Genomic DNA, 144,179 nt, shown 5'->3' with positions numbered 1-144,179 from the left:
GATCTCAAGACGTCAGAATGCTGGTCGAAAACTGTAGCTCCACGAGCTGGCAAATCCGTTGTCGCATCTCAATCCCGACTCTATCCATGTCAACAGAACCATCTCCCCGTACAGTATAGAGCTTGCAGGCACTAGGATCGTGTGCCCCCCAAGATGTCTGAGGTGTGCCAAGAGGTGTGTCGAGAGGTGTGCCTGGGTAAGACGGGGGTCGTGAGCGAGGAGGGGTTGAAGCATCTGTGGACCCTCCTCCACAGCAACCACCACCTCCACCTGATGATCGTCGAGATCGGTGAGTGTGCCTGTGCTGCGGAGACGAGGACGTACCCGCCTCTGCCCCACCCCTAGGTGTCGAAGAGGCCGTGATGGGAGAAGAAGGCGTCGTACCCATAGGCGTCATGAACCCTGTAGGCGTCCCCCCCCTAGGCGTCGGACCCTCGGGTGTGAAGCCCGGAGGCGTAGTACCCGTGCCTCTGGCTACCCAGTACTGAGAAGCCTCTGCCATCTGAGCAGGCGTCATCCGTGTAACGAAGCCCATGAATGCATCTGCACTCATGGAAGCGGGATCTGGAATCTCGTCTGCCATACTAAAGTCCTGCACAAAGAAAGTAAAATAAAGCGTCAGAACACAGTTGTTTAAATTAACTTTAAGCTTAATTTTAAATCAAAGTCTTCACACAAACACTTACAGGCCTAGGCCTTGATGAGTGAGACATCATCGATAAGATCTTGCACCGTATCATCGTCTATCTCTAATTGCACACATAACTCTGCCCCAACTCGTTCTGGCACATTGTCTTCATCCATTGCATCTTCATCTACAAGTGTCAATTCTGGCTCGTCTGTGTCATCCCTTGTATATCTGTCAGCTTCCTCTGCCATACCTTCGTCCATCTCATCTAATGTCACAATAGTATGGACGTCGTCTGACTGACTTTCCTCCAGGAGATCTTGCCCTTCAAATACTTGTTTATTTCTTGGAGCAACCTGAACCACAAACCACCATTGTCGCTCTCGAGGGTCAGGTACAAATACCACTTGCTCGCAATGTTCGGGGAGAGCAAATGTGTCGCTTGAATCTATCCAAGTCTTTGTAGAATCTATTTGCACAAGTTTGTTTCCATCTCTGCGTACCGTTGCATTGCGACCAGAAGTAATCACCTTGAACCACTTCACATCCAACAAAAACATCTCAAACCGCCTGAAGCTTACTTTCAGGATATCTGACACCAGACCACAGTAATCCAGGTTGCTAGTGCTCTCATTCGTGTCTCTAGCACTGGCCCTGCTCTTTTGCATGAAACTAACCATTACCCCACTGTCAAATGTGTTTCTTCTGCTGTCAAATTTTTGTGTTCTGAAATGCTTTCCATGCGACCACAGTGCCATGTATGTATGATACTTCCAGTCACATCCAATAGCCAGCTCTTCCTCTTCTAGAGATATGGGTTCTCCGATCTGTCGAGCTGCTCTCACTGTCTTGTCCAACCATGCCATTGTAGGGAATTCAGGTAGAGGAGCGAGATAGTCTGGCAAGGGTAAGCCTCTAGTCGTTCGACTTCGCCTGAAATCCTGTCGCTCTAGATTGCGTCTCTCTTTCTCTTCTTCGTACCTTTCAAGCCATTTTTGCATCGGCGCTGAATTTAGTATACAGAACTTCATGATCTTTTCTCGCATGGCCAGGTTCATTTTCTTCGGCACCCCTTGCCCTTGCGGCTCCTCTCCCACCAGTATTGCATCCTCCTCATCGCTCCAGTGTCGAGGCATTTCTGGGTCAGAAACAGATAGAAACTCGGTCGTCAATACAAGAGACTCTTGCACCAGTCATCCTTCTGCCATGCTCCCCTCTGGACGCGCTTTTTGGCGAACAAAACCCTTAAGTGTTTTCATGAACCGCTCTAGAAAGAACATCCAGCGGCTGTGGACTGTACCTGCCACTGCAACCTCATCTACTACATGGACGAGCAAGTGCATTTGGATAGTTAGGCAGCTCGTGGGTAGATACTTCTCAATCATGCAAACTGTCTCAATGGAGTTAGCCCTTGCGACTGCAATAGATTCCTCCCGTATCTCCTTGGAAGAGATCCACCGCACTAGCTCTGAAATCTTGTATATACAAGTCCGCACTTCCTCTGTTAAACACCCCTTGATCACAATTGGAAGAATGAATTGCAAGAACTTATGCCAGTCGTGCGATTTCAACCCTGACAGTTGATCGTCACGGGTGAATGTTGAACATCGCATATATCCTGTTGGCGTCCTGAACTCTGAAATCACCCTTTTCACTTGTCGCTCTTCGTTTTTTAGCAATACCCATGGCGCTCTTGGAAGTTTTGTTTGACCATTTGCATTGGTGAAAGGCCACAGCTCTGGCATCTTTCCAACCGACTGCAAATCATCTCGTGAAGCTCGATTGTCTTTCATTCCCATGATTGTCTTCCAGAGGAGCTCTCCCACATTCTTGAATATATGCATTGGATCCAGCAAATGGTTAATTAGTAGATCACCCCAGTACGGCAACGTATGGAGAATGGACAAACGTTTCATTCCTGGAACAGGTTGCCCCTCATGTTGCTCCCATCGGCGATTCCACTCTTGTACATGCATAGGACGACATTCGACGTGACCAAGCTGGCCTTCGCGCAAGTGATGGCCATCTGGAAGATAACGGTGGTGGCCTTGATAAATTGTCTTTCGAAGAGAGCTAGAGTAGCGCACATCCAAAGACTGTCCGCAAATTGGACATGCATTGTATCCCGAAGTTGTTAGTCCTGCATATATCAAAGCATGAATCAGGCCAAGGCAAAGGGCTTGCGAATAGCGAGAATTTTGTAAATCAATAACCATTACCAAGGCTTATCCGTATCCTGGCCAATCATGCATAGTCCACATAAGAAGTCCATGGATCCTTGCATGTTGTTTTCCTACTGGTTCAACCGCATCTGCTTTGTCGATCCCATGCCATAACTTCTGGAGCTTGTCAACTACTGGAGCTAGATAAACATCCATGTTTTTTGCTTTGAACTTACCAGGTACAATCAAGCTTAAAATCAAATGACCCTTCTTGATAGCAAGCCACGGCGGGAGGTTGTAATTGATAAGGCACACAGGCCAAGTGCTCCATGATGAGCTTCTCAAGCCAAATGGATTGACTCCATCCATTGCCATGCCCAAACGCAAATTGCGTGGTTCACTCTTAAAATGTGGCCAGGTATCTTCAATGTGCCTCCAAGCCTTCGAATCAACGGGCACCCTAAATGTTGCGTCAGTGGATAATGCCACCACATCAACTTTGCAATGGAACCACAACGAAACATGCTTTTTATCCTAGGAATAATAGGGAAATGCCGCAACACTTTAGCTGGCACTGTCTCGCCAACTGCATCTTGTTTGTAGCGCATTGCTCCGCACTTAGGACACGACAGACAATCTGCGAATTCATTGCGAAAAAGAATGCAATCATTTGGACATGCATGAATCTTGTTGTAGTCCAAGCCAACTGAGGTCAGAAGTTGCTTTGCGTCTGGCCTGGAGGGAGGCATTTCATTGCCAGCCGGGAGAAGGTGCTCCCGCAATAACCTGTTTAAGCCACATTAAATTAAAATTAAAGCTCTCCGAGCACATCACCGTTGCAATCGGAAAATCTCTTTTGTAAATTACAAACCTAAACAAAGCAGTGACGCTTGCATCTGACCACCCGTACACTGACTGAAGATTCAAAAAAGCCAGACAAGTACGAAGCACAGATATTTTGGCGCCTTCATAGATTGGTTGACATGCCAACTTTCTCAACATGTCTTCAGGAGATAGGCGCACGGCTTCTGGTGCTTCTTTGTTCGCGTTCTCCTCGCTTGTCTGGAAGAAGGCATCCAGCATCTCCTCCATGCCGTCGTCTTCTGTCTGTAAGCCCTTTTCTGCTTCCATCCGTGGCTCTATATTGGTTGGACCTTCACGCATAATCTTTTTTCTCTCTCTCTCAGATGTAGGTGCTATGTCGCGGAAATCAATGCCCGTTCCGTAGGAGTCGTATCGCAGATTCTGTACGGTTTCTCTAGGAAACTCTCTGTACTTGTGCACATGCTCATTACATATCCTACGCTTGCGCAGGATTTGATACTTGCAGAGCATGCACGAGCATGCAATCTTTTCCTTCATGTTAGTTGATGACATTGCCATCTACAATGATTATGAATGTTGTTTTAATATATATATATATATATACTCCTCACAATGTAAACTACCTCGCATTCTCTAGTCTTGCCCAATCTCCGTACACCTCGGTCCAGAGGTGTACCGAGGTGTACGGAGATCAGGACCACCGGGTCAAAATATCGTCTTTATTGGTCAAATCCTATATGGGTAGACACATACGTGCACTCCTAGGTGTACATGGCAATGCATGTAGCAGGCAAAACCCCTTTGCCTCTTTTAGTTCCATAGTTTCTTCTCTGTCTACGTACCCTATCTCTCGTTCTTTCTCTCTCGATCTCGCTCTCGCTATATCTCTTTCTCTCTTAATCTCGCTCTCGCTATCTCTCTCTCTCTCTCTCTCTCTCTCTCTCTCTCTCTCTCTCTCTCTCTCTCTCTCTCTCTCTCTCTCTCTCTCTCTCTCTCTCTCTCTCTCTCTCTCGATCTCGATCTCGCTCTCGCTATCTCTCTTTCTCTATTTTCCTATCTCTCTCTATTTCTCTATTTTCCTATTTCTCTGCCATAACTCGTGGAGCTCCACTTCCCTCTCTCCCTCTCTCTCTCTCTCTCTCTCTCTCTCTCTCTCTTTCTCTATTTTCCTATCTCTCTCTATTTCTCTATTTTCCTATTTCTCTGCCATAACTCGTGGAGCTCCACTTCCCTATCTCTCTCTCTCTCTCTCTCTCTCTCTCTCTCTCTCTCTCTCTCTCTCTCTCTCTCTCTCTCTCTCTACTTCCCTATCTCTCTAATGATCGAACGAGCGACTGATCTAGGGAGATCTAGACACCCACGACTACGGAGGACTACACAACATCGACAGAGGCTGCATCAGAGGATCTAGCTAGGTCACTTTGGCTCGACATGCACAATGTCCGGTCAGAGTACTGACCATGGAGGAGATCTACCTATCCCAACTAGCTCATTTAGCCGTTTAGTCCACACCAAGAAGTTTAGGATTCCATAATATTTTATTTTGTCATCTTCTTACTCTGACTTTGTATCAGATCCATCACATTGTAACTTTCTTGTCTCATGTCTCATAGGTCACTTTGGCCTTTTGAAGACGTTAATATAACATTTCATTTCATTTCTCTCTTTAATTTATTTTTCTTTAGTTTTAATTTCCTAAGCATACATTAATTCTCTCTCTCTCTCTCTCTCTCTCTCTCTCTCTCTCTCTCTCTTTGATTACCTACACACACACACACATTTCTCTCTCTCTCTCTCTCTCTCTCTCTCTCTCTCTCTCTCTCTCTCTCTCTCTCTTTCCTACACACACACACACACACCGCTCTCTCTCTCTCTCTCTCTCTCTCTCTCTCTCTCTCTCTCTCTTTCTCTCTTTCCTACACACACACACACACACACACACCGTTCTCTCTCTCTCTCTCTCTCTCTCTCTCTCTCTCTCTCTCTCTCTCTCTCTTTCCTACACACAGACACACACGATGTAGAGGTAGAGAGAGAGAGAGAGAGAGAAAGAGCAAGAGAGAGGGGTTGGGGAGGGGGGAGATGGACATAATACCTGCGCAGCAAGTTTCGGCCAAGATTCGAGCGGGCGAAAATGGCCCCTGCACGTGGGTTTCGCTTTTTTTCCCCAATCTTTTTGGCGTCGATATACGCGTCGCTATACGCGTGGCAAATAAAGCCTTTCCACGCATATATCGATGCACATTGCGATGCGTATAGCGACGCCCGCGAATGTCATCGATATACGCGTGGAAAAGCATGGCCGTCGATATAGGCGCGTCGATATCTTCATTTAGTGTTGTAGTGATTAGGGAAGAAAGAGGAACCATTTACCTTACTAAATGGTTATCTTCTATATGGAAATAGACTATGCGTTACTAACTCACTACGTGAGAAATTAATGTATGAATCTCATGCTCCTCCTTATGGGGGGCATAGAGGGATTCAGTCTACCCTAAAGGGGATTGAAACATGTTTTTATTGGCCTACCATAAAAGAAAACATACAAGAGTATGTTTCTAAATGTGTGGTATGCCAAAAGACGAAGTTTAATAGAGGGAAGCAAACTGGATTGCTTCAACCTTTGCCAATCCCTAATTCACCATGGGAGAGCATATCCATGGATTTTATCTTTGAATTGCCTAAGTCTATCCATAGGAATATGGGAATATGGATGATAGTAGATAGGTTCAGTAAACAAGCTCGTTTTATATCTGTCAAAGAGACTATCAAATCCCATCAAATGGCAACCCTCTTTATTTCACAAATCTTCAAGTAGCATGGCTTGCCAATGTCCATAGTGTTGGATAGAGATCCTAGAATGACCAGTAATTTCTGGAAGGGTGTCTTTGAGAATTTAGGGATAAGGCCAAACTTCTCTTTGACCTATCACCCACAAACAGATGGCCAAAGTGAAATAGCTAACCTAACAATTCTTGATCTACTAAAAGCCTATGTAACGGAAGTAGATCAAAGGTCCCAATGAGAGAAGTACTTACCCTTAATGGAGTATGCCTACAATAACACTGTACATACTTCCACGGGAAAAGCACCTTTAGAGGTAATTCAGGGAAGATCAAAAAGTCCCCTGCTACTTAAGGTACACGGGAAGATCTTCGCTGCAGATGAGTATAGCCAAGACCTACAAGAATCTTTCCAAAAGATTAAGGATGCTATCTCTATCTCACAGCAAAGGCAAAAGGCTGCTGCTGACAAGCACAGAAGAGCCAAGTCTTAAAAGAAAATAATTGGGTCTTACTCAAATTTCCCAAGGCTCGATTAAGGCACACGATGGGCAAGAAGGGCCTATGGGACACCAAAAGTACTATGCTAAGTTAGCAAAAAGGTACTATGGTCCCTTCCATATTCTTAGGCCAATCAATGAGATGGCCTATCAACTCAAGTTGTCCGACCATTGGCTCATACACAATGCTTTCCATGTGAGCCTACTAAAGCCTTACAAAGGAGAGCCACCTCAATAACCAACTATTGAAGACCCACCAGAGATCGAGGACCAAGAACAGGTGATGCAGCCCGAGTCCATTCTCCAACATGAAGACAAGGTACTAAGAGGCGGTAAGACTATCCAATGATATCTTATTAAGTTTAAGAATTATCCTTTTGAAGATGCTAGATGGATGCAAGGCATACAATTAAAGGATAACCTAAACCTTGTCAATGCTTACAATGCTTCCCTAGAGTAAGCAAATGTACAAATGTTTAAAATGAATGAAGTTTTTGTCTTATAAGACTCTCTTTTTCTTTATTGTGCACAAATGTGAAGTAGTATTCATGCTTAGATCAAGTTTGCGGAGACGACGTCTCCCAAACACCAAGTAGATCTTGTCACTCTACTATGGAAGATTGATAGGACTAATGTGCAGACATGCTTGCGGCAACTTAGGCTCTCAAGCGCCAAATGGATTAGTCATCCATTCTGGAACAATGTCATAGGAGGGTAACATAGGGATCCTCTACCCGCTAGGAAAAGGACTAATGAATATGCTTTATCTTCTCTACCCCATAGTCGAGGACGACTATTATTTCAAGAGAGAGGTGATGTCATAATAACAAATATCTAATTCTCCTAAATGATATTCTCATGCTAAACTGATCATTTAATATGGGAAAGTGCCAGGGGAGAAAAAGCTAGAATATTGGTTATGCTGACAGACCGGCCACAGTAGGGATCCAAAGGAGAGAAAATAGGGATCCAAAGGGGGGGCCATCTGCAAAAGAGCAAGGTGCAACAATGGGCTTAAAAGACCCTAAGGTTCAGCCCATTAAGACTTCCAAAATGCTAAGGTTCCAAATTTCAAAGATTGTGTCCAAAAGTCATCACTAGGGAAATTGGATTCTTTGTGTGTGTACCAAAAAAGTCTTCATGCATCCCTACACAGGAGGGGGCGAGTCCTAGAAGTAGGAGACGAGAGAAAAACACACACACACACACACACATTCACAAGCTCCTTTACACAAAGGAAAATAGGGAACATGTCAGCTCCATAGCCCAGATGCCCACAAGGTGTATTCAAATCCTATTGGATGGCCATGGAGGTGGACCAATGAGAATTAGGCTAGAGTAAATCTAGTTTAATTAATTTAAAAACACTTAATAAAATAACCAATAAGAATTAATCTCTCTAGAAGACTATTGGACAGTCTCCCAAGGGGTCCAATGAGCATTTAGCAGCCCAATGGCTTACCTGATTCCTATTGGCCAGGAGACAAAGGGGTCCAATGAGAGTTTAGTTGCATTAATTAATTACCTAAAGCTCTCACAAAAGGGAAAAGTGTAGAACCCTGGGAAGTGCCATGTTCGAATACTCCACCCAACCTCCCTTTTATAGCCTCCTAGCCCTAGGATCCCTTCTCCATTGGGCAGCCGGCAGGTCCTTGACCTCCATGGTGGCCCTTAGCCTAACATTACTCCCCCCCTTGGAGAAGCGTTTTTGTCCTCGAAAACACAAGTGGTAGTATCTTCGTAAAAACACTGATGTTTTCCTTATTGGCATCCCATACGCGAACCAATTGTCCATATGATACTTGGTGCAGTGAGGAGGTTCAATGAAACCAAGAGCAACATCTTGATTTTCAACATTGTTGTCCTTTTGCAACCACTTGTATCTAAATGGTAACTCAATTTATAACTCACTTGAGTACTTTAAAGGAGTAACCACAACTAAGAGGTGTCTAAAGACATAACTAGTTTTCATACTTTCTGAAGATACTGAAAAAATACCAAAAAACCTTGGCACAAATTTCCATAAAGTTGTGAACCACATTTCCAACTCGCGTGAGTATCTAGAAAAGCTCATAGCTACTAAGGGACAGAATAAGGAGTGTCCTCATGTTAGACTTCTGAACGTATTGGAACACATAGAACTACATGTTCACCCCTAATGAAGGTTACCTGCCAACATACTTTGTAAGCACACCTATTAAGTCCTTGACTTATGAAAGTCAAGGAAACGGTATCCAACTCCACCACAACAAGTGTTCAAAGTTGAAAACCTTACTTAAGCAAATTCTAGAATAGGGAGAGAATCGCCCATTCAGAATGCGTTGTGCTATTGTATGCTCTTAGTAGAACCTTTAGCAAAAAATACTTGTAAGCTGTCCATCCAACACGGGATGAATAGCAGCAGTAAGAGTGAGGTGCTTTCTCCCAACCACTTACAGACAGTCTTCCACGACTGACGATAAACTATGACTCAATCATTGAGTATCCAGCCATATATTTGATATGGAGTGGAGACAACCAACTAGGTTGAAAGTGGGTTGAACTGGAGTAAGCTCATAGAGTTTAGACCATCCAACCATAGAACCCATCCCTTGCCAATACCTTGTATGGCAGGGTGTAAACTCATAATAAATCTGCAGTAGAGATTGCACTTGCAGTGTAAAAAGGCACAGAAAGAATAAAGTCCATGAATTTGCATGCTGCTCCAAATAAATCAGTGTTTAACACTAGGGACCATAACACCTAGTGTGAATGCATTTAACACAAACTTATCCAAACTGCAATTCCATGACGAGACTTTCCACGATACATATAAAGGAAAGCTTGGCAACAAAAGTTGGACTATAATAGAATGTGAAAACCCAGTCACACCTAGGCACCAAGCAGCATACATTCTCATGAACGTAGCATACTTGGCTATATGTAGAAACGACCCTCCATTAAGGTGGTTTCACAGCACTTGTAATCGAAACAAGTCTGTACTTAGTACCCGGCAATTTCTGGCCACAGAAATTGTTCCTTATACGGTGTGCTCCAAATGGTCTAATAAACGGATGCGACCACCACATAGGCACATCATTAGGAATTAGGCGCCAGTGTTAGTCCCAGAGACTCCTATTCTCCACATGTGGAATATGTCTCAAATAAGGATGTTTGGAAAAAGAACATCCTTCAAGTACGAGATGTACTTGTGTGTGGAGGTAAACTACAAACACTCTGCAACGCGAGTGAGAGGGACCCTCATTATCATTGCTCCACACTGGCTAAACCGAATGCCTTGAGTTCCTAGACCATGTTGTATCCCATGTGACAACATGTGCCAAGTCAAACCCTACACGTGGATTCATAACAACATAATGCAGAAAAATATATGAGACACAATGGCCCAAAATGCTGTGTTTTGACATGCCCTTGGCATGTCTTTGAAACATTCAAGCGTATTTATATGACTTCAAAAACCCAAGCAAAACATACTAAAAAAATGGAAGAACACCAAATCAATAGATGTGTACCTAGAGAGTTGAACTTAATGTTCACTTACCCGTATTCAAATGCAGAGGAGCACGTCGCCCACCTATGAAAAAACCAAGCTACATTGCACTGGAAACCGTGGGTGTTGCTTACGCAATCCAAACCCTTTGGTTAGAATCTACGTAGTCAAACTCCTTGGTAGGACGCTTTGTAGGAACTGCTCAACTAGCAGGGAATGGTAACCAACATAGTCAACCGTGTACAGAATGATTGGAGTCAACTTGAAAAGTTGAATTTGTCCACTACCGCGTGGTAGATTGCGGACTGGTTTCTTTGAAATTATAACGGGAATAGATCAAACTGTGATCTTCAATGCAGATGGGATGATTTAGTAAACACCCGCTGGGTCTAACTCCAAAATTGTACTTCCATAGATACTTGTAGTGCTATAGAAAGAGCAAGAGATCCACACAAGTGAAATGCCCAGCTCTTATGGACAGCCATGTTGTTTGAAATTTTTGCTGCATCTATACGTCATGTTATAGATCAGCCTATGCAAGTGTAAGTTCATTCAAAACTCATCTCAATTGTCGCACCAAAACATGTAGTGCTTATGAAATACCCATATGTAATGGCAAGACTCTTGCTTGGCCATTAACGTCGATGGGGAGTCCACTAGGTACATCTGTTCAAGTTGGAGAACAATCACCCAAGAAATGCCATCATTTGGGTCTTATCCTAGGTCTATTTACTATGGCTCTTAGCCAGTGTGGTTCATAGCCTTTATGCCAATAACAAATTAGTGTTCAATCGAGGAACTGATGAAGAATAATTGGAGTGGTGTCTTAGCCACTTACTAGCTAAGAGTTTGCGCACCTTGGCTCAGGCTGACTCACGAGCAAAACATGTATCAAAATATTCTTAAAAAGTTCCATTAGTCTTCAAGAGAAAGAAGAAAGAGAGAAAAGAAGATCATGCTAGACTGAGGAACGTTTCTTAAACGACTATGACGTGCATAGTTAATTGCCATGCTCTTGTGCATCTTATGCGTAATGTGCAGCTTATCCTATAAGCATGCAACAATTTTCTGCTATGACTCTCTCATCGAGAGAGGTAACAAAAAAACACAAACAAGTCACAGACTAACCCACCTACCCTGTATGTGACGATACCAGTGTGACTTAATGATAGCACTTTTCCTTTGAATCAAGTCCAAGTTTTAGGTTCTTTTTAGTGTTGTGGTGTGTTGATAGCAACCCAAAAAAACATGTTAAACAATCCAGAACTCATCTTGTCCTTACAAAGTGTCTGGCGTTGTCAGGAGTTTTTTGGAGCAAGTGATTGCGCATATGTACATACCCATGCATGGTGCATTGAATAAAGGATTACCCATTTTCCAGAGCCAGGTGGTTACGTGGGGCCCACATGTGTACAGGTAGGACAGCATGTACATAGTGCATCGATTTTCACTATTATCAGTACCAGTGTGTTTTTTCTACAATAATGAGAAGTTGGTAGCACGTAAAACTTCTCGAGGAAGCTATCCGCGGGCCGACGACATGAGGTAAGCAGGTGCGTCAGATGGCATCTAGTGGCGTCAGGAGGGCGAACGGGGTCAATATTTGCACGCGGATGAGGACGGACACAACGTGGGTGTTTTCTTATGATAATTATGCAGAACGTTCATCATGAGGACCATATTTTTGGGGCCACTTCACGTGGTGGTGGGATGCATTATTAGAAAAAGTTGAGTGCCAGGTGTGCGGATGATGCAAAAAGGTGACAGCTATGCACTGCGAGGTTAGGTTTTGGCCTGTTCGGGGTCCGTTTGAGGTCATCTAAAAGGCCAAGGGTGCCCAACTAATAAAGCTAAGTGTGGGAACTGGAAAAAAAAAAGAGAGAAGACCAAAAAAACGTGGAGAAGAGAGGAGGAACAGCCGCAGGTGTGTTTTTGGGGTTTTTGGAGCCTGTTTTGGCCGTAAACTGCTCATCCGAGGTCGGATTTGAGCACTTTGACATTGTAGAGTGGGGTTTTGGGCCATTCCGGACACGATGGCGCTGTCCATTTTTCCAAATTCCTCACTCTTTTTCTGCTGTTTTGGCTGTGTAAGTTTCTCCTATGAGCGAAGATTCTTCTCCAATTTGTGATTGTATATGGTATATTTTACCCATTTTGTGTGAGCTATTTGCCCCTTGGTGTTGGCCCAAGCTCAATTGTATCTAAATATAAAAAATTCTCCTCTTTTGAGCTGAGTTTTTTGGGTGTGTGTGTGTGTGTGTGTCTGTGTCTGTGTGGAGTGGGCAAGTGGATAGTCTCTCTCCTCTCACTCCAGAGGTGTGTTCCCTATCTCGGCCAGGTGTGTTGTATAAGCCGAGTGGTGCCCCATAGTGTGTGTGTGTGTGTGTGTGTGTGTGTGTGTGTGTGTGTGTATCTTTCCAAGAGTGTGTGTCGGGTCTTTGTAGAGGCTCTGTGTGTGTTTTCATCCCGCTCACATTCTTTTGGCGCCCCCACGGAGGATCTTCTTCGAGTACCTTCTGCTTCGAGCTTCGAGCTTCAAGCTTCGAGATTCGGGATTACAAGTTACAGGTTGCAGATTACAGGTTACAGGGACAGGTACAGGTACGGTGATTCACACAGGTACAGGTAGCTGGAGTACAGCGATATACTAGCATTGGTGTCACTTGTAGTTGTTGTGGGTATGCATCACTTGGCGCCTGTTTGAGCGCATTGTCTGTTGGATTGTACGTTACTTGTGGAAACTACCATTGTACGCCTTTGTGGAGCCATACATGGTTTTATTTGGCAGTCCCAGCCATTTCTGAGACTTGGTCTGGAAGATAGTCATTTCTGAAACTTGACTATACGCGATTTGCATTAGCCTTCGTGTGAGGGTCGATAGCGTGAGGTTTTATTGAGGTGGGGGATTCTCAAATGTGGAGATCCTTTTGGTGATACAGGTAGCTGGAGCACCCTTTTCATGACCTCACCATAGGCTGTGTACTAGTGAGTCCTATTTGATGCTCGCGTTCTATTGTTGACAGTTTATGCATACATATACAATCTATATTTCGGGTTCCTACTTCTCTACTTCTAGGGAAACTCTACCAAAAATTTTTCGAGTTGTGATGGCTGGTTTTTTGGTCTTTTGAGCCATTTATACTGTGATGCTGCTGAAATTTTGGCAAAATTAGAGGATAAGTTAGGTGTGCCTTCTTGGGAGCTGCATGGTTGGCTTTAATGGATGATCAAAATGGCCCTCAATTCACTCCATTTCATTTAAATCAAAGAATCCAGATAAATGTTCATGTGTCCAGGAAGATTTTTTTCCAGCAGTGCATAGTCTTTATGTTCGGGCCAAGAAGATTACGAGAGATCTTGGAATGTCCTTCGCCTGTTGTAATTCCGATGATCAACTATGAAAACTCATTTGATGTGCATGTGTTTGTCCTTATCTAAAGTTGAGCTCCATTGAAGTTTCTGGAAATTGAGTCAGTAAAAGTTTTGGGTTCTTGCACGTGTGCTCAAAGGGGTTCTCAAAGCATTGTAACTTGGGTAGCCATGGCTTTATCTTATCCAAAGTTTCATGGAAGAAGTGATGAAGATGTGGAAGATTTTTTGGAAAAGATGGAGGTTGCCTGCATTAGCAACCAGATTCATGACCCTGCGCAGATGTTACGTCTTCTCCAAATTTGTTTGAGGAGTGATGCACGAGTCTGGTCCAAAACATTTGAAGAGGAGTTGCGTGCAGCGGATCCACCTGTAAGATTGAGTTGGGACAATCTAAGGCATGGGTTGGAAGTGGAGTTTGTGAAGATAGAAGATCCTGACAAAGTGTGGCAAGAAGTACAAGGTTTGGTGCAAAAGGAAGGTGAGCCAGTAGATGCGTACATACGTAAGTTCTCATTGGCATGGGAGCGGATGTGCAAGGCCTTAGCACCACAGGTACCCCCGTCTGACATGATGAAGAAGGACAGGTTCTTGGCTGGTCTTTGGGAGAATATACGTTGGAGAGTGGAGCTAAAGAATCCTAGGACATATGAAGATGCATTGGAGGTAGCAAGGAACAAAGAGTAGAAGTTGAGGAAAATGAGCCAGTTAGGGGTGGAGTCTTTGCCCATGAGGTCTGAATTTCAGCCTATAGAGTCTTTACAAGGTCGCATGTCAGGGGTTCATCATGAACTAGTGGTTGTTGTTACTCCCCAAGTCATACCAACAGTGGTCACTACAACAGTGCAAGATGATGGGCTAAGGCAAGACATGAGGCAAGTGGTAGATTTAATGAAGAATCTCAGCCTAAACATGCTAGGTCAGGTGGAAATAATCGAGGTCGAGGGAGGTTTGCAAATCAGCCAGGAGGTGAAGAAAGGCCTAGGAATAATGTTGGACAAAGCAATGGTAGGTTTTGGAGGCAGACGTTCACATGTTACTGGGTCACATTAGCCCGCAATGTGATAAGCCACCAAGGATAGGGGGAGACATGTATCCATTGCCAAGACAGGTGTTAACTAGGTCCAATGATTATGGCATCGAAATTAAGGGAGATGAAGGAACCAGTGGACTGACCCAGGAGGAAAAGGGAAAGACAAAAGTGCTAAGTGTAGTCACCTTGGAGAAGGCATCAAAGCTAGAGGATACATTAGTGATGCCTATTGGGAAGAGGATGACAGAGGATAAGGAAGGAAGAAGTGCCCCTGGTCCTAGTAAGAAGAAAGGAAAGAACCATGAAGGCGAGGATGTCAAGGCCAAGAGGAAAAGGAGATCTCGTCGAAAGTTTCATGTTTCAGATTTTCCACTAGGGGATGGGCAATTAAGCTATGACTTGAAGGAGGATCTGACGAGCAGGAAGGCAGATGTTACTTTTGGGCAGCTTATAGAGATGGTGCCTAAGCTAAAGCGACAGTGGAAGAGGATGGTTAACCCAATGGAGAAAGAGCCAGAGAGAGGTTCAGTGAAGGTGTTGGCGATGGACGAGCTACCAGACATTTGTCCAATAGTAGATGTATGGCACAAAAGAAAAAATTTGGGACAAGGTTATGTGGATGGTGGAGCCCAAATATGCATCATAACACACTCATGCGTTGAGAAGATGGAACTTACAGTGTCTGGGGTGTCAGGTTTCTGGATCAGATTGGCAAACCATCAGAAAGTAAAATGTTTGGGTGTTGTAAAGAGCTTAGAAGTGGAAGCATATGATGCAAAGGCAGTGGTTGATTTTCATGTGATGCCAGCGGGGTTGGGAGCTGTTCAAGACCATGGGCAGACCATGGGAGCTGTTCAAGACCATGTCCTATTATACTGGGCAGACCATGGTTATGTGCAATGGGAGCTGTTCAAGATCGGAGACGTGGTACGATTAGCCTCTATGGAAAGACAGGTGCCAAGAATCTATATAATATGGACACAAGGAAACGATTGGAGGAGCTTTATGAAGATGAGGATAATTCTAGTGATGAAGACTATTCCACGGTGACAGATGAGGACAGTGATAGCACTACTAGCAGTGATGAGGATGTTGATGTTGCATTTGTTTTGATGGACAAAGAAATCCAGGAGTCTGGTTTAGTTGCATTTGCAAATGAGGTTGAAGATGAAAGTGAAGGGCCTTATGAAGTGATTGAAGGGCTGATGCAAACCAAGGTTGAGTTGTCAAAGAAGCAGGAATTGATGACACAAATGATCAGTGGAGACCTCTCAGCTATGGAGAAGGAGATATATTTGCTCATGATTGATGGTTTTCTTGATGTAAAGTTGATATATTGCATCTCTACGGGTTTTCCTTGGGAACCAGGTGGAAGCTTGATTAAGCTCTGGATGCAAGGAATGCCAAGTGTTTTTGTGTGGGATCCAGGTGGAATGAGCATCTACTAGTGTTGTTGCTACTGAGCATGAATGCTCTAGCAGGCTAGGGGATGGGAAAATTATGTCAGGAGTTTTTTGGAGCAAGTGATTGTGCATATGTACATACCCATGCATGGTGCATCGAATAAAGGATTGCCCATTTTCCAGAGCCAGGTGGTTACGTGGGGCCCACATGTGTACAGGTAGGACAGCATGTACATAGTGCATCGATTTTCACTATTATCAGTACCAGTGTGTTTTTTCTACAATAATGAGGAGTTGTTAGTGTGTAAAACTTCTCGAGGAAGCTATCCGCAGGCCGACGACATGAGGTAAGCAGGTGCGTCAGATGGAATCTAGTGGCGTCAGGAGGGCAAACGGGGTCAATATTTGCACGCGGATGAGGACGGACACAACGTGGGTGTTTTCTTATGATAATTATGCAGAAAGTTCATCATGAGGACCATCTTTTTGGGGCCACTTCACGTGGTGGCGGGATGCATTATTGGAAAAAGTTGAGTGCTAGGTGTGCGGATGATGCAAAAAGATGACAGCTATGCACTGCGAGGTTAGTTTTTGGCCTGTTCGGGGTCCGTTTGAAGTCATCTAAAAGGCCAAGGGTGCCCAACTAATAAAGCTAAGTGTGGGAACTAGAAAAAAAAAAAGAGAGAAGACCATAAAAACGTGGAGAAGAGAGGAGGAACAGCCGCAGGTGTGTTTTTGGGGTTTTTAGAGCCTGTTTTGGCCGTAAACTGCTCATCCGAGGTCGGATTTGAGCACTTTGACATTGTAGACTGAGGTTTTGGTCCGTTCCGGATGCGATGGCACTGTCCATTTTTCCAAAATCCTCACTCTTTTTCTGCTGTTTTGGCTGTGTAAGTTTCTCCTATGAGCGAAGCTTCTTCTCCAATTTGTGATTGTATCTGGTATATTTTACCCATTTTGTGTGAGCTATTTGCCCCTTGGTGTTGGCCCAAGCTCAATTGTATCTAAACATCAGAAATTCTCCTCTTTTGAGCTGAGTTTTTTGGGTGTGTGTGTGTGTGTGTGTGTGTGTGTGTGTGTGTGTGTCTGTGTGGAGTGGGCAAGTGGATAGTCTCTCTCCTCTCACTCCAGAGGTGTGTTCCCTGTCTCAGCTAGGTGTGTTGTGTAAGCCGAGTGGTGCCCCATAGTGTGTGTGTATATCTTCCCAAGAGTGTGTGTTGGGTCATTATAGAGGCTCTGTGTGTGTGTTTTCATCCCGCTCACAGCGTTATAGAGCAGAAGCATATTTCATGAGGCGGTAGAATTGAATCCACCTAGCTAGCATACCATGCATGCAGAATTTTAAGCCCTTGGCAAAAATGATGGCCTCAAACGTGAGAGCCAAAACCATAAGTGCCGTGCACAAATGTACTAGTGGGGATTCTGTGAGTGATATTTCCATTTTTCTAGTTCCCCAAACTTGTGTGCCACTACCCGTGATGCCAAGTCATTGGGCAATGCCTTAGCACAAGGGAGAAGCCTTGCTTCATGTAAAATTGTCAAAGCACTGTGCTTTGCACAAAAGCAGTAGTTTCCAATGTAAATGTATAAACATGGAGAAATAAACAATACTGAAATTGATCTAACCTGATCATCCTACTGTAACCAATTTTCTGGAGATGTCGATGGAAAAGCTCACTTGAATGTAGATCATAACCATCTTGGTTGCGCAAAAGAAAGTTGGCCTGAAATATCCTGCAGGTATATGGAGAAATTCCCCAAAGGCGTGTGCTCATAGCATACCCCAAAAGGGAAAAATCTTAATGCAAGATTCGTAAATTGAAGCCTTGCTGCACAGAGATATGTTTGTGATGAGAGCCAACGGATGTGGCGGCAGATATTATGACAAAAATAATCGACCGTGTCAAGCAATTTCAATTGAAATTAACCAGTACTATGTGGTAAGCATCCTCTGTCAGCGTGTAGAAACAGTGACAAGGAGTCGTCCATGCCGAGCAACTTTCTGCCTTCGACAAGTCCAATAATAGGCCATGCCTGTCGCCTTGAGTTACTAAAAAATTGGCCCTTGCCATCAATGTATCCAAAAAAAATTGAGTGCTTATGAGAACTGTCACCAGCTGTGCTTGTGCTGGGAGTGCTTAAAGTGCAGTCACCTTTGTTGATGGATAGAAATATATAGCATGGTTTGTAACATTTTGCCAAACAAACCAAAAAATAACTATGCACACCTTATTAATCACATGCCGTGACCTGTCGTAGTAAGTTGTATCCGTGTTGATTGCAGCCTTGCTTGGTGTTGTATATCTTAATAAGCCTTGCTCACACAAATTTTGATAACAACACTCTTAATTTACCTCAATCAACATGTCTCGAATCAATCAGTAACATCATCCTTGTCGTAATCTCTTTGTCGGAATTGCTCCATGCTGGAAGACATGGCCTTGCCATTGGCTTCCCAATTGCGAATGCTAGCATGACTTTTATCCGCCTTGGTCCCGACATCATTCTCTGAAATCCGAGTCCCGTTGTCTTTGATCGAGTGGTAAAGACGTGTACAATTTCACAGTAGACCGACTATAAAGACGTTTCTCATGGCGGCCCCTGATATGCTCGAAGACCACCGCGCCATAAACCAAAAGGAACCAGCGCTGCAAGGTGCTTGTGTTTGGGCCCACCATGGAAAAACCCTGCACCTTGGATGCCTTGCAGAGCCCGTGACGGTGGCCTTGGGCGCATGTCAAAGGAATTTCCCTTCTCCGTTGTTTTCCTATGGGAGACGAATCTTAATTGGAGTATTACCTAATTTAGGAAAAAAAAAATAAACAAACAAAAATTGAAGCTTCCATCACTTTTGTGCCGCGATTGTGCAGGGAGATATATACTCGCACGCCATGATGGAAGCTGTGAGGGCCATACCCAGACTCGACCCTACTCACCTCCGTCAGTTCTCCAGACCGTTCCAGGGAATGACGTAGATCTATCTGCAGGTATCCCTCCCACTTCGGACCGACACTCAGACAGGACTCCGGTATATCTCGAACGCCAACCCAATGTGAGGGCCATACCCAGACTCGACCCTACTCAGGTCCCTCAGTCCTCCAGACCGTCCCAGGGAATGATGTAGATCTATCTGCAGGTATCCCTCCCACTTGGGACCGACACTTAGACAGGACTCCAGCCTATCTCGATTGCCAATCCAAGGGGGTACATCCCTTCATTCAATGATTCTATCCGCTTCTCATGAGTCATAATTAATCTGTCCTCGACAGCTTTCCGCACCCAAAATCGTGGTCCTTAGTCTTGATTCTCTTTATCTTTAACTTGAGGATCTGCTCTTGCTTTCTTGTTCTCCCTTAGTTCATGGTGATAACCCCTTTTGCCTGACAAGCAGGCATGGCAGTGATCACTTTTCCCTAAGAAGAGGGATCTTGCAATCCTACCTGGTCTCGCTCCTCCCCGATTACCCATTTTTATCCCATGTAGTCCTAGCGTTTAACATAAAAGTTTTAAATCAACATCTGGCCATCTAACCCTCCGGATCCGCCCACCCACCGAACCATTTCATGAAAATCCCTTCCCGAGGTAGTACTTAACTACTACGAAATCAAGAAGACAACAGCCTATCAGACATCATCAAACAACAAGCAGCATGCAATCTGTTGCATACCCTCGTTCAGGGAAATTCATTTGGTTGTTCCCTCCAGATCTTTATTTAGAAACTTTTAATTCATTTTCTTTCCTTTATTTGCTATAATTAGCTTGTAACTAGTTTTATTACTAATCATGCAACACATTTAGTTTCAACCAATTCATCTTGCCTCCCCATTCAGGCCAAGATAATCGGTTACAGCTATCAAAATGGCAACACCTTCACAATATTCCCAGAATTAAGTGTTTGGGAAAGGCTCATCAAGTAATTTAATCATTCCTTCCTAAGCATTTTATTTCGAGAGGTATAGCACCATCTGGTGACAGATGCACAGGATAGCCCCTATATTCCTAGCCTTTCCAGTTCCTTTTTAAGCAACCAAGTCGAACAAATTTCCTTAATTAAATTCACATCATCCCCCCTCAGAATAACCTTCTCAGCCAGCTATTAGCATCAGGCCATACCCGGATTATGGCCGATTTCCAATAAGATATAGCGAGTACTTCACCCGGCCGGGCAAAAATAAAACAAACCCATTCATCCCTTATCCCTCGGGCATGAATGACCTAGGTATAACAACTTGCCGGTTACACTGCCCTAGCCGAAAAGGGCCAATCTCCGACAAGTTCCCCAAGAGAATCCTCTCAATGGGCCGGCCTTTCAATCAACTGACCCCAAGAAGATCCATCTTGGTTCCCGGTCATTTCCAGACAATCTTCAAAACTCCTAGTTAAATCTATGTTTTGCAATGGGCTATCCCTATCACCTCTCGAGATTCCTTTTAACTCCTAGTTGGTAATTTCCAGGTTCATTCATTTATCAACCTTAATTTCTACTTTCATTAATTATCTACCAGCCAAGTTTATTTAGAAAATACAAGCGAGTTTTTGCCCCAGGAATTTGATGGTTCATGTCTCTTCGGAAATGCCAACTTTTTAAGTTCAATCCCCGTCTTGTCGATTCCCAGGTTTTTGCAATCCTTTGCCATCCATGGGGCATCTCCATGGAAGCTTGTAGAGTTTTCGGTTCAAACAACACGGAGATCAATTCCGCGAAGTTATCCCCTACCTCCCCCATCCCGTATTTGCAACAAACAAACTTGAAACTGAAAACTTTAGAAATACTCTTCAATACCAAAAGTTGAACTACTTCTATCGAGCTTAGACAATTACTATTTTCTTATGGTACCTAGCTTTCCATTTTAGGAAGCTAGAAGGTCATCCTATAATTTATGAGTTTTCAAGCTTTCCATTAAAGCTTAAACCTAAAATACAAGGTAGTCACTAAAGCTTACACCTAAGTGCAAAGTTATCATCAATGCTTAGCTTAAGAGTGCAAATCTACCTTTGAAACTTAACTTAATGATGTATAGATACTCTTAGCACTTAACCTATTTGCGAGGTTTCCATTAAAGCTTAAACCTAAAAATGCAAGGTAGTCACTAAAGCTTACACCTAAGTGCAAAGTTACCATTAAATCTTAGCTTACGAGAGCAAATCTACGTTTGAAGCTTAACTTTATGATGCATAGATACTCTTATCACTTGACCCTAATTGCAAGGTTTTCATTAAAGCTTAAACCTAAAAATGCAAGGTAATCACTACAGCTTACATCTAAGTGCAAAGTTACCATTAAAGCTTAGCTTACGAGTGCAAATCTACCTTTGAAGCTTCACTTTATGATGCGTAGATACTCTTATCATTTAACCCTAATTGCAAGGTTTTCATTAAAGCTTAAACCTAAAATGATGCACATAAACCTTTCTACTATTAAAACACATTTAATTAAACCTACTAGAAATGAAGATTACCTCCTCTAAGCAAGAGGGATGTGGGGTTGAAGTCCTTCTTGAAGAGATGTGAGGCTCAAGGAGGAAGGAAAGGGATTTATGGTGAAGAGGAAGGAGAGAGGAGCTTCTTCACAAAACCCTCAAGGGTTTGGCCTTCAAGGGAGGAAGAGAGTTGAGGGTTTGGCCTTCAAGAGAGGGAGAGAGCAAGAGCAAGGTTTAATGGAAACCTTGAGTTACTTAAGCATAGTCTTGAGCATGGCAAGTATGCAAGTAGCTTAGCAATATGTGTCAAAATACAACGGAGAGGGGGTGCTTATATATGAAAAAAGTGGGTGTAATTCTCTTCTCAATTCCTATTGGACCTCAATTTCTCTTCTCAATTCCTATTGGACCCCAAATTCTCTTCTCAAATGCTATTGGACCCTATTTCTCTTCTCAAATGCTATTGGACCCCAATTTTCTTCTTAGTTCTTATCTCTTAACTTCACCTTTCAATTACGTTAGTCCCTTTTTCTCCTAGTTCTCGATCTAGATCAGCTCCCACGCGGCTTTTGATGAAGAAGTATAAAAATAACCTTAATCTTAAAGGAAAAATATAGGGATGACGTAATTTCTTATCTGAAATATCCTTGTCTTTTCATTCTAGAGTAAAGTTTCGTTGTCCGTATAACTTCTTTGTCGGTCTTACTTTTTCTAAATTATTTTCTAGGCCGAAAATTTTCTGAACGGCTCTAGGGTTTAGGGAGGAACCTTACAAAAGCCTCCCCATCCCCTGCGGCCTTGTCGAAAATTGCCCAGCTCAGCCTGGCGAACCTATTTGGAGCCAGCGCCATTCGATTTGATGCAGGTGCGTGCAAGCCTTCTACGTGTAGCAGGCTACTCCCACGGTCGTCGACAACTCAATTCTCCTGTGTGAGTAGGGAATTGCTCCCACAGCCAGCCTTGGCCCTTTCTTCGATTGCCCCCTTTGCATGGCCCTCACAGCACGTAGTGTGCCCCTTGATTCGTAAGCTAAGAGAGAGAGAAGAGAAAAGAAGATCATGCGTGCTTTTCCCTCTTCCATAGCTTACCGCTCCCTGAGCTTTGATACCAATGTAGAACCCTGGGAACTGCCATGTCCGAATCCTCCACCCAACCTCCCTTTTATAGCCTCGTGGCCCTAGGATCCCTTCTCCATTGGGAAACCGGCCCTTGACCTCCAGGGTGGCCCTTAGCCTCCGCCCACAACCTCAGGTTTATAGCCTCCTGGCCCTAGGATCCCTTCTCCACTGGGCAGCCGAGACCCTTGGCTAGGTCCTTGACCTCCAAGGTGGCCCTTTGCCAGTGGCCCTTAGCCAGACATAAAGGGGGACACATGTCAAAAGGCTATCACTTATGTTGCTTAAATTTCATTGGTTAAGCCTGGCATGGACCAATAGGGGGTGAGCATGAGCAAATAGCAAGGGGGTTCGACTAGCTGATTTTTAAAGGATTATTGCATACACACTCACACTAGTCCATGTGTGGAGTCAAAGTACTCTCTCTCTCCTTCTCAAGCTTTAATGGAAAGCTTATCACCTACTCCAAGCTTGTGAGAAGGGAGGCCTACACCAACAACTCTTGGCTTTGTGATGCAAATCCAACCAAGAGCCAAGCTTCAATGCATGCTCATCTCGTCTACCATGCTAATTACTAAGCTAAGCTATGATAATATGAGTGATTATGTGAGGAGATGTACATCTTTCTCGTAAGACTACTCCTTCCTCTCAATCTACTCTCATACCCCGCTCGCTCTCACCATCTTCGAAGGTGTGTGAGGTCTTGGGTCTAAGACCATGAGGGAATTAATGTTGTGTTTAATAAGTGTTTTGCTTAGTGCTTGAAGTTTTTATCTTTATTGCACTAGCTAGTATTGAAGGAACACAAAGAATTGTATTATAAAATGTCTCTCTTGATGGGAGAAACCATAATATAAACCCTTTTGGAGGGGGGACCGCGGCTCCATGTAAATTCGGTCCTCAACTGTTGTCAGTAGCTTAATTTCCCTCTCTTTTGAAGTATTGTTCATGGTATCTAACTAGGTGTTATACTTTTTGTTGCTCTCTCCACCCAAGCACTCTTGTTATTCTCATTAGGAATCTATTCTAATGAAATGCTTTCTATGTTCATTCTATTTTCCACTACACACAAGTTATTAGGCCATTAAATGTTACACAAATTTTTCAAGACTTTGAAGTACAGAAAGGAGGGTTTTATATAAGTTTAAAAATGGGATCACTTTTCTAGCTTTGAATAGCTAGTCTAATGAATTCTAACTTTGACATGGATAACAACTGATACAAACTTTGACACATGTTATACGTAGCCAAGTTCAACAAAATATGTCGTCTTGTCTAAGCAGATGCATGTTAGAATTATATTTAGACTTAAAAAGGTTTAGTATTGGTGCAATCCGACCTTGGAGATGAAGGAGTATTCCATTCTCAGTTGCGGGTTTAGTCCTGATGTATATGTTACCATATACATGTGGTAGTGATGTGTGTGAACACACTAGGACCGCCAGGGCATTTTTTCCCTCTTTAGGAGGTTTTTTCCCCCGTGCATTGTATATACACCCATCACTCTAGGGCTATCGATCTTTCCATTGCAAACTAAGTAACACACTCTCCATTGTGTGCCTTGATCTTCCTTCGTCTTCTCGAAGCTGTGTGTGTTGCTCTGCAACCCTAATTCCAACAATTGGTATCAGAGCAAGTCACGCCCTCCCGGGCTTAGTCGCCAGCTGCTCCAGCACACGCCTGCTCACTTTCTCCGATTTCAATGAGCTTTGGCGAGCGATCGCAGGTCGACAAAAATTTTGGGAAATCTCAAAGAGCTTGGTCTGCTCAGAATTTTGATTTGGGCTCATTTTGGCCTCCGTTTCCACTACAGGTAGTACTGCACAGGCTATTTCGTCATTTTCTGCAGAATTTCTGTCAATGCCGTTTTCTGCATAACAGGTGCCTTATAGTCTTCTACTGTTTGTGCTATATAGCATAGGTTGTTCCCGCTCCGTTTCTCCTATATTCGGGCAGTTTTCACATCAGGTGCAGCATTTACCATGGCTGACAACAACACAGATGTGTTCAAAATGTGTGCTGCTGAGGACAGGTTGGATGGGGAAAACTACCCTATGTGGGCTTATATGATGCAACATGTTCTTGTGTCAAAGGGTGTCTGGAACATTGTGCAGGGCATTGATGTACGTCCTGGTTCTGAGGATGTAGTGGATGTTGAGGATGTTGCAGGTCTTGCTGCAAGGATTGCAGGTGTTAGAGTTGTTTTGCCTACGGCAGAACAAGATCGTTGGGATGTTAAGGATGCGCAGGCTCATGCATTGATTGCGTTGTCTGTGAAGCGCACCATTGTTCCTCACATCTGTTCAGCAAAATCTGCAAAACAGGCTTGGGATATTTTAGCAGGTCTTTATGCAAGCCGCAATGAGGCTAAAATTGCTTTGCTGCGTAAAGAGCTGGAGTCGAAGATTATGCATGAGGAAGATGATATGGACACTTTCCTTGCTAGTGTCAAGGATATCAATGAGCAGCTTATTTCTGATGGGGAAGTCATTTCAGACAGTTCCCTTGTGCAGACTGTTCTTGATGCCTTACCAGATTCCTACCAAACTTTTGCTAGTACTTGGAGACTTATGACCCAAGGAAATCCTGAAGTTGTCAAGTTTGATGCATTATGCACATTGCTGTTGCAAGAGTCACTTTCCAGAAAAACAGGACTAGGCAGCGTGCAGTTGAACAGGCTTTTATTGCTTCTCAAAGAAAGGGTGGTAACAATAATGCATCCACTTCTTATGGTTCTACTGCGAGTGGCAAAAATTATGTTCCTAATGCTTCTGCTGGGAGTACTTCGTCTGGCAATTCTGGTGATAAGGGCAAAAAGAAGATGCGTTGCCATTATTGTAAAGCCAATGATCACTTGATCAAGTTGTGTCCTAAGTTGAAGGCCAAAGAGGCTAAGAAGAAAGAGGGTGGTTCCATTGCAAATGCTGGTTCCACTACAAATGCAGCCATTGTTGAGTCTTCTGTGAAAAGAGGCTGTAATGTTGATGTTGATGCAGAATGGGCTTTTAGCGCAGAGTGCACTTACAATTCTGATGTCCATGATGCATGCTTGTCAGTTGCTGCATATTCACATGTGTGGTATTTTGACAGTGGTGCTACAAAGCACATTACCTCACATCGTGAATTGTTTACCTCTCTCGAGTCTGTCCCTCATGGGAATTCAGTTACTTGTGCCAACAACGCCTCTTATCCAGTTCAGGGAGTTGGAAAGATTGTGCTCACTGCTGCTAATGGAAGTTCCTTCACACTTGTTGATGCACTTTATGTACCTGGGATCAAGAAGAATCTCTTATCTGTATCCACACTTGCTAGACTTGGACTTGTAGTCAAATTTGTGGATGACAGATGTACAGTTCATGATCTCAATTTTGGTGATGAAATTGTTGCATCTAGCCTTTTGTTCCGTGGGCTGTACAAGCTCACTTTTTATGACAAGTGTGGATAAAATTTTGCAAATGCTGTTGTAGATTCAAGGGCTATTTCGGATGAAAAACATTGGCATGCACGTTTTGGTCATCTGAATTTTGCCAGTTTGCTGCGTTTGCAGAAATCTGATATGGTTGCTTCTTTGCCGCCTCTTGAAACACCTGTCAAACATGTTTGTGAAGGCTGTATTTTGGGTAAGATGCGGCGTTCTAAGTTTCCAAAGGATGGTTCAGTTCGGGCCACATGCAGGTGGCAGCTTGTGCATAGTGATGTTTGTGGGCCCATGCAAACTCCGTCCTTGGGCAATTACCTGTACTTCGTGACTTTCATTGATGATTACTCCAGGCATGCATGGGTATTTCCGCTTAAAGCAAAGTTCGAAGTTTTTATGTGCTTCAAACAATTTCTGGCTATGGCTGAAAATTTCTCGAAATGTACTATGGGCATCGTCCGTTCCGATCGAGGGGGGGAGTATATGTCTCATGAATTTAATGCATTTCTGGCTAGTCGTGGGATAAAACACCAATGTACAGTGCCTTGTACACCTCAGCAAAATGGTGTTGCTGAGAGGAAAAATAGGTCACTGACGGAAATGGCACAATGTATGGTCAAAAGTCAAGCTTTACCGCATTCTTTTTGGCTTGAGGCCATTATGTGTGCCACTTATGTACTTAACAGGTGTCCTACGAAAGCTTTGCAGTCTATTACTCCATATGAAGCATGGCATGATAGAAAGCCTTCTATTGAGCACATGCATGTTTGTGGCTGTTTGGCATATGCTTTGGTGCCACAAGTCCAGCGCAGAAAATTGGATGATAAGGCTGTCAAATGTTACAAGTTGTATCATCCGCAAACAAAACGTATTCTGGTTTCACGGGATGTAGTGTTTGTGGAAGATTCTGTTCAGCCCTTGGTGTCATGTACCAGAGACAGTAATGTAAGCTCACAGGACATTTATGACACTTTGGTACCTCTTTTCAGTGGTGGAAATATGAATGTAAGTTCCAATGAGGCAAATATACAGCCTATGGGGGTTTCTGAAAATGTTTTAGATCAGCCTATTACTGATGCAGATGTACATGATGTACTTGATGAGGAAACGGCTGAAAATAAGCAGGCTAGAGGTATGCCAAAATGGCTGGTGACACTTTGCGTGACAGTAAATTGATGCACCTTTGTCTAGTCGTACTCGTTCAGGCTCTCGCCATGCATCTTATGCATCAGATTGTTATGCTTTGGCTGTGTCTAGCTTACATGATGTTGAGGAGCCTCTGACTTTTGATGAAGCACAAAATTCAGAAAATTGGCTGCCAAGCAATCAGAATATGATGCACTTATAGAAAATGACACATGGACTTTATGTGATTTGCCTCTGGCAAAAAGGCCATGGTACGAAGTTGGTTTACAAGTTGAAACGCAAGCCGGATGGTGAGATCGATCGCCATAAGGCTCGACTTGTTGCAAAGGGTTATGCACAGCAAAAAGGCATAGATTATGAAGAGACTTTTGCTCCCACTTGTCGTATGACTACTGTGCGTTTTTATGTGCATTGGCAGCTCATTTTGGTTGGGATGTACATCAATCAGACATTGTTACTGCTTTCTTGAATTGTGACATATTTGAGGAGTTTATGTAACGCAGCCTCGCGGTTTTTTCATGAAAGGACAAGAGGACAAAGGGTGCAAATGTAACAAGAGTTGTATGGGTTGAAGCCTCCTCGTGCTTAGTATGAGAAGCTGACACTCATTTGGTCAAACAAGCTTTCGTAACATTCCAACAAAAAGCACATTGTATGTAAAGCGTGAGGGTAATGTACTTCTCATTGTGGTTCTTTATGTTGATGACTTGCTAATCACTGGAAAGAGAGACATATTGCTGAATTTAAGGCTGATTTGAATGCTACTTTCAAGATGAAAGATTTGGGACTGTTGCATCATTATTTGGGTATATAGTTTAAGTAGTGTGATGGTGGTATTGCTTGTGTCAGAAAAGTTACATAGAGACATTGCTATGTAAGTTTGGACTTGAGGATTGCAAACCTATTGCCACTCCCATGGGAAAAAGGTTTGAAGTTGAGTCTACATGATGCTGGTGATCCTGCTGATGTCACTCTTTACCAAACTGCTTGGGCTGCCTTGTTTATGTATGCAACACGAGGCCAGATATTCAGTTTGTATTCTACAGGTCAGCAGATTTATGCATATCAGGGGTCTAAAGCATTGGCCGGCTATCAAGAGGATTTTCCTACCTTAGTGGCATTTACATCTTGGCTTGTTTATCCAAGGGGGGATCATTGCCGCCAAACTTACATGCTTTTTCGGACTCAGATTGGGCTGGTTGTTTTGACACGCGAGTGTCCACAAGTGGTTTTTGTTTCATGCTTGGCAGTTCATGTATATCATGGTTGAGCAAGAAGCAACCTACTGTGGCCACTTTGAGTTGTGAGGCTGAGTACAAGGCAGTCTTCACAGCTACGGTTGAGTGTGTATGGCTCAGACGCCTTATGGCTGATTTGGGTGTTAGACAGGACACTGCCAACACTATCTACACTGACAGTCAGAGCGCATTGGCAGTTGCGAGGAACCCAGTTTTTCATGCTCGCACAAAGCACATTGAGGTGCATTACCAGTATGTCAGGGAGAGGCTCTCAGCAGGAGAGATCAACTTGGCTTATGTGCCAACACAGGACAACCTTGCAGATCTTTTCACAAAGGCATTGTCTCGTGAGAAGCTTGAAGCTTTCCGCAAAGCTTTGGCTTACTCCCCTTTGTGGACTGATCCAGTCCTCAGGGCATGGCACTTCCCTTTACTCATGTGCCAGCTCTCGTTCACCGCATCACTCTAGGGGGGATTTGTTACCATATACATGTGGTAGTGATGTGTGTGAACACACTAGGACCGCCGGGGCATTTTTTCCCTCTTTAGGAGGTTTTTTCCCCCGTGCATTGTATATACGCCCATCACTCTAGGGCTATCGATCTTTCCATTGCACACTAAGTAACACACTCTCCATTGTGTGCCTTGAGCTTCCTTCGTCTTCTCCAAGCTGTGTGTGTTTGTCTGCAACCCTAATTCCAACAGTATATGATAACTGGAATGTCATTTCATTTTGATTATATTGTACAAAAATGAGTTGAATTCATATTTATTTTTTTACAAACCACCTTCCTAATATCTAAAGCGAGTCATCTTTTGAACAAAATGTTCTTTGTGTATAAGTAATATCTTAGTACAACAACAATACACAAGAGACTAAGATGCTCCACCAAAATCACGCAGCAAATGAAATCGTAACTTTGGGAATGGAAAAACACACAGACACACACACACACACACACACACATAGCAGTCTCCGTGAGAATATCATAGAATTATCACCTTGTTCCAAGAGCATCAGAGACTGTGTATAATCATGAGAGATTCTCATTCACGGCGATTCATCATACTACATGATGGGCATGAATATAATTAGCTATAGCCGAAAGGGGAGAAACATATGTGTGAGAAAACAAACTTTGTCGTAAATCCGATAGACCATCGAGCAACATTGCTAATCGTTTTTTTCATTAAATTTTTTTATTTAATTTTTGAAGGGATCTTTTTTATGGACGCATAGTCAGTAGCCTATTATGCCACATCAGACAAGTTTAATATATATCTCAAGCTCCGTATTTGTCTAGCTCTCAAACTATTGTGACAATTATCGCAACTCTTAATACTCTCTCTCTCTCTCTCTCTCTCTCTCTCTCTCTCTCTCTCTCTCTCTCTCTCTCTCTCTCTCTCTCTCTCTCTCTCTCTCTCTCTCTCTCTCTCTATCTATCTATCTATCTATCGGCCCCCTCGTCTCTTCAACTCCCCACCCCTCGCAAGCAGGGGAAATTCTCATGGCATTTCCTTTCCCAAGTCCTCTTATATTGTAGAATGGAAAGATGGAGCTCATAGTCTCCTTCATGTGCCCCATGGGGAGCCTAAAAAGGACTCTCCATTATAGAGTAGAATGGATAGTAGCTTTAAATTTCCAAGAAACTGTGGAGCCATGGAAGACTTCAAAGTATGGATGCATGAATCGGTGACCCAAAAAATGTTTCTAAACCGGCTATAATTGTTACCATATGCATGTGGTAGTGATGTGTGTGAACACACTTAGGACCGCTGGGGCATTTTTTCCCTCACTAGGAGGTTTTTTGCCCCATGCATTGTATGTACACCCATCACTCTAGGGCTAGCTTATCTTTCCATTGCACACTAAGTAATACTACTCTCTATTGTGTGCCTTAAGCTTCATTCATCTTCTCCAAGTTGTGTGTGCTTCCTTGCAGCCCTATTTCCAACAATTGGTATTAGAGCAGGTTGCATCCTCCCGCGCTTCGTCGCCAACATCGCCAGCACACAATTTCTCACTTTCTTCGATTCCAGTGGGCTTTGGTGAGCGTCACTAGAGGTCAACAAATACTCGGATTAGTCTGCTAATTTTCCATTCGGGCTCTGATCGACCTCCGTTTCCACTACAGACAATACTGCACATGCAATTTTTTCTTTTGTGTAGAATTTTTGTTAGTGTCGTTTTTTTCATAAGAGGTCCCTTACAATCTTCTATGTATTGTGCTATATAGCACGTGTTGGTCTTGCTTCATTTCTCCTCTTTTCGGACAGTTTTCACATCAGGTGCAGGCATTCACCATGGCTGACAATAACGCATTTGTGTTCAAGATGTTTGTTGTTGAGGATAAATTGGATGGGGAATATTACCCATTGTGGGATTACATGATGCAAGAATGGTGAAGGGCATTGATGCACATCCTAGTTCTAAGGATGCTGGCGATGTTGAGGATGTTGCAGGTTTTGGTGGGAGGGTTTCTGTGCTTCTAGAGTTGTTTTGCCTATGGCTGAGCAAGCTTATTGGGATGTAAAAGATGTGCAAGCTCATGCATTGATTGCATTATTTGTGAAGCGCACTATTATTCCTCACATTCATTCAAGTAAATATGCAAAACAAACTTGGAATATTCTCAATGGTCTTTATGCAAGTCACGATGAGGATAAAATTGCATTGCTGCGTAAAGAGCTAGAGCCGAAGATTATGCATGAGTAAGATGAAATGAACACTTTCCTTGCTGGTATCAAGGATATTAATGAGAAACTTTTTTCTGTAGGCAAAGTAATTTCTGACAGCTCCCTTGTGCATACTGTTCTTGATGCTTTGCCAAATTTTTATCAGACTTTTGCTAGTACTTGCAGACTTGTGACCCAAGGAAATCCAAAAGTTGTCAAGTTTGATGCATTATGCACATTGTTGTTGTAAGAGTCACTTTCAAGAAAAACCAGCAGTTGAACATGCTTTTGTTGCTCCTTAGAGGAATAGTGGTAACAACAATGTAGCCACTTCTCATGGTTCTTCGGCGAGTGGCAAATCACCTATTTCCAATGCTTCTGTTGGAAACACCTAGTCTGGGAATTCTGGTGAAAAGGGCAAAAGGAAGATGCGTTGCCATTATTGTAGAGCTAATGATCACTTGATCAAGTAGTCTCCGAAATGGAAGGCAAAAGAGGCTAAGAAGAAAGAGGTTGGTTCCACTACAAATGCAACTATTGAAGAGTCTTCTGTGAAAAGAGATTGTGATACTGATGTAGATGTAGAATGGGCTTTTAATGCAAAGTGTACTTATGCTCCTTCTCCTCTATAATGCATGTATGTTAGTTACCGCATATGATCATGTGTGGTACTTTGATAGTGTTTAAGGCACAGACATTCAGAATAGACAAACACGGATGGAACTGGAACTGGAACAGAACACAGAAACTGACAACAGACTAATTCCACCATAACTTCCGCTTTCACATTCCCAAGAAGACACTGATCGATAGTTACATAGTTGGAGAATACTAATAGGCAACGCCCTTTCCCAAGAACACCCCTTGGGATCCCAAAAGTACAAAAGTTGATATTCCAAATTTCACTAAGGTAAAACATCCAAAAATTCCTAGGCTTAACACCTGGCACAACCCGGTGGCTAGAGCCATAGGCTGACCTAGACCCACAATCCCTTGATCAAATAATATGCTCCCCAGCATCCCCTTCTGCATCTATCTCCAAAGCCTTTTCTGTTGCAATATCTGAATCCGCTTGCTTTTCCACCTCTGCTTCCACCTGCTTTTCCACTTTCGATTCCACTCCTCCTGCTACATTCCGATCTGGTCCCAAAACATCACTGCTCAGCTCCGTTGTCCACTTACTCAGACCCCCTGCATTTTATACTTCAATCTCCTTGCTTTTGTTCTTCAACTCCTCCATCTTTGCAACTAGTTTCTCATTCTCCATCTTCAATGTCTCATTCTCCCTCCTAATGCTCTCCTTTCCAGCTAGCTGAAACCAATTCTTGAAGCGGTCCGTCGACACTTCCATATGCTCCCTCCAAAGCCTAGTTGCTTTATTCCACATCTCTTGTGCATATTCCAGCACTTCCTGCTTCAAGATATCCGCATCCGAATCAGCTACCAAGATACCTGTCATTCCCTGGTTCTGCAATGCCGCCTTCTCCATATCCAGCAATGGAGTTAGTCTATTAATCAAAAAAACATTCTCAGTGGTCAAATCAGCCATCTTGTCCCCCAATTATTTAAATTTCTCATCCATTGCAGTCTTTAGTCCATCTGCCCACCTAGTAAAATCCTCAGCTACACTCAAAACTTCAACATTTCTTGCCATAGCCTCAGTTGTAATCCTCTTAACCTCCTCCTGCAATATTTCCTTATCCAACCTCTCTTGAAATAACTGCATCCTCACTTTCTACATTTCCCATTCTAGAATAGCACTACACTTATATTCCATCACCCTAAGCGCCGCATCTTGATTCTGCAGAAACTCATTCAAATGAGTCAAACTATTAGTTGCCTCTTCCACAGAGAAAATCCCCCTGGCCTCATAATTGTCACTGCTACCTGCCTTAACTTTCAAACTTTCTGGAACACTCTTCTCCGCAGCTCCACCCATTCCTTTCATAAACAGTGTGACCTTCTTACCTTTGGACTCTGACTTCTTAGATTCTGATTCCATGGTGAAACTGTTCAACTTTGATTCAGACTCCTCCAAACCCTTCCAAGAAACTTTAAAAGGTGATCTTCCTTTTTCAACTATTGGAGACCCTAGCAACAACTTCCTCTGCTTCATTCCACATAATGTTCCCTCTTCTTTTGCCACATCTGCAACCTGTGTCTTCAAACATGTTGCTACTGACGAAACCTTCAGAACATGCTCAAAAATTGCGGCCAAATAAGGTGCCACTCGGCCCACTGCTGGTGTCCAACGCCCATCTCTCTTTCCAGTAAGCTGCATCCGATCATACAAAATTGATTCCCAATCAACCTTGATGCCTCTCTCAGCCTAAAACAATGGTGCAAAAGCCTCCTTAGACATGTAATCAGTCTTCTGCAGAATGCACACCTTTTTCAAATACCAAAACAAATTTGAGGCTCTAATTCCACCCGCATTCTTCACCATATAATGTGCCTTCGTCCCAACCGGATTTCCAAATTCCCCCTTCATCTGGGAGTCAGTCACCTTCCTCCCCTTAGCCGGCACAGGTAAACATGGAACTTTGAAGACTTTGGACACCAACTTTGGTGTCAAGCGCACATCCCCTATAATCATTCCATCACTCTCCTTAATCATGTTCCACTGCTACTCAGCGAACTCATTCTCTGCCCATGTGTCCCAAGGTAGACATGCAAACTTATAAAGGCCTATGCGCTTGAGCCATACCTAGGTTTTTGCCTCATTTGGGTCAAACGCTGCCACCGCCGTCTCCACACTGCCCTGATCACTCAGAGACTCAGCCTCATCACTCTCCACCTTGATGTTCTCTTCCTGTTGCCACGCCTTGAACAGCTCCTCCATCGCCATCTTCATCGACCTGGTGTTCGGCATCGATTCTGATGCATCATCCTGCATACCCGCCATCAGCTTTCCCTTAATATTTTTAGAAAACATTTCGCCCTTCTTCTCCGACTTAACAGTCAATGAACTGCGACGTTCACACACTTGGATGTGATCTCCAACTCTTCTCACCACCTTACTCTTATAATGATGAATTTTCTCCTCGATTCAGGCATGCCATGCAGGATTCGCCCAAAAAATATTCGTCCTTAAGTGAGTCACATCAACACTAAGCGATTTTTTAGCCTTAAAATGGGTATCCCCACTTATGAGTACCTCTGTACCCTTTTACCCAATTTCATTCCTCTGACTTACCTCTTTCTGGACTTCAAATCCCACTGTCCGAATTCCAACTTCCAGTCCGCAATCCAAATTCCAAATTCCAGATCCCTTTACAGGTTTTGAATTGCCACAACAAATTGCCAATTCTGCCTCTGAATATTCCACTGCAACCCACAAAACACCAACTGTTAACAATTTACTGCCAATATCCTCAGCCTTATTGACCATCCACTTGGGAACCTCAGGCACCTTTCCATAAAATTTCTTCAATCTGAATCTATTCACAGGTTTCAAATCTTGGTTCCGAAGACATCTTTCAACAAAAATGTTCCTTGGCCCTAATCTGATTCAATCTGATAAGGTCCCAAATATCTCAGCTTCAACTTACCCGGATGTGGTCCCAATTTAGAATTATATAACATCACCCAATATCCCTTCTAAAAATTTTTGAATTTCACCTGCCTAGACATCCATGCTTGTCTCCTCTTCTGCCCAGCTTCCACCAAATAGGCACTCTGAATTCTATCCTCTTCCAATTTAAGCAGCTCCTTCTATCTATGGGAAATTGATTCCTCCGGACTTAACTTATGCCGAACTGACAACCTCAAGCTTGGAATTACATATTCCATTGGCACCACAACTTCAATTTCAAACACCAATTTGAAAGGTGTCATTCCAGTTGCCACCTTAAAAGCCGTCCGAAAAGCCCATAGTGCTGAATCCAGCTTGTTATCCCAATCTGATTTGTTTTCCAACACAATCTTCTTCAAAATTCTCACCAGCACTTTATTAGAGCTTTCTGCCTGCCCATTTGCTTGCGGATGATATGGAGTATATTTCTTCTGCAAAATCATATGTCTGGATGTCAACTCCTGAATCATAGAATTCAAAAAGTGTGTTCCCTAATCCGACACCAACTCAATACGACATCCAAATCTTATCATAATGTTTTTATATAGAAATCGTGCCACACTTGCTGCTTTATTATCTCTCAAAGCCACCGCTTTCACTCATTTGATAGCACAATCTGTTGCAACAAGAATATATCTGGAACCCGTCCTCTTTGCCCATGGTTTCATTGGGCCTACAAAATCCATTCCCCACTTCTAAAATGGTTCTAATGGCAAGACTGGATGATCCTGCATCCTATCCCCTTGTGTAGGCTGCCCCATCTTCTAACATTGAACACATTCCTTGGCAAAACTATGTGCATCTTTCAATAACAAAGGCCACCAAAGTCCAGCTTGTAAAATTTTCCGACCTGTAATTTCCCCTGAGAAATGTTCTCCAGTTGATCCCCAACGTGCCTCCTGCAACACTGCTTTCTTCTCTTCATCCGGAACACATCGTCGTATAATCTGATCTGCTCCTCTTCTATATAATGCTCCAGCTATAATCAGCAATGGTCTGCTCCTCAATGCAAACTTCTTCCTTTGATCTGGAGACATTGTCGAAGGTAAAACTCCATCTGTCAGAAATTGAACCATCTGATCATACCAATTATCAAAAAACTGTCCTTTCACACGGAACAAATCCGCATCAGGAAATTTATTCAATACTCCTGGTACTTCCTCCTTTTGTTCCAATCTGCTGAGGTAATCCGCCATTGCATGCTGAGTTCCTGGGGTATGGACAACTATATAATCAAATTCTTGCAACATGAGCATCCACCTTGCTAATCTGCCTTCCAATTTTGGCTTCTTTACCAAAAACAATAAAGCCTGATGATCCACATGAAAAACCACTTTATTCCCTAGCAGATAATGTCAGAATTTTTCCAAAGAAAAAATCATTCCCAGAGCTTCCCTTTCCGTAACTGTGTAATTCTTCTCCGATGCTCTCAACATACTACTAGCATAATAAACCGGTCTAAACCATCCCTTAATATTCTCCTGCATTAAAACAGCTCCTACTACCATGTCGGAAGCATCAACATACACATGAAACGGCAATTCCCAATTTGGTGGTTGAAGTATAAGTGAAACCACCAACATCTTTTTGATAATCTGAAAAGCCTTTTTTTGCGCTTCTCCCCAAACAAATTGCACTTCCTTCTTGGTCAAATGACTAAGTGGTGCGCTCACATCCGCCAACTACCGTAAATACCTACCATGCCATTTGATATGTCCAACAAACCGCATCACTACCTTCAAATTGTCTGGAGCTACAGCTTTCTGAATTGCACTAATCTTGTCCCCATCAATCGACATTCCTTCTTGAGAGATGATATGTCCCAACAATTTTCCCTTCTGTACTGCTATTGCACACTTCAGGGGATTAAGTGACATCCGAAACATCCTACATCTTTCAAAACACTTCCTCAAATATTCCAGATGTCTGACTTTTTTCCCAAAAATTGAAAAATCAGCCATATAAATCCTCATAAAATCTATCAAATGTGGCTCAAAGGTTTTAAAAGATGCCTTCGAAAACGATTGTGGTCCATTCTTCAAACTAAAGCTCATCACTGGATATGCAAAAGCTCCCCATTCTGTGATAAAAGCAGGTTTTTCAATATCCTCCTCAGCCATTGGTATTTGATTTTACCCTGAAAATCCATCAAGAAAAGTGTCCATCTCATGTCCCGCTACATCATCCAGAACTACATCAATAAAAGGTAATGGAAATGGATCTGAAACTGTTGCTGCATTCAATTTTTTGTAATCCACACAAACCCTCAACTTCCCAGACTTCTTAGGTACCACGAAGATTGGTGACAACCATTCCGCCTGATCCACTGGCACAATGAATCCTGCATTCAACAATTTGTCCAATTCCTCTTTCACCTGCTTGGCATAATTTGGATTCATCCTATATCTTTGCTGAATCACTGGAACAGCATCCATTCTCAAATTTATATAATGCTTGTACACTTGAGGATCCATGCCTTTCAAATCAGAATAATCCCATGCAAAGACATCAATATACTCCAACAGTAATTCCTTCTTGAAGCCATCCTCTAAATGAACACTAACTCTTACCATCTTTGGATGATCCTCCGTCCCCAAATTCAGATCTTGTAAATCATCCTTCTTAACTCGAGAAACTTTCTTTATCATCTTATCATACAGAGCCTCCGCTCTCTGAGTTGCCTCCTTTGGCTCCAATTCTGAATCCTCCATCACAGCTTCTTCTTGGATTTTCCTCTCTTCTGAATTTTCCTGTTCCACACCATCTGTATTCCTCTGCAACTGATCAATTCCCAAACTATTCTCTTTCACTACATATTTGTCAATGATCCGCTCCACATCTACCTCAAATACCGGAACAATTGTTGGATTTGTTGCTAGGAAAGATGCCTCTTCATCATCCTCCAATCTTTCAGACATGTTAATTGCTTGTGCCAACATTCGCTTCTTCGATTCTGACAATTCCTTCTTCGGCCCCATTGGTAATGTAACTTCTCTCCTTCCTTTCTTAACCGTCACTTCATTTTTTTCCCAATCCTGTTTTAGCTTAGCCGTGCGAAACCATGGCCTCCCCAACAACATAGAATAAGTATTTTTTGAATCCTTCATCCTGATGACTACAAAGTTTATCATAAACTACAATCCATGAATGATAATACCTTACATCTTGCATCCTTAAAAATTCTGATTCCGAAAGTATGTTGACCCTTGAACCACCATCCAATAGAACATCAAAAATTTTGCGGTTATTAAATTCCAACGACAATGTTGGTACTGAAAATCCACATCCTCCAGGGTAATCTGGCAACTTTGAACTGTTTGCTGCACCTCATTCATACTCGGAACAGTCTTTGACCTTCGCATCAATAATTTATCCCTGAAAATTGGAACTAATGACAACAACTGATCCAAGGTAAATGTATAGAGGAATTAGTTAACTCTTCAAACAAGGCATCCGTCCTTTCTCTTTCCTTCTCCTCCTTTTTTAGCCCTTTCTACTTCGGTTTCAACTTGATCTGTTGTTGATCCTTTTCCATCAAATCTTCATCTACCTCATCCTGAATCTCCTTCTGCTCCTCCCAGTCCAGTGGAGGTTTCAACCTTGCTTTTGACCTTGTTGTCACTAATACATCTACTTTCTCTTGCAAACATTTGGAACAATCACATTCCGGCTGACAATCCATAGCCACTTCATTCACCCCTTGATCCTGAAACGATTCTACTTCTATCAAACTACTTCCCGGCTCTTTGTTTGCTTCAGCTGACTGTGCTGGTGGTGCTGGCAGCTGCGGCACTTGCCCCCTTGCTGATTCCTCCCTTGATAATTCCAAACCGGCTGATTCCATCCTTGTGGTTGTGGCTGCCAATTCTGCCAACGCTGCTACTGATCCCAATTTCCCTCCCATGGGGGTCTTAAATTATGCCATCCTCCATTTCTCAATCCTCCTCCATGATTGAAATTTCCTCTAAATGATGGTCCCCCTTGATTAAATTGTGGTCTCCACCCAGAATACAGTTGTTGCCTTTGCCAACCTTGATTATTGAACATCCTCTCCCTTCCTACTGTCTCTGGAAACACCCCATGAGTTTGAGGTCTTTGTTGTTGTATCTTCTGCTGAATCCTTTCTGGTACAACACTCCTGAAATTAGGAATAAACCAACATTCCTTTGTGCAATGCCCATCCTTAACACAAATTTCACAATGAGGGGATTTTGATTCCACAACTTTCTGCACTCCCCAACTTCTTCAATTTCTTTTCCACCAATTTTTCCACTCTATTGTCTTTCTGTTTAGACTTTTTCTTCAACTTCTTCTTGTTTTTTTTCTTCTTATCCTCATCTCCTTCTGAATCCGAATCATCACTGGAATCCTCTTCACTATCAGAATTCGTTTCCGTATCTGAATCAGTATCAGTTTCCGAATCCAAATCGCTATCTGAATCTGAATCATCTGACCTCTTCTTTTTCTTTGACCTGCTTTTCTTCTTTTCTTTAGATGACCTCTTGGCTGCTTTCCCATGAGAGACCCCAAACCTTTTCTCTGCTCTTTGAGCTATTTTACTAATGCTTGTAATTCACCCACAACATCAACTCCAGCAACTGCATTCTTAAATTCCTTCCTTAATTCATTCAAAAAATACCCAGCAAGCATTTCATCAGTTGGCCTTTCTTGAGCAGTCAACCTTCTCACATATTGGTCAAACTTTTGTGCATAATCCTCAACAAACATTTTCCTTTGTTTCACTTCCCTAAGCTTGGTCAACACATCATGTGGAGTCTTTTCCTTTCTGAACCTATTCAAAAATGCTGCTTTCAAGCCATCATAATCAGCAAAATGACCTGCTGAAAAATTACTGAACCATTGCATAGCCTTCCCATCCAATGTAGCCTCAAATTGGCGCATCTTAGCCTGGGCATCGTACACCCCGGCAAATCCTCTGGCCTACCATCTTGTCTCATATTGAGATATGTGGCAATCGGGGTCTTCCTTTGACTTTCCCGAAAAGGTCCGAAATTTGACGCGCATATCCTGCCTAGCCACCGCCATATTTGTAAGTCCACAAGGTTGTATAAGATTTACTGCACTGGTACTTTCCAACGGATCAAAAATCAATCTCCTTCTCGCCACTAATGCATGCTGAACACCTGCAAAACCGCCAACAGCCGCCGCGGAAATATATCATGTTCTTCATTCGCTACTTCATCTTCCCACCTATCACTCAAATAATCCTTTGCACCATCCAAATCCTCCACAGTATCATCTGAATCTTCCCCTATAGCAACTCGGTGCATCCCAGTATAATCCAAACTTCCATACAGTTCCGAACGTTGACCATCTCGCTCATAAAACTGTCGAAACCACCTAGCAACTGACCTTGTCCAATACGAAACGAGGCATTTGTAACAATCCAACAAAAATCACCTTGTATGTAAAGCGTGAGGGTGATGTACTTCTCATTGTTGTTCCATATCTGGATGATTTTCTGATCACTGGTCCGAATGAAGCATATATTTTTTATTTTAAGGTTGATTTGAATGTACTTCGAAGATTGATTTGAATGTACTTCGAAGATGAAAGATTTGGGGTTGTTGCATCATTACTTGGACATACAACTTAAGCAATGTGATGGTGGTATTGCCTTGTGTCAAACAAGTTACATAGAGATATTGCTATGCATGTTTGGACCTTAGGACTGCAAGCCTATTGCCACTCCCATGGAAACAGGTTTGACATTAGAAAAAATATGGACTCTCCTTGGGCCTTTTTGATTAGTGAAGGCTTAAGGGAGAACCAATGAGAGGGCTCTTGGGATATCACCTAGAGGGGGAGGAATGGTAGGGGTGCGGGTGCAGCATAATTGTCTCCCTTTTCAATGTTTGGTTCTTAGAGAGTGGGGGGGGGGGGGGGGGGGGGGGGGGGGGTAAAAGGGGGAAAGAGGTGTCATAAAAGAGGGAGGGACCCGCCCAAAAGAAAAAATGCGCAGGCTTAAAAATCCTTAAAAATGAATTTTTTAGAAAAGTGTCAAAATTGACTCATTTGCCTCCAAAACTGTCGCAAAACATATACTAACTTCAAAAAATCAAATTCTCCCCTCAAAATTCACTTTTCTCTCCCTCTATCACTACTTTTCTGTCCCACACTCTCCCTCTTCTCCCTCCTCCTATTCTCTCTCTACAATCAAGGCAGCCATAGCCAAAAGCTTTCCACCACTCTCTTCCTCTCTCCATAGCTCCCCCTTCTCTCATACCTCCATCAACCCTCTATAGTCCCACACCCCATAGCCCACAGCTCACCACTATCCTCTCCACCTCTCACTCCTCCCCTCTTTATCTATCTCTACTGTCAAAGCCACCATAGCCAGCTCACCTCACCCTCCCCTCAGCTCCTCATTCTCTCTCCACAATACCCACACACAAGAGCTCACAGCCTTGCACACTTCTCTCCCTCACCGTCCTCCCACCCATTCCCAATCCCTTCCTAAGCCCAACTTCCCAAGCATGTCCACTGCTAACACGCATAGACGGTCCAAACCAGAGATACAGGAGATTGTGTTGCACAACACAAAGCATTCAGAGGGGGGATGGATCCCACAGGTATTCAAGAAGGGTTCATGGATCTACATGCAACCGTCCAGTGTTGGACCTCATCGTGTACGATGTCAAGACGTATTGGAAGGGAAGACTATTGGCATTCAATAAACCAAGTCCGGAATGGTGGCCATCATGCAACACGTGTACAGTGCAGCTGAGATCCACTTGCAGAGAGCTTCAACTCAATTTGCACCTCATTGTAAGTCCTCATGTTTTAGCTATCCCATGCATATATCATGTTTAACGTGCATGCGATCATTTTGTTTGACTAAGGGTATTTATAAAGATGTTTTTCCATCTAGCTTAGTTGAGGAGCAGTCGCTTGAGTGCCTCTCAGGCACGTTCATGGTTGTGCATGCTCACATTGGGGAGCTTATGTTTCATAATGTCTCGTAAAAAAAAACTTACCGAGGAGCGAATATTCATGTACTCCCACAAGTATGTGGTACCTAAGTCAAGCCAAGGCTATGGTAGGTTAGAAGCCGTGGAGACGCCCTCATTGCAGAGTGCATAATGGCCAACTCCAGACCATTGGGCCTTGCTTTCTTTCAAGCGCAACGTCCTGAAAGATTTCCAAGGGTCCCTAAAGTTTGGTAAGGCAACCAGATCGGTGGGTCTCAGTTGGCATTGTCCCATCCATTTGTTTGTGCATGCATTCCACTCTCTACCGATTGTGGAAACACCGACAATGTTTGTTTGCAAAGAAGTTGACGTAGATGCAATGGACACCATTCTAGGTGTCAACTGGGACTATGTTGGCGGTTTGCATGATGGTGACCGTTACAAGTGCAATGTGTCCCCCACACAACTTTGCCTTCGATATTTGAAGGCAAGGTGCACCTTGTATGCACGGTTTAGCTACGAAAGGTGGATTCACAAACGTGGCAAATGGATACCCTTGCAGCTGATGGCTGAAGAGGTTCAATCCTTAGAAATTTGTGTCTACATGCCCAATAATGAGGTAGAGGTGGTTGCAGTGAACCCGCATTGAACTCTTGCCAATCTTCGGGAACATTTTGTCATAATGTGATTCGAGGATGTTGGCAATGCAAGTTTCAAACTGGAACAACGCAAGGTCTACTTTGTGCTTGATTAGCTGCCTTTTCTTAATTTTTCTGGGTATTTGTATCTTGATTGCCCATTTTTTGGTTGTGTAGATTGGAAGGCGGATGGAGGCCACTATGCTTGTTTACAAAGATTGGGCTACAGACGAAGTCATCTTGTCTAATGTGAATTGGCTTGTAACTTTACTCTTTTATATATTGGATATTTTATTAAAGATTTTGAAAATTTTTAGGGGGTATTGTACTTGATTTTGTACTTGAGTTTTAAGGTGTTGTATAATTTTATTTTTAAAACACATATTTTTTATTTTTTTCGAGATGGAATATGTCTATAAATGAGGGACCACCTCCTCATTTTACCATTTTCATCCCAGCATTGCAGAGAGACCTAGCATACCCAGTTACGCAAAGAGAAAGCATGGCTGCAACTAGTGATTTAGATGCATTCCTTAGTGAGGCTGGGCATGCAAATCGCCCTGAGCTTCATGCATTTTTCACAACCCAACCCGATTTGGAAACCACCTAGACTCTCCACTCTCAATCTCTTGAGCACATCACTTCATACATTTCCACATGCATGGGGAGATTCATTGTTGAGTTACCAAACCGGCAAGGGCAATGGGTCCCTGAGGGCCTTCTGCACCACATCTACAAAGGGGACAAGCCATTTCATCAGCGGCTTTCACGCTTTGCCACCATAGCACAACCCGCCGGACAATATGTGCAGCTTGAAGATGATGATGTGCGAGCAATGCGTAACGGGAAGATCGGAAACACTTTTTTCTATGTCCATGCCATAATGATCTTCCTCCTTCACGAGTGCCCAGCAGGCCCTGACGTAGTGCTACCACACTTGCAGATCGGCGGGGTCCTGGCTGATGTGAAGGACCCCAAGCCCACGCCCATTGACACATCCACAGAGGAGAGGACTCTTGGGAAGCCCCAAAATTATTGATATGCCTACTTTGTTATATGTTTGGCTTCCAAAGTTATTGATATGCCCACTAAAGGGCTTGGGAGGCCCCAAAATGGGCTGCCACAAGGACGCGCATTTGGGTATTCCATCAGCATATGGAAGGGGCAAATGCGCGTCCTTGTGGCAGCCCATTTTGGAGCATCTATAGCCCTTATAAAGGCTTATCAATACCCAGATAATTTACAGTTGCAAAACCAAAACACAAGAGACAACCATGCTTCAAAAAATCTATGCTACATGGACTTAGTGGGGCATGCACTTCCTGATGCATCCATGCTATGTGAAGCATTGAAGCAAGGGAAATATCCCTAATGCTTGGTAAAAGTTTCTGGAAATCCTTGGAAAGGGCTTGGAATGCCCTAAGAATGGCTGCCACAAGGGCACGCATTTTGTCCATTCATCTACCTTTGGAAGCACCAAATGTGCGCCCTTGTGGCAGCCACTTTGGGGGCATTCCAAGCCCTTTCTAAGGCTTTCCAAAAACTTTTACCATGCATTAGGGATATTTCCCTTGCTTCAATGCTTCACATAGCATGGATGCATCAGGAACTGGATGCTTGACTTAGCCAAGGTGCTTAACTTAGGCAAGTTTTCCCAATGCCAAGCTTTAAGCTACATACATACAAAAGAAGGTAGACAAAACATGGACCACTGCTACATCGCATGGTATACAATTAAAGCAATACAATGCACAAAGAGTGGGGTAATCAAAAGATGCTTATATTCAAATTCTTCCCAATCTTGGAAGTTTCGTAAATACAAAAAAAGTTTGATGACTAATTACAAGCTATTGCTCATGGCACAAACGGCGAGCAAGCTGCATATCCTTGGCCATAATCGTTACACGCTTTGCATGGATGGCACATAGGTTCGTATCCTCGAATATGCTAGTTAGATATTGCTCTACTGCCTCTTGGACTGCCTCTATGACCATGGTGCCCATCCGAAACTCAGTGTTGTACATTTGCAAAACCTCCCTGCAAAGCCTTGCAAAAGGGGCCCTCCGAATCAAGAGCTCGGTGCTCTTCTGATAGTAGCGAATCTCCGAAAAAGCACAGCTGCGCTTTTGCACCTTCTGAGGTCGACGGGGAGGTGCATTTGTTGCACGAGTTGGGGCAGCTTGCTTCCTCTTCTTGTAGACAATGCTCTTTCTCTTTTTTGGCCGCACAGGCACCTCCAACACCTCATAATCCGATCCCACCCACTCTTCATCTGATTCGTGCTCTTCACTATTGAGCGGATGTGATGGTGTGGGTCCACTCCCTTTAGGGAGTGTCTTACCCCCAGTAGACATGTGAGCGGCATAAGTTTGTATTTTGACGCCAACCCATGGAGGATCTTCATCCGTTTGCGTCTCTTCGGAGCCTTCTGACGGTTGCTTTTGGTTGTTTGTTTCTTTGCCTTGGTTGCTCTCATCTGCCGTACTGTCCTCAAAATCGTTGGAGTCCGATGAATAGACAACAAGGCGATGCTTCCTTCTCTCTTTTGCTGCTGTAGAGGACTGACCATGTTGATTTGAAGCTCCAGCTTCTTCTGTGTGGACCTCACCTTGAGCTTGTGAAGTTCCAGCATATGTTGCGGTAGCTTGGATTCGTTGGCCATTCGGGCCCTCTGGATATGCAATCCTTGCCGTTTGTTTTGTTCTTGCCATGGTAGCACCTAGTATGAAAAATGACAAAATGAGCGCCTTCAACATTTAAATAGGGGTTTTTGGGATTTGGGCCCTTTCACACTATGCGGCCAATTAAGTGAAAAAATTAAATAAACCAATTGAATTTAACAAGTAAACCTGGATCATGCGGAAGGCTGACGCGACACCCAAACGTTGTCTTTTCGATACTTAGTAGCATGCCAAGCCTCATGGTACAGGGCCACTCGCGAACGTTTCCACTTCTCGGATGCTGTAGTACGAGAGGCCTTGCGTAACTACTTTGCTAACATCGACTCTCTTGCCTTCTCAATAGTGGAAGTTCTCCTAAAGGTGTGCCTAAAAAACCAATTAAACATCTCTTGGAGGTAGTTGGAGTGTTAACCACTACCACCATGCCGAGTATTCTTTAAGTAAACTCCTTTTGCTCGATATTGGGACTTCTCCATGCCTTGTGTACTCCATATATCAAGTGAACCATAGCGGTCCATGAAGTATTCACCATGAGCATAGAGAATGTGCTAAAACAACCAAAAAGGAGATAAGCCAATAGAAAAGTTGCATTTTCAAACATTGCATATCTATTAAGCCCGTTAAAACAAACCATCTAGTGTGTAATCTTGCTTTCAGACCGTCTGTCCTTAGCGGCCTTTGTGAACTCATAAAGCACTTTCTTGAACTCCTCTCGCTGCTCAACGGTGGTGCTTGAAAGATTCATCAATTGCACAACCTTTTGAAAGGATGACCATACTAGCTTGCATTGGTTAGCAACCTCCACATTGGGATCTTTGTCCGTCGTGCATGAGCACAAATCTTTCCACAACTCCCACCGCTTCTCACTTCCTAGATCGAACTTGCCTTGGGTACCTGCATTGGAGACTTTGACATCTTCTTGAAAAATCGATGTGCCTTGGCTCCATTCATGGAAACCTTCTGTGCCACCTCATATGTCTTCTCCCTACAAGTCTCTGCTACAATGTTCACCCTTGATCGGTGACATCCAATCTCATTAAGGAGCATCTCCACCCCCTGCAAGGAGTCTTTTGACCGTTGAAGGGGATTCATTGTGAAAGCATAATCAATGTGATGCTTTAGCATCCTATCAAATATTCGCATAAACGCATGCAATGTACAAAAGTGAACATTGTTGAGGGAGAAGGGAATTATGGGGTTCCACCCAGGATCTTTGCTATCCCTATTGGGCACCTCTAGCATATCACATGAAAGAACCGAAGTTTGCCTCTCCCTATTTATATGATCATCAATATCTTCGTCCTGACCTTCCACTTGAGTTGCTCGACTTGTCTTGTGCCCTTTCACACAAAATGGGCAGGGAAGTAAAGAATTTGCACCTTGTTTGCATCCAAGCATGCACTTTATGGTCTTTGGATCACCACCTAAATGCCATTCAACATCAAACTCCCCACGCCCTGGAACCATGAGCTTCTCACCGTTTATTTGAGCTTTAATGACCTATGTGACCCATGGGATTCTACTAAAAATCCATGCAAGGACTTCATGTGTCTCTTTCGGAACTTCGATTGCACCAAGCCACCTTATATCCTTCTCTGATTGCACACTAAAAGAGGGCTTTGTCGCTTCACTCAAACTGCAAGATTGCTTGGCATAAGCTAGGGCTTCATTCATAAGCGTGATGCTCATTCTCTCCAACTTTCTCCCTTTTACAATTACACACTCATCCAACTTCAACACAAACACAACCTTGCCTTCAAGAACTGCCACAATATAAAGCTTCAGAATGCATGTTATGACACATCATAGAGCATGTAGGCAACCCTAAACTAACCTGCATCACTCAAATTGTAGAAAACATCCATGGACTATTGTAATCGTATCAAGTCCACAAAGATATTGTTGAATTTGCTGTAAACAAAGCCTTCGGTCTGCAACACACTGTTAGAAACAGCACCACTTCCCTTCCCGCAGCCCTTCCTTCCTTGCGATTTGCTACGGAGCGGCTGAAGGGGCATCGTGTCCTCAATATACAAGTAGTCCCCTAATCGGTGAACAACATCTTCATTTGACACCCTCTTGGCAATCGCCACTCTGTGAGGAAGTGGTAATAGGTTTTCGGTGACTCCTCGACTTCTTAATGCATCTTTTAACACTTGATGTATTGCTCGATAGCCCTTCGTACTAATCCCAACAGCATCACAAATATCCTGAACATCTAGGTCAGTGACAATATTAGAAAAATCACTAAGAACTCTCTTAATGATTGCGTCTTTCAAGTGTTTTGCCTCTGGAGCATCAAGCATCCCAATAAATTCCTCTTTGTTGAAACAAGAACGAAGTAAAGATGCCCTAGCTGACGCATTCTCGCCGCCACACGTTTCTTGGACGAAGTTCCTACTACCCAAAACAACAATGATGAGTGGTACTAAACTTAAACACCATGAGGGGCAGAACATCTTACCTTATAGCTGTCACCCTTCGTTTTCTTGCCCCACCACGTGGTGCAAGATTCTAAATTTCGGACAACTCCCGTTTTCTCACCCTACCTCCCATGGTAGTACTCCATGTGTGAGAGAGTATCCTCAATCTTTTTAATTTCATTTTCCTTGGTTGCGATGGTGCTCTTTGTCTCCCAAGCACCAAATGGACTAGTCATCCATTCTGGAGTAATGTCATAGGGTAAAAAGAGATCCTCTATCCGCTAAGAAACATAGACTAATGATTAAGGCTTTATCTTCTCTTTCTTATAGGCGAGGTCGACTATGGTTTCAAGAGTGAGGTAATGTCATAAAATATAATATCTAACTTCTATCCCAAATGATTTTCTCATACTGAATAATGTGGAAAAATGAATGGGAACAAGAGTTAGAATATAACTATGTGCTTTTGGACCTATCTCAGCACGAGACCAAAGGGAGAGAAGGCTACATCCCATAAAGAGTCCAAAAGAGAGGTGGTCTACCAAAGAGCAATGAGAAGGTAATGGAGCTTATAAGACCTTAGGATTATTTTCATTGAATACCTCTAAAGGTTAGTGTTAAAAGCCCTTAGACCTTAGACCTTTAGATACTTTAGACCTTAGGTCAGCTAGGCATGTGCTTGAGGTGCTTGTCATGCTTGAGATGACTAAGGTGCTTGAAGTGCTTGTCATGCTTGATGACCAAGGTGCTTGGGGTGCTTGTCGTACTTGATGACCAAGGTGCTTGTGGTGTGCAAGTCAAAAAGGATCCCTACAAAGGAGGGGTGAGCCCTAAAGGTAGGGTCCGAGAGAGAATACACACAGATACTCAAGGCAAGCCCAGGACTCAAAAGGCAATAAGGACACATATCAAGACCCTACACATGCTGTCCTCATGGTGTGTCTGAATCCTATTGGATGGCCTTTAGGGAGATCCAATGAGAATTTAGATGCATGTAATTAATTAATTAAGCTCTCCCTCTCAAAGGGGGAAAGAATGACACTTGTCCAAATGCTACCCCTATTGCTTGAAATAACCATAGCTTGTGATTGGCCAAGCTTGGCAAAGGCCAATAGGAATCAAGCTAGAGTAAAGAGAGAGAGGGGTCGACCTAGGCAAGGAAGAGACTCTCATTTTTTTCATTCTCGCACATTCTCTCATTGCAATGAGCAAGAACTCCGTCTCCTTCTCCAAGCTTGAGAAGTAGAGAACCTACACGAACACCACTTGGCTATGAAATGCAAATCCAACCAAGAGTCAAGCTTCAATGGCATGCTCATCTTCTCTACCATATATATTACTATGCTAAGATAAGCTACAAGAGTAATCTATGGTGAGGAAAGTACTTCTTTCGCGTATGCTACTTCTTTCTCTTCCATTCCCTCACTCCCTACTAACTCTCTCCACCTTTGAAGGTGTTTGAGGTCTTGAGATTAAGGCCAGGGACAAGTTAATGCTTTTACAAGTTAGTTATGAGCATAATATTAGTGCATGAATCTTACCATCTTCATGGCATCAACAAGGTCTCAAGGAATACAAAGTATGTATTGTACCAAGTCTCTCGTCATGGCAGAATCTATAATCCAAAAGCCTTTTGGAGAGGAGACCGGCTCCAAGTAAATCTGGTCCTCAATTGTTGTCAATTCTAATTCTCTCTCTATTGCAAGTATTGTTCTTGTTTGAGGAGGTTGCATCCCCTGACAGCATCGCTAACACCTCCCTACTCAATTTCCCTGATTTGGGTGAGCTTTGGTGAGCGTCAGCAAGTTGATAAATACTTTGGGAGTATTACAGCAAGAGTAGCTAGCACAAAAACGTCTCAAACCAGCCACTAGAACTTGGTGCAAAGAAATGGTGTAGAAGTACACTGACAACAATAGTAGCGCAATTGAATTTAGAGTGGAGCTAATGTTGGCACTTGGGGTGAGCATGGCAAATGCACTTCTAGGACTACAGGGCGGCCAGGAAGGCTCTGAGGGTGGAGTTGCCCCGTCTTAGTTATATATAGTTCATCCTACATATCAACCAAAGCACCACCAAGCAAGACCTCAAACTCTGGCTACCAATCTCATTGTGGTGCAAGCATAGGTGAGTGCATCTAAGAGAGACTCACTTCGTAGAGAGTCCTTACCATGGTTGTGTTAAGCACATCATACCGTGAAGGAAGCTCATCGACACCTTTTCATGCTTTAGTGAGGGTACTACATTTTGTAGCAATACTGACCAATGTGTTACACAAGTAGCAGTTCTTCTGAAGTAACCCACATTTGCAGAACGCATTGTCCATCCTACTAGCTCACATACTAGGAGTTCTTATGAAGTAATCCTTTGACCTAAAGGGTCACTTTGCATGGTCAACTTAATGCCTCTTTTCGTGAAGCATAGTGCAAAGAAGTAGCTTGTGTTGAGAAGAAGGATTTGTATCAAGTCAATAGGATGGAAGCTGCGTTTTACAACTGTTTTGTTGCTCTTGGGCAAGGATGTGAGGGTGTTCGGGCTCGTAAAAAACTAATTTTTTGTGTGCAATTATGCTATAAGTCTCTCAAAATCCAATTGTCTGTAGCCTGAACACCCTCAATCCATTGCCTAGAACAAAAAAGCTACAAACAACAGATACAAATCTCGTCTTATATCAATGAAATGGAATTTGCAGTGGAAACTAAAAGTTGGAGGGTGATCTCATAAGCTTAAACTTTGCCCTATTGTAACCTTCACCTTAATAGATAGACAAGGGGAAAGCTTCAATGGGGCAAAGCCGAGCCAAAACCAAACCTAGCCTGGCCTACCTTCCCTCTAAAAGAGGCTTCCTTGCCCTACTCAGGTCTCCACCTGCTAATTGGTAAACTACGGACAAAAATCCTATGAACCACCAAAAGTATTATACTCAGCTAGCAAAAAGATACTATGGTCCTTTTCAAATCCTAAAACCAATCAACGAGATGGCCTATCAACTAAAGTTGCCTAATCATTGGCTCATATACAATGCTTTTTATGTGAGCCTACTTAAGCCTTACAAAGGAGAGCCACCAACAGAACCAATAATTGAGGACCCACCCGAAATCGAGGATCAAGAGAGGTGCTTCAACCCGAATACATCTTTCGACATGAACACAACATACTAAGACATGGTAAGATTATCCGACGGCATCTTATTAAATTCAAAAATTATCCTTTTGAAGATGTTAGATAGATGTAAGGAACACAGCTTAAGGATAGTATGAATCTTGTCAATGCTTACAATGCTACAATAGAGTAAGCAAATATAAATGTTTTTTTTTTCAAATGAACAATGTTTTTGTCTTAGAAGAATAGTTCTCTTTTTATTGTGCACAAATTTAAGTAGTATGCATGCTTAGAATCGTGTTTGTGATTACAACGTCTCCCAAACACCAAGTAGAATTTGATACTCTACTTTGGGAGTATGATATGGACTAAAGAGCAGACATGCGTGCGACAGCAACTAAGTCTCCCAAACACCAAATGGACTAGTCATCTATTCTGGAATGATGTCGTAGGGTAAAAAGAGATCCTCTATCCGCTAAGAAACATAGACTAATGATTAAGGCTTTATCTTCTCTTTCTTATAGTCGAGGTCGACTATGGTTTCAAGAGTGAGGTAATGTCATAAAATATAATATCTAACGACTATCCCAAATGATTTTTTCATATTGAATTGATCATTTAATGTGAAAAAATGAATGAAAACAAGAGTTAGAATATAAATATGTGCTTTTGGACCTATCTGAGCACGAGACCAAAGGGAGAGAAGGCTACATCCCATGAAGAGTCCAAAAGAGAGGTGGTCTACCAAAGAGCAATGAGCAAGTAATGGAGCTTAAAAGACCTTAGGATTATCTTCATTGAAGACCTCCAAAGGTTATTGTTAAAAGTCCTTAGACCTAAGACCTTTAGCTACTTTAGACCTTAGGTTAGCTAGGCATGTGCTTGAGGTGCTTGTCATGCTTGAGATGACTAAGGTGCTTGGGGTGCTTGCCGTACTTGATGACCAAGGTGCTTGTGGTGTGCAAGTCAAAAAAGATCCCTACAAAGGAGGGGCGAGCCCTAAAGGTAGGGACCGAGAGAGAATACACACACAGATACTCAAGGCAAGCCCAGGACTCAAAAGGCAATAAGGACACATATCAAGACCCTACCCATACTGCCTTCATGGTGTGTCTGAATCCTATTGGATAGCCTTTAGGGAGATCCAATGAGAATTTAGATGCATGTAATTAATTAATTAAGCTCTCCCTTTTAAATGGGGAAAGAATGACACTTGTGCAAATGCTACCCCTATTGCTTGAAATGACCATAGCTTGTGATTGGCCAAGCTTGGCAAGGGCCAATAGGGATCAAGCCAGAGTAAAGAGAGATAAGAGGGGTCGACCTAGGTAAGGAAGAGACTCTCATTTTTGTCATTCTCATACACACTCACACATTCTCTCATTGCAATGAGCAAGAACTCTGTCTCCTTCTCCAAGCTTGAGAAGTAGAGAACCTACAGCAACACCACTTGGCTATAAAATGCAAATCCAGCCAAGAGTCAAGCTTCAATGGCATGCTCATCTTCTCTACCATCTATATTACTATGCTAAGCTAAGCTACAAGAGTAATCTATGGTGAGGAAAGTACCTTCTTTCGCATATGCTACTTCTTCCTCTTCACTCCCTGCTAACTCTCTCCACCTTTGAAGGTGTTTGAGGACTGAGATTAAGGTGATGGACAAGTTAATGCTTTTACAAGTTAGTTACGGGCATAATATTAGTGCATGGATCTTACCATCTTCATGGCGTCCACAAGGTTTCAAGAAACACAAAGTATGTATTGTACCAAGTCTCTCGTCTCATGGGAGAATTTATAATACAAAAGCCTTTTGGAGAGGAGACCGGCTCCAAGTAAATCTGGTCCTCAATTGTTGTCAATTCTAATTCTCTCTCTGTTGCAAGTATTGTTCTTGTTTGAGCAGGTTGCATCCCCCGACAGCATCGCTAGCACCTCCCTACTCAATTTCCCCGATTTGGGTGAGCTACTTTGGGAGCATTACAGCAAGAGTAGCTAGCACGAAAAAGTCTCAAACCAGCCATTACAACTTGGTGCAAAGAAATGGTGTAGAAGCACGCTCACAACAACAGTAGCACCATTGAATTTAGAATGGAGCTAATGTTGGCACTTGGGATGAGCATGGCAAATGCACTTCTAGAACTAGAGGGCGTCCAGGAAGGCTCTGAGGGTGGAGCTTGCCCCATCTTAGTTGTATACATTATAGCATACATATCAACTAAAGCACCACCAAGTAAGACCTCAAACCCTAGCTACAAAATTCATTGTGTCAAAGCACACTGAGAACAGCAGATAGTGCCATTGAATTCAAAGTGGAGCAAGTGTTAAACTTGGGGTGAGAATGGCGAATGTGATTCTAGGACTACAGGGCCGCTGGCAAGACATTGAGGGTGGAGCTTGCCCTATCTTAGTTATATACAGTATATCCTACATATCAACCAAAGCACCACCAAGCAAGAACTCGGACTCTGCTTACCAATCTCATTGTGGTGAGTGCATGTAAGAGAGACTCACTTCGTAGAGAGTCCTTACCATGGCTGTGTTGAGCGCATCGTACCGTGAAGGAAGCTCATCGACACCTTTTCATGCTTTAGTGAGGGTACTACATTTTGTAGCAATACTGACTATTGTGTTCCACAAGTAGCAGTTCTTCTGAAGTAACCCACATTTGCAGAACGCATTGTCCATCCTACTAGCTCACATACTAGGAGTTCTTCTGAAGTAATCCTTTGGCCTAAAGGGTCACCTTGCATGGTCGACTTAATGCCTCTTGTCGCGAAGCATAGTGCAAAGAAGTAGCTTGTGTTGAGAAGAAGGATTTGCACCAAGTCAGTAGGATGGAAAATGCGTTTTGCAACTGTGTTTTTTTGTTCTTGGGCAAGGATTTGAGGGTGTTCGGGCTCGTAAAAAAACTAATTTATTGTGCGCGATTATGCTATAAGTCTCTCAAAATCCAATTGTCTGTAGCCTAGAACAAAAAAGCTGCAGACAACAGATACAAATCTCGTCTTATATCAATGAAATGGAATTTGCAGTGGAAACTAAAAGTTGGAGGGTGATCTCAGAAGCTTAAACTTTGCCCTATTGTAACCTTCACCTTAATAGATAGACAAGGTGAAAGCTTCAATAGGGCAAAGCCAAGCCAAAACCAAACCTAGCCTGGCCTACCTTCCCTCTAAAAGAGGCTTCTTTGCCCTACTCAGGTCTCCACCTGCTAATTGGTAAAGATCTCACTCCGTCTGCTTCATTGACAACAAAAATTGAAAACTCAGAGACAAACTCAAAATGCTTAAATGGTCTACGGATACACTCCACACTTGCAAGTTCTCTGATGTTTCCAACGACTACAGAAACAATCTCAAAAGTGAGCTTTATCCCGACACAACATAATCCTATGGAAGCTGAGATAGAGCACACATCCGTGCACAGCTGCCACTGTGAAAACGTCATCCCACTCAACTTCAAATTTCATTCAGAACATTTGCTTGGATATAGAGCCACTTTTTACTTAGAGCTTTAGTCCACTCATTCCTCGGCTGCACAAGTCTGTATAGACAGGCCGGGACTACGGGATCATCGGTACATCGGGATCATCGGCTTGCTTCTATTCTTGTTCATGGTATACAAAATAAGCACATTCTGCCAAGTCATGAATTTGTTAGGGTGTTTCTTCCTCGATCTGTTACACTTCATGTGGCTCTTGAGAAGGCGGCCAGCCTCGAGAGCAGACATAAGATACAGCTAAGTAAGAGCACTAGCTCTCAATGAATCCATGTTTGCACCCTTCCCTCCCAGCATATTCAAGCATGTTGCGTGCAAAGCTAGTGGTGTACCAACCTGCAAAACACTTTCATTTAGCCACAAGATGCACCTCCAAATTACCAGGTCTGCAACACTACTCAAACTGAAGTCTTTTCTTTAAAAAAAACATAAGTCTACACATTGTAAATTATGCGTAAGCAAAGAACCTAGTTTCACCCTACTCTTGCACATCTTTAGATCAGTGCAACACTGGCTAGATAGGAGGACATATTGAGAGCTTTGAAACCTGCGCACCTATCAATGTTGGCACAGTGAGATAACACCAAGACACGAGAATACGTGGAGTTGTTGCGGGCAAGGAGGAGGGAAAGGAGAAACATGGCAAGAGCTAATACCCTGCAGGAGACTGGGACTGTGGGAGGTACTTGTCTGTAGAGTGCTATTGTGTGGCGACACAACTAAAACTGGTGCACGAGTTAAATGCCGAAGGTGGCATGGGATTCGGGAAGAAATGGCAACCCTGGCCCCACAAAGCCAACAAAAGGCCCTCTTACATTAACTCTCAGGACCCTGTCAGGGCACGTACCATAACACACGTAGATGACCGAAAAAATGCAGCACTGGAGAAGACAGCCCTAGCACATGCCCTACAACATAAGCATGAACACGCAGAGTTCACCCTTCAAACTATGCCCGCGCAGTTATGGTGCCTGCCTTCAGTGCCTCCCATCTCGCAGCATGGAGTAATGGCGCCTGCCTTCAACTCCTCCCGCCTCAGACGCTGTGCAGAGCACACACTCAGCAACCTGGCCAAAAAATGACTTTAACCAATTGCAAAACAGATATCTCATCTAGACTTGTATTGGTTGATGTGAACGGAAGGCAAAGAATCTTCTTGGTAAGGTCAAAGGCCCACCTCCATCAGAGAGATCATCAACTCACAATCTATCAACACGAATGTTTTCAAAATCTCGATCGCATACTTTTGCTGAAAAACAATGATGCCTTTTGAGAGTTATCCCTCAAGAATATTCTAGAAGCCCCACGTCTGTCATTTCAGGCTTAGAGACTAACGTCTGTCATGTCTGTTTCAAGTCTGATCAATGCTAACTTTCCTGATCAACTATAAGCATCAAGTCATCTACATACACAATGTCAATGAAAAACTTTACACTAATCTTATCTTCAGTACATACGAATTTTCTTTAGAGGTACTCTTCTTCAAGCCAAGCTTTCTCAAAAAGATTGCCTCTTATGAGATATCATGGTCTTGACTATTTCTGGGGAAACAAAGCATTATTCGCCGGCACATCTCACATTTTCACTGGAACAACCCAAACCTTAACAATTGAGCAACTTAAACCTCCTCCATATGTCACAAACACCTTTTCACGTTGGGCAAGTATCCAAGTACCCTCCAAACAAATTTTCTTGGGGACGCAACTCTGTGATTCACTTCATGAAATGGCTGCTTCAAAACGAAGATAACCTTGGATGCATAGCATACATATGGCCACCAATGCCAAGCCCTTGAGGTTGTAGAGACTCATCATGAGAGATGCAACACCAAAATCAGCCGGCTTCTCAACGGAGATGTGATGTTTTGTTGTGAGAGAGAGCTATGCTATTTTGTGATTTTTTACTCATAATTTGCCTTTCCAGGGACATAAAAGAAATCGATATATATCCATATGCAGCTGCCACCTTGAGTGCGGATAGCTCCTAATTAATATACCTTCATAATGCCAGAATACTCTGAACTTATGAGTTATAAGAGGGACTAAAAACACTCACGAAATTACAAAAGCAAGGGACACAAAAAACAAAAAACAACGCCCCAAAAGAACAAAACTTCATTTGCTACTAAACGAAACAAACCATTACTTAAAAATGCTTTTAGGAAAGGCATAAATTAAAGCAGATTACTTCGCTAAAACTTGAAAAAAGTATTCAACTTTAGACTAGTAAGGATAAGACATCTCAAAGACTTAATCCTAGAAATCAAACTCACACAACAAATTTCGAAGAAACAAATTCTTGAATCCTAATGTAAACTAAATACTAGAAATGAATACTAGTACGAACCTACCTAGAAGAGGCTAAATATAAACAAAGAAGTACAAAGTTCAAAACATGACAATATGCGATCCCAACTTTGCTACTTGTCCACAGCTCCTAATTGATGCTCATCCTCTGTTTTTTTTACCCATCACCGCAGGGGAAGGTAGCAGGGAGAACAAAGAGGATGGACTTTGTTCAAAAAATAATTTGATGTATCTCCAAATGTTGAGAGTTCGAGGCTCATGAGCTGCGCTCGGGCTGTAGTTAGATATTTTACTCTTGAGGAGGTGGCTCTAGTGCGGTGCAGACTCCACGAGAGGGGAGCCACTCCACTCCTTTGTCACAAATTGCCTAGAATGAATAAAGTCACTAATTTCTCCTTGAGATTTTAAGGATACTAAGGAGCTGACAGTATTTTGCGGAATGACTTTATAAAAATATGTGCACTGAATTGGAAATTTCCTTGATTGAACTGAAGACATGTGCTCTTTCATGTGTGTGTTGTTAGAAACATGTAGAGAAAGATGAACGTCTGCAACATTTTGTCTCATGAATGATTTGAACTTGGTGCATCTAAACAACTGTTAGAGATCAGCGAGATATGGATGTGATGGGTAAGTGAATAAGAACAGAAAGAGATTCTAGAGCATCAAGATTTCTATCTCGATGAGATGACTGGTCATTGGATACTGTTGTGAGCGCAACAAGAGTTCCGGAAGGATGAGATGGCTGCACAGTGATCTAGGTGCATCACGAGTTCTAGAGCGATGAGATGGATACATTGAATGATTAAAACATGGTGTTCAATGTGAGCTACGTGTGTGATTTTGTGAACTATATGTGATGTGGATGTACCGTCTTGTGGGGATGGTCATAGGCATGATTTGCTTGATTGAAATGTGAAAAGAAAGTATATGAATCTAATGGTGGTAACAAGATTTAGTAGATCAAGACATCCGTGAAAAGATCAGCACGGTCTCGATGTGATTGCTAAATGGTTACAATAATCATGATTTGTATCGGAGACCCTCGACAGAAATGTGATTAAGAAATGATTGGTGGAGTCTGGTGCATGGGTACATAGACTCCTCCAAACTGATGGATACTGCGGATGTAGATCCAATGCGATGTAAACACCAACCACACGAGTTACTAGGTACCCTTACTATTGTCGCAGAATACCAGCCTTGATGTTGACTCTGCCTTGCGAGCAAGTACTACCACTCAAATAGTCCTGTCGTGAAAACATTGCGGGTGAAACTGAAAGGTAAGGGTGCTCGGAGGTAATTCCAAGGGTTTCTTGTCGATGGAAGTGGATGCACGCTACATGCAAATGCGAATGCAGAAGAGGGTTAAGTATCCTGTCTCCAACTCCTTCCATATCCGCATAAGAAGCAAGTAGATCCTAGTACTCAAGATCTCGGTTTTCATGTATCCGATGTCGATCTTCCTTCAAAGACATGGCAATGAAGGTGGGAGCTAATAAGTCCATGATCGGGACTCGAAGATTCTTTCGGGGGGAGGGGGGAACGAGAGAGGTTCTTTGGGTTCTTGATTCTTGATGATTCTTGGTTTGGCTTGGGTTCTTGAGGTTCTTAGTTCTTTTGGGGTTCTTCTTTAGATTCTTCCCTTGAGTTTGCAAAGCCGAAGCACGCGCAGAGCTCTGATACCAATGTAATGTGCAGCGGAAGTGTTTAAGGATTTAGCTCGGGTCTAGTACTTCACACAAACACAAGGGATACTTTACTTCACTTGTAAGAATTGGACTTAACAGAAAGAAAGAGAGAGATGATGATGATGTTGTATTTACATCCTTGGGGGGCCAAAATGACCCATGGGACCACAAAAAAAATAAAATCTACAAGAGGCTCCCTCATGTGTGTAGAAGGGGTAGTGGGCTAGTAGCTTTCTTGTGTGTTAGTGTTATGTGATGATCCAATACTTTGGCAAAGTAGATGCCTAAAGCTACTGGGGAGGGGTGTGTTCGAGAGAGAAGCTCCTCAAAGGTAACCTCTCCTTGCAATAGCAATGGGAAATCAGCACGGATGTGTGCGTATGCTGGGCACTCGATGGTGACATGGGCCTCGCTTTCCACTTTGTTTAAATTGCATTGTGTGCATGTCCTTCTATTTTCCTTAATATTCAGCCACCCTCCCGTTTCAATCTTGAGCATGTGTGATCGCGTCCGCATCAAAGTAATGGCCCGTCTTGCCCGGTGGGACATAGGTGTCCTGATATGCATCTGGGTGTCCCCAGTCTTGTAGGTCTCCCAATATCGTGTATTGATGTGTTTGCCGTAGTATTCAAATTTGGACCTGTGTACTGTGTACAGCTGTACTCCATCTAGTGTGTAGGGCTTCAAGTATGCTTCTCTCAAAATTCAGCCCATGCTCATGTTCAGTGCCTTCCTCTATGTGCATGTCCACATGGTCTCCCACATTCCATCTAGAGAACCATTTCTGTATGTCTTCTACGAGACTGGATGTGATTCTTTTGCGTTTACATCCGGCTTGCCATGCCATGTGGGGTAGACGGCTCTCCGGCATCATCTTAACTTTCATGAGGTATCTGTGTACCCTCTGTAAGGCTTGCATTTCCAAGGGTCTCTTTCCTGTCTCCAAAAGCATCACTGAGTATGGGGTGGTAGTTTTGATCCCCATGTGTCTACATAGGAATTTTTTCTATATCTTTTCAATGTCATTCCAAGTGCTAGCGGGGATACTCCCCCCCCATACCTCTACACCGTAAAGTATTGTTTGGACCACGCATACATCAAATGCTAGAGACTTGATTTCCCATCGCCTTGTGACACTTTGCTTGCACATGTTCTCAAATTCATAGTATTTCGCTTGTCCTGCATCAATTCTGTTTTGCGTGCAACTTCCCCATGCATGGTTTGAAGGTACATAGATGCCCAAGTACTTGAACCTCTCAACCGCTTGGAGTGCTTGCCCGTCATACGTGACGATGGGCTGATTCTCATTTCTACATGTGTGGACTGACATAACCTTTGTTTTGGCTACATTGACTGACAAGCCCGTTGCATTGCAAAATCCATGTACTGCATCCAAAAGTTTCTGTAGAAGGAGTGCCTTGTAGGCAAAGAGAACCACATCGTCAGCATATATGAGCAGCAGAAGCGTGAAAGTACCAATGCTAGGGTGATCTCCCCCCTCTCCCATAGCCTTGTTAATGAAATCATCAAGCTCATCTATGCATAGTCCAAAAAGCATAGGTGACAAAGGGCATCCTTGTTTAACTCCCATAGTGCTCCTGAACTCTTGTGAGAAACCTGTGTTTGTCTTGAGTTTACATCTGACCTCTTGGTAGAGACGTCCCACTGCTGCTCTGAGATGCATAGGAACTCCCAGAGTTTCCATACGTGACCATAGCCCTTGACGGGGTACTGTGTCAAACGCTTTTGTGAAGTCCACAAAACAACAATACAGGGTTTTGCCTTTTAGCCCGGTTTCATCCATCAAGACCCGGAGTGTGATAAGGTGGTCTATCGTGCTGTGGCGGGCTCTAAATCCTACTTGTCCAATGGCACATTTCCCGTTATTTTCAGCCCATGTGCTAAGATCTTTCTCAATAATGCTTCCAAATAGTTTTGCCATACATGAGCTCACCATGATGGTGCGATAATTAGTGAGCAAATTGCGGTCACCTCCTTTAAAGAGCGCTTTCACCCAGTTTTCTTGCCAATCCTGGGGTAAGTATTGGTTGATTGCTTGATTCATCATATGGTGTATCCATTTCTTAGCCTCAATACCTGACCATTTCAGCATTTCAGAGGTAAGATGTAATGTGTCAGCTGCTTTCCCATTCGCCAGGCTTTTGAGGCCTTAAATGACTGCCTGGAAGGTGATGGGCTTTGGATGTTCGGCATGAGCCCCTATGTATATCGCCTCTTGAGTCCCCGACGGGGCATACAAAGTTTGTACATAAGCATACATTTCATTTAGGCTGAAATCTCCTATCACATCCCATTTCTTCCCCTTCATGTTACGCCAAGCCTTCTTTGGCTCTTTCTTGAACCTGCTGAGGTCTTGTTGTTCTTTTGAGAGTTCATACATGCGTCTCTTTTTCCTCTTGAGTGTATTGTATTCTCTAGAAGCCCATTCCCATTCAGTTGAGTGTTGTGCTAAGCCTCTCATCTTGCGTTTGGCCTCCTTGCATTCTGCATCAAACCAAGGATTATGAGGTAAACCCTTCCTAGTCTGTTTACCATTTTGATACTTGCCCATAGTAATTTTTGCCGCTTCCTCCATTGCATGTCGGAAGATCTTCCACGTCTCTTCAATGTCACAAGGCATGTTCCGGTTAAACAGTAAGCTATCTAAGATACTAGCATAGTCCTCTTTCTTCGTGAGTTGCATTTTGCATGACCAATTTGCTGTATTCATTGTGTTGACAATAGGCATATTGGGCATGTGTAGGCATATAAGAATTGGGGTATGGTCGGAGGTTGGTAGCCTGCTACCCACTTCAAAACTATGGACCAATTCCAATGCATCGTATCTCACCAAGGCATAATCATTTGTACTCCTCCCATGATTTGCCGTGTAGCAAGTGTATGATCCAGAGTGTACGAACTTATCCGCACCATTCATGGCTACAAGCTGCATTGAGTTCATCATACTTATCATGGCTGACCCCTGTGCATTCATGATGTTATCACTTGAACATCTATCCCACATAGAACCAAGTATAAGTTCCCCATTCTTATCCGCAGGATGCATTGAATGGTCTGTCAATTGTACCTGTGTGTTTCCAATCCGGGCATTCAAATCCCCAAGAAGGACAAGTGCTCCCTCTTGTGCATATATTGCAATGTCTGTACATAGGTAAGCAAAGGGGTCATTTTTGGATAGCTGGTTTGTGTCATAAAAAGGTGACTCTCGATGCGGGATATAGCATCCTGCAACAAAGATCAATCCTTTTGATGAGCAAACCTTAACCCATATATAGCGCTTGTGGTCATCGATCTTGCATACCTCAACCACCTTTTGAAGCTCTTCCTTATACATTACAGCTACACCTCCTTGTCCTCGCATTTTGGTACCATTCCACCATACGGAGTGCTTGATGTATCCACTAATGTCCGGCAGCCTGCATGTGTTTTGTTCCCATGTTTCCAATAGGAAGAGTATGTCAGCTTGTGGTAGAATATCCACCAGCCCTTCTCCCTTATGCCATGGGAAACCTCTACAATTCCAGCTTGTTACCTGTATGGTCGTGATCCCATGGGTCGCGTGCCCCTATGCATTTTTAGGCGGTGATGCTGGTTTTTTCTCCTTGAGACGTTCCTCATATGCTTTCCTTCTTGCTGCCTGTTGTGTCGGTGTTCTATCTTCACTTACATAGTACTGAGTGCCTTTCAAGTAGAAGCGTGCAGTTTCCAAAATTATGGCCCTTTTGCGAGCATCCAACATTGTGCATACAACTGCCCTATGAGCATCAGTCTTCTTCTGACCCACTCTATGTGCCCCATATACCCCTGCATCTTGCATATCAAGCTTTTCTGCTAACAGGGTGGTAACGTCTACGTTCAATGACATGACTGTTTCCCCCTCAGGTTCTGGCATGCCTCGTATCACAATGTTTTGGGATCTTTTCTCCCTTTCCTTGTATTCGGTAGAATCCTCATGCGTATACATACTCTCATACGTATACATCTCTCCTGTCTTGTGTCCCATTGTCCTCTCTTGTTTCACTATTTGTGCCCAAGATGGAGGAGACCCCTCCGGTGCATCGGTTACATTATTGGTGACCTGTGTTATGTGACTGCCTTGTTCCAGCACTTGAGTTTGCAGTGTTTTCAGGGTGTCTTCTTGTTGTTGAAGCTTCAGAGCTTGCAGTGCAATGGTATGATCCAACTCTTGGTTGCGTAGTGTCAGGTTCTTGAGGTCTTCATTTTGGCGTGAAATAACCTCATTCTGTTGTCGTACCTGTTCTTGGATAGACAGTAGAAGTCCCCAAATGTCCTGTGTAGTATATGTGATCGTCGTGTCCCTTGAATCCTTGGGGGGCGTGTCCTTCGGCATTGATTTAAAAGGCGATAAGCTCACTGTTCGACCGCTTCTGGATACCCTTTGATTAATGTGAGAGAGAGAGAGAGGGTATGTCGGATCCCAAACCCTCAAGGGCCCCCTTGCTCTGTTGCCAGAGCAAGTACTTTCTTTATTCTTGCACAATGCTGATGCTAATGGGTATTGATGCTACTAATGATGGGTAATGATATTGATGCTACTGATGTTGGGTACTACTGGGTACTGAGGTACTGAGAGGTTCTATGTCGAAGAGAATGATGTCGACGACGAGGTGTTGATGGGTCTATGTCAACGACGAGGTAGTAATGGGTCTATGTCGATGAAGACGTGGTATTGATGGAGTCTGACGACGACGACAACGACGACGAGGTTCTGTGGATCCTTGTGCCGAGCCAAGGCACAAGGTGTATTGGGTGCTGGGGTACTGTGTCAACGACGACGACACTATGGCTGAATGCCGGTACTGCTAGCGATGTTGATCGCTAAGAACTATAACCATGACGAGGATAGGGGCTGAAATCTGCAAGCGTTCCAAGCTGAAAACACTGGCTGTTCTGACTGAAAAACGCTGATCATGGAGGCTGAAAATGCTAGTCTTCGTCCCCTAAGAGTTGGTCTAACGGTAAGGCTTTGCCCTCTCAACCTATGGGTTGTGGGTTCAAATCCCCCGTTGGGTCACACTCTAGAGGGACACCTTGTGCTCACCTGGTGTTCACGTTGCTAGGGCTCTTGCCCTTGGACACTCGAGTGCATCCTCCTCCTGGGGTGGGTCACCCGAGGAGGAGGTTCCTAGCTGGTTGCTACGAGTTCTCTCCGTCGTTCCCAGCATGTGGTGCATCAATTAGGTGGCCATGGTGATGCCTACGCGTGGCTCTTGCCCGATGGTACGCGGCCCTTGCCTGACCATGTAACATGGCTAATATTTGGAAGGGATAAGCACCTCCCCTTGTGGGCCCTATGGTGTGTCGAAAAAAAAAAAAAATGCTAGTCTTCTGCTGCGAGGAATGGGGTGGATCTACGACGCTAAAGGCTGAAAGCTGATAGTCCAAAGACGCAGATGACGGGGGGTACTAGGCTGAAAAAGCTGGGTGGCAAAAACGTTAAACAGCCACTGTGATTGAGAGGCTCCTCTGCTCTGCTCCTCTACTCTTCTCTCCCAGCGCTAGGGTTTCTTTTAAAAGAATTATAGGATGGGTCGGGCAAGTTTTCCAACAAGCTCACGATTTTTAAAAGAATTCCAAAAGTCACTTATAAACAAATGACCTAGAAGAGGTGGTTCACGCAGTATAATGCATCTATGGTGAAATGACTATAGTGTGTAATAGAGGGTATGCAACTATGACCGGCCTGGGCATGCACGTCCTGCCAGAAGCTCACGAAGGTGCCAAGCCCATTCCTAAGCTAATGACTCATGCTAGACTATTCCTCTCATAAAGCTATCCTCAAATGCGCATACATCTAGCTTCATTGATCCATTACAATTCCATGCTGCCATTTTAAGGTTGGTCCCATAGGTCTCGTGCCGTCATGCGGTGCGTTTTTCCAACACCAATATTTTCCCTCCCCTGTAGAAAGCAATTTTCCCTTTCTCCCTCGCCGCCTTGATCTTTGGCATCAGCTCTTACATGTTAGAGTGAGGTCATCACCCAAAAATATCCCAGTTTGCTTGAGTGTTGGTCTCTTCTTCAGGAATTCCTTCCTAGCTTCCAGCGTAGGGAAATATATAATGAGTGCTCTTTCCATGGGCCTTCCTTTCTCATCACTTCCCTTCTTGCCAACTCTCCAAACACCTGTGTATCAGAAATACCCATGCGCTTCAAGAGCTCTTGCACCTCTTCTCCTACTTTTCCAGTGTCTTTGAGACCTGTACCACGCACATGAAGGGCCCTAGTATTTCCACAGTTACCCAAAACGCGGAACGGCAACAGGACGGGCCTCCCTGCGGAACGAGGGAATGGGGAGGGGTCCAGATTGGGAACAGTGCCGAACGCGAGGCATTAAAAACACCCATGAGCTCTGCTTGAGAGCTTGAGTAAAGGAAAGGGGTGGGGGGGGGTGCATTTTATAAGCTTTGCTCCCCTCCCATGTTTAAACTTTAAAAAACTGACCGATACTACTCGTTGGAGCCGTTTCGGCCCGTTCCCCAGCTTCTAACCGTGCCGTTTCAGTACCAGTTTCCCATTTAGAACGCCCAAACGTTCCGGGCCGTTCCACGTCACCAAGCTCTGCCCGAACGTTGTTCCGACGTTCCAGGCTTGTGTGAACGCGTTCCCCGATAACACTGAGTATTTCTCTTTTGCTCCTCCTAAATTGTCATATCGAAGATAGTTGATGTCGATGTGGCTTTGGCCATCTTATCTTTTCCTTTCTTTGCATTTTCGATCCAGTTTTCAGCTTTATCAACCTTCTCTTGTGTTTTGAATAGGTAATCCGTGTTACAACTTGGGCACCCCAAGTTGTAAATCTGACACGACATTGAAGTTCTCGTACTTTCACCCGATCTGGAATTGTTGGGTGGGTTTGTCTGATTCTTGAGAGATTCGTCGTTTGAATCCATGTGTGTCGTACTAATAGGATTGGATTTCCCGATGGAAGGAAAATCGACTGAGCTCTGATACCAGTATTATAGACTTAGGCATCCCAAGTCGGAAATCTGGCACGACACACGAGAGAATCACTTGAAATACTTTACAACTTTACACACTTTTAAAATAGAGTCAACACAGCCCGGTATAGTTCCGTACTTACAGGTATTGGCCCCAAAATTTGGCGCCCCATTCGATATTTGTTTTTATATTAATGCTTGAGCAAAGTTACAGAGTCTGAAGGTCCTCTCTACTCCATTGAGTTCAGGAGGCCCTCAAGTTCTTATTTGTAGACCCATGGCCTTCAAAATCAAAAGCAAGTACATAAAAAGCTGCAAATTCAAAAGCTCCTTTGCCCAGAAGCAGCCAGCGTGCATCCTGGAAATCAGTACAGCCTGCCACGGCCCACATGGCATGCCAACGCAAAAAGCAGATTCCGTATTGCTCCAGGTCACCATGTTAGCGCAATTTGCGGGATTCCATATTGTTGTCCAAACAATTCTACCACGTCATCAATTTGTAACACTCTGCCCATGAAGAGGTTGTTTGTGCCTTCTACTCTTCCTCTTCCTGTAGAGTTTTCACTTGCTCCTTAATGCTTTCAAGCTCCTTTATTATTGAGAGCTGATTTTCTCCCTCCTTTGCGGGGGTATTTTTGCAACCTGCGAGGTCTCCCTTAGGTGCTTTGATCAATGCATCCTTTTCATTCATGCATTTTTCCATTTCGGCCTTCAATGATGTGTACATTTCATCACGCTTACTAAGCATCTCTTTGTCCAACTCTTTCCTCATATTGGCATACATAGCTCTTTTGTAAGTCTCTGCATTTGCATACATCTCTTTTTCAATGTCACCCCTCAAAAGGCTCAACTCCGCCTTGATCATCACCAGTACCTTCTCATACATTACGTCATCTTTGACTCTAGACAGCTTCTCTGCTCTCATTGAACCTGGCGATAGTGCGCTCTCTCAAAACCAACACCTAAATGTCCCGTTTGATTTAGGCGGGGTTTCATAAATATCCTCGTCCCAGAGGTCAGCTGATTGGTCCATGCTCAGAACATGCTCACTGCTAGCGAGTTGCTCTCTTTTCCCCCGCATCAACGCCATCAGCCTTTGCACAGGGTCTCCCTTAGCCTCTACGAATCCTGCTTCAGTCTCTGGGTCTGCAAGTCTTCTGCTCGATCGTTCTCTTCGCAGTAGGTCACGCGCTACAAGAGGCACAATAGATCACGCTGTTGTAGGTCACATGTTGCACAACGTTGCACTAGGACACGCGCTACAGGTCACCACTGTTGGTTATTCTTACGTCGACAACTTGGTTGGAGGACTTACATTGGTTGGGCTAGATGGGAGTATGGTCTGGCAACATCTCCACATAGCTGGTCTAAGGCCTCTTTTCTAGATGCGGATTTCAGTGGCAATGCATGTGGGATCCAATGTGAGGTTGCTACACCTATGTTAGGGATTGATGCTGCTCTTCTTCTCGATTGGCATGCCATAGCCTTGCCTTTTCATGAGGGATGGTGGGCATTCTTTGCCCACTCCCCCCAACTAGCTGATTGTCACTTGCCATGGAACTCTTGTTTTCTTGATTGCTCAAACTCGTCATCATGGATGTCATTTGCAGTTAGCCTTTCCGTGTGTGTTATTGCTTGCCGAGCATTCGAACTGTCACTGCAGCTATTTGAGTAGTGGGTTCCTTGGCAAGCAATCTTTTATTGATCTTCTTTTCCCTATTAAGGAGGCAACTTTTTGGAGACTATGGATTTGGGATCGAGTCAACTGATAGCAGGTCCTGATGAGTGGCAGTGATCCTCTAAGGAGACTAATGGAAGTTTTTTTTTGAGCTACCTTGAGTTGTTTTGCAGATACGATTACTTTCTTCCAAGAAGGGAGGATGTCCCAAATTGCTGACGAGTCAAGCCACTGAAGAACAGAGCCAACCTGCAGATCCCGGCTCGGAAGCCTAAACCCTAAGAAGCAAAAGCAGCAAAAGAAGAAGAAGCGGAAGAAGTTCCCACCAACTTATGGGACCCCGTCCGATGGGGTCCAAGTGACCTAAAGACGTTTAAATAAATCATGACCAAACACGCACTGGAACTCTAGCGTGGAGAATTGATGACATGGCAACTGCTGTCACTAGGAGGTGTGTTGCCTTCTTTAAATATGCACTCATATTTTTATTTATTCTATTTTTCCTTGTTTTCCCCGAAACCCTTGAAAAGGTGCAAGTGGACATTGATGGCCAGTGTGAAACCATCGGGGTCGAACGAGTTTCCCACATCGGGAATCTAGGCCGGTCAGTCTAGGATTGATCGGGCCAGCTAGCATTGAATTGGGATGAGTATAGAAGCTTGTGTGTGCCAAATGGAATTTGGGACACTCAACAAGTCACTTACGACTTTATAAATTAAACGAAAGGGGCAAACTGGACACATGGCAGTAGGAGGGCAATCTGCAAGTCAACACAGTTCCAGAAGCTCTCATCCCAAGAGGAGGCGCCCAAATTGATAGTGGAGGCTACAGGTGATCACAACTTTAATGAAAAGCTTGCCTTCTCCATTGTCTCATGTAGCGTGATGATTTGCTCTCGTGCATCTCTCCCCCCCCCTTTGCACATATAGTAAAGCCTCACTAGTTGGGCTACTCAGATGATCATGTACAGTTCTAAGGGTTTTATGTGCATTTGCTAAGGCAAGAGCCTTCTAACAAGTACCAGATTACACAGGTACGCATAGTTCCACCGCAAAAGATTGCAAATTTGGAGAGTTTTTTCGCATGAGAACTCGTCCAAATTACAAGGGAACTGTCTCATTGCATACGGGAACCCTTGGGGGACGCGTAGACGTGTTCACTCTACTAAAAACGATCCAAAACAGAAAATTACAGCGTGCTGTGTTTTACTGCAGTTTTAGCGTTTCGCACCTAAACTACAAGAGAACACCAGGGGAGCGCCTCGAGAAGGCCTTGGGATGCTTAGATGGGGCTTTGAGCACTTGGCAATGCCAAAACAGGGAATTACAGCACGCTGAAATTCTGTTATAGCTCACCAAAAAGCTTCTAAAATGCGAGGGAATCCGTCGTAGACATGTACTTTTGACCTATAGAGGTTTTGACGCCGTTATGCTGCGAAATCAGGTCCGAAACCTGTGATTTCAGCCCTAGACAGGTTTGGACAGCTTGGTGAAGGTTTGATCTAAGTGTTCGGATCGTCCTTTTTCAATCGAATAAAGAAAATACTGAAAGAAGCACCAATCTTTGGGGCCTACAGGGTGTCGGGACTCGGTCTTTGTGTGCGCAGTGACGTTCTAGTCGCTGCACGCATCTGTGTTCTCTTTTCTTCTCAGCGCTCTGTGTAAAGTTAACAATTAATTGAGTTAGTATCGCCCTCTACTGTGTACAAGCCCGGTTCCATCGACAAGATAGTCACTTTTTCTTCAAAAAGTGAAGTGTGGATTGTTATGGGTGAAAGCAACACAGAGCTTGTCGTTATGGAAGAGAAGAGAGACCAAGTATCTGAAGTGGGATCCCTCACATGGCACATAGAAAGTTCCTTCAACTCTTCAAGAAGAGGACAGGTTGTTTAGAGCTCAACAACGTAGCTGCATGGAAATGTTTCAGCAGTTGGCCAAGAATCCAAGGATGCAGGAGTTCTTACAAGCTCCTACATAAGAATTTCAAGCTCGGACACAGGGCATGATTGAGCCGTTCCAGGAAAAGGAGATTTCCAAAGCACAGAGGTCTCATGATGCTCAAGGGAAAGCCCATGTGATTGAGCAACCAACGATGTCCATTGATCCCAAGCAATTTGCTTTACATGGACACGAACCGTTTGTGAATGGTCAAGGGGGTAATGAACACGCTATGCATTAGACCCTCCCGTTGCCTACTTCATATCCTGGTGATTTTGGAGGTGGTTCAGTGTTTCAAGCTATGGCTGGACCTTCCACAGGTTATATGCCAGGGAATGTGTTTGAGACAATCCAAACAAGCTTGGTTAACCCTATATATGGGAACATGGGTGTCCAACCAGGTTTCCAAGGTGTTTATGGTCAATTTAGAGTGCTTGGAAACACTATTTTCTAGGGGCTGATTTTGTTGTCCAAACAGATTATCAAACCTTGCGATACTTTCCCACACAAACGATGTTGTCTGAGAAACACATGCGATGGGCAAACATCTTGTCAATGTTCCATTTCTAGATTATGCATGTGGAAGGGAAAAGGATTGTGGCGGCTGATGCGTTGTCACGGAAGCCCCAAATTTTGGCAGTGTCAATTCCGTACCATTATGAACTAGAAGAAATGAAGACACGATAGGTTGAAGATTCAGATTTTGCAAGGATCTATGATCAGCTTGTTGATGGGCAACAACATGAGCACTAAAGGCTTAAGAATGACTTTCTCATGATGCATGGAAAGTTACGCATTACTAAACAGTTACAGCCAAAGGTTTTGATGGAAAGTGTCACAAGGACGTGGCAACTGTTAACTATGTCACGAGGGTGTGGCAACTGCTAACTTTAGTTGTTGCTTTCTTTCCAATGATTTTTGTTTTATTTTTGAGACCCTCTTTTTGAAGTTGCAAATGGTCGGACATTGTATGGCCAATGTGAACGGTAGTTTCACCCGCAGACGGGAAGTTCGTGGGCACTGGAATTCGTATGGTAAGAGGATGTCTAGGCTCAGGTCAAGATCATGTAGGTCCCCCCGTCGCACTTAGCAAGTTGGTGGATACTAGGAAGTGAACTCAATAAAGGCACAAAGCCAGTAGGATCACCAAAAGAAAATACCCGACAGTTGGGCCACATTGCACTTTTGGATGAGGTCCCAATGGGGATAGATGGTCAGAAGACCAGTGGGAGCCCAACGGAAGCATCTCCTAAAATTTAGGGAGCTGCTATTTTGGGCCATGAAATCTGTTCTCGTCATTACCTCCGGAGTGACAAGGGGAACATTTTAGAACTCCGCCGCGAAGTCAACTGGGCAACCAGTCGGGAGATTTTTAGGCGGCAACCCCGAAACGAGAAATTGCTTATAAACGCGCCAAGTGGCACAATATGGTGCACTTTCCTCTTGCAAAAAAATCGGGCGCTGATTTTTGTAGCCGAGAGGCCTCATTTGTGAAAACTATCATAGGTTAAGAGCTATGGAGTGCTTGCTTTCCTCTCTATGTATAGTGTGGTGCTAGTAGTGATGACCTGCACACTACACACTGCTCTCTCTCTCCCCTACATGCAGTTATGTGATGCCCACAAGAGGACTCTTCATTTGATTGATGTACAGTTGTGTGGTTTCATGCTTTAGTGCCGAGGCAAGAGCCTCCTTGAGCAGGAACAGGAGTAGCTAATTGCTATTCCAAAGCACGCACCGGTGAGGGTCATAACCTCACCAAACAGATGCGTTTTCAGCGCTGTGTACGCGCTGTTTTTGGACTGTTTTGCAGCCGCAATGAAGCCAAAATCATTGGGAGCCGTGCCCCACTGACAGAGGACAGTTCGGGGACTATTTAGGGCTGAAAACAGGGCAAAAACCAGTACATATAGCAAGCTGAATTCACTTTTTTGGGCAGAAAACAGAGGGTTTATGCCAGTGGAAGTGAGTTCTAGCAGGGGAATAGGTTTCGCGCAAGTTTTGGGGCTGTTATGTTGCCGAAATTTGGCCAAAGTAGGTGGTATCTAGATGGATACAGGTAAAGAATTCCCACGACTCTAGCATGTAATTTACCCTCTCAAAGTATAAAGAAATACCGAAAGGGACGCCAATTTTGGGGCCAACAGGTTGTCGGCGTTTGCTCAGAGCATTCTAGCTTCCGAGCCGTGTGTGCTTAAGTGTTAATTCTCGTCGCAGGTTACCTTTGCACGTTCTCTCTGTGTGTGTCTAAAGTAAAGAATTTCGGGTGAAAGCCAAAGCCTACCGCCCCACGGGCCGGTTTCAGAAAGTCATGCTCCACCATATGTTGGGCATCGTGGAATTGATGCGACAGTGAAAGGAGTTGAGGCATTCTTATATTGGCCAGCTTTACGTCAAGATGTTGACACATTTGTAAGATCATGCTTAGTATGCCAAAAAGTCAAATTTGACAGGCAAAAGGTAACAAGGACTATTTGCAACCATTGCCAATCCCTAATAGGCCATGGATGATGGGAAAGCATAGCGATGGACTTTATCTTTGATCTCCCAAGAACGCATTGTGATGAGTATGGAAGCCTCTGTGCGCCAAATGGAATTTGGGCCACTCAGTAAGTCACAATTTTATAAGTTGGTGGGAACTAGGAAATTAAACCAATGGGGCAAACTGGACACATGGCAGTAGGAGAGCAACCTATAGGTCGACACAGTTCCAGAAGCTCTAATCCCAAGAGGAGGCGCCCAAATTGACACTGGAGGCTACGGGTGATCACAGTTTTAATGAAAAGCTTGCCTTCTCCCTTATCTCATTTAGCGCGATGATTTGCTCTCGTGCATCTTTCTCTCCCCTTTGCACATATGGTAATGCCCGACTAGTTGGGGTACTCAGATGATCATGTACAAGATTTTATGCGTGTTTGCCGAGGCAAGAGCCTTCTGAACAAGTACCAGATTACAAAAATACGCACAATTCTATCGCGAAAGATTGCGAATTTGGAGAGTTTTCTCGTGTGAGAACTCTATATATATACCTAGATGAATCCAAGATAAGCCCAGATTCACCCTTGAACGAAACTGCAAGGTATAGACCCATGGTAGTCACCCACAAGACAATATAACCGTCAGCTCCATCATGCATACTATTGACTAAATACCACGACATCCCCACTAACATCGCCAGTGCCCAATAGTGGGTGTAGAACTAGGTAGTAACATATGCTCCCCAACACAACACACCACACGCACACACACATGAGCATACATCAACACAAAGTTCAGCATACTCAGTTTCTGTCATGACTCCGGAGATCAAGGGCAGACTCAACCATAATGAAGCCTAGCACTCATTAAATCGAAAAAATTAGCACAAAAATGAGGTAGTTGATAGGGCATGCGCACCACAAAAGATAGGAAGAATTAGCACAATATCAACTAGTCGTAACTCGGACGAAAACTTCACAATGTGAAGTCTGCATGTCCGCTATACGACTAAAAAATATACCTAGATGAATCCAGGATAAGCCCAGATTCACCCTTGAAGGAAAGTGCAAGGTATAGACCCATAGTAGTCACCCACAAGAAAATATAACCATCAGCTCCATCATGCATAGTATTGACTAAATACCACGACATCCCCACTAACGTCGTCAGCGCCCACTATGTGTAGAACTAGGTAGTAACATATGCTCCCCAACACAACACACACCACAAGCACACACCCATAAGCATACATCAACACAAAGTTCAGCGTGCTGAGTTTCAGTCATGACTCCGGAGATCAAGGGCAGACTCAGCCATAATGAAGCCTAGCACTAAAAGAAGCATTAAATCAGAAAAATTAGCACAAAAATAAGATAGTTGATAGGGCATGCGCACCACAAAAGATAGAAAGAATTAGCACAATATCAACTAGTCGTAACTCGGACGAAAACTTCACAATGTGAAGTCTGCATGTCCGCTATACGACTAAAAAACTGTCCAATTGCGTGCGGGAGCCCTTGGGACACGCGTAGACATGTTTGCTCCGCTAAAAACAATCCAAAACACAGTATTACAACCTGCTATGATTTTCTGCAAGTTTAGGGTTTCGCAACTAAACTGCATAGTTGTCCAGATTAGAGGAAACTGTCCAATTGCGTGCGGGAGCCCTTGGGACACGCGTAGACCTGTTCGCTCCGCTAAAAACATTCCAAAACAAAGAATTACAGCCTGCTATGGTTTTCCACAGGTTTAGGGTTTCGCATCTAAACTACAAGAGAACACCAGGGGAGCCTCAGGAAGGCCTTGGGATGCTTAGACAGGGCTTTGGGCACCTGACAGTGACAAAACAGGAAATCACAGCACGCTCATGAGGATTCTTGGACAGAGCATGTAGCCCTACGGACTGCACGCTCGGCTTGGGCCTAAATGGGACAGTCACTTCAGATACGCTTGTCAAGAGGTCGCTCGGATGCGAATTACTCCCCATCCAAGCCGATAGCGAGGTTGGCCCCAGTTTCAGCGTCAGGGGGGTCGGTTGCGTCATGAGCTTCACCGATGCCTTGTGGGTGGTGAGATTGATATTCTTATGCTAGAGGAGCATCATCACTGTGAGAACCACACTAGACGATGTGGTCAGATTTTGTGTAGTCGCTATGAGATATTTTGGTCAGCTGCATTTGGACCTGGACGTATCCAAGGAGGGGTATGTATGACTATTGCAGACTCATGGCAACAAGCCATTGTGGGCAGAGGTATTATTGTGTCAGGTAGGGCTCAGTGGATTATTATGCAGGTTCAGGGCTGCCTCATGGGTTTCTTGAATATAAATGCCCCCAAAGTGGCAAGTGCACGAGCAAAGTTTTGGTCTCATATTGTAGAGTATTTGCCACAGGTAGAGTTGGGGGAGACTTCAACATTGTTGGAGGACCCCCCTGACAAGATTGGAGGTGGCCATGTTACTGTGCACGGGGCTGAGTTCACAGCTTGGGAGCGTCTATGTATGAAACTTTGAGGGTTTCTGATGTTTAGTCCCCAGACAGCTTGTCTTTTTCTCGCTCTAACCACAGAGTAGGAGTGAATCTATCTTGGATAGATCGCTTCTACGCCAATGACCACATCTCTGACATGGGGGGATCTATTTGCATCCTGGCAAGGACTACCTTTTTTGACCATGCGCCAATGATTCTCACTATGAGAGATAGAGAGAGGACGAGGGCGGGGGGGGGGGGGGGGGGGGGGGGGGGGGGGGGGGGGGGGGGGGGGGGGGGGGGATGCTACGCATCCCTAAGAGGATCTTGCTCGATCCAGAGCTTAGAGAGCGAGTGGAGGCACTTTGGACAGAGAGCTTGGACACGCAGGACACCCTGCTGGTAGAGTGGCTTTTGGACTCACTGAGCTTAGTCGCTTCTTCCTCTAGGAGTCTGCAACTCGCTTGTTTGTAGCCAGAGAGGAGGAGAAGTGTCTCCGACGAGGCATTGTTTGCTTACAGAGGATGCAGAAGCAGCATCTAGACAGTCCTTGGTTGGAGGAGCAATTGTAGCAGGCTAGACAGAAGTTGACTAGCATTGAGGAGCAGCGTTATGAGTCTGCCTTCCATCAGCAGGCATCTCACTAGACCCAGGTTGGGAGAGTTACTGGGGAGTTTTTTGAGACGATGGGGCCACACCATGCGCACACCAGTGTTATTCAGTTGAGGAGATCCTACGGGTCAGTTGCTTCAAAGCCTGAGGATATGTGTGCAATTGCTACTGACGTTTACAGTGATCTGTTGTCAGTTGAGCCTCAGTCAGAGCGTCAGGATGCATGCAGAGAGCAGGTTTGGGCACAGATGCCTTGCCTTGTTATTGAGGAGATGCGACAGAGACTTGAGCTCCCCCTCCAGCTAGAGGAGCTCCACGAGGCCCTCATAGCACTCCCCAACCGTAGTTGTCCACGGGAGGATGGTTTGACTCCCAACTTTTTCTTGGAGTACTGGGAATTGCTTGGTTCGGATCTTTGTAGCGCATTCGAGTCTGTTTGGCACACTGGTGAGATGCCTTATAGGCTACAGCATGAGTGAGGGCATGATATACCTACTTCCCAAGGAGGGATGCTCCTTGGATGAGATTTGACAGTGGCAACCCATCACCATTCTCACCTCATCCTATAAAATTCTTACAAAGGCTCTAAGCTTGAGGATTCGGCCGCTCCTAGAGAGCATTATACATGGGACCCATACATGTTTTGTCAACGAGCGTAGTATCCTAAACAACATCTTCACTTTTTGGGAGGCGTCTGCCCTCGTGCGTCTCCGAGGAGAGGATTTGGTGCTACTTTTTCTCAATTTTGAGAAGGCCTACGACAAAGTTGATTGGGACTTCTTGGAGGGCACCCTATGCAGGATGGGTTTCTCAGATTCTTGGATCGGAGGCATATCAGTTCTCTACAGGCGTGCTCATATTCAGGTGCTCTTGGCAGGGGCAAGAGGGGAACGCTTCTTTATCACGCATTCGGTTAGACAGGGTTGCCCTCTAGTCCCCTTCCTCTTTCTATTCTATGTTGAGGCGATGAGCAAAGTTTTGACTTCTCGGCAGGTTGGCTTGTGTGGTCCTGAGCTTCCTATTTGGGCAGATGAGCTTCTTGACGATGAGTTTGCCGACAACTCAACCTTGTACTTCGGAGGGTCGGGAGGCCAATCTGCACAGTTGTGAGCAGGCTCTTGAGGTGTTTTGTTGTGCATCAGAAGCACTAATCAATTGGAGGAAGACAGTAGCTTTCTAGGTTCACAATGCTCCTCCACCTGATTGGTCGCCAGATGAGGGTTTTAGATGGATTCCCCCAAGGACTGCAGTTCATTACTTGGGTTGTCAGGTTGGCCTGGACTTGTCCCATGAGCAACAGACTTCTCCCTCCTCTTATCCATTAGGAGGAAGTTGCTGCCTTGGAGTTCGGCACGGCTCTCTTTGGTAGGCAAAGTTTTTGTGGCTAACCAGGCATAGTTACCCGGAACGCGGAACGGGAACGGCGACGGGATCCCCGCGGAACGGGGGAACGGCTAGGGGTCCGGAACAGGAACGGCGCGGAACGGGAGGTATAAAAAACACCCAAATAGTGCATTTTTTAGCTCCTTGTGTTTAAATACAAGGAGTATTAGAGTGCTTTGACTTTAATACTCACAAAAAACTCGTTTTGAAGACCATTCAACCTTGCTATGACTAGATGATGAGAGAGAGAGAGAGAGAGAGACTCGAGAGAGTGAGAGGGAGAGGGAGAGATTTGAGAGAGTGGGAGGGAGAGGAAGAGAGCTTGAAGGCCTAAAGCCTTGAGCCTTGAGAAAGAGAGTCTTGAGAGGGAGAGATCTTGAGAGTGTGAGAGGGAGAGAGCTTGAGCCTTGAGGATTAGCTTGTGGAGAGAAAGGGGGAGGGGGTGCATTTTATGAGTCCTTGAGGCCTTGCACACTTCAAAAAGAAGCCCAAACATTTACTTCAATTTTTGGCAAATTTGTTTGTAACTTTGTAGCCATTGGCCGTTCCAGGGGAATTCCGGAACGTTCCGGGGCTTTCCGGAACGTTCCGGAACGGCCGTTCCGGTTTGCACTGGCCACCCGAAACGTCAGACGTTCCGGGACGTTTCGGAACGTTCGAGAAGGGATCTGCCCCCCGGAACGGCGGAACGGGGGCTAGGGGGCGTTCCCCGGTAACTATGTAACCAGGTGTTATTGGCTACTATGTGGTACATCACGTCTTGTTAGATCTTCTCGAGCTTCTGTATCAACCAGCTAGAGAGGTTGATCGGGAACTTTCTTTGGTCATGGCGCGACACCCAGTTAGCCCGAGCCAAAGTAGCCTGGCAAGTCATCACCTTAACTTGTTCTCAGGGGAGGCACAGCAAGGCAAAGCCAGTTTGTTGTCAAAGGATTGCTTCCAGGCGAGGAGCCCTAGAAGGAGTTGTTGCTGCACCGGCTTCAAGCTCGAGCCCCTCATGCAAGAGGCCCTTGGAGCCCTTCCATCAGGTGGATCTTTACAGAGATGCGCAAAGTTGGTCTGAGCAAGAAGTTGGAGGATCGGTTTGCTCCGAGCCTACTTCGATCTTGGGAGCAGCTAAGGAGTAGCCTGGAGTAGCACCAGCCCACTTGCACGAAGGAGCGCTTGACACAACCCCTTGTTTGGAACCCCATGGTTAGCACTCGGAGAGGCCACCTGGTTGGTTGTAGGCCTCATGTTTCTTGGGGTCCCATGGTAGAGGGCCCAACCCGCACTCTCAGCGATTAGCTTCAGTTTTCAGATTTGCCACAAGAGACACAGAGCATCCAGCCACGAGGCATGAGAGGGGTGCAAAGCATGAGCTAGGACATCACAGAGGCTTTACCAGCTGAGTGGCTCACCGCTCTAGAGACGGCATGTCACGTACAACCTTCACTTGCACCACGTGGACACGCTTCTGCCATAGTCTAGCATGAGTCTTAGCTTAGGACTGAGCCTAGCACCTTTGTGAGCCTCTAGCAGGACGTGCATGCCCATGTTGGTCACACTTGCATACCCTCTCTTGCATAAGAACATTCATTTCATCATGCAGGCATTTTACCGCGTGAACCACCTCTTATAAGTCATTTTATTGAAAGTGACTTTTGGAATTCTTTTTGTAAGTTTGTTGGAAAAGTAGTAGGGAAAATTGCTAAAGATCTATAAAAGAAACCCATTCGGCACGAAGGAGAAGCAGAAGAAGTAGGGACACAAGGAGGCAGGCAGCACCTCAACAGGAGCCTTAGCGTTTTCTCAAGAAGAAGAAGACCCAGATCAGCCTAGCGTTTCAGATTTCAGACAGCCCAGCGTTTTCAATTTTCAGCCTTGACGCCGTCGTCGTCGACACCATCGTCGTCATCGCCATCGTCATCGTCATCGTCGTCGAAGTCCCTATCTTGACAACGACACCATTGCCATCGTCATCGCAGATCCCTATCTTGACAACGACACCTTCGTCATCGTCATCGCAGTCCCGGACTTGACGACGACGACAACATCGTCTTCGTCACAGTCACCGTCGTCGTCGTCGTCAACATCATCGTCGTCGACATCATCGTCTTCGACATAGACCCCGTCGTTGACATCACCGTCTTCGACACAGATTCGTCGTCGACTTCACCGCCATCGACACATAACCGTCGTCGACTTCACCGTCTTCGACACAGTATCATCATCGACTTCATCGTCATCGACAAAGACCCTTAGTACCTCGTCATCGACTTCATCGTCTTCGACACAGACCTTGTCGTCGACCTCCTCGTCTTCGACCTAGAACCCGCAGTACACGTCGTCGACATCATCGTCTTACACATAGAACCTCAGTACCCCGATACCCAGCATCAATAGTGTCAGTATCCATTAGCTTGAGCATCTCAGCATTTAGTCATTGTATCAGCATTGTGCAAGACTAAAGAAAGTACTTGCTTTGGCAACAGAGCAAGGGGGCCCTTGAGGGTTGGGACCCGACATCTCTGTGTCGTCTCTTTTTTCTCTCTCGTCTCTCTTTCTTTCAGTTCAATTCAGTTCTTTCAAGAGAAGTAAAGTGTCCCTTGTGTTTGTGTGTGGAGTACTAGATCCGAGCAAATCCTTATTCTCTTCCTTGCACCTGACATTGGTATCAAAGCTCTATGCATGCTTTGGCTTCGCGAACTCAAGGGAGGAACCTAAAGAAGAACCCCAGAAGAATCAAGAACCATCAAGAACTTTAGTTGAACCAAAGAACCTCTCCCAGTTTTTTTTCTTGAAGAACTTTGAGTCCCAACCATGGACTTCCCAGATCCCATCTCCATTGCCATGTCTTTGAAGGAAGATCGACATCGAATACACGAAAACCCAAATCTTGAGTACCAAGATCTCCTAGCCTTTATGCGGATATGGAAGGAGTTGGAGACAGGCTCCCTAACCTCTTCTGCATTCGCATTCGCATGTAGCGTGCATCCATTTCCCTCGTCATTGAACCTTTGAAAAGGACTCCGGAACCAAACCTCAGTCCATCAGCATCGGTAATGTTTTCACCACAATAAATATTCAAGGACAACTCTTACTACAGCAGGCAGAGTCTGCACTATCTGGTATAGAGCCCAGGCTGATATTCGGCAATCGTAGTAAGGCTGGACAGTGACCCTTACACGGTGTTTGCATCGCCAACAGTACCCACAGCACCGGCAGTACCATTAGTCCCTGGTTTCGGAGGAATCTGCATTGGTTTGTGCATCCACAGAATCAGCAGTACAGAAACTTGAGAGAAGTTCCGCAATTGTGCCTCACTTTTAACGGGGGGGATGTCACGCGCGCACTTTACTTGCGCCACGCAGACACGCTTCTGCCATAGTCTAGCATGAGTCTTGGCTTAGGACTGAAATGACGACGCGCTGAAAACGCAGATGCTGAAATCTGTGTTTTCCAGGCTGAAACTGCAAACTTCGGTGGATCTGACCGTGCAGCAGGGATCTGCTGTGCAGGAAGGTGAGATCTGCGACGTTTGGAACTTCTACTGCGGGGTCTATGTGTTGAGTACTAGATCCGAGCAAATCCTTATTCTCTTCCGCTGCACCTAACACGGCAGCTCCCATATGGATGGGACCCTTCACGCGACTAGAGGTCATCATCGCAGTTCGAGCTTGCTGGAAGTCCACACCCCCCATGTTCTTTGAGATTCGGGGCGAGGGTCGCCTACACAGAGTCTCAGTAGAGGGTCCACAGGTTCCAGAGTGTTGTTTTCAGAGGATACGAGTAGTGGGCTTCTGTGGGAGGACTTGTGTCACAGATCCTGACCTAGCAAATCTTGAGACAAGCCACTTGTGGCTTTGGGCTTGGAAGAGCTACCCTCTGGCACAAGAGCAGTGAGACCCTGGAGAGTGGTTTTGGAGAGACCCTTTCTCTTCAGCCAATCACCCTGGGATCCCGTTCTTTTAGTACACTGTTCGACTGGGGCGACAGATACTCGCAGTACGGAGAGGCTCATCCTACTGCAGCACTTCATTGGCAAGAGGAGGGTCTCATAGCTGAGTTCTTGTTAGACTTTGGGAGCGCTTGTGGGACTCCAAAAACTCGAGGCAAGTAACTGTGTTCCAGTGGCTAGTTTCACACAGAGCTACAGCACTTGGGAGCTGGCTAGTACACAGTGGCTTTCCAGCAGCCTGTGCAGCTTGTGACCATCCCTTGGAGAGTCAACGTCACTCTCTGTGGGACTGTCCCACGGCATAGCAAGTTTAGCTTCAAGTTCTTCGATCGATGCTAGCTCTTTCCACAGGGCGATAGGTCCACCCTCATGAGCCCTGCTCTCCATTTTGAGTTAGCCTCCACCAGCAGAATGGTAGTGATCCAGGGGGGTCAACCTACACTTCAGCCTGCCACAGAGCTTACCCCCCAGGAGTGGTGCAATGAGAGAGAGGTGTGTTGGGAGCTCGTCTGTGGCCTGACACTCTAGTTCATTTGGCGGGCATGTTGCTTCCGCATCTTCGAGGCTCGCCATGTCCCACCGGTGGAGATTGTTTGTGACTTTTGGTTGGAGTTGATTCATACTTTCAGGGGTCAATTCGAGAGACTTCAAGGCAACTCTAACCGCATGCGGGAGCACAGAGAGGCTTTCTTGAGACTGTGGCGCCCAGGGCCTTTCTTCAACATGGTCCAAAGTGCACCCAAAAGGCCTATGTGGCTCTTTCCTCCTCCCATTTTGTGATTTACATATTTTGTTTACTCACTGGAAGAGTCTCCCCATGCTTTTGATGTAGCCGTCTCTAGTAGAGGTGATTTGTAGCCCAATGGACAGGTTTTATTAACTAATGGAAGGATCTTTTTCTCAAAAAAAAAAATCAAGGGCGATTACAATTCTTTCAAGAGGGGAGAATGTCACAAAGTGATTATGTGGCATGCCCAACTGGAAGAAAACTCGCCGCGTGGACAAAGAACTAAACCTTAAGGGACTTATAAGCATCGGCCATGGGGCCTAAAACCCTAAAAACCCAAAGCTTGAACTCTGAGGAGATTTTCCATAAAACGCACTCCATGCTGACATGGCTAATAGTACGGATGCTGACGTGGCAGATGTTGAACAGATTTTCCGCATGTTTAGTTGCTGATACCATGTGGTAGGCTGTATGGATTTCCACAAATCACGCTGGCAAGCTTTTGGCAGTTTCCAACACTAGATTTTGGGAGCAGTGCTTTTGAGAGAACTTCTTTTGGGGCTCTGCTTATAGGCAGGCCATTGTACTGTTTATAAAGAACCCAAGGGCCTCACTCTACAGAGCATCTGGACGCAGAGTCTAAGAGCAAAGAACCCTCGAGAGTTGTATTGTTGCGACTCATAATAATAATAAAGAAATACCGAAAGGGGGGCAAGTCTTTGGGGCCAGTGTGTCTGGGCACGAAACTCCGTCGTGCCGTCTCTCTCTCTCTCTCTCTCTCTCTCTCTCTCTCTCAGGTGGGGGGGTGGGTGTGTGCTAATAAAAAGAGGAGAATGGTATAACCTTTCTATCACCCAAGTGTGGTAGATTGGTTATGCCATTTCCCTCTTGAATATGAGGTCTTGAGTTCAACTCTCCTCGTCGGATAGATCTTTAAGGTCTCTTGGGGTAGTTTCCTACGACGTTAAAATACTTCTTCTTCTTCTCTCTCTCTCTCTCTCTCTCTCTCTCTCTCTCTCTCTCTCTCTCTCTCTCTCTCTCTCTCTCTACGTTCAGCGATTTTGCAGATTATGTTTGTGTGTTGCTATTGATTTCTCGCTAGGAGTGTCCAAGCCTGTAACAACCCAACCCCTGCACTCTCATGGAAGATATGGCACATTGTATCATTTTTTTCCAGCCCTGTTAATAAGAGTAGGATATCACCTTCTGGGTCACTTATTGAGTACTTCACCAGCCTGAAAAGGAAATAAGTGTGTATCAATACAATGTGAGCTAGCTATCCACAAGCACTTCTCACAAAAGCATTCCTTTTGTTACTTTATTATTGTCTCAAGCCACGCGCAATCCTCAAACCTAATCGCATAGCCAACCTCTTCACCAAGGCCACAACCAAATTTTTTAGCAACCTTCTTGACTATAGACATTGAGGAAACTCTTCAAGGTTGTGTGCAGTCAATCTTTCTTTTTGTCGTGTACCCTTGCTTCTACTACATATTGTGTAGCCTATGTTGTTTTCCTTGAACTAGTTTCTCTAATCACAACTAAAACCTGGTTCTCATTGACTACTCTTACCAGCTCATTTTTCAGCTTGTAACTGGGAAGAGTTTGTCTTTGTTCATGTATTGATAGCTTTGATTGCTGGCCAAATGTGAGTGCCTTACCAAACGCAGCCTTCTGCCACTCCGGCATGCACAGAGAGTCCTAGATCACGAACTTTCTAAGAGAGATGTTGCTCTCCTGTTTCTGGCATGGGATCTTCCCAAGGACAATTCCGATGCTTTGACATGGAATTAAGCAATAGTCCTTTGCTGTTGCTCTCACAACTCTCCCCTCTCTTTGGCTAAAGTAGATTGTGTCATTGTAGCTCACTGAACAAGATATCTAGTAGCTTCTCATATAAGGTATACTATATTAGTACATGCAGAAGGGGAGGGTCTCAAGCAAGTGCTGAAGCAAAGAATGTTATACAATGTGCTATTCATGTGTCAATATGTGCATTTACAACCTTCTACCTTTTTCCCCTGCCATATGCGTTCGTGCGCACGCACACGCACACACACACACATGTTCTACAAATACAATCAGATTGATCATTGATCTCTGCCTATGCTGGCTGCTGTTTTCGTATTTAGTGCATGTTTCAATGATTGTGTAGGGGTCACTATGCATGCACCTTGATTTGAGCATCCATCGCACGTTTTTATAGACTTAACGATGCAGCTTGAAATACATCTTGCATGCTTGATTTTCAAAGTAGAAGCTTAATTTCTTGACGTTTCCTACGTTTATTAGGTAACCAATGCTAAAAGCAAGCAACTAGTTGCAAGTCATGCATTTCTAAGTTTGATTTCCCGGTTAATCTTGGTAGACATATGTGGAAACACAGACATGAAACACATGAGGTACCCTCTACGCCAAAGTTTGCCAATTGAAGCAGTGTCTTGGGTAGTTGAACAACGCTCATTTAGCTTTACAAGTGGTGACATAGCTTAAACAAACCACCAAGATAATCGTAGAAACTCTTGTGGTAAGGGGTGGTTGGAGTATGTGTGTGTGTGTGTGTAGATCTTTGTGTACCTATAAGGCCTGTGGCCTTACGCAAGTCGTTGCCATCCTCTCCAGGAGTCTCTTGAAGCGCGTTGATTGCAAGCCCAACATGACTGTGGCAACAAAGCTATGGCCTGATTTAACCAGATGTGAAGGGAAGAAAGAGCGTTCTATAGACGCAATCAATAAAGCTCAAACCTTGAAGTCTTGTGGCCTTATGCAGTTCATCGACATGAGTAAGAGACTTCAAAATGAGATTGCTAGGAAGTGGCCCTTATAGATTGTTGTTGTGCTTGATAGTGCTTTGGTCGATATGTATGTAAAATGTGGTGCAGGCACACAAAATCTTGATGGCTGATTAATTAGTAAAATGAAACATTTTGTTTCGAAAACCCATCCTCTCCTAGACATCGTCTCTTGGAGCTAGTTGATCACAGATATGCCAAAACCCAATTGTACCGGAGATAGTGTGTTGTGCCTTCTATAGTGGATGCTCCTCAGTGCAATGTGCGTGAGATCTCACTCCATAGAATGCAAACACAGAAAACAATGAACAATAGAGCAACAACAGCACGATTCAGCAGTGAACCTGAACATGAACAGCATGAACATCGACTATCTCAAAGAAACCAGTACACACTCTGGCAAGGCAGCACACTCAACTCCAGCCCACATCTCATGGGTACAGTGGGGGTGTCGAGGCTCAACTATGCAAGGATGGTGCAAACATGCTATGTATAGCTCAAGATGGTAGACTCTAGACGACTGACCACACAAAGTACATGCTCCCTAAAGCCCAAAGCAGCTACGGGTATATATACAACCATAAAGAGCCACCAACGGCTCACAAATATCTAAGACTATCTCAAAATTGTGGTCGTGGTGGTCTGGCCCCGCGTCCGCTAGACCACCACCAATATGCCTGCCATGTGTCACTGTCCAGGCAAAAGTCCGTCCACTGTGGACTCAGCCCAACTGCAACTAACTGTCTGTCCAGTGCCTGCGACACAACAAATGATAGAAGTGACTTGGCAAGATGGTAGAGAGCGCAATGCCAGCCTGAATGAAGAAGACACACTCATGGCCCTGCAGGTAAAAGTACTCGTGGGAGGGACTACAACCCATGGATTATGGTGAAGGGTAGTAGCATTTAAAAATGGAGCCATTTACCAACGGCAGGGGAACACCTTCCAAAGTTATTGCCCCCTGTAGTAGAATTTCCTATAACTATGAATGGTCCTTGCCAAGCTGGGACCAACTTCTTTGCTTTTTTTTTATATCGAGCTTGATAAAGTAGCACCAATGAGTCACATAATTTTTGGCTTTCGGAGATGGCAATCATGCCACGCCTTGCGACAAAGCTGCTTTGCTTCAAGAGCCCAAGAAGCCAAACGGAGGCTCTCTTCCAATAGGAAGAGACGAGAGACAGAGGCAGACTTCAAACCCCCATTGGCACGCAAACTGCCTACTCGAAGAGATCCTGAGTTGAATTCGAACGAGGAGCATCCAACCAAAAGGCTAACTCAAATGGGGTGTGATTGGTTGTGGCTTTGAAAGAAGTTCGGTAACCCCAAAGGCTGCCGTGGATAGCTTGAGCCCAAGACGCTGGATGGAGATGACATGCTTTCCGTAGAAGGGCTATCACAACCTTGTTGGTACTCTCGGCTTGCCCATTTGCTCTAGGGTAATAGGCACAAGACCTACGATGAAAAATCTTGTAGTTGGTCACCAAGGTTGAAATCATCTCATTAACAAAGTTACTGCCAGTGATCTCCAGGGGACATCCAAACCTGCACAAAATATTTTCATACAAAAACTTGGCTACAGTATTGCCAGTGCAATCAGTTGTCGCCAGTACCTCTGCCCACTTGGTTGCATAATCTGTAGCCACCAGCAGATACTTCCGGTTACCTGGTTGGGTCGGGGGAGCAATTGGACCTACAAAATCCATACCCATCTTTCAAAGGCCAACCATGCCATAGAGACCTGCAGAGGACGATTGCTTGCTTGTTTTAGGTCCACAGCGCTAACACACATCACAAACTTTCACATAAGCAATTGCATCCCAAAAAACATAGAGCCACCATAGACCACTCTGTAGAATCTTATGGGCAGTGATATGACTACGGTAATGACCACCAATGGGAACACTGTGGACATCCTCCAGAATATGCTCAGCTTCATGAGGAGAGACACCGCCTCAAAACACCATCTGGTCCTCACTTGTAGAGCTGGCCTCCAATTAGAGCAAATGGCCTAGACTTTAACAACGGTCTTCTCCTCTTCAGTGAAGAGGCATTCTCTGGGTATAGGCCAGTAGATAGCAAATGCAAGACATCGTCGTACCATTCAAGAGTGGTATCCACCTTAAAGAAACTGCTATCTGGCAAGTCATCCGCAACTCCTGTTGATCCTTTACCTCTGTGAATGCAAGAGAGGTGGTCGGCAAGGACATGATGTTTGCCAGGTCAGAGTACCACTTCAAAATCAAACTCTTTAAATAAGAGTAGCCACCGCCCTACTCGACCTGCAACTTGCGGCTTATTAAGCAGAAAGCACAGGGCATGGTGATCAATAATAATTGTGAAGTGGACCTCTAATAAATAGTGACGAAACTTTTGTAGAGCATACAGAATAGCCAAACCTTCCCTTTCTGTGGTGCTATACTTGCGCTCTGCTTGGGTGAGCAAGCGACTTGCATAGTGAATAGGACGATCCAGGTTGTACTCCTTACTAGGCTGAGTCCGCACAGCACCCACAACCAATTGACTGGCATCCGTGTGTACATGAAAAGGGAGAGACCAATCAGGGGCAACTAAAGTAGGTGCTTCAGTGAGGTGTCTTTTGAAGTATGCAAATGCTTCAGCCTCTGGTTTTAGCCATTGGAAGAGTACAGTAGCACTGGTGAGTCGGGTCAATGATTGAGCGACCTGTGCATACATGCATATAAACTTGCGATGATAGCCTGTGTGGCCTACAAAGCTCTGAACACCTTTTGGGTTGATGGGAGGAGGTAACTTAAAGATGGCTACCATCTTCTCAGGGTCAAGCGCTAAACCTTTAGCAGACAAGTGTACCTTCAGCGACGAAAAAATGACATTTGTTCGGATTGAGCTTCAGATGTGCCTCTCGGCACCTAAGGAAGACGATAGAGAGCTAAGCGATGTGCTTCTCTAGATTCTCCACTGGGGTTGAGCATTGAGCACCCGTGAAGGTTGAAAAATCTTCCATGAAGATGCAAAGATGATCCATAAGCAAAGGACAAAAGATGAGATATACTGTGCAATTGAAGGAAAGCGGAGCATTTTTCAATCAAAAGACATTCTAGTGTAGATGAAAATACCCTAGGGAGTCACAAAAGCCGTTTTCATCTGATCGCCTGGATAGATGCCCAACTGATTGTATCCACTGAACCTATCCGTGAAACTGTACAATACATATCCTGCTACATCTTTGAGCACACGCACAGTGAAGGATGTGGAAAAACCGTCTGGGATAGTTACCTTGTTCAGAGCGCAGTATTCGATGCACACACGGATTTTATTGGATTGCTTCTTAGGCGCTCACCATGGGTGATAACCACTCAGAGTGCTCCACAGGTACAATGATCCCTGCTTCTTGCATTTTTTCTAGCTCGGACTTGACAGCTTCTGCATACTTTGGGTTGAGCTTGTAAGCTCGGCCTCTTACCGGCTTAGCCCCTTCAATCAGAGGGATAGTATGGACACCCAATTCTGGGGAGATCCCTTCCAAATCTTTGTAGGACCAAGCAAAAACATCTTTAAAAGAGTGCACGAAAGAGACTACCTGAGCGAGTAGCGCAATGCTCCCATAGCCAAGCGGCTAAGAGGATGTGAAGAGGGTTGTCAAGGTCACCCAGGTTGACTTCTTTGACCGGGTCAAGAGGTGTTGTTGGGGAGGGTGCCTCAGACGATGAAGAGTGAGCTACCTCTTGGAGCTTCGAGACATCATGGGTTGGTGTCTGATCGATTGGAAACTCCGCATACTCTTCTTGTAACCATCCTGGTGGAAGCTCCTCAAAGGGTAAGTCTTCAAATACAACAGAGTGCTTTTGAGTGGGTGGGGCGTCAAACCTAGGGGAGTTTAAGGAAAGAGGTGGGACGTTGGCAAACTCCTGCAAAGGAGATTTCTTTCCCCTTCTATAATGTGTTATAGGTTCACCAAGGCAAACGACTTCCATCAGAAGGGCAATTGAAGCATGATCATCAAGGACTGGCACACTTTCTTCTGGATGACTTGGGTCACTGGTTTCAACCTGAGGATCCGAGAAAGAGGGTGTATCCACAGGCAAGGCTTGAATAGAGACGACATAGCATGGCATCGATGTGGTAGCTTCCAACCAGCTGTAAGTCTTTGTCAGACCCGTTAGGTGGGATAGGCTGCTCTAGGTCGGTGTTGGACTGTACTGACAAAGAGCTTTGATGAACTACTGGATCCATGCCTCCTTTGAGTCGAACTGATTGCATGGGGGAGCCAGGAGTATGTATCCACATGGCGTCATGTCCCCAATCATGAAGTGCCTTAGTGTGCCGCTGCCATGGTCTACCAATAAGCAAAGGAAATCCTCTCTCCACCTGGGGAAGACTCACCACCACAAAATTCAAGCTAAAGGTGAAGTCTTGTACCTTCAGAGGCACCTTGTCTACTATGCCCACTGGATAGACTATCCTCTAGTCGGCCAATGTAACAGTCAATGCAGCAGGGCAGATAGGCTGCAGACCTAAAGCCAACATAGTGAACTTGGCATCAAATTTGATCCCAGATCCACCATCGACTATGACCCTTGAGAATTGGTGCCCAAGAATAGATACAGTGAGACGAGGACTTTTGTAATCTGTGAGGAGAGCTGTTGGATAGGAAATCATGTAAGACTTTGAGGGCTATACCGGGAGGTGTCCGCCACTAGGCCCTTCTCCCGGGTACAAAGACTGAATGACTGAGAGAGTGTCACTTCTGAGGTTTGCATCGAGACGGAGCATTCAAGATGGCTTCTGCTGTGGGCTTGGCTTCTTCTATCTGGGCTTTGTCTGGAACTTTGACCTGTCGCAAGTCAGCCACTTCTTCCAAGAAGGCTCCATCAATGTCAGATAGCATGGAGGTTGGCCTGCTCTTAGCACCAATGAAGGGCTCGCCAATTGAATCAGGTAGGCCAGGTTGTGGAAGTGAAGATGGACGAAATGGACCTATTGGCAAGTTGAGACCAAGAGCTGCTCTTTGCGTCCGAGTGAGGACGCCAGCAAGCTTCCCCACTTGTTGTGGCCCAACCGCATGAGTAGCAGGTGATGGCTGAGGGATTTTGTTCATTGCGATCATATTGATCTTCGGGAATGTGAATTCTTGTTGGTTCTGAGTTGAGCCGGAAGATGAGGATACCCTTTGCTTCGGACAATCCTTACTGTAGTGGTCCTTAGACTCCGAGCAATGACGGCAAAGAGGAGACCCTTCAAGTAAAGGACGTTTGCTTTGGTAATGCCCATATTCTCCACATTTGTAGCATAAGATAGGCCGATTTGATGGACGAAATGGGGGACGAGGTGGTCTCTATTCCTGTTGCATGGAGGTGAAGGCTGAAGTGTAGAAGCTCTGAGGGGCTGAGGAAGCATGAGGATGATAAAAATTTTGAGAGACTTTGTTGTATTTTCCGCAATCCCTTGATATAGTAGCAATCCTTGTCTTCATGTCCAGACTTTTCGCATTAGTGGCAATAAGCGCGAGGGGGGCAGTCATGTGGAGGGTGTTCTGGAGAGCCGCATGAACTACACCATACCATAGCCTTAGGCTCCTGCTGAGACCTAAGCTCTTCTAGCTCTCTCTTGATTTGATCCAAAGCCTCGTGATGTGGGAGCTTCTCCTGTAAGAGAGATTGATTTCTCCTCCTGAAGAGCATGTTGTAGCTTTAGGGCTTCAAGTTCCCACGTAAAGAAGTCAAGGGGTCAGATGGAAATTCCAAGAGTACGGAGGCAGTCTCAACCTGAGAAGAGTCGGTAAACAGCTTTCTTGCCCCCTCTATCCTAGTAGCAACAGCAACAAACTCCTCAAGGTTGGCGTCAGGTCGGAGATTCTCTTTGAGTTTTTTCTGAGAAGTCTTTGGAAGAGCCTTTTCTACCCATTTCTTGACCATAAACTCACCTAGTTGTTGAGGAATCTTGGCGGCCAAAGACTTTGTTCGGGTCATTAGTTCTGCAAAAGTCTCTTTGGGTTGAAGCATCAGGTTGGCCAACTCATCCAAAACCTTTTCCCTGAAGTCCCCTGGTTGGAAGGCTTCACAGAATTGTTGTCCTAATGTGGCCCAAGTAGTAAAGTGGTTTTCAGCAAACTGATTATACCACTTGTCTGCTAAGCCATCCACGGTAAATGGGAAGAGTACTAAGTAGGCATCTTCTCGGTTGAGGCCACGACCTCTGTAGAGAGACGAACCTCCGGGCATGGTCGTCGGCATCCTCTATGGAGAGACCCTAGAAAATCCAAAACTTAATATTCACCTTATAGCTAGAACGCTTGTGAGCTCCTCCATGGCTGTCTGTGCAAGAGCCTGTTGCACTGGAGCTTGTTGTAAGACAGAGGATGAGAAGTTTATTGATGGGGCTGACAGGGGAGAGGTAGGGATAATGGGGTTGGTGGACTTCAGCTTGGCACAAAGGGTTGACGCTTCATGTCACCTGTGGTTGTACTTCAAAGGACTGAGTAGCAGGCTTTGTCGCTCTTTTGATTGCCTTGTATATGTGTCATACAATAACCAAAAGCCCACCCAAGCTTTGGACACGAAAACCTTTAACTTATTGCACCTTGGTACAGTCTCCACTAGACCAGGTAGCTTGGACACGAGGACCTTTAACTTACTGCACAATGGTCCAGTCTCCACTAGACCACGGCGAGTGACTAGACCTGCTTGCTAGACCTGGACGAGAGAGGACTAGACCCTGTTGAGAGACTACTAGACTAGGACGAGAGACTAGACAAGCAGGTATAGACGAGCAGGTTGAAAACTAAGCAAGTCGAGGGAAAACAAGACGAGACCAAGTTGAGGCACGCCCAAACCTGTGCAAACAAACCGAGTGATACAGGGAGCTGAAACGAGGTAGCTCCTCGACTCAACTTTTGACGGAGTGAGACTTCAGTTGAGGTCCCACCGGCGTGCCAAAAATGAGAGCACTTGTAGCGGAGATAGTGTGTCGTGCCCTCCATAATGGGTGATCCTCAGTGCAATGTGCCTGAGATCTCACTCAACAGAATGCAAACACAGAAAACAATGAACAACACAGCAACAACTACACGACTCAGCAGTGAACCAACCTAAACATGAACAGCATGAACATCGACTATCTCAAAGAAACCAATAGACTCTGGCATTGCAGCACACTCAACTCAAGCCCAGATCTCATGGGTACAGTGGGGGTGTCGAGGCTCAACTGTGCAGGGATGGTGCAGACATGCTGTGTATAACTCAAGATGGTAGACTCTAGACGACCGACCACACAAAGTACATGCTCCCTAAAGCGCAGCTACGGATATATACAACCATAAAGAGCCACCAACGGCTCACAAATATCTAAGACTATCTCAAAACTGTAGTCATGGTGGTTTGACCCCACGTCGGCTAGACCACCACCCGTATACCTGCCACATGTCACTGTCCAGGCAAAAGTCCGTCCAGTGTGGACTCAGTCCACCAACTGCAACTAATTGTTTGTCCAGTGCCTGCGACATTGTAGCCCTGCTACACCAGCATGGCTATCATGTGGCAAGGAAGCTCTAGGTTGTTTAAGAAGATGCAATGGGAAGGCCTTTCTCCAAATGCAATCTCCTCGCCATCCCAAGCCGGTTGTCGTGCATGTTGCACTTCGTCGTCCTGCTCTCTTTATTTGTTTGTCTCTCTACTGCAAAGCTTAATTGTCTACTCGCCAACACCGAGCTTACTTAGGCTAGTTGTCATGCAAGCTCTATTTTGCCATCTTGTGCTTTACGAACTACCTTATCGTTCCTCCTATTGCGTTCAGAGATATTGAATTTGCTGCTAGAGAAAGGTATAAAGGAAAATTGTGCAAAGTGTTTGTTCATACTAATATTTCAAAGAAATATTTGAATCTAACCCTTCATTTGTTTCCCAGATATAGTGGATGCTACCAGTGACACAATAATAAGACATCTAGAGTTTCATGAACCAGTGTAAGTACTCTTGCAAAAGTTTGCACTCATATCAAGAATCAATATACTCGCTTCCAACATTGAAAGCCCGAAACCTAGCTCCTAATCGTAAGAGTTTCCGCGCTAACAAAGAGGAGGGCGCATTTTTCAGGAATTATTTTAATAGGGGAGAATAGTGCCACCTCTCTTTGCGCACTCGTCTAACATTCATGTGTGGGGTGTGTTCGATCTATAATCACTTGTAGCGAAGAATGTGCACAAAATGATGTCTAGTTGAAAATGTGTGCAGGAAGCAACATCATTTTTTCTTCATCTTTGTCCACAAGAAGAAAGGACAACTACAAAGGGTGAACGTTTTGGACAAAGTGATTTGTGGTCTTTGTGCACACTTATAATTCATTTGTAAGTGCCTCCTCTTCCGTCTCTAGTCATATTCCATAGCTCCCATTAATGAAGTGCTCATATGAATGATGATATTTGTTAGGTGCACTGGAATGAATGTTTGCGATTTGCTCAAGATGAGTGCTCCGAACTGTGCTCAAGGTTCCTTTTGTTCTTATGGAAGGGAGAGCCTTCCGCTCTTAATGAGAGAATGCTATGATCACAAACAAAGTGAATGGACATTGTGCGTGCAAGTGTATGAGACTGAGAGATAGAGAGAGAAGAGAGATACGACACCAGAGACATTGTAAAACCCTCCTCCGAAGGCTCCACTCTCGTCGGCGAGAGTAGTCTACTTATGATTGCACAAACTGGTACAAACGGTATGCATGTGACTGATGCAAGTCTAGGCTATGTTGACGACGACGATGGGGATGATGAGGCCGACACTAGGGCTGAAATCTGCAATCTTTCTACTGCTGTCCAAAAACACTATGGGCTGAAATCTGCAACCTAGCCAAAAACGCTGATTTTCTGTGGGTCCTTGTCACTGAAATTTTGCAAGTTTAGGGCTGAAAACTGAGGTTCTTCAAGGCTGAAAACTGATGGTCCTTCCGGGCTGAATCTGCAACTATTTCATTGCTGAAAATCCCTGCTGAATACTGCCAAAAACGCTAGGTTCATGAGGAGCAAAAACGCTAGGCTGAAGAGGAACAAAAACGCTAGCTCCTGTGGTCTTCTGGCGATAGCAAACTAATGCAAAACGCTATGATCTGGAACCTGCTTGCGGGAGGATCTGATGCCAAAAACGCCAATGCTGAGGCTTTGCTTGGGCGATGATGCTTGATGCAAAACGTTGGGGATGCTTGTGGATGGCGAGGGGTTCTTTGCTTGGAGGGAAACCACCAAGGTCCTGTTGAGAAGTTGCCTGCTGAGCTTGGCTCCTGTTGCCTCTTCTGCCATTTAGTGTTAACTTTGGTTTGCTTATATATTTTCTTACGCAAATTGCCCTACCTACTCTTGTTGGAATGTCACTTAAATTAATAAGTGAAAAATGCCAAAAATACGTAAAATAGGCTAAATGCATAAGGAAATTCCCCTGATGGAATCTAATGGATTCTGATGGGAATACTGATGATCATGCTGTGTGCAACCACAGGATATGCATCTATACTAAGTGACTGGGCATGCACGGTCTACGAATAGACTCACAAAAATGCCAGATCACTTCTAAATCTAGACTGACTGGACTGACTGAACCCTTGTCGTGTTGTAGCTTGTCCACGGACACATAGGGTTGGATGTGTCACGTGACATCCCCTCCTTTTCAAAGTGAGGTACTGGTACCGAATTTTATGGTGTCGAGGGAGATCGCCAATAGCATCCGGAATCCTGGAAGGGACTCTTCGCCGGCCCACTTTGATGTGTGGGTCGTCCGGTACTTGAACTTCATAAAGGTCTGCAACGCTTGCTTCTTTGGGCCGCGCTGAAAGCGACACAAAAGTCTTATGTGCCTCCTTCGATGCTTCAATTTCGCCTGGAGTCGTGCTTCTCTTTTTTCAAGAATCTCCATGGGTGAAAATTCCTGAAACCATTTCCAACACAAAACCATGAACATACCTATTCCATGTAAAGTGACTGGAAAAAATCTTGTCTTCTCTAAAGACTGTGTATGCAATGTAGATGAACATAGAGACGGAGTGACAAACCGTTCACCAAACATATGCAAATAATGAGATCGAATCTTTCTCTTTTGATCTAGAGCAATCAACTGTGGCAATTCACAACGGACATGAGCATGCTTGGTGCTCATACTTTCATGTGCTCTTTCGCGTACTGTGTCACGCCAAGGAAGAGACATAGAATGTGACTTCCTTACATACATACTTTTCAGCTTTTCATGAAAAATCCACATACATTCGTGCTCATTCATGAGTGAAACGTGCTCAACGTACAATATGTCATGCCTATGAAAAGGGATCACATAAAGACGCTCACTAAAATACAGGAAACGATCACGAATGAAACACTAGAACAATGCGTGCGTATCAATCATACCAACACATAATACTTCCTGTGAGGGTTCTTTGGACCTAAGCTCGAGAGCCAAGATCGGCTCTTCCTGAATGATCGAATCGTCCTGTGGGGGTTCTTTGGACCTCGACTCGAAAGCCAAGAACGATTCTTCGTGATTGATCGAATCTACAACAAGGTTAGCTTCGCTAGAAAAAGCATCCACTAACACATCCTTCTTGTGAACAACCACATCTTCTTCATGCAAATCATCATGCTAGTGAGAAATCACATCTTGATCATGCAAATCATCATGCTTGTCAGTGTCATCCAAATCATCATGCTTATCATTGGCATGCAAATCATCATGCTCATCCTTATCATCCAAATCATCATGCAAATCATTGTCATTCAATTCATCATGCTCATCATTCAAATCATCATGCTTGTCATAATCATGCAAATCCTGTGTGTCATGCTTTGAAGAAGAAGAGACTGAGAGAGTCTCCGTCTCCTGAATCTCTTGCATCGGTGCCGGCACTTGAGAAAAGAGTCGCAAGAACTCTTGCATGTGTCGGTCGCGCTGTTCTTGTCTTGCCTTTCTTTCTGCTTCTCTTTCTGCATGTCTGCGTTTCATTTCTTCCATTCTTGCTGCATTTCTTGCTTCGCGTTCTAAATTCCTTTCCATAAACATCAGCTCCAACTCCTCCATAGGAGTTAGTGCAATCCTTGTCGTAGATGGGGGAGGGGGAGGGTCGGAAAAACCTCCTGGTGGGGAAAATTCTTCTTCGCCTCTCTCATGCTCATCACCTCCAAGCGAAGTATCCATTCCGCTTCGAGTGATAACCATTCTGAAGTCGTGGGTTCTTGTGGGCTCTTGGGTTCTTAAGTTCACGAGGAACTTAGGTTCTTGCGGGTCTTGGGTTCTTGAGGTTCTTGAGGTTTTCTTTCGCTTGCAAACCACGTTTGAGAAGGATCTTCTCTTCACCCGAGTTCTACTCCTTTCTGCGGGCGCACCCCTTCGCAGACTTGCGCTCACAACAAGGTTGCTTTTTCCCACCTCACGTCGATTGCCCGGCCGCTAAGTATACGGTCCGCTCTCAATGAGAGAAAAGAGACACAAGGGGAGGCTGGACAAGCCCTTCTTTCTTGGAATTCCTGTCACTCTTCAAACACACAATTAGGAATCGACACGCCCAAGCGAACTTGGGTTCGTGCAACCGCAACAAGCAAAAAAAATTCTTTTGATTCTTGTGGTTCTTTCCTTGAGTTATACAAAACACTGCCAAAGCTCTAATACCAATGTTAGGTGCAGCGGAATGAATATTTGCGCTTTGCTCAAGATGAGTGCTCCGAACTGTGCTCAAGGTTTCTTTTGTTCTTATGGAAGTGAGAGCCTTCCATTCTTAATGAGAGAATGCTATGATCACAAACAAAGTGGATGGACATTGTGCCTGCAAGTGTATGAGACTGAAAGATAGAGAGAGAAGAGAGATACGACACTAGAGACGTTGTAAAACCCTCCTCCGAAGGCCCCACTCTCGTCGGCGAGAGTGGTCTACTTATGATTGCACAAACTGGTACAAACGGTATGCATGTGATTGATGCAAGTCTAGGCTATGTTGACGACGACGACGGAGATGACGAGGCCGACACTATAGCTGAAATCTGCAATCTTTCTACTGCTATCCAAAATCGCTATGGGCTGAAATCTGCGACTAAGCCAAAAATGCTGATTTTGGGGCTGTTTTCTGTGGGTCCTTGTCGCTGAAATTCTGCAGGTTTAGAGCTGAAAATTGAGGTTCTTTAAGGCTGAAAACTGATGGTCCTTCCGGGCTGAATCTGCTACTCTTCAAGGGCTGAATCTGCAACTATTTCATTGCTGAAAATCGCTGCTAAATACTGCCAAAAACGCTAGGTTCATGAGGAGCAAAAACGCTAGGCTGAAGGGGAACAAAAACGCTAGCTCCTGTGGTCTTCTGGCGATGGCAAACTGATGCAAAACACTAGGATCTGGAACCTGCTTACGGGAGGATCTGATGCCAAAAACGCCAATGCTAAGGCTTTGCTTGGGCGATGATGCTTGATGCAAAACGCTAGGGATGCTTGTGGATGGCAAGGGGTTCTTTGCTTGGAGGGAAACCACCAAGGTCCTATTGAGAAGTTGCCTGTTGAGCTTGGCTCCTGTTGCCTCTTCTGCCATTTAGTGCTAACTTTGGTTTGCTTATATATTTTCTTACCCAAATTGCCCTACCTACTTTTGTTGGAAAGTCACTTAAATTAATAAGTGAAAAATGCCAAAAATAGGTAAAATAGGCTAAATGCACCGGGAAATTCCCCTGATGGAATCTGATGGATTCTTATGGGAATATTGATGATCATGTTGTGTGCAACCACACGATATGCATCTATACTAAGTGATTGGGCATGCACGGTTTACGAATAGACTCACAAAAGTGCCAGATCACTTCTAAATCTAGACTGACTGGACTGACTGAACCCTTGTCGTGTTGTAGCTTGTCCACGGACACATAGGGTTGGATGTGTCACGTGACAATATTATCGTTTCCTAAAAATACAAAAGTGTTTCTGTCACGTGACACATCCAACCCTATGTGTCTGTGGACAAGCTACTTGATAACAAGGGTTCCGTCAGTCCAGTCAGTCTAGATTAGAAGTGTTCTGGCACTTTTGTGACTGTTCGCAGACCGTGCATGCCCAAACACTTAGTGTAGATGCATATCCTCTGGTTGCACACAGCATGATCATAAGCATTCCCATCAAAATCCATCAGAATCCTTCAAGGGAATTTTCCAGTGCATTTAGCCTAGTCTAGATTAGAAGTGTTCTGGCACTTTTGTGACTGTTCGCAGACCGTGCATGCCCAAACACTTAGTGTAGATGCATATCCTCTGGTTGCACACAGCATGATCATAAGCATTCCCATCAAAATCCATCAGAATCCTTCAAGGGAATTTTCCAGTGCATTTAGCCGTCAGTCCAGTCAGTCTAGATTAGAAGTGTTCTGGCACTTTTGTGACTGTTCGCAGACCGTGCATGCCCAAACACTTAGTGTAGATGCATATCCTCTGGTTGCACACAGCATGATCATAAGCATTCCCATCAAAATCCATCAGAATCCTTCAAGGGAATTTTCCAGTGCATTTAGCCTATTTTACCCAGTTTTGACATTTTTCACTTATTAATTTAAGTGACTTTTGTTGGAAAGTAGGTAGGGCAAATTGGGTAAGATGATATATAAGCAAACCAAGGTTAGCACTATTTGGCAGATGAGCAAGGAGAACACAGGCCTTCGGCGATAGGTTCCCCCTCTCTCTCAGCAAGACTCCCTCACCTTGGGCGATTTCCCTCAAGCAGACTCCCTAGCGTTTTTCATCCTCATTGCCTAGCTTCCCTCAACTTGGCGTTTTCAGCAGATCATCACCGCCGGGCCATCACAAGACCTAGTGTTTCCAGCAGAACAACCATCGCCAAGCTTCATCCAGCCTAGCGTTTTTCATCCAGGTATTGTCTGCTGCAGATTTCAGCATTTGGCGATTTTCAGCAGGTGATTTTCAGCCCCACAGTAGGAGAAGATTTTCAGCCATAAAGACCAGCAAAATCAGCGTTTTCAGCAGTAGCAGATTTCAGCCTTGAGCATTTTTGGACGGCAAATGAGTTGCTTCAGTTTTCAGCCCTAGCGTCGGCCTCGTCACCCCCGTCGACGACACCAACCTAGCCTAGACTTGCATCAGTTTCATGCACGCACTTTGTACCAGTTTGTGCAATCAATCGTAGACCACTCTCGCCAACGAGAGTGGGGCCTTCGGAGAAGGGTTTTACAACGTCTCTGGTGTCGTATTCTCTTCTCTCTCTATCTCTCAGTCTCATACACTTGCACGCACAGTGTCCACTCACTTTGTTCGTGATCATTGCACTCTCTCATTACAGACGAAAGGCTCTCCCTTCCATAAGAACCAAAAGGAACCTTGAGCACATTATGGAGCACTCATCTCGAGAAAGAACAACATTCATTCCGCTGCACTTTACATTGGGATCAGAGCTTTGGCAGTGTTCAGTATCACTCAAGGAAAGAACCACAAGAATCCCAAGAATTTTTTTGCTTGTTGCGGTCGCACGAACCCAAGTTCGCTTGGGCGTGTCGATTCCTAATCGTGTTTTTGAAGAGTGACAGGAATCCGAGGAAAGAAGGGCTTGTCCAGCCTCCCCTTGTGGCTCTTTTCACTCATTGAGAGCGGACCGTGCACTTAGCGGCCAGCCAATCGACGTGAGGTGGGAAAAAGCAACCTCGGTGTGAGCGCAGGGCCGCCAAGGGGTGCACCCGCGGAAAAGAGTAGAACTCGGGTGAAGAGAAGATCCTTCTCAAACGCAGATTGCAAGCGAAAGAAAACCCTCAAGAACCTCAAGACCCTCAAGAACCCAAGTTCCTCGTGAACTTAAGAACCAAAGATCATAGTGCATGGTCATCACCCGAAGCGGAATGGATACTTCGCATACAGGTGATGAGCATGAGAGAGGCGACGAAGAATTTTCCGCACCACGAGATTTTTCCGACCTTGCCCCTTCCCTATCTACGCCACGAATTGTACCAAATCCTATGGAGGCAATGGTCAAGACAATGATGGACATGATGGCCAAACAAGAAGTGACTCGCATTGCCTTCGAACGCGAGCACGACGAACGAAAAGAAAGAAAAGCACAAAGAAAGGAGGAAGCTAAAGCAAGACGAGCGGCCTTGGAAGCCGATCGAGAGGCTCAAACAGCGGCCTTGGAGGCCGAGCATGAGGCTCAAAGAGAACTCCGCACTCAAGAATTGGTTCGACAAGTACCTGCCTCGAAGTCTGAACGAGCCAAAGAGGTTGGTAGCTCCTCAAGTGGCACAAGCAGGGATGCAGACTCCAATAATCCAGTCACAGAGAAGTTTACTTTCAGTAAGTATGACGGTAAGATGGATGCTACACTTATTCATTCTTGGTTGCATCAATTTAATGCTTATTTTGCGACAACTAAGAAGACAGGGAATAGCAAGGTTTTGACGACAGCTATGTACCTTGCCGGTGATGCCATCAATTGGTACCACGCATGGCAAGAGGCACAGTTAGCCGCGCACCTAGAGGAAGCCGACGAACTCACGCCCCTTTCCTTCAATTGGGCTGATTTCCAAGACAAGCTCAAGGCGCGGTTTATGCCACCTCAGTACCTCGCACGAATGGTAAGAACGGTAAGAATGGTAACTCTTCTAGCCCTTCTTCCTCTAATTCCTCGGAAAAGCACTCTAACAACGAATCTAAGGGTAAAGCTAAAGCACCTGCAAAACTTAAGCTAACCCCCGATGAAAAAGCTGCACAAGGAATTATAAGAGGATACACTACGGCCGAAGAACAAGTGTTTTATGCTAAGGAAGGTAGATGTTAACAATGTCACGTCAAGGGTCACATTAAGAAGGCTTGTCCTCAGACAGCCCCACCTAAAGAACCAAAGGCACCCACAGCAACCACAAGCACTATAGTGAACCAAGCTGAATCTTCTCATAACTCTGACACACACATTGACGAGTCTCCCATGAAGTGTTATGGTCATGTAAAGGGTTAGCATTTTATTATATTGTTTGATCCAGGTGGTATCATGATGTGATTGAGAAGTCTCTCTCTTGTTGAGAGAGCCCGCTTAGAGGTTAGTCAGAAATCTCCTCTAGAGGTTTCTGGCTTCGCTCCTGGTATGGACTCTCTCATCACGAAAGAGTGCCTTGATGTGATGTTTACCGTTCAACAAGCTGATTTCCGTCGGAAATTTCTTGTGTCTCCTCTCTTAGGATGTGATATGATTTTGGACATAAAATGGTTTCGTGAGCTTAACCCTCTCATTGATTGGGAGGCTGACACTCTCACTTTGCATGCCAAAACTGACTCCCCCCTCATCATTCGTGCTGAGGAGGGCTTGCATTCTTTGCCTCTCATCTCTCATGTGCAGGTAAAGCGTGAATTACGAGGAGCACAAGCGGCATTTATCTATGCTACTCAAATTTTCCAGAGCATTCACGCTCCAGCTAAGTATTCAGATTTGTTTACGAAGTTTAAACATTTCTTTTTGCAGGATGATCTTCCACCTCGTCTCCCACCCGAGCGATCGGAGGACCATCGCATCGAGCTTATGGAGGGGGCACAGCCTGTCAGTAAGGCTCCCTATCGTTTGAACAAGACATAGGAGGAAGAGTTAGAGCGACAACTCACGGAGTTGGTGGCTAGAGGATTCATACATCCTAGTGTAAGTCCTTTTGCTGCTCCTATTTTGTTTGTTCGCAAGAAGGATGGTTCGTCTCGTTTGTGTATTGATTACAGAGCATTAAACAAGATGACCGTCAAGAACAAGTTTCCGATACCTCGCATTGAGTATATCCTACATAGGCTCAATGGGGCAAAGGTTTTCAACAAGGTCGATCTCAAGAGTGGATACCATCAGGTAAGGGTATTCAAAGGCGATATCTTCTAGATCGCTTTTCGCACCGAGCGAGGGCAATGGGAGTATATTGTTATGCCTTTTGGATTGACAGGTGCCGTGGGTACATTTAATCGTCTCATAGTAGGTCCAGTGTGACATAAAAACGCGTTTCATGCAGATGAAACCCCGAAACTCCGAAACCTATGAAACGTTTTGCCGGAACGCATGAAACGGACAGGCATTTTATACGAAACATTTAAAATTGGGGCTTTTTTTCTAGAAACCCAACGCTGCCCGTAGCGAAGTGCGTATTGCTGCCGCTTGCGAATTCCGACTCCAGCAAAATTATCGAACGCAAATTGAGGGACGATTCCGGACGAATTGGATGCGCGCTGCAGCTTGCGTGTGACATATAGAAAGTGTGATTCATGAAACTAGTTGTGTGATTCATGAAACTAGCTGTGTTCTAACTTTCATCAATACTGAACATCTCTTTGATCGTGCTCGCTTAAAGTCGCTTCTAAGCAGTGAGCACGTCTCTCTCTCTCTCTCTCTCTCTCTCTCTCTCTCTCTCTCTCTCTCTCTCTTTTTCTTGTGGACATTAAAGTCTAGAGTCGTGTGCTACATTGTATACATATTTATCATATTTTATTAATATATAATTTAATGTCGTTTATGAAACCTGTTTCATGTTTTTGACGCTATGAAACGAAACGTTTCAAAACCTCGAAACCCCGAAACCACGAAACGTTTCACGTCACACTGTAGGTCGTTTCAGCGATATGGTCGGTGTATGTGTGTTCATCTTTTTAGATAATATTCTCATTTTTTCTGCATCATGGGAACAATATGAAAGAGATGTCGAAAGGGTACTAACCCGTTTGGATGAGTGTCAGTTGTACATTGCAGCTAAGAAGTCTGAATTTTTTCTTACTGAAGTCACTTATCTGGGTTATATCATTTCTGCAGAAGATGTCAAGCTAGATCCCGCGAAGGTGGAACAGGTTTGTAATTGGGATTTGCCCAAAACTGCATATGATGTGCGTTCTTTTCTTGGTTTATGTCAAGCATATAGTTCGCACATAGAGAATTTTGCACGCATTGCTGCACCTATGACTGATGTTTTGAAAGGGGTAAAGACTCGCCGTCAGCGCGTAGACTTGCCCGAGGCAGCCATTGAAGCTTTCGCAGCTCTCAAGGTTGCGGTGACAGAAGCACCGTGTCTTATCGTTGCCTCTTGGGATCATCCCTTTGAGGTATGTACTATGGATGGATGCGAGCAATGTCGCCATAGGCACTGTGCTTCAGCAGCATGGTCGTCTTGTAGCTTTCCTTAGCCAGAAGCTCAATAGTGCGAAAAAAAATTATTCAGTTTATGATAAAGAACTTTTGTCTGTCATTCACTCTCTTGCGCATTGGAAGCATTTTCTTTATGGTAGAGAGTTTACAGTTCCCACAGATCATCAAGCCCTTAAGTGGCTCCAATCTATGCCTAGTGCACATTGGAGTGATCGCCAAGCACGGTGGTCACAATTTTTTGAGCAATTTGGAGGTTTGATTGAGTATGTGCTTGGAAAAGCTAACCCTCTTGCAGATGCGTTGAGTCGCAAAGGACAGATTTTGGCTCTTGAGTCAAGATCCACATTTTCTATTCAGGGTGAGTCTTTTGACAGCATGAAGAATCAGTATGCGGATTCCGAATTTGGTAAGCATTGGTTGCAGGCTCTTGCTTCCCAAGGGCCAAGCAACTATCTCATTCGTGATGGTTTGTTGTATTTTCGTCAACGTTTATGTGTGTTGCCCTCTCTCAGGCCAACCATATTGCATGATGTACATGATTCTCTCATGGGTGAGCATAGGGGAATGAACACCACTTTGGAAAAAATTGAAAGATTCTTTTATTGGCCTAAAATGCGAAAAGATGTGTTTCATTATATCACACAGTGCACTATATGTCAAAAAGTAAAAGCTCCTCGGGGTAAGCAGCAAGGCCTCTTGCTTCCGTTGCCTATTCCCGATGGACCTTTTCAAGATATTTCTATGGATTTTGTGACTAACCTACCACCAAGTTTGCATTCAAGGAACACTCAATGTTTGACAATTATTGACCGTTTCAGCAAGTTTTGCATGTTGATTTCTTGTAAACGCACAGTCACGGCACAAGATGTAGCACGGTTGTTCATTAAGCATTGGTACCCCCTTTGTGGTTTGCCAAAATCAATTGTTTCAAATAGGGATGTTAAGTCTGCAGCAGATTTCAGAATTTGGCGATTTTCAGTAGGTGATTTTCAGCCCCTTTCCATAGCCAATTCAACCCCACAGTAGCAGCAGATTTTCAGCCATAAAGACCAGCAAAATCAGCGTTTTCAGCAGTAGAAGATTTTAGCCTTGAGCGTTTTTGGAGAGCAGATAAGTTGCTTCAGTTTTCAGCCCTAGCGTCGGCCTCGTCACCCCCGTCGACGACACCGACCTAGCCTAGCTTACATCAGTTTCATGCATACACTTTGTACCAGTTTGTGCAATCAATCGTAGACCACTCTCGCCGACGAGAGTCGGGCCTTCGGAGGAGGGTTTTACAACGTCTCTGGTGTCGTATTCTCTTCTCTCTCTATCTCTCAGTCTCATACACTTGCACGCACACTGTCCACTCACTTTGTTCGTGATCATTGCACTCTCTCATTAAAGACGGAAGGCTCTCCCTTCCATAAGAACCAAAAGGAACCTTGAGCACATTATGGAGCACTCATCTTGAGAAAGAACAACATTCATTGCGCTGCACTTTACAGTTTCACATACGAGACTTTGTTTTCATGAAAAGCAGATTTTCAATAGTTGTTTCCCTATCTCACACACATATGTTGGCTCATTGGTTCGTACCTGCATGCTTTATTTCTACGCATACATTAAAGGTTGAAACATTGAAAACCAACTCTCAATGCTCAAGTGTTGAGCCACAAGTAGATATATTACTCCATATAGTAAGGGTTTTTCAAAATAGAATGTCGAATTAAAACTGCTCTCTCTCTCTCTCTCTCTCTCTCTCTCTCTCTCTCTCTCTCAATTATTCGGCACAAAGTTTGTTGGAGTTCAAGCCCAATCGGGCAGCAACATTGTCCTCCGCCCAAAAACTAAGGGGCGCGAATTATTCGTCACACCTCTCCAGATCACGCTCTCTGAAGCTTATATGATGTACACAAATACATGAATTAACATCAATCAATTAACTATCTACTGCGTCTCTCTCTCTCTCTCTCTCTCTCTCTCTCTCTCTCTCTCTCTCTCTCTGTGTGTGTGTGTGTGTGTGTGTGTGTGTGTGTGTGTGTGTGTGTGTGTGTGTGTGTGTGTGTGTTCGTCTCTCTATGTGTGTGCGCTGGTCTCTGTGTGTAGGCAGCAACCATGGCGCCCTCACCGTAAATTTCAGCATGGCATCAGAGCCTCCTTCCTGGTAGCCTAATGGACCCATGCCACCCTTCCCTCTTGAAGCCTCATGCCGATTCCAGAACCCATGGGGCGGCTGCTAGCTTTCCCAATTCTTTCGGAGTCAGAGCCCTCGCCAGCAAATTACGAGCATCATGCGACCCTTTTCTCTTGGTGCATAGAGTACTTCTTCGGAGTTCAAGGAGGTGTTGAACAGCAGCATGAAAGCTTGCGGGGACAACAAATTGCCCAACATAGCGTAGGCCTCGAGGAGCCCAAAAGAAGTGCTTATGACATGTAGCATGAAAGCGCAAGGAAAGATGCTGACAGGGTGGACATGGATGCACCCATCATGAATATCTCTCTAGCATGCCAAGATGAAAAGGAGGAAGAAGATGATCGACTGCTTCTTGATACAGTAACTTTTATTTGCTCATTACCTGCAAGTCCTGTCAATACTCACATTTGCTTGCTTGATTTTCAAGAAGCGTATACAAGCATTCCCATGCTCGACGAAAAGAAAGATGAAGACGCTCGTGCATTTCTCTCCTTGAGGAGGGGAAATTCATACAAGTACCTTCAAGTTCAAGAAATGCATGCAAAGCCAACTATGAAGATGAAGACGCCGCGTATGAAACAACAAGCGCGTATGTCAAGGAAGAAGTCAGCACTACGAGGCCATCTTCAATCAAAGCATGTCATTGATTCCGGATAGAAAGCTCGTCATCAAATTTTGTATCATTTACCTATGCACCACACGTGTCGCAAGGCATACAAAAAAAACGCACTGTTGAAGTTGTAGATAAGCACAGTGTCAAATAAAATCCGGCTCTCTCTCTCATGCCGCGATTGCGCTTGAGGGGGGCCGTCGGAGTTCATGGCCAATCAGGCAAGAACATTGTCCACCGCCCAGAAACTAAGGGGCACGAATCATTCGTCTCTCTCTCTCTCTCTCTCTCTCTCTCTCTCTCTCTCTCTGTGCGCGCGCGCGCTGGTCTCTGCATGTAGGGCAGCAGCCATGGCACCCTCACCCTAAATTTCAGCAAAATTCAAATATGTGTGAGAGAGAGAGAGAGACCTCTAGGCTCTTGGGTTGGTGTTGGATGAGTAGCTGGGCAGTGGACGCTCTGCCAAACTGCGCTTCCATTCTCAGTCAAGCTTCTGCTCAACACGTAAGGCCGCGACTACGATGTACTAGCTCCTCTGCACCTTCGCAATCTTAATATTAGCGCAGACACGTGTGCGTGAGTGAAGAGAGAGAGAGAGAGAGAGAGAGAGAGAGAGAGAGAAGCATGAGTGACTGAGAGGAGTTGTGACGCAAGAGAGAAAAACGGTCACTCTAGGCTATATCCCACGGGTGAGGAGACACCGATTCTCGCTCGTTACCCGTAACCCAACTCCTGTATTCACGCCGCCCGGCTTACCTTGTACCCACGTCCTTGGAGATTTGATAAGAGCACTCCCCCATACGGCTGCTCGAGGTGCATGTGGAGGGTCCTCTAGGCAGTCCATGGGAGCCCAAAAGGACTTTTGAAGGGCCTTTTCCAGCGATGTCAGACCAGCACTAGAGTTCCGTTGCCTCACCCACTCCCTACACCTCTCACACCCCCTCCAAATTTCAGATTAGTCCAAATTTCCGGTTAGCAGTGTAAATTGGAACTATCATCGCCTACACAAATGGAAACCATACAGCGTGCCTCCCCTGTGGAGAGAGAGAGAGAGAGAGATCGCCACTACTTGCCGAATCTTGAGCGGTCCCCTTTCTTCCACCAGTCCCTGCAATTAGTGCATCCTCTGTTAGGGGTGAATGAGTCGAAACACTCACACTATATTAATCATCCTTTGCCCCAACTTCTATTTGTGCCATCTCTTCTGCTACTTTACAAGGTGGTGTGTGTTCTGTACCTACAAATCAACATAAGCCAAAGGATTTCATTATAGGGTACTTTTGCAATTGAACTTGCAATTTGAAAGCCTTTGTAGCTTTAAAAAACAAGGTGTTTGGAGACGGACGTTGGCATTGCTTTTCACTCCGCGAGAGAGAGAGAGAGAGAGAGAGAGAGAGAGAGAGAGAGAGAGAGAGAGGAAGAAGAAGAAAGACTATCGATTAAAGAGGAGAAAAATAAAACGTACCTTCCAAAATTTGAAGGGTGCTCCGTTGTACTTTTCCGTTATAGCACAAGTACGAAATGAAACCCATGCATTGCTCTATTGCCTTAGCTTTGGAAGTTCTTGTACCACAAAACAAATGAGCAGTATTCTATTAGCTTTAATATCAAGTCCATGCAGTGTTGTTTTGTAGAATTGGAGAGGGGGATCACCAACTATGGAGTCAAGCGGCGCATACGCTAGGGTGGTTGCACCAACACCTCCTTGATCGTCCTTCACAGACACCAAAAGCAACATGCACCCAAGCATCTTCATGCCACACGTGAGGCCGGTTCTATTAAGACCATCTTCGCTATTAGTTCCGAGAGCACACTTATTTGTGTACACACCTTTTTTGGCACCACCAACGAGGCCACTCTCCCCTCAAAACCCTTTCCCTAGGAGTAGGATGGCTTCTATCGCTGTCCCTAGCGACAACAACGCTTTCATTAATTGGCCCCATCATCGACCCTCTCTCAGATAGACACACGGATCAATTGGTGTTTGCACGAAGTCATCACACTAGTCGTGGCTAAGAAAGAAGTTCAAGTACACTAGAGTGGGGGGGACTTTACGCACACACTTGGGATCGTTGGCAAGCGTTTCTTGAAAGCTTGCCAAGGTTTGGGGCCAATACTCTTTGGGGTGGAATTTCGCCACTCCGTGTCGTGTGTCATCTCTCTCTTTCAATTCAGTTGTTATTAAGTGCTAAAAGTTTGTTCACTCTGTTCTTTTCTATTGGCACTTGGGGCTCGTCTTGTGACAGTGGTATCAAAGCATCAGGCGTGTGCTTTTCTGAAAGCATACCAGTCCTACAAAAGAGCAGACCGAGCTACTAGAATTTTATGTGAAGTATCTTTAGGAACGGACCCTGGACTTATTAGCCACTCCCACCCTTCATACATCACACATCAGGCGTGCTCATGTCTTACAGGGCATAAGCCAAAAAGATCACTTGCAAGAGAAGGATCCAAGATTTTTTTTTGAGTCACTGTTCTTCCCAAAAGCAGTGCCATACATACGTTGATGTCTATAGCTACCATGTTCCACACTCCAAGGACTTGGCAAGCTTTCAAGGAAATTTTTGTCCGAAGTTATATGGTTTCTGACATATTCCTTCGGAGTGCAACTTCTGGCAGAGTGGGGTATCCTGAAATGCTTTCCATGGAAACCCTAGCATATTATAACTTGAAATTTCTCGACGCCTCTTCACGAGCTGCTACCTTGGAGGTCCGATGTGATTGCTATGGCTTCGAACTACCATCGCCGCCAGAGGAACACTACCTATCTAAGAGCTGACGAACCATGTTGTGGTCGGCTACAACCTTATGGAAGGAACCTAACCCTAATTTTTGGTGTAGGTTTCATGATGGAAAGTCAGTCAACTTTTCGAGCTCGATTGATGTCAATATTGCTTTTTAAGTTTGAGTTCAGTTTAAGAACTTGTTTGGTGATCCTATTTGAAATTTGTTTGAAATGGATGGTATCTGTTTTGAGCATGTCTTAGTGCCGCTTTGAATTGTTTCACTCTGGTTTTAATATTGGTTTCATTGATTCGTGATTGTACTCCCAGGTGGAGAAGTGAGAAATATTGTTTTGGTATTGTTTGAACCTTTTTAGATTATTTGCAGGGGGAGTGACGAGGTAGTCGTTGAGTAGCTTCATACCACAGACCGTTTGTCTCGAGGGAGTACTCAACGGCGTTGTTTGTTGTGTCTTGTAACGGGCATATGTGAGCATTTGTGTTACATTGTGATGTGCCAACCACTGAATATTCCTAATTGGATAAGATTACATAGGTATGTAATTTAGTGCATCAAGACATCCGTGGAAGATCAACGCGGTCGATCTCAGTGTGATGGCTAATTTTACTACGCTAGAATATCAAGAGTTTCGATCTGCACAAAAGGAGAAGCCAATTCCTTGATCAAAAGAGTCGAAAGGAGAAGCCAACTCCTTAACAAAAAAAAGAGCAAACTAATTGTCCCTCGGAATGACCCTTGGAATGACCCTCGGAAATTTTTGAGCTAACTTGATTTGTTTTGCAGATATGTTGTAATCGCAGACGATTACTTTCTTTCAAGAAGGGGGGATGACACAAACTGCTGACGTGTCAAGTCAGTGAAGAACAGAGCCAACCTTCAGATCACGGTCGAGAGGCCTAAACCCTAAGAAGAACAAGCAATAGCAGAAGAAGAAGTCCTACCAACTTATGGGACGCCATTTGATGGGGCCCAAGTGACATAAAGGAATTAAAATAAAGCAGGACCCACACACACACGCGCGTAGATTGATGACGTGGCAATTGTACGGATAGCCCTAAACTCGTCTTACAGTGCTGACGTGGCAGATTTTTGCAAAACGTGCTGACAGTGCTGCCGTGGCAGTTGTACGTATTTTCGCAAAACACACCAACAGATTTTGGCGCTATTACTTTTTGACCAGTTGCTTTTGAGTTTGAAGCTTTTCATTGTAACTGCTTTTCAGACCAACGGCCTTTAAATATGAGATTAGGGCTCATTCTCTGGCATGCTTCGTGGAGAAGGTGTAGAGTCTGGAGTAACGACTTGTATTGTGTTGATGCAATATAAAAAATACAGAAAGGGGTGCCAAGGTTTGGGGCCAATACTCTCTGGGATGGAATTCCATCACTCCGTGTCGCGTGTCGTCTCTCTCTTTCAATTCAGTTGTTATTGAAGTGCTAAAAGTCTGTTCAGTATGTTATTTTCTATTGGCACGTGGTGCCCATCTTGTGACACCCCCCACCCCCCCAAGTCAGTGTAGTCAAGAATACATGTAGGTTCATGGGGTTGAGTGGGAGATTCAATAAAATTGTATCGAGTGACAACATTGTTGTCCTTATGTAAGCGTTTGTTGACGGTTATAGGAAAAACCGGACAAGTACGTGAGTGTGCAAACCGCATTTCCAATTGAGTATTTTGAATGGCCACAACATCTAAGAGATAACTAGATGAATGGCTAGTTTTTTAGACTGTTTGAAGATTGTAGAACATGTAAGAATACCTCTTCTGCAGTTTCCAGGAAAGCGACTTACCAACATACTCCTTGGATCTATCTTGTGCTTGTCGAACATTTCAACGAGTAACTTTCAGCATATCCGTATGGTATTGGATAAGTCCTTAACTTGCAATAGCCAACCCCATTGTAATTGGTGATCGAGGTTGAAAACCGTATATAAGCATGAAGGAACTAACCGAATCGTAACATGCTTCGCACTATTATAAGCAAACCCAAAAGTAGGGAAACAATCTTTCCAATCAGGTTGCTTCTTACTAATGTATGCTCGTAGCATATCCTTTAGCACCTAGCTAACTCGTTTAGCCTGCTCGTGCAATACTGAGATAGAATTGTGTACCTAACTGTTGTAAAACGACCCTCCAGCAATGACTCTTAAACTTGGGATCACAATCACTCACAATATGGCTAGACAATCCACACCTCCATTGGAGATTCCCAATGGTAGATGGGAGAGTATCTCTATGGATAATACCGCACTTGTTTATAACTAAATCTTTGTAAGTTGTCATCTTCATGAATCTATAAGTCACTGCATATACGCCTTCGCTAAACACTAGGGCCAATAACACCTAGTGTGCATGCATTCGCAAAAACTTATCTGGGCCGGAATGGTCCATGATTGGAGTACTTTGTGCTTGTCAATGCTCATGGCTTAGTTTATGCTCATAGCGTACATAAAAGTTGAGGGAATAGATGTGTAAAAAACATTTCAAAGAAACTATACACTTCCCACCTGAACTATAGCAATTCATAATCGGCTATACAAAACAATTATTAGATAGTCTTGCTAAAATATTTGAATCATAATAGAATGTGAACATAAATCATATTTAGATAAAACAGTAAAATATTTTCATTGACATAAGATGGCCTTGCTATGTGCCTGATAGGTATGCAAAATTGCAACCTCAAAAGTTGAAACAACCATCTATTCATGTACTTCTTACGTTAACAAGTCTTACTAGATATCTGAACATTCTCAGTCACTCAAATTGTTCTCGATATCGCATGCTTGAAGCGGTCTCTTAAAGGGATTTGACCAACATTTAGGGACTTCATTGCAACACATAATTCTAATACAAAGACGCTAGTGTCAATCCCAAAAACACATATTCTCCACCTGCAGAATATGTCCCATATAGAGATGTCAGTAAATGTGACATCCATCAAGTACAAAAAGTAGTAGTGTGTAAAGGAAACTTGGGAGGGACCCTCATAACCTTGCTCAAATAAAAATCCGTGAGTTCCTAGACCATGATGTACACCTTGTGACTGACAACACATGCCCAAAAACAATCCCTACCCTCTAGATTTATACCCGGTTTGAGAAAGGTGACCATGAAGACAGTAGATAATATCCAAAGTGCAACCCGTAAGTAGCAGTAACACGGAAAAGGAAAAATTACTAGAGGAGGTACATGGTACACTAACCTCTAATCATGCGAGTACTTGCTACTCTCTAGCTATGTATGACCATGTGTTGCACCATCTTGAAAAAAAACTCTCGGTTTTATCGTATCCAAGAACCCTTTGACTTGGCTTAGCAACTTGAAATTCTTGGTCAGATTTGCCCATGTTGTAAGTGTGACTGAAAGGTCATACACATGCAAAATGATACTATTTAAACCACTAGGTAGAGGGGGACCATCGTAGGTTGTCGTGCTACCATTAGTGGTCGTAGGTAGATTGGCAAAGTAAACTTTTCAACTACCGCGTGGCAATTGAGAACTTTTCTTGAAAGCACAAGTATAAAGGGTCAAATAAATGACCATTAACACATATTGAGTGATTTTTTCATTCACAAGTTGGGTTGCATCTAAAAAATGTTACTTCTAAAGATACATCCAAGTTCCACACATGAAATAGCAGATCTTCCCAAGTTGAAATTTTATTCACGATTCGATTATTGAAACAAGCATATCTTCCCATTAAAAGAAAAGAAAGATTATCAAAACCCAAAAGAAACTAGTCATACTAGATATTCTTTGGTTTTATTTAAGATATGTCTTGCATAGAGATAAGAAATGTGTTGAACGAGCATAACTTAATGTGTGGTTGCCAATCCATACAGTTGTAATGGAGGCAAGTGACTATCTACCATGAGGCTCTCAAAGAAGATTCATGTTATCATATATATAAGTTTCGTGATAGCGAGGCCATGTATGTTTGTTGCGGAAGAAATCATCATCTCTAACATGGGTAGCATGCTGAGTGCATACACATGAAGCTCAAAGAATGTCCTTGACCAAAAATCTTGCATAGTAGCGGAAGCGTAAAAACTAACTGGGTGGAGTTAAATCCACCAGATTGGCACGCCATGGATGCAACTTGCAAAAAATAGATTGATAAATCCTTGGATTCTTGTGCCAGTTGTCTCAAAATTGAGAAGCAAGTGCTCGCTTAAGAATGAATTTCGGAAGAAATTTTGCAGTCATGGTAATGGAGTTACAAGTACCAACTCTAATTTGGATCGAGCTCGTAGCCGTGGTTTTTGAAGTATCTATGTTGGCTCATAGCCATGGATTTTGATATAGATAGAGCTTATTCTCTGTAACTTATAAGCCCCTTGGCTTGGTTCATACCGATACCCAGTGAATAACCAGTCAAATACACTTGCAAAGTCCTCCCAAGTTAATATGCTCATAGCATATCTCAAACTTTGAAAGGTACTATGTCATAGTCATAAAATAGGAAGCCTTGCTTCAGATAGTGATATCTCAAGAATTACATTGTGTCAAGCTTCTGTGCTCAAAGGTTATCAAACATTCACATGGCATGTATGATAAAACTCTCAAGGGCCAAGCCGTAAGAGCCATACTGTAAGAAGACATACCTTGCTTTTTGTGCTAGCACAAGCCCAAATTTCAAAGGTTTTCAAACCTTTTCATGCTTAACATTACTAAAATTTAATGCCATTAACATCACTAGTTGTGTCAGTCTGTCATGCCTAGGGTAAGACCGTGCAGGCCAAGGGCCAGGACGGACATGCGATAAAGGGGGTCCTATAAAGGGCCTATAAATAGCAAATGGTTTTTTACATGCTATGATGCAATGTTATTTTCTAGTTTGTAAACCATTTAAGGCAAGCATGGCTTGCATTAAGTTGCAACAAGGTTGTAAGTCGATTGGGCCATAGATTTTGTTGGTCCATGTCTCTTTCGATATGTCCTCGTTGTGCTATCAAGCGGAGGAGAAAAAACAAGGGTTCCAGGAGCATGGATCCATATCTATGAATATGCATTGGGTGCATGGTCACTCCTACCAGAGTGCAAGCAAATAAGTACACGAAGTACATTGATATCCATAGCTATGAGCCGATTCTAACGTCGACAATCATGCCATAGGATGCTACGACTTTTGATGCCAAGGGTGGTGGTTACAAAAAATCCGTAAGTACCTTAAATTCAAGTTTCAATTTTGAACTTATTCCATCTTGTAGGATTTTCTACAATGTCAACTGGACAAGAAGATGTTACTTTGGTCAAGCAGAGTTTGGCAGTTAGACGATATGTGATAGCTAAGCTTCACGAGCTATCTCTTCAAATACTGGGTAATCTCATGATTGTCAATAAGCTACACCATTCGGCAAGGTTAATTCTCTATGAAAGATCGACAACGTCGATTTTCTTTTGCTTTGATATTTGTGTCAACAGGAGCACCAGTTAGCTATGAGCACAGGTTGCGTTATGTCCCACATTTTTTATGAGCTTATGCAAAGCAAGATTTCACTTTCGGACATATTACATAGAAGCTTCCAAAGTTTGGAATATGCTATTAGCCTACGAACTTGGGAAAAACTTGGCAACATGTCTTTCTAATTTGAAAAAGATTTCTCTGTTGTGCAAAGCAAAGTGCTTTGACAGACTTAGCATGAAGCAAAGCTTCCATTCCGTACCAAAGTACTATCCATTGATTTAGGATCAAGGATAATGGCACAGAGGTTTGGCAATGAGAAATGTGATGTATCCATGCTAGTAAATCGTGCAAGGCACGTATGGTATCAGCTCACGCTGTTGAGACCGTCATAGGAGCCAAGGGCTTATACCTATAAAGTGGGATTCATCCCACTAAATCCTTGTTTACGCTTCCGCCATAACATCAGCCACTTTGCTCAACAAGAATTGAGGATGGTAGATTGGCTTGTGATCATTGTATGTGTCTACAACAGCGGGCACTTTACATCTTTGGCTCCATGCACAAGGTGTAGCCAATAAAGATGGCTCTATCAATATGTAGCAATTAGGCATGGCATGGCTATCACGCACTAACTCAGCAAAATAGATTTAGATTAAGAGAGCCTTAAAGAAGGGGATCTCTTGTTTCAACACCCAAGAAAGTTTAGTATGGCTACCTTCTTTGAGGTGTTAGACATCTTTCTCTTCTGTTCATAGAGAAAGAAGATAATTTCAAGATCTAGTTGTGAATAAGATTCCAAGTTGAGAAGATTTGTTGCTTAGTTGCAACATTGATTGTATTTCTAGCTAGAAGTGTTATTTTCAGGGTATGATTCAGCTAATATACAATCACTCCATGGGTGTTGAGGATCACGGTTTGATCTCATCACAGTTTTACTTTCAATTAAAGAATCCCGCAATCTACCAAGGGATAGTAGACAAGTTCAACTTCCCAAATTGATTTCAATCACTATTAGACACGGTAGACTATGTTGAGTGCTAGTTTGAGCAGTTTTCATACAGAGTCTAACCAAAGGGTTTTCCATTATATAATTTAATCAAGGGGTTTGGATTGCAAAGGCAACACCCAAGGTTACCAGTGCAACACTACAAGAGGCTCTTCATATTAGCGACGCTCACACAGCGACGCTCAAAAAAAAAATTCCCGGCGTCGCTATGAGCGTTGCAAATTTACAAAGAAATTTGCGACGCTCATAGCGACGCTTATAGCGACGCTCATAGCGACGCCGGCTGGGGTAAAAAAATAACCGAGCGCGCCCAAAAACTCAGATCTCAGATCTGAGTTTTTCAGCGCCCTCAAGCAAGGAGCAGGTAACGCTCTCCCTCACTCACTCTCTCTCTCTCTCTCTCTCTCTCTCTCTCTCTCTCTCTTTTTCTTCTCCACACACACACACACACACACACACACACACACGAGGAGAGGAAGGAGAGCCAGGTATGCTCCTTCCCTCTCCTCATTCTCATGTTCCCTTCCCCTCTTTCTCTCTCCCTCTCTCTCTCTCTCACACACACACAGACACACACACACATAGTGTTTTTGAGAGAGAGAGAGAGAGAGAGAGAGAGTACAAACAAAAACAAAAACGCACACACACATACATAAACAAAGAATGCACACACACATTGAGAGAGAAAAAGAGAGAGAGAGCATGCATAAACAAAAAACGCACGCATTGAGAGAGGAAAAGAGAGAGAGAACATGCATAAACAAAAAACGCACACATTGAGAGAGGAAAAGAGAGAGAAAACATGCATACGATCCAAAAAAATGCACACACATTGAGAGAGAAAGAGAGAGAAACTAATTTAACGTCGTAGGAGACTAATTAAAATTAAAAGACCTAGAGATCTAGCCGACGAGGAGTTGAACTGAAGACCTATTATTCAAGAGGGAAATGGCATAATCAATCTATCATACTTGGCATGGGTGATAGAAAGGTTATACCATTTATCTCTTTTTATTGGCACACACATCCACACACGCGCACACACACAAGAAGAAGAGAGTTATAACGTCGTAGGAAACTATCTTAAAAGACGTTAAAGATTAGGTTATATGTAGACTTACATTAAATTAGATTTAGGTTTATTTTTAACTAGATTTACGTTTATTTAAGCTAGATTTAGATTTACGTTATATTAGATTAGATTTAGGTCTCCATAGACTACGATGCCTGCATGAAGCGGGTGAAGAAAGCCCTCAATGGAATATAGGGTATTGCTGCCTTCACTCATGGTGGGCTCCGTCGATCCAAAAGTACTGGTGAAATGTCTTCAGAAGATAGGGAAGAAGGTGGATCTTCAGGGCGGCAAGAGTCACTACATCCCCGACACAATGACCATCTAGACAACCTCTAGTCATTAGACTTACGTTAAATTATATTTAGCTTTATTTTTAGTTAGATTTACGTTTATTTAGATTTACGCTTATTTACGTTAGATCGAGTCCACGCAAGAATTACTTACGATTTAGGGTTTAGAGTTAGACGAACAGTGAAAAGATCTACTGTGAAAAGATGTTAAGATGAAGTGAAGTGCTACAGCTAGAGAAGAGGCAAAGGGATTTTGTCCACTACATGCAGTATCATGTAGACGTGGGTGTGTAGATTTCTTGTACCCACAAATATAGGTATTGACCAATAAAGACGAGATTATAACCCGGTGGTTCTGATCTCCGTGCACCTCTAGACCGAGGTGTGCGGGGATTGGACATGACTAGAGAATGTGAGGTAAAGAGAGAGAGAGAGAGAGAGAGAGAGAGAGAGAGAGAGAGAGAGAGAGAGAGAGAGAGAGAGAGATAAGACGAAGAATGCCAATAGAATATTAAATTTGTTGTCCAGGTTATAAGTTTTTTATCCTCATTATGAGTAGCGACGAGGATGTGGGACCGTCCAACCGAAACACCTATCTCTCAACGAGGGTCTTATGTCCTTGTAATCAATGCAAGCATGCTGTGCGACGGACAAGACGTGTTCCTTTGCAGCACGTTCGCGAATTTGGCGAGTTCAATCCATCTATTATAGATCGAGTTGTTGCCAATTATAACTCGTCGGACTCTGACACTGGCCAACAAGCAGCAATCTTGCAACCCAATAGACGTGTTCGCAGGCGCTTTGGTCAAGCAGCATATGTGAGGCCACAAGATGTAGCCTCTGACAGCTCGGGGGATGATCATGCAGAGCACATTCCCAACGAGGCAATGTTTGAGCCCGAGATTGATGAAATGATCAAGACGATCATGGATTCAGAAAGGCTTATCTATAATGATATGAAAAGTGAAGCCGATACGTCATTGTATAATGGAGCACGTATGTCTAGATTGAAAGCACTCCTGGTTCTTCTCAACATGCAGGCAAAGTTTGGATGGAGTGACACTAGCGTCACAACGCTTTTCAGGTGATCTATTACAGTTAGTTTACTTTAATAGAACTCTAAATGTATAATGATCTGATAGATTTTTACACGACTGTATCATATTTTTATGTTGTGTAGATTGCTGAAAGAGCACATACTACCAGCTGACAATGTGATGCCAGATTCCCGAGATGAAGCAAGAAAGATTTTGCGAAACTTGGGGATGGATTACAATTCTATCCACGCTTGTCCTAATGACTGCATTCTTTTCAGAGGGGAATACACAGACATGGAGAAGTGTCCGAAATGTGATTCCGAAAGATATCGAGTAGATCTCCACGGGACAAAAATTCCACAAAAGGTCTTGCGACATTTTCCTTTGCTTCCTCGCATCAAGCATTTCTTCGAATGTAAGTCCATGGCCGCCCTAGCATCATGGCATGAGGAGAATAAATCTTCGGATGGTGTGCTGCGGACCTTCGATCTTTGCGGACCCCCACTGGCGTAATGCACTCGCTCCGAACGTGTTTTACTAAAGAAGGAAAGCTTACCGGTTTGAAGTCACACGATTGGCATAAAATGTGTCAGGTACGTTCATAGTGGACTTTAATATCATTGCATAAAATGTGGACTTTAATATCATTGCTGCACATACTTTACAGTTTATTTTACCGGTTGCCATTGAGGGATGTTTGTCTCTCGACATCCGTAACACAATCTACAAACTTGCAAAGCTGGTGCAATGGATCTCACAAAAGGAGATCAACGTAGACTCCATACCATTTGCCAAACTAAATGCTGCGGAGCTTGTGTGCATGTTTGAGAAACATTTTCCTACTACAATGCTAACCATTCAGGTGCATCTTCTTGTTCACATAGTTGATGAGGTGGAAATAGCTGGCACAGTTCATTCCAGATGGATGTTCTTCTTAGAGCGTTTCATGAAAACGCTTAAGGGATATGTGCGTCAAAAGGCACGTCCGGAGGGTAGCATGGCAGAAGGTTGGTTGGTATCAGAGTCCCTAGTGTACATTGGAGAGTGGCTAGACGGATTTGATAAATCCCGGGACACGCTATGGCGAACCATAGATGATGAGCGCATATCTGGGATTGTCATGTGCAATCTCGGTGTTGAGAAGAAGATGACGGAAGATCTAGAGGCTAAAATCAACCGATTTTGCATGCTTCACAATCCAGTGATGCAAAAGTGGATTTCACAATATGAGTATGCAAAGCAAGAGCGACAAAGGGCACGAATCGAGTGGAGACGGGGAAGACGACCACCGATGCACTATCCAGCGGTTCTGGAGAGCCTACCAACCTTCATGAGCTTAAGATGGTTGCACAACCAATTGAAAAGCGCACAACAATGCGGTGACGAAGTGACTGAAGAAGAGTGGGAGTACTCTCGGGGTTGCGCGACCAAGGTAAGTTTGCAATGTACGACTAGCAAGTGACTTTATTTATAAACGTTTGAGCGGCCACTCATAATCTTTGTTCGTTGTAGTATAAGTCATACACAGCAGCATGGTGTAAAGGTCGACATTTTAGGGTGGAACGAATCGACAAAAAGCGTTTTACTCAAGATTGTGGAATCATGGCAAAATTTGAACAGTCTAGTCGACGACGTTCCTCTGATGCAGATCCTGTGGTGGCGGAACTCACTTACTTCGGCACACTGCAAGAGATTTTGAGGATCGATTACAGAGGATTTTTTGTCGACTTGTTCGACGTGCAATGGTTCAAGATAATCATGGAGGGTCGCAACGCTACTGTGCGTAGAGGAGAGTCTGGTTTTCTTGAGGTGGATTCTACTAAGAAATGGACTGACCTAAGAGACACTTTCGTACTACCCGAGCATTGTGAACAAGTAAGTATGTAAATAGTTAACATCCCCCTTTTACAAGTTATGTGCTTGAAAGCTCTCATGTAAGTTATGTGGCTCTGGCAGGTAGTATTTCATCCTACAAAGTCTACATCAAACTGGTGGCCGGTACGTCATCGAGGTAGCCCCTCGTAGTGCAAGGACGTATGAAGGCTACCATGTGCCAATCACAACGACATCAATGGAGGAGATCAGAGAAGATGCTCAATCAGAAGCCGCTGCGGTGGTGCCAGACGAGCATCAAGATGCTACTACTCTATATGGGGTGCATGTAGAGGAGCTACAAAATGAAACAGAGGATATGTGTTTAAACGGAGAGCTCTATATAGATATAGGAAGTTATGCTGAGTTATGCGAGGATGAGAGAGAGATCTCTTAAAGCCACAAATATTGTATTTGAACAATTTTGCTCCGTGTTGTAAAAGCTCTGGCTCTCTAAGTACCTTCCATGGTGTATAACGCTCTTTTCTACTCGCGCTCACATCTTTTGATTGAAAATTCTGAGTTTTCGACTTGCCTCTTCTATCACTCGATTCATTGCGTCATTGTATTTATATGCGTCATTACGTCATTGTATTTAATGGTCTTTGCGTCATTGTCTACTCTATTCATTCAATATTAAGTTTAAATATTCGTGTGTTTAATGCAGGTATGGATGATGAGGAGTTTCTTTCTTCTTTGTCACCGCAGCAGAGACAGTGGTACGTGGAGCGTCATCGCTCTGGCGCATCATCGCGCGTTCCTACACCATCCGCATCTCCCTCTCTTTCGGAGCATTCGGCGCGCTCCGAAGCTTCGGCGTCGACGACTTCACACTCGTCTAGACACCGGCGCTCTAGTGGTGGCGGTGGCGGTTGTTGTGGGGATTCCGCCACCGATGCCTCCACACCGCCTCGTGTTCGACGAGGCTCTTTACCCTCCCCTTCTTTGCCCGCCCCCACACCAGCCACAGCATCGCCATCTACGCCAGGTTTTGCACGGCTGACGGTTCCTAGAAGCTACACACCTCTACCTACTCCGCCAGGAGCCACCCCACTCGACACTCCTCGCTTCGGGGCCCAGACGCCGGTGGAGACACCTGACGTCCGTACCCCCATCGACATGCCGCTAGAGACCCCTGCCGGGACACCCAGGTTCACGCGTCACCGGCCAGAGGGCTTGCCTTACTCCGTCGACATCAGCGGCGGCATCATCATGGATGATGACGGCAAGAAGGTGATCTCGCGCATGCGTGGTCTTTGCTCTCAGCTGTTTAGACACTATATACTAAACAAATGGAGTGAAGTACCAAGTGATTTAAAAAACAGAGTCATCAGCATACTTCATGATGAGTTTTCCGTTCCAACACGGGATCAGCGCTTCAATGAAGACCTGATGAAGATTCGAATGCGCGAATACTGCAAACACAAGCGTTCCGAAGTGCAAAAAGCAATCAAGAATGGGTGGAATAGGCCAGATTGGCTGGCCAAAGAATATTGGAAGAATGCGAAGAAAGCAACGCGCGAGAATCCCGACAAGTGGAAGCAACAAAAGGATGCAGCCAGAGCGCGAGTAGAGGCAGGGAGCTCGCACCACTTGGGGAGCGGTGGATGGGCATCATTTGAGGCCGATTTTGTAAGTCTTTTCACATTGCTCTTTATGCATGTTCGATAGTTTAGGGTTTATGAGTTTTTTAGTTCTAACATAATGAAATCTTTGTATGTTTTGACAGTGGTCGATGACAGGACGTGATCCCACACCGTACGAGCGCGAGTACGCAGGCAGGAAGGGCTTAAACGCCCTGATGGACATTCTCAGTTCTCGCGGCGGCATGGTTAGTATTAGGGTTTACTCTTTTTTATTTTTTGTATTGTTTTATAAATGTCGTTATATGTTTATACTTACTGAAAGCTGTCTTATTGTCTTTTTTTGCAGAATCCGACAGATACGCCGCTTGGACGCGATGAGACGTCTGACTAAACGACGTCAATTTAGCCGTAGCTAGATAGCATTAGTTTAGGGTTTCTCATAGCTTATGTATCATGAGACGGATTTTATACGTCTTTTTGAACCATGTATATTATTACATTTGTCACCGCAGTTCCTTTTGCCAATCAATTCTTTATGCCTATGATGTTGTACAATTGTCATTATTACATTTGCCAATCAATTCATTTTGCCTATGATGTGTACAATTGTCAATTTTGCAAACAATGCGTCTTGTGGGTGACTATTTTGGGTCTATTATCTACCTTTGCACTTTTTTTAAAAAGTGAATCAAGTACAATATGGTTGATGGGTGGCAGGGCATTCAATGCCCTGCCACCAAAAAAATATTCTCTCGGGCGTCGCTATAAGCGTCGCTATTTATGGCTCTGTAGCGTTGCTATAGTCTGCAGTGTAAACGTCGCTATAGGCGTTGCTATAGGCGTCGCTATATGTGTCGCTATATATAGCGACGCCTATAGCGACGCATATAGCGACGCCTATAGCGACGCTCTCGTAGCGACGCTCGTAGCGACGGTTTTAGCGACGCCGGGGGTTATAAAAACCCAATGTATTTCCGTCGCTAACAGCGTCACAAGAGCACACAACCTCTTGTAGTGCAATACTACTTGATTTTCACTAATCTTTCAATTAGTGTTACTTAACTTTTCAGGTAGGAGATTTGTTCATGTGCATTTGACTATGTATAAGTGAATATTATGTTCAATCTCTAGGTGCGCATTGATTTGGTTTTATTTCATTTTTGTATAGGCTTTGATTGACATTAATAAGCAAGATGTATAAGCTAAAATTCTTTCATCCATTTGCTCTTCACAGACATGACAAGACCATGTACGAGCAAAGAACTTTGGGCCCTAGTGTCCCAAAACATTTCTACACTATGCAATTATGGACCTACGTGGTAGGGTTTCATTTGACACATGTTTTCACAAGAGGAGAAACATGATCTAGGAGCTCACGGAATTCACTTTAGCCAGTGTGAAGAAAAATTTATGAAGGTTCCTCTCACTCATGTCGTTGAGTGTTTACAATTATCTCCACACACAAGTACATCTTGTACTTAAAGGATGCCATTTTTCGGACATTCTTATATGAGATATACTCCACATGTAGAGAATATGAGTCTCTGGGACTAACATTGGAACCCGTCCTTTCAATTATGTGTCACAATAGAGTGTTTAGGTGATGTTCAGCTCCATTATTTTAGACCATTTTGAGCATGCATGTGTGAATCAGGAACAATTTCAATGGCCAAAAATTGCCGAGACCTGGGTGTGATTCATTTCACATTCTACTATAGTCCAAATATGTTAGCACGACTTTCACATGGAAGGTAATTAGTTCCCCCCTATGAGTTGTGAGCATAACGTTAGCCATAAGCACTGGCAAGTATGGGCATAGATATGCAGGTTTGGATCTGTTTTTGCTAAATGCATGCACACTAGGCATTATGGGCCCTAGTGTTTAGCAGAAACTGATTGGGAACGACATGCACATTCATAACATTAATAGCTTTTAACGCATTTCGCACTCTATGTACAGTATCTCTATGAGATTAATTGTGGATCTACAAATCACCAATAGAGATCATGGTTCGGTTTGAGTGCTTGTAGATCTCTATAGTTAACCAAGATGGTTGTTCGTAACATTGTTGATTACTCAACAATGCTGCAAGGAATTAATATGATCCATGTGAACCAGTCATTCTGGAGGACTATTTATAAACGGTGCCGCAGTACTGTCAGTTAACCTGAGAAGATAGGCAGATTACAAGTGTTAATCTTGTGTTAAATGATATGCTAAGCACGTACGCTAGCACCAAGAAATCCAATTGGAAAGGATCTCTCTCTAGTTGGAGTTTGCTTATCATAAGGCAAAGCATGTTTGCGACTAAGTTTAGTCTCTTCATGTTTAGGACTGGTTCTCATCCTCGAAAACCAGTATGGGAAGTTTGCATCACACTTGATCAAGAGAAGCACATACTTGGTTGGCTACACCAAACGATATCCCCATCAGGAGTGACAGAGTTACTATCATTGCCTCAACTTGGGCAACTTCCACCTAATGGGCCTTCTTTACTGGAAGAATTCCTTCATACTCATCATTGTTCCAGTGCCAAGGATTTTTGCAGATTTGCATAGGAATCCCGAATTGTTGCGATGCAGCCATGCACCACTATGGATCACAACACATGTTCATTAAAAGTATATAAAAAATACTTCACAAGCGTCTAGCAACTCATTGAACATACACGTACATAAAATCCCCCTTTAGCCTAAAATCATGACGTCCAATTGTAGGGTACCTACATTTATGAATTGCAATATATGCATAAAAAGATACTTTCAAGATATGTACAATACCTCAATAGGAATTATTATTATATTATAAACTTTGTCTTCGTTTTTTGGCTCAAGACTCATGTATGTAGAGAATCTCATTGAATGAACTTAGGTCAAGAGACAAGTTGTACACATGCATGTACATCACTTGTCTATGTAAATGGACAACCATTAGCCTTGCAATTACTAATCTTAATGTGGAAACTTTCACTATTAGTTTTACATGGTTTGTACATGTAGCTTGGTATAGGCTTCGTATTTATCCAACTTGATTCATGTTTGAACCAAGAGCTATGAGTGTTGTCACAAACTTGCCAAAGATAGTGGCCCGCTTTTTCTCTCTGTTGTCAATTTGTTCTTGTATCCCAACTATCATTCAAGTGTCCCATTAAACTTGTGGCCCGAGACCAAGGTTTTTTGAGCTTTTATGGCCTTTGAGCTCTACAAACTTTTTATTGGTATAAGAAAGTAGAAATGTATTTAAAGACAAATACAAAGTGACAATGTTTAGATTGAACGCTTACCTTGTTTTTACTTGTATAAGAATGTAGATATATATTCAGAGACAAATACAAAGTGATAGTGTCTAGATTGAACTCTTACCTTGTTTTTGTCATATTTAGAGCCATCACCATTGTCTTGGTTGCCCTCCTAGCTTTTGCTTTTCTTCAAGATTTGTTGCATTGTAAGATTCAAGGCTCTCTTGTATCTTCTCACGGAACTACTTCCTTCTCTTTGTCAATGCAAGAAAAACCCAATTACATGTGGACTCATTTAAAGAGGAAAAATAATCATACGATTAACAAGTTAAAATTAAGGCATCAAAAGACATACCTCACCTTATTTCTTGACAATGTTTGGCTCATTGGTCATTCTACATCCTCTTGGAATGTACCTCACAAGGTAGCAATTGCCAATAGGTCTCCTCCTTTCAATAGATGGTGTAGGTATTTCACCCAAGCCACATGCATTCGCTCCAATGACATGAGCCTAAGCATGTACTTTCTTTTATTACAAGGGACTAGTACCGATTGCCAATCATTGTGATTCGATCAACAATTCCTGTTTTGGAGAACTAACAGCATAGATTTCACAATAAAAATTGTAATACTAATTACAACACTGAGGGAAAATTTTCCAAAGAGCTAAAAGGGGATGTTCATCATGTGAGCATTCTCTATTTGCTTGATGCTTTTATCATCATAGTGCCCTCATAATGCTCTTTCAAAGATAAATATATGTAGTAAACCTCTAGGCACTATTTTGTAGTATGTGACTACAAATAAATACTATTTATAGGCATGGGCTCAAGTGGGTGTAAGCTATAAACTCTTCAATTGAGATTTTTTTATTGAGCACTACACAAAATGTACATCCAATGCCCAAACACAATGAAATATGAGAGAGAGAGAGAGAGAGAGAGAGAGAGAGAGAGAGAGAGATTTTTGGACTGGGTAAAGAGTGTTGGTTTGATAAAAAAAGTCATGTTCCGATCGAAGAATGATAAAAGTAAATGAACGGTGAGTTGTTAGTCGAGGTCTATAACTCAATTAAGGGACTTGAGGGCATTGATAAGCTCAAAAGCAGAAACACAGCACAAGGCAGAGTTGACGGGGTCGAGCACGTCAACAAGTCTCTCGAGAGTGTCCATCCGGAGCTGGTTGGCCTCTGCAAGCAAGTGAGTGAGCTGAGAGACCTTGACCTCCACGAGCTCGGACCCTCTTCCTACATTCATGTCCCTTGTAAAGGCCTCCAGCATCGCGTGGTCCAGCAACAGCATCTTCACCAAGTAGAAGAAAAGCATTTAATGTTGCTTGATTAGAATTCTACACAAAAATTTACTGAAGAGTCAGTAGTTACATGCAAATATCTAGCCAAAAATCCTAATTAAAGCATTGATATATACTTTATCCTTTATATACTTTAGTTTAGCCAAAACAATCAATCCCAATTTATGTACCATATATATTACCTTCCCTACCTCCTTTTTTTATCCATGCAAACAATTCGCCCTAGCATATGATCTGTTGGCGATCAACCATGCATATCCTATTGATTTCTCCCATAATTAAGCTGAAATGAATGTTGGGTAGCTACCTAAATTTAACTTCACATGACTCAAAGCTCTTTTAGACAGTATTTATGAGCCCAAAAGCATTATCTCTACATACTGACAACCAGAAAAGCCATATTCTCTTCTGGAAAATAACATTCAATTTTGAAGGAATATAGCCCAATGGTATGCAGTAGATGATAGTTATATATGTCAATCACCGTCAACATGTGCGCGAGCACGTCGATCAGCAAACAAGAGCTTGGCAACTCTCGTTTTATTACTGAGAAGGTTGTTTTGACAGTTTTAAAAAGCAAGCATCATGTGCACCTGAAACGAAGCAAGCTCATGAGAGAGGTAAAGTTCAATGTCGAGAGTCTTTCGCCGAAGCGACTCGACGGCAACAAGCTCGCAGTCGCTTATGCAGTTAGGCAAAGTATGTGAAGATGATAGTCTGTTGTCAAGCAAAGCTGCATTGATGCTGAGGAGGAGCTCCTGCTGGTTGAGGCAAGCGCCCAATAAAGGCGTGTGATCAAAAAGAGTCCTTTGGCTTTCATGAAGCCCAAGAGTTGAGTAGATGAGAGTGATAGCTGATGTGGGTCTCCATCCCCCAAGCCATAGGAAAGCTACCTCTAGAGGGGAATGTTGATGACCTGTATATACAGACATCTGCACACACATGAGCATCTCTCCCTCTCCCTCTCGCTCTCTCTCCCTCTCTCTCTCTCACCGGCCATGCTGGAGAGTGCAGAGTCGTTGGAATTGAGGTGCAGCGACTCCTTGTACAAGTCCAGGCACCGCCGAAGAAGCTCTGTGATGTGGGCTTTGCTGGCCGCTGCTGCAGATGTTTTGTCGTGGCCGCCATCGCCAGCTGAATGAGCAGTAGAAGCTGTTGAAGCACAAGAAGCTGAAGCTGCTGAAGAGTAAAGATGATCGTGATGGGCAGCAAGGGCAGTACGCAGGCTCTCTGTGTGCGCTTTCCACTCGATCCAGGTCTCACTGAGCTCCCATCGATGGGGAGCTGCTGCCATTCTCGCAAATTGATGGATACAAAGAGAGTGCAGGTAGGCTATCGGTGTGTAGAGAGATATCAGATAGGGAAGGGAACCGTATAGCTTCAAAGCTTTGAGATTATATAGATCTGGTGCTCTTTCCAAATTTCAATAGTGAGTGCAGGTCCACAGGACTTAAGAGCAAGAGGTAGGCCAGGTGGAGACTCTCAAGGTCTCTCTCTGCTGTTGCGAGTCTGGAGATTAGCAGGTCGCGACTGAAAACGTGAGTCGCCGTCATCAGTGCCGTTAGGCAAGTTCTCACAATTTTCAACCCAGACTTTGGGAAAAACCATTTTCCCAAACATACAAAATTCCTTTTCTTATAAATGCCAAGAGGAAAATCTTAAAAATAGGTTTATTCTTTTAGGTTTTACACTATTTTCCTCTATTTTGGGGCAGAATTTCCTTTTTACAGTTGGCCTCATCTGTAATTTTTGAAATGGAAACGGCATGATATTAAGCCGAAACATACTTTTCCAGAATAATGCTTTAACCTCCCTTTTCTTCTAAAAGCTGTCTCAACAACTCTTATAATACCCACCCTTCGAACAGTTGCACCCAATGTTGGGGAAAACCCATTTTCCCAAACATACAAAATTCCTTTTCTTTATAAATGCTAAGACGAAAATTTTAAAAATAGGTTTCTTAACACTATTTTACTCTATTTTGGGGTGGAATTTCTCCTTTTACACTTGCCCTCATCTATAATTTTTTGAAATAAAAAACGGCATGATATTAAGTCGAGACACTTTTCCCGAACCCTTTTCTTCTAAAAGCCGCCTCAACAACTGCCAAAAAATCTTATAAAACCCACCCTTCGAACAATTGCACCCAATGTTGGGGAAAAAGCATTTTTTCAAACATGCAAAATTCCTTTCCTTGAATTTGCCAAGAGTAAATTTTAGAAAATTAGGTTTTTTTCACTATTTTCCTCTATTTTAGGGTGAAATTTCTCCTTTTTTTCTTGCTCCTAATCGAAATTTTTGAAATTGAAAATGGCACGATATTAAATTGAGACACATTTTTTCTGAACACGGATTGCACCTATTCAGCTTCTCTTTTAACGCTCAACCTCCCATATTTTGTTGCGCTGCTATGGAGCAACAACATAAACAATTTTTTGGCACTAAAGTTTTGTGCAGAGTGCCACAAAGTGGAGCTCCAAGCCGAAGGACTCTTGCGTATGCAACAGCTACGTTCACAACAATGCCGGATGGTGGCAAACTCTGAATCTACTTTCCTTCCAGGCGAAAAAAACCATAATTGCCTAGCGTGGGGCAATCGTCCGCTCTCATATATGTGAGTTATGAGCACTTGCTCACACAAACATTCTCTTGCTCTAGCCTTTGTCTCAAAGGTGATTCACTTTTACTCATTTGTTCCCCATAGCACAAGCATCAAGGCTTTCGACGACATAGAGAGAGAACGGGGGGGGGGGGGGGGGGGGGGGGGTAGTTGAGATTGTTGTCAACTCAGGGCCATTGTTAGAAAGGCCAAGGTAGTCAATAGTCACACTGAAGCCATGGTAGCTTTAGTTAGAAGCTTAAAAATGTGTGTGTGTGTGTGTGTGTGTGTGTGTGTGTGTGTGTGTGTGTGAGAGAGAGAGAGAGAGAGAGAGAGAGAGAGAGAGAGAGACGCACTGCACGATGTGTGTGTGTGTGCATGCAGGATAATTTCAATAGTGAGTGCAGGTCCACAGGACTTAAGAGCAAGAGGTAGGCCAGGTGGAGACTCGCAAGGTCTCTCTCTGTTGTTGCGAGTCTGGAGATTAGCAGGTCGCGACTGAAAACGTGAGTTGCCGTCTCACTGCCGTTAGGCAAGTTCTCACAATTTTCAACCCAGACTTTGGGAAAAACCATTTTCCCAAACATACAAAATTCCTTTTCTTATAAATGCCAAGAGGAAAATCTTAAAAATAGGTTTATTCTTTTAGTTTTTACACTATTTTCCTCTATTTTGGGGCAGAATTTCTCCTTTTACAGTTGGCCTCATATGTAATTTTTGAAATGGAAACGGCATGATATTAAGCCGAAACATACTTTTCCAGAATAATGCTTTAACCTCCCTTTTCTTCTAAAAGCTGTCTCAACAACTCTTATAATACCCACCCTTCGAACAGTTGCACCAAATGTTGGGGAAAACCCATTTTCCCAAACATACAAAATTCCTTTTCTTTATAAATGCTAAGATGAAAATTTTAAAAATAGGTTTCTTAACACTATTTTACTCTATTTTGGGGTGGAATTTCTCCTTTTACACTTGCCCTCATCTATAATTTTTTGAAATAAAAAACGGCATGATATTAAGTCGAGACACACTTTTCCCGAACCCTTTTCTTCTAAAAGCTGCCTCAACAACTGCCAAAAAATCTTATAAAACCCACCCTTCGAACAATTGCACCCAATGTTGGGGAAAAAGCATTTTTTCAAACATGCAAAATTCCTTTCCTTGAATTTGCCAAGAGTAATTTTAGAAACTTAGGTTTTTTTCACTATTTTCTTCTATTTTAGGGCGAAAATTCTCCTTTTTTTCTTGCTCCTAATCGAAATTTTTGAAATTGAAAATGGCACGATATTAAATTGAGACACATTTTTTCTGAACATGGATTGCACCTATTCAGCTTCTCTTTTAACGCTCAACCTCCCATATTTTGTTGCGCTGCTATGGAGCAACAACATAACACCATTTTTTGGCACTAAAGTTTTGTGCAGAGTGCCACAAAGTGGAGCTCCAAGCCGAAGGACTCTTGCGTATGCAATAGCTACGTTCACAACATTGCCGGATGGTGGCAAAATCTGAATCTACTTTCCTTCCAGACGAAAAAAACCATAATTGCCTAGCGTGGGGCAATCGTCCGCTCTCATATATGTGAGTTATGAGCACTTGCTCACACAAACATTCTCTTGCTCTAGCCTTTGTCTCAAAGGTGATTCACTTTTACTCATTTGTTCCCCATAGCACAAGCATCAAGGCTTTCGACGACATAGAGAGAGAACGGGGGGGGGGTAGTTGAGATTGTTGTCAACTCAGGGCCATTGTTAGAAAGGCCAAGGTAGTCAATAGTCACACTGAAGCCATGGTAGCTTTAGTTAGAAGCTTAAAAATGTGTGTGTGTGTGTGCGTGAGAGAGAGAGAGAGAGAGCTACTAAGTGGGAGTTGCTAATTGGCATGTTCGATTACAGACCATTTGTAGCCCCTAAGTGGAAGTTGTTGATTGCGTGCATGATGACTTGAAAACCAACTGTAGCCTATGATATTATCAAATAATGCTTTGGTCTCTATAGGCTTTCAACCACTCGCCCCTATATATCCTCCCGTTTCAAGTTGAATGTCATCTCCATTGCAACTTAATGCGTAAACAAATATCAGCAAGTTGATGGTGATAGTTTCTCTAACAATGTTGGTAGGCGGTGGAAAGGATCTAATCTCAATCCTCATGTAAGCTGATGAAAGATGCCACTTAAAAAGTTTTTGATTGACATGCATTCTAGAGGGTCTATATTTTGAAAGAGAAAGTTGTTCTTGAAGATCTTGCTATTTGGGACATCTCTCCTGTGATGAATTTAATGTGAGGTAGGTTACACATGGGTAACACTCAAAAAATCTACGCCCAAGAATTCTGCTCAACCCCCCCCCCCCCCCCCCCCCCCCCCCACACACACACACATACGTATACATACACACACACACGCACACACACACACACACACAGAGGCCACCATGCTAGCTGCATCACCATGTATATGAATCTGACTATTAGTAGCGACAGAACCTTGGCAATAATGTAAACTGTTTTTTTTTTTTGAAATATGTCTCTTTAGTCATGTGCTTTTATGTAATCTCTCTCTCTCTCTCTCTCTCTCTCTCTCTCTCTCTGTGTGTGTGTGTGTGTGTGTGTGTGTGTGTGTGTGTGTGTGTGTGTGTGTGTGCAAAAGGGGTTAAATGTACCAGGAATAGTCTAAAGGGGCCAAAGACAGAAAGTGTCGATCGTGTGTGTGTCATGGAGAGATGTATAAAGATACACATACACACAAACACATACAGAGTGAGGTGGTAAGAGCGAGCGAGGCCCGCCAGTAGGCGGGGCGCACGAGCTAGTAAGGATCTAAATTTACCCCTTTCTAACATTGCTTTTTTAATAATTTTTCCTTTTGTGTGTGTGTGTGTTTTTTTTGGGGGGGGGGGGGGGGGGGGGGGGGGGGGGTTGTGGTTGTTCAAGAAAGCTTTTTCTCCCTAAACGGCCAAACTGCCTCCTCAAAATTTTACAGACTGGAAATACGAATGAAATTTTACACATTTGCAGAATTCTTTAACCATATTGGTGTATCTATTAACGATTGTTTTTTCCTTTTACCCTAGTTTGCAACCAACTTATCTGGATTTTCGACCGGTTGTAGGCAAACTTTCCTAAGGAGGAGGGGGGTTCTTACAAATGTTGGAAATAGGGTTTCAAGGAAACACACACAGCTTGAAGAAGATGAAGAAGCTCGAGGCACACAACAAAGAGTAGTATTGCTTAGTGCACAATGAAAAGATAAGGTAGCCCTAGAAAAGATAAGGTAGCCCTAGAGTGATGGTTTATATACAATGCACGAGGGAAAAAATCTTCTAGTGAGGGAAAAAAATACCCCGGCGATCCTAAGCGTGTTCACACACATCATTACCACATGTATATGGTCACAAATCCCTCCTGGGAGTGACACAATGAACAAGAGTTGGCACATAATGTATAGGGAAGTGCCATGCCCTGAGTGCATGATCAATCCACAATGAGGAGTAAGCCCAAAGCTTTATGGACAGCGTCGAACTTCTCACGAGGCAATGCCTTTGTGAACAGATTTGCAAGGTTGTCTTGTGTTGGCACATAAGCCAAATTGATCTCTCATGCTGAGAGTCTCTCCCTGACATAGTGGTAATGCACCTCAATGTGCTTTGTGCGAGCATGAAAAACTAGTTTTCTCACAACTGCCAATGGGCTCTGATTGTCAGTGTAGATGATGCCAGCAGTGTCTTGTCCAACACCCAAATCATCCATAAGGCGTCTCGCCCATACACACTCAATCGTAGCTGTGAAGACTACCTTGTACTCAGCTTCACAACTGGCAGTGGTGGCCACAGTAGGTAGCTTCTTGCTCAACCATGATATGCATGAACTGTCGAGCATGAAACAAAAACCACTTGTGGACACTCTTGTGTCAAAACAATCAGCCCAATCTGAGTCCGAAAAAGCATGTAAATCTGGCGGCAATGATCCCTCCTTGGGATAAAACAACCCAAGATGTAAAGTCCTACTCAAGTAGCAAAAAATCCTCTTGACAACCTGCCAATGCCTAGACCATGGGCTATGCATAAACCTCCTGACCTGTGAGACTGCAAACTCAATATCTAGCCTTGTGTTGCATAAATAAATAAGGCATCGGCAGGATCACCAGCATCATGAAGGCTCAATTTCAAACCAGTTTCCATGGGAGTAGCAATAGATTGCAATCCTCAAGTCCAAACTTACATAGCAATGTCTCTATATAACTTATTTGACACAAGGCAATACCACCATCACACAGCTTAAACTGTATACCCAAGTAATGATGGAACAGCCCCAAATCTTTCATCTTGAAAGTAGCCTTCAAATCAGCCTGAAACTCAGCAATATGTGTCTCATTCGGTCTAGTGATCAACAACTCATCCACATAAAGAACGAGGATGAGTAGTACATCACTCTCACACTTTACATACAAAGTGCTTTATGTTGGAATGTTACAAAAGCCTCGTTTTATCAAATGAGTGTTAGCTTTCTTATACCAAGCACGAGGAGATTGCTGCAACCCAAAGCTTTCTTACATTTTGCACAGTTTATCTTCTTGTCCTTTTATGACAAAACCACGAGGATGCATTACATAAACTTCCTCGAGTATATCACCATTCAAGAAACAGTAACAATATCTGATTGATGTACACCCCATCCAAAATGAGATGCCAATGCACATTAGTCATATGACAAGTAGGAGCAAAAGTCTCTTCATAATCAATGTCTTTCTATTGTGCATAACCTTTTGCAACAAGTCAAGCCATATAGCGATCAATCTCACCATCTGCCTTACGTTTCAACTTGTAAACCAACTTCGTACCAATCGCATTTTTTCCAGGAGACAAATCACATAAAGTCCATGTGTCATTTTCCATAAAGTCCATGTGTCATTTTCTATAAGTGCATAATATTTTGATTGCATTACAGCCATCCAATTTTCTCAATTTTGTGCTTCATCAAAGGACATAGTTTCATGTACATCACATAAGCTAGAAACAGCCAAAGCATAACAATCTCATGCATAAGATGCATGGCGAGAACCTGAACGAGAACGACTACAAAAAGGTGCATCTAATGTATTTTCACGTAAAGTATGCACCAGCCATTTTGGCATAGCTCTAGCGTGCTCATTTCCAACACTTTCCACATCAAGTAAATTGTGTATGTCTACATCAGTAATAGGCCGATCCGTACCATTTTCTAAAACCCCATAGGCTGTACATTTGCCTCATTGGAATTTACATTTAAATTTCCACCACTGAAAAGAGAAAAGAAACTGTCATAAATCTCCTATGAGTTTACACTACTATCTCTAGTACATGACAACAAGGGCTGAACATAATCTTCTACAAACACAACATCTTGTGAAACCAAGATACGTTTTGTTTGCTGATGGTACAACCTGCTTTCAGTAATGTAACCAACAAAAACGCATTTAACATCCTTATCATCCAATTTTCCACGTTGCGTTGGTGGTAGCAAATCATAAGCCAAAAAACCAAAAACGTCCCTGGGATCAATAGATGGGTTTTTATCATGCCATGCTTCATAAGGAGTCATAGACCGCAAAGCTTTCGTAGGACACGTGTTAGGTATTATACGTAGCACACATAATAGCCTCAAGCTAAAACGAATGTGGCAAAGCTTGAATTTTGACCATACACCGTGCCATCTCGGTAAGCGACTTGTTTTTCCTTTCAGCAACACCATTTTGTTGAGGTGTATATGGCACTGTACGTTAGTGTTTTATCACTCAACTAGCCATAAATGCATTAAACTCATGATACATATAGTCCCTCCCTTGATCTAAACGGAGGGTACCCGTAGTACATTTAGAGACATTTTCAACCATAGCCATAAATTTCTTGAAGCACATAAACACTTCGGACTTAGCTTTAAGTGGATACACCGATGCATGCTTGGAGTGATCATCAATGAAAGTAATGAAGTAAAGGTAATCGCCCAAGGACGAAGTTTACATAGGCCCACAAACATCATTTGCACAAGTTGCAATCTGCATGTACCCATCACTAAACTATTCTTTAGGAACTTTGAATGCTGCATTATACCCAAAACACAGCATTCACAAACATGCTTCAGGAGGTGGCAAAGAAGCAACCATATCAGATTTTTGCAAAAGCAGCAAAATGGCAAAATTCAGATGTCCAAAACGTACATGCAAAAGTTTTGTATCTGAAACAGTCTCTGAATCCACAATTGCATTTGCAATATTCTACCCACACTTGTCATACAAAGTGAACTTATACAGGCCACGCTATAAAATTCTAGATGCAAAAATTTCATCACCAAAACTGAGATCATGAACTGTATATCTATCATCTAAAAATTTCACAATAAGGGTAAGTCTAGCAAGTCCAGATAGAGACAAAAGGTTCTTTTGTATCTGAGGTACATGAAGTGCATCAACAAGTGTGAAAGAATTTTCATTCGCAGCAGTCTGCACAATCTTTCCAACTCCCTTGAGGAGATAAGAGGCATTGTTGGCACAAGTGAATGTATTCCCATGAGGGACAGCCTCGAGAGAGGTAAACAAGTCATTATGTGATGTAATGTGCTTCGTAGCACCACTGTACTCAAAGTACCACACATGAGAATCTGCATCAACTGGCATACATGCATCATGGACAGAAGGATCATAATTGCGTTCTGCATAAATGCCCACATTGAATTAGTATCACAATGTCCTTTCACAAAATATTCTACAGTAGCTACACTTGTAGTGAAACTAGCCTCTTTCTTCTTGGCTCTTTTGCCTTCAATTTAGGACACTACTTAATCAAGTGATCATTGGCCTTGCAATAATGGCAACAAATCTTCTTTTTGCCCTTTTCACCAAAATTCCCAAACGAAGTGCTAACAACAAAAGCATTAGGAACAGGTAACTAAATGGCCAATCTGCATTTACATCAACATCACAATCTCCTTTCACAAAAGATTCTACAATAGCTACACTTGTCGTGGAATCAGCCCCTTTTTTCTTGGCCTCTTTTGCCTTCAATTTAGGAAACTGCTTAATCAAGTGATCATTGATCTTGCAATAATGTCAACACGTCTTCTTCGTGCCCTTTTCACCAGAATTCCCACATGAAGTGCTGCCAGCAAAAACATTAGGAACATGTACATGTCATCTTCCTCATGCATAATCCTCCACTCCAGCTCTTTATGCAGTAATGCAATTTGAGCCTTATTGCGACTTGCATAAAGACCATCGGGAATATTATCCCAAGCTTGTTTAGTTGATTTAGCTGAGAAAATGTGAGGAGTTATAGGCGTTTCATAGATAGTGCAATTAATGCATGAGCCCGCACATCTCTAACATCTCAACGAGTCTGCTCAACTGTAGGCAAAACATATCTAGCAGCAGCAATCCTATCACCAAAACCTAGAACATCCTCATTAGTGCCTAAATCCACAAAATTGTTACCATATACATGTGGTAGTGATGTGTGTGAACACACTTAGGACCACCAGGGAATTTCCTCCCTCACTAGGAGGTTTTTTTCCCTGTGCATTGTATATATCTTCATCCTTCTAGGGCTATCTAGCTTTCCATTACACACTAAGTAATACACTCTCTATTGTGTGCCTTGAGCTTCCTTCGTATTCTCCAAGCTGTGTGTGTTTTCCTACAACCCTAATTCCAACAATTGGTATCAGAGCAGGCTGCGTCCTCCCGGGCTTAGTTCGTGCAGCTCCAGCATACGACTGCTCACTTGCTCAGATTTCTAATTCGAGTTCATTTCGGCCTCCGTTTCCACTACAGGCAATATGGCACGTGCTATTTTTTCATTTTGTGCAGAAATTCTTTCAGTGCCGTTTTTTGCATAACACGTCCCTTACAGTCTTCTACGGTTTGTGCTATATAGCACATGTTCCCGCTTCGTTTCTCCTCTTTTCGGGAAGTTTTCACATCAGGTGCAGGCATTCGTCATGGTCAACAACAACACATATGTGTTCAAGATGTTTGCTGTTGAGGACAGATTGGATGGGGACAATTACCCTATGTGGGCTTACATGATGCAACATGTTCTTGTGTCAAAGGGTGTCTGGAATATTGTGCAAGGCATTGATGTACGTCTTGGTTCTGAGGATGTAGGCACGGTTGAGGATGTTGCAGATCTTGCTGCAAGGATTGTTGTTGTTAGAGTTGTTTTGCCTACGACAGAACAAGCTCATGGGATGTAAAAGATGTGCAAGCTCACGCATTGATTGTGTTTTCTATGAAGCGCACTATTACTCCTCAGATTCGTTCAACGAAATCTGCAAAACAGGCTTGAGATATTCTGGCTGGTCTTTATGCAAGTCGCAATGAGGCAAAAATTTCACTTATGCGTAAAGAGCTCGAGTCGAACATTATGCATGATATAGACACTTTCATTGATGATTTCAAGCATATCAATGAGAAACTTATTTCTGCTTTTGAAGTCATTTCAAACAGTTCCCTTGTGCAGACTACTCTTGATGCCTTTCCAGATTCTTACCAGACTTTTGCTAGTACATATACCCAAGGAAATCCTCAAGTTGTCAAGTTTGATGCATTATGCACATTGCTCCCCAAGGGTCACCGTGCAGTTGAACAGGCCTTTATCTATGATCAAAGAAAAGGTGGTAACAATAATGCAGCCACTTCTCACGGTTCTTCTGCGAGTGAAAAATTACATGTTCCTGGCAGCAATTTGTCTGGACATTCTAGGGATATGGGCAAAAAGAAGATGCGTTGTCATTATTGTAAAGCTAATGATCACTTGATCAAGCAGTGTCCTAAGTTGAAGGCCAAAGAGGCTAGGAAGAAAGAGGGTGGTTTCACTGCAAATGCTAGTTCCACTACAAATGCAGCTATTGTTGAGTCTTTTGTGAAAGGAGATTGTGATACTAATGTTGATGCAGAATGGGCTTTTAGTGTAGAGTGTACCTATTATCTTGTTGCTCATGATACATGCATGTCAGTTGCTGTAGATTCACATGTCTGGTATTTTGACAGTGGTGCTACAAAGCACATTACCTCACACCGTGATTTGTTCACCTCTCTTTAGTCTGTCCCTCATGGGACTTCAATTACTTGTGCCAACAATTCCTCGTCCAGTTCCGAAAGTTGGAAAGATTGTGCTTACTATTGCAAATGATAGTTCTTTTACACTTGTTGATGCACTTTATGTTCCTCGGATCAAGAAGAATCTTTTGTCTGTATCTGCACTTGCTAGACTTGGTCTTGTAGTCAAATTTGTGGATGACAAATGTACGGTACATGATCTCATTTTTTATGAAGAAATTGTTGTATCTAGCATTTTATGCGGTGGGCTGTATAAGCTCACTTTATATGACAAGTGTGGGTAGAAATTTGCAAATGCAGTTGTGGATTCAAAGGCTATTTCATATGCAAAAACCTGGCATGCACGTTTTGGTCATCTGAATTTTGCCAGTGTGCTGCGTTTGCAAAAATCTGATATGGTTGCTTCTTTGCCACCTCTTGAAGCACCTGTTAAACATGTCTATGAAGGCTGTACTTTCGATAAGATGCAGCTTTCTAAGTTTCCAAAGGATGGTTCAGTTAGAGCAACATGCAAGTTGTACCTTGTGCATAGTGATGTTTGTGGGCCCTTGCAAACTCCATCCTTGGGCAATTACCTTTACTTCGTGACTTTTATTGATGATTACTCCAGGCATGAATGGGTCTATCCGCTTAAAGCGAAGTCTGAATTATTTATGTGCTTCAAACAATTTCTGGCTATGGTTGAAAATGTCTCGAAATGTACTATGGGCACCCTCTGTTTCGATCGAGGGGTCTAATGAATTTAATGTATTTCTGGCTATTTGTGGGATAAAACACCAATGTACAGTGCCTTATACGCCTTAGCAGAATGGTGTTGCTTAGAGGAAAAACAGGTCACTTACGAAAATGGCACGATGTATGGTCAAAAGTCAAGCTTTGTCACATTTGTTTTGGCTTGAGTCCATCATGCGTGCCACTTATGTACTTAACAAGTGTCCTACAAAAGCTTTGCAGTCTATGACTCCATATGAAGTATGGCATGATAGAAAGCCTTCTATTGAGCACATGCGTGTTTTTGGCTATTTAGCATATGCTTTGGTGCCACAAATACAACGCAAAAAATTGGATGATAAAGCTATCAAATGTATTCTTGTTGGTTATGGTGCTGAAATCAAAGGTTACACGTTGTATCATCCACAAACAAACCGTATTCTGGTTTCATGGGATGTTGTGTTTGTGGAAAATTCTATTCAGCCCTTGTTGTCATGTACTGGAGACACTAATGTAACCTCGCGGTTTTGTCAAGAAAGGACAAGAGGATAAAGTGTGCCAATGTAACAAAGCTTTCTATGGGTTGAAGCAATCTCCTCGTGCTTGGTATGAGAAGGCTGACACTCATTTGGTCAAACGAGGCTTTCGTAACAGCCCAACAGAAAGCACATTGTATGTAAAGCGTGAAGGTGATTTACTTCTCATTGTGGTTCTCTACGTGGATGATTTGCTGATCACTAGACCAAATGAGACATATTGCTGAATTTCAGTCTGATTTGAAGGCTTGGGTATACAATTTAAGCAGTGTGATGGTGGTATTGACTTGTGTCAGAAAAGTTACACAGAGACATTGCTATGTAAGTTTGGACTTGAGGATTGCAAACCTATAGCCACACCCACGGAAGCAGGTTTGAAATTGAGTCTTCACATGATGCTGGTGATCCTACAGATGTCACTCTTTATCAAACTGTTGTTGGATGCCTTATTTATGTATGCAACACGAGGCTAGATATTTAGTTTGTAGTCTCATAGTTCAACAGATTTATGCATAGCCCAGGGTCAAAGCATTGGGGCAAGCTTTCAAGAGGATTTTTCGCTACTTGAGTGGCACTTTACATCTTGGCTTGTTTTATCTCAAGGGGGGATCATTACCGCTAGACTTACATGCTTTTTCGGACTCAGATTGGGCTGGTTGTTTTGACACACGAGTGTCCACAAGTGGTTTTTGTTTCATGCTTGGCAGCTCATGCATATCATGATTGAGCAAGAAGTAACCTAGTGTGGCCACTTCTAGTTGTGAGGCTGAGTACAGGGCAGTCTTCACAGCTCTACGGTTGAATGTGTATGGCTCAGACGCCTTATGTCTAATTTGTGTGTTGGACAGGACACTGCCAACACTATCTACACTGACAGTCAGAGGGCATTGGCAGTTGCAAGGAGTACAGTTTTTTGTGCTCGCAAAGCACATTGAGGTGCACTACCACTAGGTCAGGGAGAGGCTTAGTGCAGCAAGAGATATCAGCTTGGCTTATGTGCCAACACAAGACAACCTTGTAGCACTTATCACAAAGACATTGTCTCGTGAGAAGTTTGAAGCTTTTTGCAAAGCTTTGGGCTTACTCCCCTTTATGGGCTGATCATTTCCTCAGGGCCTAACACTTCCCTTTACTCTATGTGCCATCTCTCGTTCACCGCATCACTCCAAGGGGGATTTGTTACCATATACATGTGGTAGTGATGTGTGTGAACACACTTAGAACCGCCGGGGATTTTTTTCCCTCACTAGGAGGTTTTTTCCCCCATGTATTGTATATACGTCCATCATTCTAGGGCTATCTATCTTTCCATTGCACACTAAGTAATATACTCTCTATTGTGTGCCTTCAACGTCCTTCGTCTTCTCCAAGCTGTGTGTGTTTTCCTGCAACCCTAATTCCAACAAGAATCAAAACGTACATCAATGCCATGCACAACATTCCGAATTCGCATCATGTAAGCCCACATTGGCTAATTGTCTTCGTCCAATTTATCTTCAATCGCAAACATCTTGAATGTTTATGTATTGTGATGGAAATATGCAAAGCCTATTGTTGAGGGTCGTGGAAAGGTTTTATTGAGCTGGGGGATTCTCAAATGTGGAGATCCTTTCAGTGATATAGGTTTTTGAGTGAGCCCCCGATATCCCCATAGTTTCGGCATCGACATAGGATGTATGTTTATGTTGTTAGTGCAGTTTGGTGTGCATTTGCTGACCCGCCATTGTTGGCATTACTGTCATCTTTATGCGTATGCGTTTGACAATGTTCAGTTGGTCAGAGACACTCTTTTAGAGTTGGAGACACTGATAGTGGTTCTTTCAGATTCTATCTTGCCAGTTTAGCCACTTTGATCAGCATTTTAGTCATTGTGCACATTTGTTTTGGGTTCAGAAGTCAGTTTTGCAGGGCAGACTCTGTTGAAATTTTTTAGGTTTTCTATCATCTTCTTTAGTGCAGCGGATCTATCACTTTGGTTCCTTGTCAAGTGATGGATTCATCTCATTGGAGAACTCTTTGTTTAACATTGAGAAGTTAGATGGCACTAACTTCCCATTTTGGAAGGAACAAATTTGGAATGTCTTAGTACAGAAGAAGTAGATCCGGCCGATAAAGATGAAGGGGATAAAGCCTGAGGATATGGATGAGTATGATTGGCAGGAGTTGGATGAGCTTGCCAAGTCCACCATCAAGCTGACTTTGTCAAATAATGTGTACTTCAATGTGAACATAGAAAAGACTAGCTATGAGTTGTGGAAGAAGTTATGTGACCTATATGAGAAGCAAAGTGCAGCATAACAAGTTTATTGGCTAAAAAATTTAGTTGATTTGAAGATGGATGAGGGCACATCCATGTGCAACCACCTCAATCAGTTCAACATAATTTTTAGTTAGCTTTCATTGTCACACAAAGCGTCATATGAAGAAAGATTGTCAAAAGTGGAAATAAGAGAAAGGTAAAGACAAGAAGTCGGAAGAAGGCAACACAAAGGAAAGCAGTATAAAGATTGAAGAGATCAACAATGTTTATGTTGAAGATTCCGATGGAGACATTTATCTCACATCTGCCATGGATTCAGCATTTTTGGTTGCCACTGATGACTATGCTTTACAGAATTGGGTTCTTGACTCAGGTGCATCATTTCATGTGATTCCTCACAGAGAGTGGTTCAATACATATGATGCAACCCGTAAAGGTCGTGTTCGTCTTGGCAATGATTTTGTTTGCAACATAGTTGGTGTCGGCGATGTGCATCTGAAATTTCAGAATGGTTCTTCATTCATGCTCAAGTATGTGAGACATGTGTTGAAGCTTACCAAAAGCTTGATTAGTACAGGACAATTGGATGACACAGGATATTACTGCACATTTGGTAATAGTTTGTGAAAGAGTACCAAAGGTTCTTTAGTGGTAACACATGGTTCAAAGTTTGGGACTTTGTACATGCTACATGTATCCAATGTTAAAAACCATGTAATTTGTGTAACCGAGCAGCCAAGTGTTTCTTTGTGGCATCGCCGGTTAGGACATATGTCTCAAAAGGGTTTGGTTATGTTCCTGGCTTCAATTTCTCAGACTTTTCAATTTGTGAGCATTGTCTTTATGGTAAACAAACACATTCACCACACAAAAGGGGAAGCACTTGGAAAAGTGAGCCATTAGAGTTAGTGCATAGTGATGTGTGTGGACCTATGCCTAATGTATCCATGGGAGGTTCATTGTACTTGGTTACATTCATTAATGACTTCTCAAGGAAAGTGTGGGTATATCCTCTTAGGAAGAAGGATGAATTTCTTTCAAAATTTCAGAATTTTGTGGCATTAGTGGAGAATCAGTCTGGCAAGAAAGTCAAGTGCTTAAGGTCAGACAATGGTTGTGAGTATGTCACTAAAGCCTTTCAAAATTTTTGTGATTCCAAAGGCATCAACAGAGATTTGACTGCTCCATATAACCCTCCACAAAATGGTGTTGCTGAGAGGATGAACCATATGAATCGTACCATACAAGAGAAGTTACGTAGCATGTTGTCTAATGCAGAGTTGCCTAATGGATTTTGGTTAGCAACTGCTTTCCATCTTATTAATAGATCTCCTAACAAGGATTTAGATGAGAAGGTACCTGAAAAGCTTTCATATGGGAAGCCACCTTCTTAGAAGCATCTTAGAGTCTTTGACTGTGAAGCGTATTGCCATGTTACAAAGGAGTTTTGAAGCAAGTTGGCTCCTAAGTCAAAGAAATGCATATTTCTTGGCTATGGAAAGCCTAGCGAGATGGGATTTTGGTTATGGGATCCTGAAGCTAAACAGATAGTTTGTAGCAATGACGTATACTTCAATGAAGAAAAGATGCATAAGAAGCCTGTGCATACAGTGGAGGTAAAGAGAGTTATCTTCCAAGAAGATGGAGTTGTCCACAATAGGACTGAAGTGCCTAATGTCAGACAACAAGTACAGAATCCTCCTGTAGTACAAGATGTTGTAGAGGGACAATCGGCTCAACCAGTTATTAGAAGGTCTACAAGAGTTTCAAGGCCTCCTGATAGATTTACTCCCACATTGGACTACGTTATGTTGGCAGATTGCGGAGAGCCTTCCTACTATAAGGAAGCCATGTCAATGGATGACAAGGCAAAGTGGGAGAAAGCTATGCAATCAGAAATGGACTCGTTGCATAAGAATCAAACTTGGAAGTTAATTCGGTTGCTTAAAGGTAAAAAGACATTACCATGCAAATGGGTGTATAAGAAAAAAATTACACCTCATGATAATAAACCCAAGTAACTCTGTGGTGTGTACTTGCGTTGGTTGCTATAGAAGACATGGAAGTTGACCAGATGGATGTCAAGACGGCGTCCTTGCATGGTGATCTTCAAGAAGAAGTTTTTATGCAGCAGCCAGAAGGTTTTGTTGAGAAGGGCAATGAAGACTTGGTGTTCAGTTAGAAAAGACTCTTTATGGTCTAAAACAGTTATTACGGGAGTGGTATCGTAAATTCTAGTCATTAATGCTCTCTCAAGGCTACAAACGTAGCGATATGGACCATTGCCTCTACACTAAGTGAGCTAAAGATGGCAATTTGCTGATTTTGGTCCTTTATGTGGATGATATGTTAATTGCCAGGAAATGCAAGGATGAGATTTCAGCCTTGAAGTCAGAGTTACATGCAAAATTTGAAATGAAAGACATGGTTGAAGCAAGCCATATCCTTGGCATGCGCACTAGGCGAGACAGATGCAAAAAATTGGTCTATTTGTCTCAATCTGAGTACATTGCTAAATTACTCAAGAGTTTCAATATGGAGAGGGGGAAGGCATTAAGTATTCCATTGCCTCCATATGTGAAACTTTCTAAGAATGATTGCCCTAAGTCTGAAGAGGAAAAAGATGAAATGGCAGGAGTGCCTTATTCATCTGCAATTAGAAGTTTGATGTATTCTATGATTGCTACACGTCCTGATATTTCTTTTGCAGTGGGAATTGTTAGCAGATATATGTCAAATCCAGGCAAGAAACATTGGGAGGCAGTGAAAGGGGTTATGCGATATTTGAATGGCACAACAAAAGACATGTGCATGTGCTTTGGAAGAAAGGAAGCATGTGTAATGGGTTACACGGATGCAGATTATGAAGGAGACTTGGACAAGAGAAGGTCTACTTCAGACTATGTTTTTGAATTCATTGGAGTTGCAGTTTCATGGCGATCTCATTTGCAAGATTTTGTTACCTTGTCTACTACATAGGCTGAATATGTTGCAGCTTCAGAATCTTGCAAGGAAGCTATATGGCTTGGTCGGCTGGTAGGAGACTTGGGAATCAATGTTGAGATGCCTGTGTTACATTATGATAGCCAAAGTGCTATACAATTGGCAAAGAATCCAGTGTTTCATGCAAAGACAAAGCATGTAGATGTGAAGTATCACTTCATTCGTGACGTGCCTGAGGACAAGCGATTGCACCTTGCCAAGATTCACACCACTGAGAATCCTGTTGATCTTCTAACAAAGGGCTTACCTTCAGAGCGGTTTACACATTGTCGGGCACTCATGGGCATTGAATAGATGATCATGGTCATTGTCTACCTGTATTGTATGTATATATACATTGTCACCCCACCTTAAAGGCACATTGTCCTTTAAGTGGGAGGTTGTTGGGGTGGTAAATCCCAATGTGTTGCGCCTAAGTGTTGGGCAGTCGGAGATTAACCGGGAACTAACAGTGACCATTCATTCTACATAAAACAGTAAGGACTCATAACCCTAACACTATTGTGTTTGGAGTCCACCCAAAGTTGTGTCTTCTTTTCTCTTCTCCATTGCTACGCATGCGCGCGCACACACACACACACACACACACACACACACACACACACGCTCTCGCACGCACACTTCACACAGAGAAAAAAACAAACGATGATGACTTCCTTTGCAGTAGGGGTTGCAAAGGGAGATAAGGTGAGCGAAAATGATGAGACCTACATGGTAGGGTTTCACTTGGCACATGTTGTTACAAGGGGTTCAATATGGTCTAGGAACTCATGGTGACCAATGTGAAACAAGGTTTATGAGAGGGTCCCTCTCATTCATGTTGCTGACTGTTTATAGTTATTTCCACACACAAGTACATCTTGTACTTGATGGATGTCCTATTTTTTGACATCATTTTATGAGACACATTCCACATGTGGAGAATATGAGTCTCTGAGATTAACACTCGCACCTCTTATTCCAATTATGTGTCGCGATACAGTCCCTAGTAGTGGTCATATCCGTTTATTAGACCATTTCAAGCATGTTGTATCAGGAACAATTTCATTGGCCATAAGTTATCGGATATGGAGTAAGACTTGTTAAAGTTACAAGTACGATTAAACAACATTAATAGATGGTTGTTTACGCATATAGCAAGGCTTTGTATTGTTAATGAAAATGTTTCATTATTGGTACCTAGATGTGATTAATTTTCACAAAGTCTAGTATGGTCCAAATATGTTGACAAGACTTTCACATGATTGCATTGGAAAGTATTTAGATCTTTTTCTCTATGCTGTGAGCATAACATTTACCATAAGCATTGGCAATTATAGTCATGGAAATGCAAATTTGAATCTGTTTATGCTAAATGCATACACACTAAGTGTTATGGGCCCTAGTGTTTAGCAAAGGCAGATTTAGAGCGGCATGCAAATTCATGATATTGATAGCTTATGAAGCATTTCACACTATATGTGGCGTACCTCTATGCAATTGATGGTGTGTCTACCAATCACCATGACAGGTCATGGCTCGATTTTGATACTTGTCGATATGTTGACTAAACTTTGTACAATTTATTCCATCCATTATTCCAATCTCTAAACTTCACCAAGTTGGTTGTTTATATTATGTATTGATTATGTGGATTACTCAAAAACATTGAGCGTTATTGTGACCCACATTTACCAGCCATTTATGGAGAATTGTTTGTAAACGGTTGGGAAGAAACAAGTCAATATCAGTACTGCCACTAATCCTGAGACAGATAGGCAGTTTACAAGGATATGCTAAGGAAATATGTCATCGAGAATCAATCCAATGAAAAAGTTTATTTCTGTAGTTTGGATTTTGCTTACAATAGTGCCAAGCATGTGACAACTGGTTTAGTTTATTGTTGCTTATGTATAGTTTTCAACCTAGATCACAAGTTATGGTAGGGTTGAGACTTGCGAAACTTTAGCGGGTCGAGAAATTTCTCCAAGACCACATGGATATACTGACATTTTCTCGTCAAAATGTTCGACAAGCGTGGGTTAGGTACAAAAATTATGCTAATAAGAAATGTTAGCAAGTTACCTTCAAGAAAGAGAAAGAGGTATTTTTATGCATACTAGAGCATTCAGAAAGTAGTTTGAAGACTGGGTCAATACCTAAATTATCTCCAAGATATTGTGGGCCTTTCAAGATACTCCAACAAGTTGGAAATACGTCTTACAAACTCTCATAACCTGCATACTCTCACATTCATCCGGTATTTCATGTAAGTCGTTTACGTAAACACTTAATAGGGATGACAATGTCCTTGACAAATATATTTTGGTTGAATTCATTGAACCTCCAACCCAACTATATGAGTTGAATGTTTTTTCAACTATCATAATCTGCATATGCATCATCATGTGCATTGACAAGCATAAGTCAAGTGGAAAGACAGACCTTAAGAAGGTGCCACTAGGGAAAACATTAGTGTTCTTAAGAAGAAATTTCCCACTTTTGTTTTTCACTTAAGAA

General features: G+C 43.6%; 2 protein-coding genes and 1 long non-coding RNA gene across 11 annotated transcripts; all 3 read right to left on the bottom strand.

Annotated features, from left to right (window-relative positions):
• Positions 1-53,821: 53,821 nt before the first annotated feature.
• LOC147441190 (uncharacterized) lies at positions 53,822-104,793 on the bottom strand. 6 transcript variants are annotated; one of them, XR_015184307.1, is made up of 3 exons: positions 104,319-104,627; positions 81,461-81,492; positions 53,822-54,390 (listed from the first exon to the last, which is right to left on the bottom strand). It is a non-coding gene; the product is annotated as an uncharacterized LOC147441190 (long non-coding RNA). The 6 variants fall into 6 exon arrangements; XR_015184303.1 differs by lacking the exons at positions 81,461-81,492; positions 104,319-104,627 and adding an exon at positions 104,665-104,793; XR_015184304.1 differs by lacking the exon at positions 81,461-81,492.
• Positions 61,480-62,423, bottom strand: LOC147441191 (uncharacterized). Its single transcript, XM_086483676.1, has one exon. The coding sequence runs from the start codon at positions 62,421-62,423 to the stop codon at positions 61,638-61,640; it is 786 nt and encodes a 261-aa protein (XP_086339802.1). The 3' UTR covers positions 61,480-61,637.
• A 17,496-nt stretch (positions 104,794-122,289) lies between the features above and the next one.
• Positions 122,290-125,075, bottom strand: LOC147441189 (protein DOG1-like 3). 4 transcript variants are annotated; one of them, XM_086483673.1, is made up of 4 exons: positions 124,473-125,075; positions 124,073-124,395; positions 122,524-123,469; positions 122,290-122,417 (listed from the first exon to the last, which is right to left on the bottom strand). In XM_086483673.1, exons 1-3 carry the CDS (start codon positions 124,771-124,773, stop codon positions 123,236-123,238), a joined length of 858 nt encoding a protein of 285 aa, XP_086339799.1. In that variant the 5' UTR covers positions 124,774-125,075; the 3' UTR covers positions 122,290-122,417; positions 122,524-123,235. The 4 variants fall into 4 exon arrangements, with proteins under 4 accessions (XP_086339799.1, XP_086339798.1, XP_086339797.1 ...); XM_086483672.1 differs by having other exon boundaries at positions 122,291-122,422; XM_086483671.1 differs by having other exon boundaries at positions 122,297-122,422; positions 122,529-123,469.
• Between the last annotated feature and the right edge of the window lie 19,104 nt (positions 125,076-144,179).

Source organism: Adiantum capillus-veneris, chromosome 15 (assembly GCF_014529385.1).
Source record: "Adiantum capillus-veneris isolate H3 chromosome 15, ASM1452938v2, whole genome shotgun sequence".
NCBI classification, from domain to species: Eukaryota; Viridiplantae; Streptophyta; class Polypodiopsida; order Polypodiales; family Pteridaceae; genus Adiantum; species Adiantum capillus-veneris.
This window is presented reverse-complemented; position numbering and strand designations above follow the sequence as displayed.

Excerpts from the sequence above, each read along its gene's own strand:
- LOC147441189 (XM_086483673.1), bottom strand. The coding sequence starts at position 124,773 with ATGGCAGCAGCTCCCCATCGATGGGAGCTCAGTGAGACCTGGATCGAG. Across the intron at positions 124,396-124,472 it reads TGCACTCTCCAGCATGGCCG|GTCATCAACATTCCCCTCTA; the intron begins GTGAGAGAGAGA and ends CTGTATATACAG. Across the intron at positions 123,470-124,072 it reads ATGAGCTTGCTTCGTTTCAG|ATGCTGTTGCTGGACCACGC; the intron begins GTGCACATGATG and ends TACTTGGTGAAG.
- LOC147441191 (XM_086483676.1), bottom strand. The coding sequence starts at position 62,423 with ATGCCGAAGGACACGCCCCCCAAGGATTCAAGGGACACGACGATCACA.